Source organism: Vulpes lagopus, chromosome 5, assembly GCF_018345385.1.
Source record: "Vulpes lagopus strain Blue_001 chromosome 5, ASM1834538v1, whole genome shotgun sequence".
NCBI classification, from domain to species: domain Eukaryota; kingdom Metazoa; phylum Chordata; class Mammalia; order Carnivora; family Canidae; genus Vulpes; species Vulpes lagopus.
The window spans coordinates 62,204,507-62,321,341 of NC_054828.1; the positions used below are offsets into that span (position 1 = coordinate 62,204,507).

The 116,835-nt window shown below is 47.3% G+C and overlaps 1 protein-coding gene across 1 annotated transcript; it reads right to left on the bottom strand.

The window, feature by feature from the left end:
• Positions 1-10,049: 10,049 nt before the first annotated feature.
• Positions 10,050-78,871, bottom strand: RASSF3 (Ras association domain family member 3). The gene is made up of 5 exons (XM_041755513.1): positions 78,634-78,871; positions 20,832-20,939; positions 17,584-17,812; positions 15,811-15,920; positions 10,050-12,825 (listed from the first exon to the last, which is right to left on the bottom strand). Exons 1-5 carry the CDS (start codon positions 78,742-78,744, stop codon positions 12,676-12,678), a joined length of 708 nt encoding a protein of 235 aa, XP_041611447.1. The 5' UTR covers positions 78,745-78,871; the 3' UTR covers positions 10,050-12,675.
• Positions 78,872-116,835: the final 37,964 nt, after the last annotated feature.

Here is a 116,835-nt window from a genome sequence, read left to right on the forward strand (position 1 = left end):
TTTATTTATTTATGATAGTTACAGAGAGAGAGAGGCAGAGGGAGAAGCAAGCTCCATGCACCGGGAGCCCGACGTGGGACTCGATCCCGGGTCTCCAGGATCGCGCCCTGGGCCAAAGGCAGGCGCCAAACCGCTGCGCCACCCAGGGATCCCTTGGCAGACTTTTAAATCAGATAATAAGACTAAGCTGAACTTCCAAGATGCTTTCTTTTGATGTCCACTCATGTGATCCACTGCCCTACATGAAGATAGACTTATTCTTAAAGGAACGTCTCTGTCACAACCATTTACCTCTGCTCTTGGAACACAGAAAGTAGCTCTGCTCAATACGTAAAAGAATATGAGTGGTTATGTTTGGTAAATGTTATTTACCAAAACAGGTCAAGATTTTGCCAATCCCTGACCTAGGAGGTTGTCACATATCTTCCAAATTATGAAAACCAGGTAGAAAAAACATAGAGGACACTTTTAGAGGACACTTTTAAAGTTGCTAAATCACTATCAAAAAATAATTTGAGGGGCACATGGCTGACTCAGTTGGTATAGCATGCGACTTGATCTCGGGGTCATGAGTTTGAGCCCCACTTTGGGTAGAGAGATTACTTAAAATCTTTTTGAAAAAAAGAATGCTTAGCTAAATTCCAGAAAAGTAACCTGAGTACAAGGTGAAGCCAACAAAAAAACATTTATTTGTATAGACAAAGTAAGGCAAAGTACAGGCTCTGATGGATCAATGTTCTTTAAGATTTTTTTAAAGTAATCTCTCCACCCAACGTGGGGGGCCTTGAACTCGACCCCAAGAAGGAGAGTTGCATCCTCTAAAATCTTAAAAAAACATTCTCTGAACCTGCAGATCTGATGCTGATAGGATCGAGAGACTCAAAGGATGCTCGTAATCAGTACTTACTGTGCTAGAACACCTCTGCAGGATGGGTTTTTTCCTTTTGCTGCATTTACCCAAGCTCACAAAGCTAGAGAATAAGGATTCCAAAGAAGATCTGGCTTCAAAGCCATCTTTCTGTTTAACTCCACTGTCTCTGATCAAAAAAGGGTTTTTCCCTCTTCTGTTACACATCTGAGTGCCTACTGTGCCTGGCAGTGAGGTAGATTATGAAATGGAATTATTCTGTCCATGACATCTAGGAAAGCTTATAGACTGACAAGAGATAAACTACCCAGAGGACTCTATCCAGCAAAGTTATTCAGAACTGAAGGAAGAGAGTTTCCCAGAAGACAAGCAAAAAGCTAAAGGGGTTCATCACCACTAAACTGGCCTTACAAGAAATGTGAAAGGGACTTTTTTTTTAAGATTTTTTTTATTTATTCACAAGAGACAGGCGCGGAGAAGCAGGCTCCATGCAGGGAGCCCTACATGGGACTTGACTTGATCCCCTGGTCTCCAGGATCAGGCCCTGGGCTGAAGGCGGTGCTAAAGTGCTGAGCCACCCGGGCTGCCCTGAAAGGGACTTTTTTAAGCTGAAAAGGGTGCTAATTAGCAACAAGATATATGAAAGTATAAATCTCACTGGTAAAGGTAGTGGATCAATCTTAAAGCTAGTGTAAGGCTAAAAGGTAAAAGTAATAAAAGTAGGGAGGCCTGGGTGACTCAGCAGTTGACTGACTGCCTTCCAGCTCGGGGCGTGATCCTGGAGACCCAGGATCAAGTCCCACGTCGGGCTCCCTGCATGGAGCCTGCTTCTCCCTCTGCCTGTGTCTCTGCCTCTCTCTTTCATGAATAAGTAAAATCTTAAAAAAAAAAAAAACACACACACACGTGACCCACCTACATGCTACATGCAAGGAGCTCACTTCAGCTGTAAGGACACAGGAAAGTGAATGGATGAAAAAGCCATTCCATGCACAAGCAGCCAAAGGAAAGCGGCAGCTATACATCCATCAGACAAAATGGACTTGAAGCAAAGGCTAGTAGACCAAGCGGCATCACCTAACACTAAAGGGGTCAATCCAGCAAGAGAAGGTAATGTTTCTAAACATTTCCTTTTTTGTTTGTTTCTAAACATTTCTGTAACGTTTGCATACCCAACACAAGCGCATGTAAAGATACAAAGCAAATATTAACTGAATGCCAAAAAAAGGGGGAACCTGTCCCTGGATTTACAGGGAAACTAGTTCAGACTAAGGGGGAAGTAGCCACAACCGTACAAGTGGTTTCCTATCCCCACTCCACGGCATGGTGGTTGGAGAGGTCAAAACAGAGCTCCTTTTTCACACCTCCTGTATTTCCAGAACAGCTGGGGTAAGCCAGCAGCCAGGATGGCTCCTAATGATTCTGTATGGTTCCTTTCCACATGCCAGCCGGCTGGTCCACGCACCCAATAGAGCAGGCATGTGTGGCAGGTACTGGGTGACACCAGAAGCTAATCATGGAAGACCCCACCATTTGTCCTTGTCCTTGCTCGCTCTCTCGGATGGCTTGGGAGGAAACCTGCTGCCATATTCCGAAGACCCCAAAGCAGCCAGATGGTTGGGTCTCTGTGATAAGCATCCGAGGCCCGTCAGTGAGCAGCCCCGACTTGCCAGCCAGCCATGCGAGTGAGCCACCGCAGTCCTCCAGCCCCAGTCGAGACTTCAGATGCTGACCAGGGCTGCCATCGTCTGAACTACGGTGAACCAAAGAGACGCCCAAACCAAAGCACCCTCCAGCTAAGCTGCTTCCCAAACTCCTGACCCACAGAAACCATGTGACAGAACAAATGTTTCAGCTGGGGCGCTGGGGGTGGGGGTGGGGCTCAGCGGTTGGGCATCTGCCTTCAGCCCAGGGCGTGACCCAGAGTCCTGGGATCGAGTCCCACGTCGGGCTCCCTGCATGGAGCCTACTTCTCCCTCTGCCTGGGTCTCTGCCTCTCTGTGTGTGTCTCTCATGAATAAATAGTCTTTAAAAAAAAAAAGACTGTCCCGCAGCCGGGACAGCTGCCATGTGGCTGCTGATATTGAAGTAATTCGTCATGCAGCAACATAGGACTTCTATAATGACAAAATCTGGTTTACCAAGTGAGCAACCAAGGCAAGCCTTCCGTCAAAACCTACTCAACTGGGCAGTCCCGGTGGCCCAGCGGTATAGCGCCACCTTCCACCCAGGTCATGATCCTGGAGACCCAGGATCGAGTCCCACATCGGGCTCCCCGCAGGGAGCCTGCTTCTCCCTCTGCCTGTGTCTCTTCCTCTCTCCGTGTCTCTCATGTATAAATAAATAAAATCTTAAACAAACCAACAAACCTACTCAGCCGAGGGTGCCCGAGAGGGCCATGCTGTCCGGGGCCAAGGCTCACCTGGTGTCCGAGGTGGGCGAGAACCGTGTGTCACATACAGGAGGCTCCCGGCTATTGCCCCACAGCCGGGCCGAGGCTTCCTGCTGCCACAGTCGCCTGCCCGGGCTCGGCACACGTCAGGCCAGGGGGCTCCGGTGGGGGTGGGGGTGGGGTACAGTGCTGCGTGGCCCGTCGTCCAGGCCCATCCCAGATCAGGGGAGCGGCAAGCTCGCTGAGCCCGCGGTCAGCGGGACACCCGGGACTTGCCACCACCCATCAGGTGGCCTTGGGCCTCTGCGCCTTCGCGGATGCTCCCCCGGCAGAGGAGGCGGGGGTCCCGAGCGTGCCTGGCGAGCAAGGCTGGGGCCCGCGCGGAGCCCCGAGCCCGGCCAGGTGCAGAGGACACCTGTTCCCAGGCAGGAGCGTGCGAGCCGAGCCCCGCAGCCGGGAGAGCTGCCAAGTGGCTGCAGGCCTGGAGCCGTTCCGGGGGGTGGGGGGGCTCCCACCAGGGCACTGCTTGCACCCACACCCGCTAGAAAGCAGGCTGAAGGCCCTAGGGGCGCCCACGCGGCCGTGCTCTGCGTCTCGGCATCACTGGCCTCTGGCGAGGGGCTGGCCCGGGTCTCCCGGTCCCGCGGCTCTAACGCGTTGCCGGGCAGCGCCAGCGGCTGGGGACAGCCCGGGCTCGGGGACAGCCTGGGCTCCCGACCGCCCTGGAATCTCGGTGTTTTGCTCGGTGTTGCTTTAGCTGCGGCCTGTCCTAAGCGGGAGTTTAGAAAACAAAACATAAAGGGTTTCTGCCTGGGGAAACGCCCCGAGCGGTGAGGTCACTGCTTTGCTCTCCTCGGTGACGCTTCTGGACACATTCTAGTGTCCACACGACAGGTAAGCATCTGAGCCCGGTGGTGGAGCAGCCACGAACACCGCGCTGGAACCAGACCTTGGGCGATACTGGCCAACGCGAGATGGGCTTTCCGGTGGACAAAGTGCCTTCCCAGTCATCACTGTCCCCACATGAGCCCTGGGAGGGGAGCACACAGGGGACGCTCTCTCCGCTTTACAGGAAGGGAAAACATGGTTTGCTCCCGAGCAACCGCCGCGCTGTAAATTTCACCTCTGCCCTTGACAGAGAGGATGAACCCTAAACTTGACACAATTAGCCCTAAAGCTCTTTCTCCTGATGGAGGAAAAACAGCAAAAGTGATGCTCATCTCACGTGCTGCCCAAGGACGGACTTCAGAAACCGGTCCCCGCTGCGTCGAGCATGTTCACGTACGGCATGGGACCTGCTAGGCAACGCCTACTCCTCCTCAAGATCTCAGCTCTAAATCGCTTGCAGAAGACAGGCCTCTCCCACCCGTAAGTGCTCATAAGGCTCTGTACATCCCCATGACAGCACTCACCAGTTTGTATCTCACATGGTTTCTGTGAAGCAAGGGGCTGTCAGATTCTTTCCCACCATAATCCACCCAGTACCCAACATCTCCAGGGCGATCTATAGGTAGATGGCGAATGAAAGAAGTTAAAACACTCCGCGTGCTACTCTAATTTCTTTTTCTGCAAAGAACATAACAAAGTAGTAGAAAGTGAAAGTTTAAAAAAAAAAAAACACCAACAGGCGGTTAAAGGATATAGATGTGGCAGAACCCAAAGGTCAGATCGACTCCTTTTTCTCTTTGTGTTACCTAAGCTCTTATACCCAACAGGGGGCTTGAACTTCCAACCCCAAGGGCAAGACTCACGTGTCGTGCTGGGTGAGCGAGCCAGCCAGGTGCCCCAGACTGACTCACTTTTCAAATATAATTAATTCCAAGCTGTTGGCTGGGAAAGGAAAAAAGGGGGAAGCAGAGGGGAAGGAGGAGGGAGGAAGGGCGGGGGAGGAGAAGGAGAGAGAGGGATGGGGCAGGAGGGAGGGAAGGAGCCATAATCAGAATTGTCATTTTGATAAGCCTAAACCGCCCTGTAATTCCAATCATACGAAAGGCAAAGGATATTAGAATATCACTGATCGAAAAAGGGGGGGATCCCTGGGTGGCTCTGTTTAGCACCTGCCCTTGGCTCAGGCCGTGACCCCGGGGTCCCAGGATCGAGTCCTGCTTCGGGCTCCCTGCATGGAGCCTGCTTCTCCCTCTGCCTGTGTCTCTGCCTCTCTGTCTCTCATGAATAAATGAATAAAATCTTAAAAAAAAAATTTTTTTTCAAAAAATTCCAGTTGATCAACAGCCTATACCAGCCAAAGACCCAGGTAGCCACCGGGCCGTACTGCGCGTACAGCTCCCCTCCAGAGCCAAGGGCCTGGGCCCACTACGCTCAATTTAAAACTTGTTTAAACAGGTACCATGTGATTTCACGTGTATGTGGAATCTAAAAAAAAAAGGGGTGGGGATCCCTGGGTGGCGCAGCGGTTTGGCGCCTGCCTTTGGCCCAGGGCGCAATCCTGGAGACCCAGGATCGAATCCCACGTCGGGCTCCCGGTGCATGGAGCCTGCTTCTCCCTCTGCCTGTGTCTCTGCCTCTCTCTCTCTCTCTCTCTCTCTATCATAAATAAATAAATTTTTTTTTTTTTTTTAGAAAGGAAGCCCTTTTATCATTATTATTCTTTTTAAAGATTTTATTTATTCATGACAGGGAGAGAGAGAGAGAGAGAGAGAGAGAGAGAGGCAGAGGGAGAAGCAGGCTCCATATAGGGAGCCCGACGTGGGACTCGATCCCAGGTCTCCAGGGTCACGCCCTGGGCTGAAGGCAGATGCTCAACCACTGAGCCACCCAGGCGTCCCAATAAATAAAAATTAAAAAAAAAAAGTAAATCCTTTAAAAAAAAAATTTTTTTTAAATAAAAAAAAACAAAAAAAAACAAAGCAAAAAGAGACCCATAAACACAGAGAACTGGTGGCTGCAGGAGGCGGGGGAGGCGGCTTGTGCAAAACAGGCGAAGGGGAGACATGGGCTTCCAGGTAGAGGATGAACAGGTCTGGGGACAAAGAGCCCACAGGGGGTGCAGTGTGTGGTATTCTAACTGCCTGTGGCCCAGGCCATGACCCCGGGGTCCCAGGATTGAGTCCCACATCGGGCTCCCCGTAGGGAGCCTGCTTCTCCCTCTGCCTATGTCTCTGCCTCTCTCTGTCTCTCATGAATGATCTTAAAAAAAAATAAATAACCGTGTTCTTTGGGGACACATGGTAGCTGCACCGGGGGGACACAGCAGGTGTGACTTGTGGGCTCACTGTGCTGTGCACCTGAAACTAACCTAACCTTGTGTCAACTGCAGTAAGAAAGGGGGTTTTTATAAAAAGCATCCAGAGGGATGTCCGTGCCCACGGATGTGTCCCTCCAGCCTCTGGATCCCTCGGAGGGCCGGCGGTCAGTGTACGAACAGTTCGGGGTGCTGGTGAGGGTGGCAGATCCTCAGAACCCCGTGCTGGGGACACGGATCCAGCGCTGGGGGAGATGCAGAACAATCAACTAACAGCAGCGCCTCCGGGAGGTGTGGGGACGGTCCGTGAAGGGCACGGGAAGCTCATTTTGCCCTGAAAGCTCTTCCTACAGGTCCCAGGCTGCCCTTCCCAGGCGCCAGCTTCCTCCGAGTGCATGTCCTTCCCGAGACCGACTGTGCCTCCACTGCCTTAGGTACAAACGAACTAACCTGCACCAGTGAGCTGGGGGCGGTGGGCACAGGGCCCCCCGGGGAGCAGGAACCGTGTTCCTGGCCGCACCACACCCCTCCAGGTCACACCACACCCCTCCAGGTCATCGTCCTCGGCGCTCACACCCCTCCTGGCACAAACTCCATCTGCAGGAAGGCGACGGCAGGTGGACTCCTCTGAAGGCCCACACCTGGGCAGCCCGGTCACCAGGTGTTCTCCAGCGTCTTTCACTGAGGAGGCGTCAGATGCTACCCCAACTGCACCTGAAAATCACCGACTCTGACCATTTTCCTTGAGAGATGACACGTGCAAGACAAGACTTGAGGCCTCTGCCCTTCTGAAAAGGATCTGAAGACCCACTGGGCTCAGTGCAAACCACTCGAGTTTTAAGATGTTGCCTTGCGATCAGCAGCAGCAATAATTCAAGGATGCTAGCAGCTCCAGGGTTCCTGAAATTTAAGTAAATCTTCTTGCACCTGAAAACCAGAAAGCCCTCGGGGTGCCCGAGTGGCTCAGTCAGTTAAGCTTCCAAGTCTTGGTTTCAGCTCAGGTCATGGTCTGGGGGAGCGGGGCGGGGGGCGGGGGGGCGGGGGGGGGGCTGACCCCTGCATCAGGCTCTGCGCTCAGCGGGAAGTCCACTGCTTGACATTCCCTGTCTCTCTCTAAAGGCGCAGGGCATGAGAGAAGAAAATCAGAGAGCAGGAGAGCAAAGCCGCCTGGGGCTCCACTTCAGAGAAGGAACTACACAGGATTTCATTAATCCCTCCTGCTAATAAAGGCTGCCACAAACAAGGTGGGCCCCCAGACACCCCCACCGAAGACCCAGATGCATTAAAAAACTAAGACTCACGTAGAAAGATGTAAAGGAACTACTCTGGTTGCAGTAACGCCCTTCCAGAAGCAAAGCCAAAAACGCGAACTTCCTTTGAAGTGTACAAAGAGCCCCGGCGCTCTGCTGTTTGTGTATAAACATTTAAGGGGGGAAGGAGAAGAGGCGCTTCTGGGGTCCAGCTGCTGCCAAGTCCTACGTGAGCCGCACATGAGTCACAAGTGTCCTTGGAGACTGCTATTTGAGATCAAAAGGGTCTGTCCCCCACCCTGCCACCCTCACCTTGCAGAACTCCAGGGCAAGGGCTGCCCCAAATCCAAATGAAACCAAAAGGCACCAACCAAAAAACGCAAGCAAAACCAACACAACCAACACAACATGACGCTTCACCTGGAAGTGATTTAATGCAACCCGCTCCCATCCCCGTCCCTAATCTGTGCACAAGGCTGCTCTTCTGCACACCCAGTTAGGCATGTGGTCAGTCACACCAGACAAGTGTGCACTTTGAGGACCCTGAGTACTTGGTTTCCTGTGCTCCTCTGGAGAGGCTCGTCCTGCACCAGGGAGTGGAGCTCCCGCCTCCGCCATGGGAACCCTGCACCATGGGAACCCTGCACCCCGCCAGCCAGGCTTCTAGTGCTTCGGGGGTATGGAGTGCATGGGGGGGGGCACACTGGCCCAGCTCCCTGCCCCGTTGGCCCGTCCCACACAACAGAACCTGTGGAATGAAAACGCACGTGGATGGTTCAATACCGTGTGACCTGTAATCCCTTGGACGGGATGCTAAATGCACAACCACAGGGGAGGACGGTTGTCCTTTCATGTCCCCAAATCCCCACTGCACCGACGGAGAGGCTGGCTTCCAGACGAACTGCTTGTTCTGGGCTTTTAATTGGCAGGTGACCTGGAAAACTGGATCAGAGCCCCCAGGACGGGGGAGCAGCGGGGCAGGACCAGGCAGGTGGACACCAACCTCACGGGGGAGAAAATGAATGAATACGTGTTATTAAGGTTTTTAGACTATCGCCCGGCACACCGTCAACACTTGGTTTGAATTCGTGCCACAGTAAAGGGACCTTCCCCTTCCCTTCACACGCATGCACAGGATTGCCATTCACGAGGATTCTGCAAAACAAGCAAATTTAAACAAGTTACCAACTGGTGACAAATTCTGACAAAAAGCCTAGAGCAAGAAGCTAACCAACTCCCTTTAAAAGATAAAAATTCCTAAAAACCCACCCTGTCCTTGGATAGTAACCCAGGCCCAACTCCCAAATAGGTTCCCTTGGCTAATTCACCAGAGACCTATACCAAGCCGTCCTTGCTAGCCTGATATTTTCACTTCTAAAACAGCTTTGGGGGACGCCCCGGTGGCTCAGCGGTGTAGCCCCTGCCTTCGGCCCAAGGTGTGATCCTGAGGTCCTGGGATCGAGTCCCGCATCAGGCTCCCTGCGTGGAGCCTGCTTCTCCCTCTGCCTGTGTCTCTGCCTCGCTCTGGGTCTCTCAAGAATAAATAAAATCTTTTAAAAGATAAATTTAAAAATAAAATAAATAAAACAGCTTTGGGGGGGGCACCTGGGTGGCAGAGTCACTTAAGCATCTGCCTTCAGCTCTGGTGGTGATCCCAGGGTCCTGGGATCGAGCCCCGAATCGGGCTCCCCGCTGGGGGTCGGGGTCTGCTTCTCCCTCCCCCCTCTGCTCATGCTCTGGCTCGCTCTCAAATAAATAATAAATAAAAATCTTTATAAATACATCAATAAAGCAGCTACGTACCCGAAATGCTTTCCCCCTGCCCAGGGCCGCAGCCTCGCTCCTGCCCCCCACCTCCGGCCTCCGGGGGCCGTGCAGCCGGACACACGCCGGCCTGGAGCAGGTGCCCAGGTCACCACCCATGTCAGCACCCGGTGCCCCTTGCTGACCACCACATGCCCCCCATGCCACCACCAGAGACACTCACGCGGACACACACAGGGTGAACCCAGGTGGTTGTGCCTCAAGGACGGGAGGCCTGAAGGCGGGAACGGAGGGCGCAGGGCGAGGCCTTCTCAGGAACCTGCAGGTGCCCTCCCGCCACCAATTCTTAGTTCACCCCGACAGACGGAGACCTCACAATGCAACTGTTCAGGCCGTGTCTGGGGGCAGAGCCACCGCCGGGGATCCCCCCGAGGGGTAAGAAAACAGGAGAGGCAGCATCTGTAGGGTGCGCGGGCCCCCAAGCCCAGGACACCCACCCTCCTTGTCCCACTCCCGTGGCCTCTGTTTACCCGGCACGTTATTATCGTAAATAAAAACACACGAACAAACATCAACGAACAACTTCGACTTTTAATAAATGGAAACAATTTGCCATTCCAGGAACAACTGTAGGGAAGAAAAATCTTCCCTATAAAAATAAACTCATCAAAATTATAAATATACTTTTTTTTTTTTTTTAACTTCTGCGATTTAGATTGCTCCCCTGCAATACTACCCCCCCTTCACTTAGACAACATTCCGGTACCATCACTTATTGAAGAGAAAACAGTATTACAGCAAAGCTTAGTTTAATTTAATATAACAATTTGTACAATGATTTTTTTTAAATTTTTTTTTTTAATTTTTTATTTATTTATGATAGTCACAGAGAGAGAGAGAGAGAGAGGCAGAGACACAGGCAGAGGGAGAAGCAGGCTCCATGCACCGGGAGCCTGATGTGGGATTCGATCCTGGGTCTCCAGGATCGCGCCCTGGGCCAAAGGCAGGCGCCAAACCGCTGCGCCACCCAGGGATCCCTGATTTTTTTTTTAAATCTCTGGCCATCGTGGCCTTTCTTCTTTTATGCATGAAAAATGCTGTTGGAACCAGTGTTTGGCAGAGAACATCAGTATCGAACTATAATGCACTGACAGATTTTTCAATACGGCAAGTTCTCCAAACTGCAACTTGTAGTGCACACGGCAACGAGCGAGGTTCTGGATACTACGGAGGAGGATGCCTATTTTAGACAATCTATTTCAAGTAAAAAAAAAAAAAAAAAAATTTCACAGATAACCATCAGCTACTACTTTAGGTTCTAACAGTGTCTTAATCTGAGAAACAAATGCTTCACAAAATATAAGCTTACTGAGTGGGCAACCGAAAGACCAGCTGGCTGATAACAGTATACGCAAACCCAAGCCACAGTCTGAACAGTAAAACCAGTATAAAAATCATGAAGGCATTCCCTGAACAATAAAGGTAAAGTGTCGGATGACGATGTCACTAAAACCTCATTAATGCACTAAAAAGAAGTTCCATGCAAAATTAAACAAGATGTGCCATACATATTTTATAGCTAGTTCTACTTTATTTTTTTTTTCCAACTCTCCTTAAAATGCTTAGGAAGATATGATTGTCTCAGTAACTCATGTGGCGCCACAGAACCAGGGCTTACACCTGCCTCCACTAGGAGGGGCGGTGTCTGAAAAGTCAGAAGCGCCACCAAGAGGGGAACAGAAATGCAATAAAAGGCACAGTTCACTTAAGAGGCAAAGAAATGAAGCACCTTGGAATTTCAAAAAGAATCCATTAGGTGTCACCAGAGTGTTGACAATTCCTTGGGAATTTATAAAACAAAATATATCTAGACTGAAAAGTAGATTATAAGGCCCCTTTTGAACCACAGCACATCTTTCCCGTTGTTTTCAGATTGCTGCAAAGAAAATGAGGTTATTTACTGTGCTTTAAAGGAAGGCTTCCATTGCACACACCTTTCTTTGGTAGGTAGGAACATGCACTTTTGTTAAAGCATTTCCGCAAAGAACCCCTCTTGTGTGCTCGGCTTTTGGGGGCGGGGAGGGGGCGGGGGAGTCCTCCGTCCCTGGCCACCCTCCTCCTTACAGACCAGGACTCCTGGCAGGAGGATCTGAAGGCCCCGAGTCTGTAACTACATCCTCAGGTAAGCAGAGGGCAGTCTCTGAGGAGGGGGAGGGGGAAAGAGGTGGGGGTGGAGCAGGAAGAGGGGAAAGTGTGAGGAAGAAGGAAAAATAGGGAAAGGAAGGGAGTGACTGTCACACATGGATGCTATGAGCTCTCTACCTCCATCTCCCAGCTAGCAAGAAAACCACCACCACCCCTGCCCCCGGACCCAGAATCCTCTTCAACTCAGAAAACAGCTTGGGGGGGGGGGGGCATCACAGGACAGAAGTTAGCAGGTGATCACTGCCCCCGCCCAGGCCACCCCTCCTCAGGGGGCGGCCCGGCTGCAGGGCTCCCCCTCCATCTGGGCCAACGAGCTCCACCTGCCAGAAGGTTTGAGTCTCCGGTCAGCTGCAGACTTCCCGTTCCTCCTCTGGGTCCAGCTCCTACTTTCTTTGGCTCTGCTCCCACATTTCACTTACCAGCAAATCCAGCTATACTATAGCAAGCTTAACCTCAAAACTATAAGCCTTCGTGTCACCTACATGCACCTGCCCTGTGCACCTGCCCTGCTGAGGCCACCAACCTCCACACTTGCTCTGCACGTTCTCGGTCGAGCTCCTAGTCTCCCTTCACAACCTCCTCAGGGTCCCTGGTCCTGGCCTCTCCACTCCCACGGACCGCATCCCCTGACATCTAAAAACAAGAAGAAAAACATCACCCGGACAGGTAGCTTCAACACGGGACAAGTATTCGGATAGATTCCTTGTGAAGCCTGGAAAAAATCACCTACATATCCTGAAGCTGAACGTCCTCATCACAGAATTAACTAAAACAGAGTAAGGAAATAAAACCCAAAAACAAAAACCCCGGAGTCCCTGCTTCCAAGCAGCCTGGGCGGCTCCGGGCCACACGAGCAGATTCACAGCTTGCCGGGGGTCGGTGCCGCAGAACAACCGAGAAGCTGCCGGGCTGCGGGCCGCCAAGGGGCCCAGGAGACAGCTGCGACCCCCGACGACAGCCCCGCGGCGGCCGCTTCGGGCACAGGCCCCGCGTCCTAGTCGGGCTTCCACACCTCGCCCAGGGCTTCCTCCAGCTTGTGTCTGTAGGCCGCGTAGCGCCGCCGCACGCTCTGCAGCTGCTCGGCTTCCTCCTTGTCCAGGATGCGCAAGAAATTCTGCAGCTCCGGGAGGCTGAAGGCTTCCCACTGCAGGGACACAAGGCGGGGATGGAGGGGGCGGCCTGAGCGCGTACGGGGCGGCCACCCCTCCAGCTCCGGCTCTGCCCCGGGGAGGGCACCCAGGACGGCACCCAGGCCCAGGCCCGGCCCCCAGGAAGGGCACCCAGGATGGCCCCCTGAGAGAGCATGTAGGCCCCAGCCCCAGCCCCCCGGAGGGCACCCACACAGCCCCGGCCCCCGGGACAGCACCCAGGCCAACTCAGGCCTCCCACAGCTCTCCACACCAGCTCTCACTGGGGCCGAAGACAGGCCTCGGGGCCCCAGGTACACTAGACACTTTGGCCTCTGACCTGGCCCCCCTCCACCTGAGCCCAGAAGCAACAGGAGCCACTCCCACCACCCTCTCCCTGCAGCCCCCACAGTCACTGCTGCCTCCCCACCCCCCCATCTCACCAGCTCCTAAGTGGCTCTCCAACTGGCCTGCTTTTCTCTGCTACCTCTGCTGCCCCCTCGGTCACTGCCCTCTTCTCCAGGCCCCAGAAGAACCCGCCGGCCCCATGACCCCGACTCCACTCTTCCATTCCCCAATCTGTTCCTCCAACAGCCAGCCGGACTACTCTCTGGAACACGCAAATCTAGGCATGCCCGGCCCCTGCTACAGTTGTTCGATGGCTTCCCCTGGTTGTTCCTGCTAAGTCTGCAAGACTCTAACCTCTCCGCTCCCCTCTCTCTCACACTATCCTACTCACATTTCCCTCAGTAGCTCTGCCCATGCTCTCCACGCTGCCTGGCGAACTCCTACTCAACCTTCACGTCTCAGCTTAGATGCCACTTCCTCAAAGAAGTCTTCCACGATTTCCTTCCTCCCTCCCTTCCCACCCAGGACGTGGTCTACTAGAAGCCTGCACTGAGCAATGACAGTCCTGATCACAAGAGATTTAAAAATTATGACGATTATTTGCTTAGTATCTCCCTCACCTACACTTTACCCACGCTGCAGATGTGGTGCTTCTCACTATCCGGGCTGAGCCTCTTGCCCGAGTCTCTGACTTGTTTCCCCAATAGCACCGGGTACACAGAAGGCACAAAATAAACACTGTGGGGTTTAAAAATTTTCTTGATTGGGATCCCTGGGTGGCTCAGTGGTTTAGCACTTGCCTTTGGCCCAGGACGCGATCCTGGAGTCCCAGAACCAAGTCCCATGTCAAGCTCCCGGCATGGAGCCTGCTTCTCCCTCTGCCTGTGTCTCTGCCCCCCTCTCTCTCTCTCTATCATAAGTAAGTAAGTAAGTAAGTAAGTAAGTAAGTAAATAAATAAATAAATAAATAAATAAAAATTTTCTTGATTGATCAGTAAAGGTCAAGAAAGGTGCTTGCCATCACTAGGGAAGATTTTGGTTTTTTGTTTGTTTTCCAAACACCACATCCTCCCTGGGACCTCCGCTGAGAATCACTGCCTTAACCAGGAACAATTTTTCTCTCTCTCCTTTTTTAAGATTTATTTATTTATTTGAGAGAGAGAGTGAGTGAGTGAGTATACGCACATGAACAGGGGGAGGTGCAGGGGGCAAGAATCCCAAGCCTGACTACCGCTGAGCAGAGAGCACAGATCCCATCCCATGCCAGGCTTGATCTCACAACCCCAAAACCATGACCCGAGCTGAAACCAAGGCTTGGATGCTCAACTGACTGAGTCACCCAGGCGCCCCGGGAACAACTTCTGATGGGAACTCCCAGGGGCGTGGGGAGGGAAAAGACAGGAGACAGCCTAATACAAATGGGACAGATGCAACAGAAAGAATGAAACCACCAAGTAGGCACAATGGCAGAAGGCTTCCTGGAGAAGAATTCTGACCTGGTTATCAAATAAACATGGAGTAGGAGGAGAGAACTTTCTACTTTCTATTAATTAAAGTAGCAGTCTTCCCAAAACTCCCCAAATCAGGTGGCAACTTACAGATCTAGGACCATAATTTACAAGGCATGTTCACATATATTTTTAATTTGTGACTCAAAACCACCTTTTAAAGTCTTTAGTCCCACTTCACAGATTTCAAACCTGAGGACTGAAAAGAGGAGAAATTCTACCCGACGTCATGCTCCTCAACTAACAAGAGGAACAGTAGGAAGCAGAGGCCCGATTTCCTAGCTCTTACCCTGGAAACTATTCTCACTGCATCACACAATGTTGCACATGGACAATTCATACCATTTCCTGTTCAGACAGCAGACAAGACACCCAGGGCTTACAAGATTGACTCAAGTGTCGCCTTAAAGCTGGCATTTGATCTAGAGAGGGACTGTATGAAGTGTTTTTCTTCCTCCAACTGAACTGGCCTAAATTCAATCCTCCCTGGAGAGAAAATGGCAAATGATGCACATACAAATGTAATTTCTAAATCCCTTTGGCAAAAAAATAAAAATCATTTTGGCAAGAGAAAAAAAAAAGATTCTACAAAGTTTTATGTCCTTCATGGTGGAAAAAAAAAAAAAAAGGCTGCATTTCCTTTTTGTGCATAGGACATTGTACTTTTTGATTACATTTCCTTTCATTTCCCTTCAAACGAAGGAGCCTGGAGAGGTCTGTTAGTAGCAAACATATGGAGAGTATCAACTTTCGTGGTTTAGCTGGATTAGGCTAATTTGGAGGTAGAAGGAGTGAAAAGGGTTCTTCGGGTGGGAGGAAAGTTTCTTACTCGCTCTCTTCCCACTTCTGAGAATTACAAACCAAGACAATAGATATTGTAAAAAACGTACAGACCTAGATATCTGTATTTTGTAGATATATTGTAGGCTAACTTTGGATTCATTTCTGGCAATTCAAAAACACACAGAAAATGGTCCTCTGCAGACCAGCTCTCCCCATCCCAAGAGATACAGACAGACGGCCAGACGTGCGCGCACATTCTCCCTCCTCCTGTTCCCCCTCATCCCCACCCCCCACTGGGAATACAGCAGTAAAACAGAGCCAGCTGCTCTATGTGGTTTAAAGGAAGAACGAACAATCACTTACCTCTCCGATTTCATGTTCACGAAGAACGAAACTCAGTGTGTCTGTCCTGGGCCCAGCTACCAAACGCAGGTAGAGCGGATGTTCCCGGTCTGAGAGCTTGCAGGCATAGACTGCGTAAGGAAGCAAACAGCCCGTTACACAGCATCGCGCCCTTCCCTGGAGCCCACGCCCCGCTCTCCATCCCCTCCTCCCGACCCAGGCCACAGCCCACGACACCCAGCCCCCAGGTCGCCCTCCTCCTCATCTTATCCCCTTGAACGGCCGGCAGTGGAATGAAATCTATGCTATTTACGTTCCAGCTGCACAGTATATGCTGTGCCTTAATTAGAAAGGAAATGATTCTCAGGAGTGAATTCAAACAGGTATTAGTTAGTCCCAAGATGGGCTCAGAACGCATTCTGCTGCTCCATTTAGAAAGCAATACGCTTTACGCAAGCACCTGCAAGCCCTTTAAGAAACAGTAATAAATAGATAGAAAAAAATAGAATAAATAAATAATAAATACATACATACATAAAAACAGTAAAAATATACCGTCCAAAGAACACAAAATCAGAGCAACTCTCTCTGTAGATTAATTTAGAATTATTAGCAGCTGCAAACAAACCAAGCAGTCAGAACGCAAGCTCTGATGGCTTTAGGCACAGCTGTGCGTTGTCTCCTGTGAGAGACAGACACACGCACATGAGGGACCCAGCACCGCCTGCACTGCTGAAAGAAGCTGCCGCCCAGGAGGGCAGTATTTCCACAGGATGCTCCTGCTGTCCGTATGTGCAGCTCAAGTCCAGGTGGGCAGGCAGCGCAGCCGGCAGGACGCGATGCCACCCGAGCTCGTGCACGTTAGTCCGGCGCTCCTGGAGGGAAGGGCCTCAGAGCTGTGGGCTTCCCTGCAGGTGTAAATCCCCTTGCTTGGAGCCTGGGCCTGCGGCTCTTTGCGTGCTGCAGGGCCCAGGCCGCAGTTGGGGCGAAGTGCACGCTCGGCATCCAGCTGCGCTCGTCCCCGGGCAAACGGAGGACACCTCGAGCGTGTCACCCCAGCAGCTCTTCCTCCCACAACAGCCCAGGTAGCTGACTGCCGCACACACAGACACACTCAAAGGAGCCCCTGGTGACCAGCGGACCAGGCCTCCACCGCGGGGGACAGCCGCCGCTCAGCGCCTCTTCCAATGTCAGTTCGCTTAACCGTCTCGGCCTGCCCGCTGAGCGCGGTATGAAGTCAGAGGCCAACGGCAGCCGAGCCTCCTGCATCCCCCGGACGTGCCCCCCGGGGAGCCCGATGCCGCTGCCCAGCCCGGGAGAGAGAACGTGGTTGCCTCTGCACAGCAAGTCTGAGGCCTGCGGGGACGCGCGTGCACCTCCCCATCCTGGAGTCCCCCGGGGCAAGGCCCCAAGCCACTCCCGTGCAGATGCGCATCAAGTGTGGAGTGCGCGCGTGCAACCTCCAAGCACAGAGGCATTCTTTTTTTGTCCTGAAGGGCATTAAAGTTAAGGCTTAAAAAGACTCTAAGCTATGCACCCCCACCCTGTGCACATGTCACAAAACCCGCCGCAAGTACCCATCATGTGTGGACGCCTCGGAGCTCCCTGGAGCCACAACTGCCCGGCTCAAGACTATGGAAGGCCGGGAAACACTGCCAGGGTATGCCCCAGTCACCGTGGCTTCCCGAATCTGTCCCTGGGCTCTGGGATCCACACACCCAGCCGTGTTCCCTCTGCTGAGGAGGACAAAGACCTGAAAGCAGAGGCCACTTCATCCCAGGCCTGGCGGCGTACCTTGGTCTTCCCTATGACAACGCTTATAAAGTGCAAACTTGGCAGGGCTCTCGGTCACGAGAAACTTCTTGAGCAGGGCCTCGATCACTTCCCCGACGGTGTTCGTGCTGCTGATGTGAAGCGTGTTCATGCAGCCGTTGCTGCTGGGAGCGAGCTTTCCAGAAGTCTGGGAGGGGCTGCAGAGCTCCATCTGGACTTTAATGAAGCCAGTGTAAATCCCATTTGAATTCTGAAGCAGGAAGAAAAAGCGCACGTCGGTTGGGCCGCCCATGGCCTTCTAGGGAAGGAGCCTAGCAGGACGGAAGACTAGGAGACCTCTCGATCTGAGCTCCTACAGCCGCAGAGCTTCACTAAAGATCGCCCCTAAGGGCAGGATCTGGGAGGGAGGTCAGCGCCACCCGGCAGCAGGTAGTGCTTCCAGGGACAGACAGACGGACGGACGGGGTCTGCAGGACAGATGCGGCGACAGACGCTTCCTGGTGCTGCGGGGACCACAGAGACTGACGCCTCTGCGGCCACCGGTGGAAGGTGGGGGTGGCCGGAGGGGTTCCCGTCCCCCGGAGCAGGGGCCTGGAGAAGGGGCCAGAGACTCCCAAGGGGCACTCGTGCATGGGGGACACGTCGGGGCAAGCTGCTTAGAGCAAACATCTGCAGCTGGGGGCCAGCTATCACCCAGAAAAGGAAGGTCGCGGGGCGCCTGGCTGGCTCGGTCAGCTAAGCACCTGCCTTAGGCTCAGGTCCCGATCCCGGGGTCCTGGATGGAGCCCCTCATGGCTGGGGGTGGGGGTGTCCTTGCTCAGTGGGGAGCCTGCTTCTCTCTCCCCCTGCTCAGCTCTCTAGAAAAGAAAAGGAAAAAGAAAAGAAGGGGAAAGGGGAAAGAGAAAGAGAAGGTCGCTAGGGTACCTGGAAACAGCCAAGCAGAGCTGGAGGGGACAATATGCAAACAAGCTAGCTCATCCCCCCTTTTTTTTAAGATTTTAATTTTATTTATTTATTCATGAGAGACAGAGACAGACACAGGCAGAGGGCAGGCTCCCTTGGGGAGCCCGATGCGGGACTCGATCCCTGGCCCCCAGGATCACGCCCTGAGCTGAGGCAGGCGCTCAACCGCTGAGCCCACCAGGCACCGCACACAGTGTCATTCCTGGTGGCGATAATGGGTGTCCTAAATCAATTTCACTGAAATGTCCGGGCACAGCATTTGTCCCCTACAGCGTGGGGCACGGGACGATGCATCTCGGGTGCCTCCAGCAGCAAGTGTAAAACAAGTAGAAGCTAGTGTGACCTGGGGATATTCTAAGCCCTTGTCCTTTTTGTCTTGCCCTGGTATTTATACCTCCCTTCTGGATACTATTTTCTGTTTTATTGAGGGATGCTTTTTATACAGGAAAACTGCACATATTTAATATACACGACTTGCTGAGTTTATTAGTATTTGTCCTAAATGATGGTAGACTTACAGTCGCATAGTTGCCAAAAATAGTAACGATGGCCTGGTCTTCACTTTTTCTAAAACCATTTCTAAATACACGTCCAGTGTATTTAGGGGGGGGAAGTATTCTAATGTTTTTTTTTTTTTTTTTTTTTATTTTTTTTTTTTTTAATTTATTTATGATAGTCACAGAGAGAGAAAGAGAGAGAGGCAGAGGGAGAAGCAGGCTCCATGCACCGGGAGCCTGATGTGGGATTCGATCCTGGGTCTCCAGGATCGCGCCCTGGGCCAAAGGCAGGCGCCAAACCGCTGCGCCACCCAGGGATCCCCTTTTTTTTTTTTTTTTTTTATTAAAACAAATCATCAGGTGTCATATAGAAATGGGACAGTTAAACTAAAACCTTAAAATCCTCCTTTTAAGCCCATTTATTTTTCTTCCTTTCCACAAGATCAATTTACAACACTTAAAACTTCTAGGTTTGGGGATCCCTGGGTGGCTCAGTGGTTTAGCACCTGCCTTTGGCCCAGGGTGAGATCCTGGGGTCCTGGGATCCAGTCCCACTTCAGGCTCCCTGCAGGGAGCCTGCTTCTCCCTCTCCCGGTGTCTCTGCCTGTCTCTTTCATGAATACACAAATAAAATCTAAAAAAAAACCAGTCTTCTAGGTTTGTAATGATATGTGATCTTGCGTGTTTTAATCTCCACGGGAGGGGGGGAAGAAGAACCCGTGGCAAGCAGAATAGGTCTCCTTCGATGCAAAATGCATTTGAAACCAGAGGAGCATCACTGCTGGAGTAATGAAGACTAATCTTGGGATCGTGTGTCCGGCTCCCCGCTTTCGGGGGAGTCCCCCTGGGGAGGGATGCTTTCTCACGAGGCTTTATATGTCATGCTCCTCCCCAAAGGCCTGTCTAAGCGAGTCGCCCGGTCCTCTGCTGAACGGTCAGTTCACAGTCAACGGCCTGAGAGGCAGGAGCCCAAGGGCCCCGGGGACGCACCAAGGGCTGGCAGGTGCAGCCAGAGGCCGAGGCAGACGCCAGGCCAGGGGGAGGCCCGGGATACTCGGGCCTCGCTGCGGGCTCTCCGTCCACGGCACTAAGGCCGGGGCCTTCTTCCCCCGCACCCTCACTCCCCACGGGCCTCGGAACAACAGTGGGTAGCAGCTGAGGGTTACCTCTGCCATCTTCCAGGACAACCAGCCCCGAGGAGTCTTAGCTCAACTGTATTCTAATCCAGGGCCATGAAGTCCTCTTGCCGCCACTCGCAAATATATTTGCTCAAGATAAAACTTATCTAAGCCTTACCAGGAGGAGTTACCTCCTGTGTGGTCAACGGGCAACGGCTATACTCAACGCCAAAAATCCTCTGGAGGGGTCACACAACTTTTACAATAAATCTTGCCAGTGTTAACTGATGTAGAGAGAAAGCTACTTGAGAAACAGCTTTAATCTGAGCGCTGCAGAAATACTCCCACGTTACTGTCCCGCGTGCCTTGACCATTAAACTTCTGCAGATGCTGTTCATAGATTTTTTAAGATTTTATTTATTCATGAGAGACAGAGACAGAGAGACAGAGAGAGAGAAAGAGAGAAGCACAGAGATACAGGCAGAGGGAGAAGCAGGCTCCACCCAAGGAGCCCGATGTGGGACTCGATCCCAGGGCCCCAGGATCACGCCCTGGGCCAAAGGTGGCGCTAAACCACTTAGCCACCCGGGCTGCCCCGTTCAGAGATTTTTAAAACATACAGAAGGGAACACCAACGACTGAGGTTTGTCTTTTGACATGTGTCAGCGTAAAGAATACTATGGGCACTTACCAAGGTCATCTTCAACTTGTCTGTGACTGCTAGGTTGTATTTGTGAACTTTCTCTTGGATTTCCTCTTTGCTGAGGTAATTGTGCGTCTCCTTCTCTTTCTCCACATCCTAGAAGAAAAACAGGCCATGCTGCACATGAACAGGCACAGAAAGAGATGCAGATAAGCCAGGATTCTTTTCACATCCCACACAAGGGCTCAGAGCACTTGACCTTGAAATCCACAGACACTAACGCACACGCGCCCCCCCCTTCAACTCTCAGGGTCACGCACCAAATATGGCTTTCATTCCTCAGGCCAAGTCTCCCCGAGGGCTGTAGAGCCAATAAAATTAATCTGTCAGCAGCTAAAAGCAACACTTCCCTCAACGTGGTCCTTTGGTCAGACGTCTTTGCTGAATTTCCCTTCTGCACAAGCACCATTCGCTGCGAGCACCTGCAAGACTGGCTATTTTCATTTGAAACGACATTTAAGGACACCTACCAAAAGCTTCTCTAGCACATTCTACCAACTTTATGGTCTTTACAGGTTCATCCCATTTACAAAGCAAAAAAAGCACAAGTCCCATTACAAAGCAAAAGGGGACCTACCGTCCCCCAGTATGGGACTTAATGACGTGACCTGGCACGAAGCAAGGACCTGGTTAAGGACACCTACCAGAGGGTCATTTCCCTTCCAAACAAATCCTCGTGTCCGGATTTCCCCTAACCACCCATTCTCACCAGCCCCAACCTCTCTCTACACTGCGGGCAGGACGGTATTGGTTGAACCCTCTTACCACTGAAGGATTCGCCAGTGGTGTATGGTCTCAAGAGCTCAACAGGTGTGGGACGTTGTGCAACGGCTAATATGCAGTCACAGGGCCCAAGCTTGTGTGCTGTGACCCCCCGGAGCCAGCTGGACAAGACACCTGGCGTGTACTGCATTTATGTCTCCCACCAACCTAACCAAGACGACATTGTTCCAGTTTCCAAAGGAGATCAAGTCCTAAGTGAATTCACCTGCTAAGAGAAACTTAGCTGTTCCGTGGCACTGATGGAACTTACCTGAAGCCTGGTCCCGAAGCCCACCAACCCTCGGTCACTCCCGTTCCTGAGGTGACATGGCTTGCCGGGGGCCAACCCCACTAGTTAACACACCAAATGCAATTTTTTTAAAAGAGCACTGCTTTATTTATGATAGTCACAGAGAGGGGGGGGCGGGCAGAGACACAGGCAGAGGGAGAAGCAGGCTCCGTGCAGGGAGCCCAATGTGGGACTTGATCCGGGACCCTGGGGTCATGTCCTGGGCCGAGGGCAGGCACTCAATCACTGAGCCACTCAGGTGTCCCTTCAATGACTATTTCTAAAGAAATTCAAAAATATTGCACCTTTCTGCTTGTCTGGCTCTTTCCAATCCACAATTAGCAGGCCACGAGCCATAGCTGAAAAAAATAATGAGGCTTTGTTCCGACATTTATTTTTCAGTCCAGACAGTCCAAAGACTCTTCAAAGCCAATACTAAAAAGTAGACAGTGAGATGGGGCATGAGGGTGTTATGAAAAGTATGCCCAATACCAGCAAGGCCAGGGCTCCGATCCCAAGTCTGTCGCCAACTAATCCCATGCCCTCAGCTCAGTGACCTGAGTCCACTCCCTCATTTCCGTTCAAATAAAGGTACCAGAGTGAATCATCTCAAAAGTGCTTCCTGGCCTAACAGGAGAATTTTGCAGAGATCTGAGGCCGCTCTCACTCATGTGTGACCTGTAGAGCAGGATGGTGCCATTTAAGGAATCAAGGCAACCAAAGGCCCATTATTAAAGATGTATAAAAAAATTTTTTTTAACGTACAAAAACAGGGACGCCTGGGTGGCTTGGCAGTTTAGCATCTGCCCTCTGCCCAGGGCGTGATCCTGGGGTCCTGGATGGAGTCCCACATTGGGCTCCCTGAAAGGAGCCTGCTTCTCCCTCCTCCTGTGTCTCTGCTTCTCTCTGTGCCTCTCTCATAAAAAAAATAAATAAAATCTTAAAAAAAAAAAAAGTATGAAAATAAGGGCACCTGGGTGGCTCAGTCAGTTACACATCCGACTCCTGGTATCGGCTCAGGTCATGATCTCAGGGTCAGGGGATCGAGCATGGAGCCTGCTTGTGATTCTCTCTCACCCTTCTCCCTTTACTCCACCTCCCCGCCCAAAAAAATTTTTAAACAAATAAATAAAAATGAACAAAATAGCTAACTGCACAAATACTGGAGCATATGTCCAGTCTCAAGGCTTGCTGCCTAAATAAGAGATAATCCTAAAAATGAAAAGGAAGGGGGGATCTCTGGGTGGCTCAGGGGTTTAGCACCTGCCTTCCGCGCAGGGCGTGATCCTGGAGACCCGGATCAAGTCCCACATCAGGCTCCCTGCGTGGAGCCTGCTTCTCCCTCTGCCTGTGTCTCTGTCTGTGTGTCTCATGAATAAACAAACTCAAAAAAAAAAAAAAAAAAAGAATGAAGAGGAGGGAGAAGAGTGGTTAAGAGTGAAGAGGCAGGGTCAAGACAATTCAGTAAATTGTTTCTTTGTTTTGTTTTTAAGTTTTTTTTTCTAAAGCAATTTCTACACCCAGTGTGGGCTCAAACTCACAACCCCAAGATCAAGGGCAGTGTGCTCTACTGGCCAAGGAGCCAGCCAGGCATCCCTGGGGAGTTCTTAACTGCAGGTGCTGAGCTCAGCACCCAGGCCTCCCAGGAGCCTGAGGAAGACTGAAGGAGGAAGACTGAAGGAGCGAGCTGGCTGGGAAAGAGAAACTCCCCCTGGATCACCCACCCACGCAGGCGTGAATGAGACACGCTGGTGCCCCAACTCTCCTTCCCTCTCAAAGATCAAAAGGCCAGGAAAGAGGTGACCCAAAGACCTCCTAGAGCCTTTCAAGGCAGACCCCTCTCGTTAAAGGGTCAGCTGGAAAGCAGATCCCAGAGAAGCAGCTGACACCTAAAAGGCTGTGACCCTGATTTTTTTTTTAAATTATGGAGACAGAACTGACATAGGACACTGCACGTGTTTTAGGTGCCCTGCGAAAGGACCGGACGGGCGTATGTACTGCAGCGACTGCCACAAGTAACAGGCATCCTCGCCTCACGCGATTACAATCCTTTTTTTTTTTTTTTTTTAAGATTTGATTTATTTATTCTTGAGATAGAAGGAGAGACAGAGCCAGAGACACAGGCAGAGGGAGAAGCAGGCTCCATGCACCGGGAGCCCGATATGGGATTCGATCCCGGGTCTCCAGGATTGCGCCCTGGGCCAAAGACAGGCGCCAAACCACTGCGCCACCCAGGGATCCCCCGTGATTACAATTCTTTATCCCTGCCATGAGAATGTTCAAGATCCACCGTCTGCTGGGACCCTGCACTGTTCAAGTCCACTGATGTCGCCCAGCACGGCCACAGAGCAACGCCTGCTGCCCTGAGCAAATATTTGCTGAGCTTCTACTGGGCACCAGGCCCTTGCCCAAGCGTGGGGATGTCAGGTACAGCACGTCCACCTGCACGGTGCTTACCATCCAGCACAGTGGAGTACGGGGGGGGGGGGGGGGGGGGGAGGGGAGAAGCTTCTGGAAGCAGGGGAACAGGCACACAAGTCCCAAGCTCAGGCCCTGGAGTGGAGAACACTGGTTTCTTTCAGTGTCAGGACTGAAGGAAGTCTCCAGAGCTGGAGAACTTCCAAATCTTTACCCCTTTAAAAGAGACTGCACCCCCCCACACCAGGAAGAAGCCTCCTGCCCCTCCTCCTGAGTGCACAATGCCTTTGGGAAGCGGCATGCAGCAGCCCAGGAGGCCAGAGCTGGGCACAAGGGTGCAAAGGAGGAGGGGTCTTTAAAAACCTGCATGGGAGCGCAGAAGAGATAAAACAGTACAGACGCTGACCTTGACCTGGGAGGGCAGGAAAGGCCCGGGGCAGCGTCCCTATTGTTGTCCTGGCCACGCCCAGGTGCTCCAGCAGCCACGGGTCCTTTTTTCTTCATGAGAGACACAGAAAGAGAGAGAGAGGCAGAGACACAGGCAGAGGGAGAAGCAGGCTCCACGCAGGGAGCCCTATGTGGGACTTGATCCCAGGTCTCCAGGATCACGCCCTGGGCAGAAGGCGGCGCCAAACTGCTGACCCACTGGGGCTGCATGGGCTGCTCAGGTCCTCTCTTTTCCCAGCTGCTTTGCTTTCCCGGTCTCCCCACTATACCCTCCGGTACACCCATTCTCCCCCCACCCCCCGGCGGCCGGGGGCGGGGGGGGGGGGGCATAAACCCCAGCCTCGCTAGTGTTTGCCTCCAGCAAGCCCGGGGGCCACTCTGGGGTTTGCTGGCTCCCGGGGGTCACAGAGCTGGGCTCCCCCATGGACTTCCCCAGGGCCGCACCCGGCCTGCGTCCCTATCCCCGGGTTAGAGCCACACACGGCCCCAGAACCTACCCCTCCTACAGCCTGGGCCGAGGGTCTGAGGGCTGTTAATGCCCTTCCTGCTAACTCCTCTGTAACTCGAAATTTTAGCTCAACTTACAGGTTTGAGCTAAAGAGCTAACAACAACCAGAAGCTAAACCACTCGGAGGACCCACTGCGCTGCCGCTGCCGCTGCCGCTGCCTGGGATGAGCTAGGTCCTATGCCCTCTCGGCCCCGACCTTGCTGTGTGACCGAAGGCAGGCCTTTCAACCCCTCTGTTCCACCGCCCCTGTACGACGTGCAGGCCAGAGCTGCTACAGCACAGAGAACACCAGGACGCCCAGGGGCTCAGCGGTTTGGCACCTGCCTTTGGCCCAGGGTGCGATCCAGGAGCCCCGGGATCGAGTCCCGTATCGGGCCCCCTCTGCCTACGTCTCTGCCTCTCTCTGGATTTCTCATGAATAAATAAATAAAATCATTTTTTAAAAAAAGAAAAACTAAAGAAAGAAAAAAATATAACACAACTCATTATTCAACAATTCTACTGAGTGCCCCTGGCGCCCGGCTCTGGGCCAAGCGCCTAAAGCTACAGCACAGTCGTTGGGGCTGCGGCCTCTCCCTCCTTTCCGGACTGACAGCCTGATGCTGTTGGTCTTACTTCTGCCCCACCCCCTTGTTTTCTTTAAAATAAAAAAATAAAAAACCATTGACTCTTTAAAAACCACCACTAGCATAGTGTCTCTGACTGGGTGGGGGACAACAGAGGCACAGCACCTGACAACGGACGGACGGACAGACACCAGGTAAAGTGTCACCACCTCTCTGTTGCTGGTCCTACAGCTCTGTGTGGGGCCACTCGGGCTCCTGGCCGGGCTGTGGCTCAGCCCGTGCCAGTGGAAAAGTGTGTATTTACCTGGCCAACAGGTGCTCACTCCAAGTGAGGCGAGATTCCAAATTCACAAATCCCTACTTTGAATGTTACCCTCCAGATGTGGAAACAGGGCAGTCACCTACTGTGGTCCCAAACGGACTGGGATACCCAGGGGCACCAGCCACGGAACAGGTGCCAGTCTTGGGTACAGAATAGAAATCAGGCACCCGGCATCCGACCCGTGCCTGGTCTCGGAGCAATGGGCCCCTGCTGCAAACGGGATGCACAGACAGCTGGAGTGGAATGGAGTCTTGATTAATGACTTTTTTTTTTTTTTTAATTCATGAGAGACACAGAGACAGAGAGAGAGGCAGAGACACAGGCAGAGGGAGAAGCAGGCTCCAGGCAGGGAGCCCGATGTGGGACTCGATCCCGGGACTCCAGGATCAGGCTCTGGGCTGAAGGCGGCACTAAACTGCGGAGCACGGAACCCCATGCGGGGCTCGATCCATCCCCAGACCCCGCGACCATGACCTGAGCTGAAGGCAGATGCTTCCCCCAGAGTCCCCTGGACCCCTTCTCCCATTTTTATTATTTTTAAATAATCTAAATGCAAATACTGATGTGTGGCTTGGGGGACTCAACTGGACAATGTGAATCTTGACTATAACGTGCACGGCTGCCAACGAAGAGCAAGACAGGGAAACCCTAAAGACAGCAATGTAAAATAATAGGTCAACGTAAAAAAGACAACCATTCTGGAGCAAATGGAATTCTATTCCTGAAAAAAGAATAGGAACACTTGTTTCTGGGGTGCTCGGTGCTGCTGTTCTTGACCTTAAAAGTACAGGGTGTAGCTTGCTGCCATGGTCTCAGGGCACCAGTGCGGACAGTCGGCCGGGTGCCACGTCCAGAGGCTCACGCTTATCTTGGGGCACGGCCATGGCACGCAGATTCACTCTGGCCAGTCCAGTTGCTCCCCCTGCCAGTTGGGAATATCTTTTATAAATACTGGCTACAGGGCTGGGGCTGAGGGCTCAGGAACCCATCCTGCCCGACTTCAGCTTGTAGCCTCTGCGCAGCCAGGAAGGACACAGGCCGTTCACATCTCCAACAGCAAGAAAAAGGAAGGGAACGATTCTCCCCCCACTTGGCCTCCCGGTCGGGAGACCTGCATCACTGCTAGCTCAGGGCAGGGAAAGGCAGAGGGAAGAGGAGGGGGGTGGCTGAGGGGACACTGCTCCCCAGGCCAGAAGGCCGCCTTCCTCCTCCTCTGCCTCCGCCCTCAGAGGCCCCAAAGCACGTTAGGATGCTATAGGATCCGGGAAGACCAGCAGGTTAAAACCAACCGGTATCAGCACCCGGCAGGAAACTAAGAAAACAGTCCAGTGCCACTGTTGGAGGTGTGAGCTCATTAATTATGAGCAGATGGAACATTACATAACAACGGACATTTCTCTTATCAATTATTCACCTCGTGAGCAGATTCTGTATCCGTTCAGGGATATTAGTGCACCCGACCCGCACCTGTTGAACTTGACCGCTTTAAACCACCTTTGTCTTAAGGCTACTTGTGAAACAACAAAGAGAACAGCAGAAGGGAGTCTAGGTGGGTATTTTAGAGGACTTTTTTTTTTCTTTCAAAGGGACTTTGAAAACAGAAGCAGGCAGCAACCTTATAAGGATGGAACAGTGTAGTAGGCCTCTCTTGCACGCACGTGTGCCACCTACTGCCTTTCAAGTCTCCCAGCCGCACCCTCCCAGCCTCACCCCTTCCACTTGTCCAAGAGCACTGCGTGCTCGCACCACCCCGCGCCTCCCCTGGGACTCCCCCTTCTCGAGGTCCACCCCACTAGGAAGCTGTCCTACCCACAGGAGCCCCCATTGCTCTATCCCGGGAGCCCCCAGGCAACCCCATCCATGCATCCCGGGCCCTCGGCGGTGGGTGGGCTGCTTGCGGTGCTCCCTCCTGCCTCCAAGGAACCCGACAGCATCTTTGAATCTTGCACTCGGGGATCCTGTCCTGGGACGGGCTCGATGCCCCAAGGCGGCTGCCACACATTCCTTTTCAACCGGAGTCCATCGGGTCCGGAGCCCACATCTACAAGACTGCATTTGCAATCCAACCCCGCTTGTGTACATTCTTATCAATCTGCATGAGGTTTTTTGTTGGCTTCTCAAAACTAAACGGATCTGCAAGGGCACACAAAAGGCCTTTATGACACCAGACAGAAAGTCTTCTATGCTTCTGTTCCCTGTCTGCACCACCGAAGGGGGAGCCCCTGGCCGCCCCCACACGCTTGGGGCAGGAGAGCAAGCACGGGCCCAGGGTGTTAATAAGATTAACTGCAGTTGTGAGCCACCCGAAGCGTCCCATCTGGGCCTCCCATGACCTCACTTCTTAAACCCCCCTGGTTACCAGTCCGCAATACCCTATATGGTTGTACTTTCAAAACCGGGTCGTGTGCCAATCGTCAAACAGCCACTCGTTTGTCTGGAGCCAGAAAACAAACTTGGAGGTGGACCAGTCTCCTCGGAGTGCCCCAGCTGGAGAGCCCAACCTCCAGGCATGCCCGATCGCACTCGGACTCAGAAACCCCAGGCTCAGAGGGGATACACTTTCACAACTGGTTTTAGGGTTCTCAAATTCTGGGTGAGCTCGGTGACAGAGAGAGTATTAGCGGCCTCAGAGATAAGCACATCCAAATCCAGCCACTCAGCTGTGATCATTAGAAGAAGAATGCGGCCCCTGGGGAGTCAGCACCCCCCTGAGGTTTGGGGCAGAATGGGAGACGCAGTGGACTCTTGGGGGTTTCCAAAGAAAGGTGCATCCTCCTCGAAGGACGGCTTCCCTGATTATTAAAACACCATTGGACTATGGTCCCTGTCCTTTTCCGCACTGAGTTCTCTAATATTCTTTTTTTTTAAATTTATTTAAGAAATCTGCACACCTACTGTAGGGCTCAAACTCATGAGCCCAAGACCAAGACCCACACATGCTCTTCTGACTAAGCCAGCCTGGCACCCCAGTTTTCTAATGTTCTATATTATGTACACCACTGCCCTAATCAAGTACCTACAAAGTAAGCCCACTGGGGTATTAGGAAAATTAACTGGAAAAGTAATATAAGGAATCACTGAGAAGCCAGGAAGGAAGTGGGAAAGGCAAAGGCACCACATTGGTAAGTGGTGACACGGTGTCGACCCTAAGTTCTAGATTAAAACAGCTCACTGGGGCAGCCCGGGTGGCGCAGCGATTTGGCGCCGCCTGCCGCCCGGGGCGTGATCCTGGAAACCCGGGATCGAGTCCCACATCAGGCTCCCTGCATGAAGCCTGCTTCTCCCTCTGCCTGTGTCTCTGTCTCTCTGTGTTGCTCGTGAATAAATAAATAAATAAATTTTTAAAAAAATAAAATAAAATAAAACAGTTCACTGCTCAAGGCTCCGATGGTCATCTGGGCACTGCCTTTAGCTAAGAGCAATTAAAACTGTAGCTCCTTGGGATCCCTGGGTGGCGCAGCGGGTTTGGCGCCTGCCTTTGGCCCAGGGCGCGATCCTGGAGACCCAGGATCGAATCCCACATCGGGCTCCCGGTGCATGGAGCCTGCTTCTCCCTCTGCCTATGTCTTTGCCTCTCTTTCTCTCTGTGACTATCATAAATAAATAAAAAATTAAAAAAAAAAAAAAAAAAAAAAAAAACTGTAGCTCCAGAGATGCCTGGGTGGCTCAGTGGTTGAGTGCCTGCCTTCGGCTCAGGGCCTGATCCCGAGGTCCGGGGATTGAGTCCCGTGTCGGCCTCCTGCATGGAGCCTGCTTCTCCCTCTCCCTGTGTCTCTGCCTCTCTCTGTGTGTCTCTCATGAATAAATAAATAAAATCTTTAAAAAAAAAAAAAAAAAAAAACTAGCTCCAGAGCCACAGTCCTAGTTCAGCTTAGCCCAGGGACGCTAAGAGGCTCTTACAAAGGTCAGAGTTTGCCAGTCAGGTCTGTGACCCTCACATCCTTTGATTGGTTATGGAACCTTTGAACCTTGGCTACAAGGGGAGGGAGGTTCCAGAGAAAGGAAATGAGCAGGCTCATTTGGAGGGAAGCCAGACAGGAAGCATGAGGGACCGAAGGCTGCAACAACCAGGGGGAGGCAGGTGGAGCCCATCTGGGAAGCTGCGCAGGCTCCGGGTTGCTCCAGCTCCACCAACAGCAGGAATCTGAAAATCCAGGGCAGAGGCTTCCCAGCAAATAGGAGCCATCACCTAATTTGGATGGAGAATGGAGTGTCTCAAGTAAACCAGAAATGTGGGCGCCTGGGTGGCTCAGCCGGTTAAATGTGTGCCTTTGGCTCAGGTCATGATCCCAGGGTCCTGGGATCCAGCCTCAGGGTCCTGGGATCCAGCCCCAGGTCACGCTCCCTGGCCAACTGGGGAGCTTGCTTCCCAGTCTCCCTCTGCCTGCCCCTCCCACTGCTTGTTCTCTCAAATACATAGTCTTTTTTTTTTTAATTATGTAATTTAAAAAAATTAGAAATGTCTATAGGTCAGCACTCCAAGAAAAATTATCAGCAGCAAGCTTCTCCAAAAGATACCTGGCGATCTTCCTTGCCAATTATAGTCTGGAGTCTAGGTTAACACCCCATAAAAAGATGTGAAAGCAACTGGCACCACGAGAGGAAGGGAGAGAATCGTCAGTCCTTTCAGGCCAGATGTCCGGATGAAGAAAAATTTTAATTAGACAAACTTGAAAGTCTGAAGGGGGCCGCAAGGGTTAAAGCTGCTTTCTATCCCTCCAGTTCCGGTCCACTCCCTCTCCCAGCAGCCTCCCCACCACTCCAGGCTGCTCTTTTGAGTAAGTCTGTTCAGAGCTCTTAAAAGGCTCCACTGAAGTGTTTGAGGACTGGTTCTTCTACACCACAGGCAACTCGGGATGAAGGACAAAGAGAGATCCCCCCATTTTTACAAAAGCTGCCCCAGGTGAGGAGTCACCTTTTGTCTTCCGACCAAGGAGTTAAAAGTACTCTGGAGTCACTAAAAGGTTAGATCAATTCAAATAATGAATCAGGCGAATTATCACCTAAAAAAGCGTTTGACCTAAGCAATCGGTGGAGACACTTTTTTCTACAGAAATCCTCCCCTGCCCTCCTGCTTAGTCGCAGAGGGGGTGAGAAATACAGAAGTCACCAGAAGAGGGGCTGTGATCCTGGGATCCAGTCCCTGCAAGGAGCCTGCTTCTCCCTCTGCCTAGGTCTTTCTTTGCCTCTCTCCATGGGTCTCTCGTGAATAAATAAAATCTTAAAAAAAAAATTTTTTTTTAAGTCACCAGCAGTGTGTCAGGGATACAAGGCTGGCCATAGTCGGAGGCTTGGGTGAATTAGGTGACACCCAGAGATGATCAGAAGGAGAGAAGCTGGGAGAGAGAAGCCCCTGCCAGAAGGATGCCCAAGGGCCTGGTAAACGGCACCCACGCCCGCCCACCCCTAAGCCCAGACCTACTGACTCCCCTCTGAGAGCTGCCCTTAGTGAATCTGATCGCCAAACTCCAGACTCTGTGCCACCCCCTTCACAACCAGACTCTGAAGTCTTCTAATAACCCTATAATTGGGTACGCCACTATTAGCCCTATTTTGCAGATAAGCAAATGGAGGCTTACGAGGACGTGCAGTTAGTGCAGAAACTAGCAAGTAAGGTTCATAGCGGGTCCGTCCGATTCAAAGCCCATGAAGCCAAGAAAGCAGGAGGAGGAAAGAACCAACCATGAACTTTAGATGATGAAAATAAGAGGAGAGACCCTCGGGTCTATGCACTGCTGGCTTCCAAAGGCTGTTCTGATAATACTGTGTCCAACCTAAAATTTGGAAGAGTGAAAACCTAATACAACTAGCAGTTTATTAGAGAGTCATATGGGAGCACCTGGGTAGCTTGGTCAGGTCACCATCAGACTCTTGACCTCAGCTCAACTCTTTTTTTTTTTTTTTTCTAGCTCAACTCTTGATCTCAGGGTCATTAGTTCAAGCCCCTGTGTTGAAAAGAGGAAGAGAGAGAGAGAAACTTAGTAACCTGGCCAGGACCACAGAGAATTAAAACTCAGAAACTGAAAAAAGAAAAAAATCAGAAATTGTTTCCCCGCATTAAGGAAATAGCTAAATAATACTTCCAAATCTCAAGAGGGGCCGTACAGGAGCTGTTAAGGGGAACCCTACAGAAGACTTTTTAATGGGAGGAGAAAAAAAAATTGGAAGAGAACCCATAAGACAAACTACGTGCCTAGCTGGACACCAAGCCCAAAGTGGAGTCACTCATGCTAAGCCCAAGTCCCCAAACTAAGATCAAATACCGAACTTACAGTTGCAGCCTCCCCCCAGGAGTAGAACCTTACACCAGTCGATTTGGAATTACCGGGTCAGCACTAGTGAGGTCATCAGCCTGAGAGATCCCTGCTGTCCCCTGAAGTAAGGTGACCTTGCCACAATCTGCCCCTTTTGCTTTTTCTCTCTCGTCACAGTTCCATGTGCCTCTCCCTGCAAGTGCCACCGCCACTGCTGCCCCCCACCCCAAAATCTTTTCCTCTTGTTACAGCTCTTCAGAGTTCCGATGGGCCAGATGGGATGCAGCTCAATTCCTGAATCACGGATCAGAGCCAGTGAGATCATGGAAGATCGACTCGGCTGAATTTTGTATTTTAAGGTGTCAACGTGCCCACGGACAAGAGAGAAACAAGCCAAGATGTTAGAACCGTGCTTACGCCAGACTGCTGAGATTGGAGGTGGGTTTTCTTTCTACACAAAATTTTCAAGAGCTTCTCTGGAAGTCTGTAGGACTGTTGATCGGGAAAATAAAAAGACTTCCACGCATTAAAAAATTAGATCCTTAAAAACGAGTAAAAACACCAAGCAACTCAGCACGTTTGTCAGCATAAATGGACACTCTGCTCCTCGGCGGAGGGGCCACCTCGAGATATTCGGGGGCCCCTGGGGGGCTCAGGGTGTGATCCCGGGGTCCAGGATCGAGGCCCCCATCGGCTCCTGCAGGGAGCCTGCTTCTCCCTCTACCTGTGTCCTGGCCTCACTGTGTGTCTCTCATGAACAAGTGAATAAATTACTTTAAAAAAAAAGAGAGAGAGAAACAAGTTCAAGAGGAGGTGCAGAGGCTGCAGCACAGCACTGCGAGGCTCCTCGTGGTCCGTGCACAGCCCGCTGCACCCACACCCCCGCCTGGGAGGCTGCCGGGGCTGGCACCCAGAGGTGCCAGGTAAGAACAGGCCCTCGGGGCAGGGGAGTGAGGGAGCCTCTCTGCATAAAAAACAAAAGCCAAACTGTAGCCAAAGGCTGTCAAAGGGAAAAGCCAGGTCTTTAACATCACCCCATCAAGGCAACCAATTTCAATTTATAAAATCAAAAAGCTACCCTCCCCTCTCCCCCCTAAAAAAAACAAGCTACCCTCCCAAAAACTGGCCCGGAAACCCAGCTGCCAGCATGGAGGGTGGGGGGGCGGCAGGAGGGGGGCAGGGCACCGCTGGTGCAACCCTGAGGATTTGCACACCCTCTCGGGCCTGCACAGGAAGTCCCAGGCTGCGAGGAAGTGCCTTCCTGCCCCACCTTTCCTCAAGGCTGGAGATCGCCTACCCCCCACACAAGCCCAGGGCGGTGCAGGGGGGGGCTGCCTGCAAGGGGGAGATGCACACAGGCGCAGAGAGCCCCAGGCAGCCTTGAAGTGGAAAGAACAGAGGCCAACGGAGGCTTATTAGCATTAGGGTTTGGGGCAAACCTCCAGCCGCACGTCTCTAACCTGAAGACCTACAGGGGGAGGTCAGCACACGCAGGATGCACGCCGCGGGGTCCCTGGGGGCCGGGATGGGGACCTCCCGAGAAACGCAGATGTGGGGCTTCATCTTGCAGGTGGACCCCAGGTCCCCAGCACACAGATGTCAAGGTTCCCTCTCTTGTCCTTTCTCCCAGCCACCACCACTCCCCCCTTTCCCTCCCAGGGAAGGTTTTCACAATCCTCTAAAATGTCTAACACACCTTTTAAAACCACCACTTCCAGAATGCTCTAGAAAAGAACACTTGGTGTTGAACAGCATCTGATCCCCAAGGGCCACGCTGTCCAGGCCCGACTACACGACCAATTCCAGGCCAGTCCTATGGTGCATATGACACGTGAGAGTCTTCCAATTTAGCACTTTCCTTCCTTAGGAACGGTTTCCCTTCCCAAAAATATCAAAATTGAAATACTCTATTTCCAAGTCCCAATCTGCCGGGAACCCCCTCTCGATCACCGGATCTCCTAAGGCCCTGAGGCAGGATTAAGAAGAAAGGACACAGGGACTGGTACATGCTGGGTGAGCTCTGCACTGCTCCTTAGGACACGGAGTTCTGGGCCAGGTCCAAACATGGGTTACATGTGTCGCCCTCCCCAGGGGGCCCTGACCTGGGAAGGCTGTTGACCCCTGATGAGGATGCACAGGCCAATGCAAAGGTCACCGGGGCAGCATGCTCCTCCAGGGCCTGGGAGGAAAATCGGTTGCCAACCAGCTTTGTGTGCGACTTAAGAAAGGAGGCCTCGTCCGTCCACCCGTGGGTCACCCGAGGGCCCCCTGTGGGTGGGGCTGGAGGGGAAATCGGGTGCGCGGGCCCCTGCCCCTCCCTCCGCCCTCACTCAGAGCCACCACTCTGCTCTGAACCCGGAGGGGGGCCACTTCAGCCCAGCCCGGGAGGCCACCCCGGGAAGGGACCTGCCCACAGGCACAGGCCACCAGCTCCCTGTCAGCCTCCTCCGCTGTTGGCAAAGAAAGTTAAAGCAAACTTTGGTCCCCATCTTCCTTCCCCACCACCGGATCCAGAACTCAGGGGGGGCACCGGGATGACAGGGGATCCTCCTGGACTATCCCAGCAGGTACGAAATGGAACTATTTCTAAAATAGAAGAAATTTTATTTGGAAAATAAAAAGATTTAGAAAAAAAAATAATAAAATAAAATAGAAGAAATTCTGTTAGTCTCAGAGAATGAAGGACCCCCTTCTTTTTTTTCTTTTTTCTTTTTTAATATTTTATTTATTTATTCATCAGAGACACAGGCAGAGGGAGAAGCAGGCTCCATGCAGGGAGCACGACGTGGGACTTGATCCCAGGTCTCCAGGATCTTGCCCTGGACCAAAGGTGGTGCTAAGCCACTGAGCCACCTGGGCTGCCCTTTTCTTTCTTTCTTTCTTTTTTTTTTCTTTCTTTCTTATCTTATCTTATTTATTCATCAGAGACCCAAAGAGAGGAGGGACACAGGCAGAGGGAGAAGCACTTAATCCCAGGACCCTAACGCAGAACTCGATCCCAGGACCCTAAGGCAGGACTCGATCCCAGGACCCTAAGGCAGGACTCGATCCCAGGACCCTGGGGTCACGCCCTGGGCCAAAGGCAGATGCTCAACCCCTGAGCCCCCCGGGTGCCCCTAGGAACCCCCTTCTGTCACGGGATTTGAAGAGAAAGCACACACACTCCAAGCAACTGAAAAAACGGTTTCAGAAACTGACAAATACAAACCGTAACCTGGGTGCGCCTTTCACAAAATCACTGTGGTTTCCCACCTGAGGCAGATAAGCCACATTTTTCAAAACCTCGTGGTATTTTCAAAACATAAATACACCTTAGAAGTGTCCAGTGCTGGGCAACCCGGGTGGCTCAGTGGTTTAGCGCCACCTTCGGCCCAGGGCGTGATCCTGGGGTCCCGGGATCGAGTCCCACGTGGGGCTCCCTGCTTGGAGCCTGCTTCTCCCTCTGCCTGTGTCTCTGCCTCTCTCTGTCTCTCATGAATAAATAAATAAAATCTTAGGAAAAAAAAAAGTGTCCAGTGCCATCTAGGGCTAGCAGAGGAAAGTGAGCTTGAGGCGTGTGCTCAGCCCCCAGGCACAGGCCTCTGCCTTGAGCCCGCACCCTGACCTCCCACCACCTGGGAGCCGCTCCCAACTCAACTAGTTTCTTTCTCTCTGTCTCTGTCTCTCTCTCTCTCTCTCTCTCTCGCTTTCTCTTCAGTTCCCACTTCCTGAATTTGCAGGTCTCTGTCAACACCACCACCAAATCATGTTTTTCCCTTTCTGCTCGGTAAATGCATCAATTCTGACAGTTGACAAATATTTGCTAAGCGCTAATATTTAGCAAATAGCCGCGCGAGGCCGGGGTGGAGCAGGGAACAGAGCACAGGTTCTATGTGCTTCGGGGTCAGGGTGGGACATGGAAAGAGGTGTCATCGGAGAAGACGGGGGACAGAAAGGAGAGCGCAGGAGAGAAACAGCTTGGGAAGACTTCCTGGGAGAGGTGAGATCTTAACTGGATCCAGCCTCAGATGTTTATAAATTCTTCTGTCAAAGATAAAAGTCATTCCTGGTTTGCTTCCCCATCAAACAAGTTACCCAGAGCCCATAAAACTAGAGAGAGAAGCGGCCAGAGCTCCTAATGGAAGGATTTAGAAAACCAGACGACAGACCTCAAATCAGCTAATTTTAGACAAAGAGAAAATACTTTCTGTGCTGCTACAGGGTATTTTTAGAAGGCTGTTTCAGTTAACCACTCTGAACATCTCATCAGGAAAAAAAAAAAAAGAACAAAATTTCAAATTTACAAAGCAAGTTAACGGCTTCCTTTGTGCCTCATGGCTTTCATCCTAAACAGAAAATAAACAATCGGCATTCTGCAACTAATTCCATTCTATGCCTAAACACTCTAAGTACCTGCTAAGCACTTAAGGAACAAAGTTGACTACAGCTGTTATTTCTTACTGCATTTCTTAAGAAAACTCAGCGGTGTGGCGTCTGCCTTTGGCCCAGGGCCTGATCCTGGGGTCCTGGGATCAAGTCCTTCACCAGGGGTCCCTGCATGGAGCCCTCTTCTCCTTCTGCCTCTCTCTCATAAATAAATAAATAAAAATCTAAAAAAAAAAAAAAGGAAACACTGAACGATGAAAAGCACATATGAGCAACAGGCAATAAATTCGCACAAAATGCTAAGTTTTCCCTCCCTTCCCAAACCACCCAAACACAGTTTAAACAACACTTCATAAGCAGAGAGCAACGCCAAGCCTACCCACTAGGCTCTTAAAACCTGACTACTGGCTCAGCCCGAGAGCAAATCAAACTCCGAAGTTTTGGATAAGAAGTTCCAGAAAGTTCAGCTTTCACTGCGCACAGTGGCACCTGCTTATTTTCTGCAAAAAATACATCAGTCTTGGAGATTTGGACTGGACCACCCAAGGCCCTGCCACTCCTTTTTCAGATGTTACAATCTCAGCCTAATTTCCTGAAAATACCCATGAGGCACCAAGCAGACAGACTACCCCCTGGGTCTTGGATTCCTGACAGCCAGGAAGCCTGCAAGGAAAACACAACAAGCTCACTCTGAAATGCTCGCTGCTAAGACCCTCAAATGGTTGTGCTATTCATATTAGTCCCATTCATTCAACAGGTTAACGAGTGCCCAGCCCTGTGCCGGGGCACTTCCCAGATATAGACCCTGCCCTTGAGGAGCTCAGGCAAGGGAGAGAAGCAGGTGGTTTCTTGGGAACGGCTTCCCGCTCAGCGAGTACTGTGCACGCTGCCACGTGTCAGGTACTAGTGCAGACACGGTCCTGGCCCCAGTGCACTGAAGTGCACCCCCTGCACGGGGGGGGGGGGGGGGGGGAGCTCATCCATTTATTTTTGCAGAACCTTTTCCAAACTGCCGACATAATGACACTCCACATCCTTAAGCATGAATCTCTGAATAAGGCTGTTCTTCTACATCATCAAAACCCCTTTATCGGGATCCCTGGGTGGCGCAGCGGTTTGGCGCCTGCCTTTGGCCCAGGGCGCGATCCTAGAGACCCGGGATCGAATCCCACGTCGGGCTCCCTGCATGGAGCCTGCTTCTCCCTCTGCCTGTGTCTCTGCCTTGTCTCTGCCTCTCTCTGTATGACTATCATAAATAAATAATAATAAAAAAAAAAACCCTTTATCATACCTGAGAAAACTGGGAAGAGCTTAATCTCCATTCCGTATTAAAAGTTCCCCATCTGTTCCAGAAATACCTTTTATAGCTGTGTTTGATCCAATCAAGGTGCTCCTATTGATCTTTTAGGTCTCTTTGGTCTTATTTTAAACCACGGTTCAATCCACTTCTGTTTTCACTAAAATGTCAGCGTTCAAAGATGAAATAGGCACAAACATAAAGAGAAAAAAATACTGCTACATTCTAGAACTCAGAATTTTCATTCCCAGGTAACCAGGGTATCAGGTGTATCAAATGTTCTAGATTGCCTCTAGACAATCTTGTCTAGAATCTAGACAAGTGTAAGGACAGCCAATTGCCGATGCACCCCAAGCCCCCAGTAGCCCAGAGAACCCGAGCGAACGTCAGGCATCCCGAAGGACCATCCATCCGCACCATGAGCGTCTCCGGCCTGCCCAGAGCATCTGGCGACCCAACTGTCTGCTGCGCTGTTCCGGCCTACTCCCTTCCCTGCGCAGAGATTACAGGCTGGCCTCTCAACCCTGTGGGAACTAATAATAACCAGTGGTAAAGCCAGCGATTTCCCAGGTGGACAGATCAACTGTGAAGAAAGCAAAATTAGACACTTTCTGGGAACCTTCAGCGAGACTCTGCAACCACACCAGACCTTTGGGATGCCATTAAATCGGCCTTCGAAGACCCCAATACCATGGGTGTCCACATGGCGGGCAGAGCAAGGCCCGGCTTCTGTCCTGCAAAACACTGAACTGCTTCCAGAAGAAAGTTCCCACTGCCAACTATTATCAGCAACCTCCCATGACTTTTTAACTCACATACTCTTGACCAACAAAAAGTGATCGCTTAACATTCCTCTTTCATTACCTTCTAAGTCTCTTCACCTGCTTGTCAGCAAAAAGGATCATCATAAGAATACCTGCCCTCAGAGGGTCCTTGTTGAGAGTAAGGGAGGTAACACACATGAAGCACTTTCCAGTGTCAGGGCCTACCGTCATCCTTACCACTGCTACTGGCACCTTTTTTTAAAAAAATTATATTACTTCTTTAAGCAATCTCTGCACCTAACGCGGGGCTTGAATTTACAACCCCAGCATCAAGAGCTGTGTGCTCCACTCATGTCTCTCATGAATAAATAAAATCTTTAAAAAATAGATAAATCAATCAATCAATCAATCTAACTTAGTGAGAGTGCACCTGGGGGCACAGTTGGTATAAGCACCAGGACTGTTGGTCTCAGCTCCCATCCTGATCTCAGGGGCCTGGCATGCAGCCCCGCCCGGGTCTCTGAGCTCAGCAGGGAATCTGCTTGAGCTCTTCCTCTCCCTCTCCCTCTGCCCGTCCAGCTCATGCATGTTCTACAATAAATTCTTTAAAAAGCAAAAAACAAAAACTGACTTAGTGACAACTATTAAACTGGGGCAGACAATGTATAGAGAACTGAAAAAATTAGCAGTGGCCTTCAATAAAGTTTAATTTTTTAAAAAAGATTTTATTTATTTATTTATTTATGAGAGAGAGAGGGGTGGGGGCAGAGACACAGGCAGAGGGAGAAGCAGGCTCCATGCAGGGAGCCCGACGTGGGACTCGATCCCGGGACCCCAGGATCATGCCCTGGGCTGAAGGTAGCCCTAAAAGCGCTGAGCCACCCAGGCTGCCCAGTTTTTTTTTTTTAATACCAGTAATAGAACCCATATTCCTTGAACTAAGAAAAACACCACTGAGGAATAATGAGAAACTGAAGGTGTAAATCGCACAGAGCAAGCTCACATCCCCGAATGGATTTCTGTTAATTCCCAAAACTCGCATGTAGCTGTGTTGTAAGGTAGGGCTCAAGTCGAGGGAAAGCACTGCTTTTGCTGTTCCACCATTCAGCAGGCACCACACCTTCCCTAGGGCTTTTATCCTCTTCTCTTTATCCAAGCACATTTTGTTAGAAACCTGACGGCGCTCTGAAAACGTGTTTCTTCCTTCTGCCTGCGGATTCAACAGAGCAACACAAGATGGTCTTCGTTACGTACATTAACCATGGTCCCCGTCTCAAAATCTATTCCTCCAGATGCCCACAGGGTCAGTTCAAAAGGGAAGAAAGGGGAGAGGAGAGATTTAGGGAAAGAAGTGACCAGTGCGGGGAACTGGCGGGAGGAGGGTCCACAGTTATGTCTGGGCTCCAAATCTGACATTTAGGTCATTCCTGCTTCCAGCACTGGGCAACTCCTCCAAGAAAGCAGCCCCTGTGGTTTCTATTTAAAACTTTTGAGTTTTCCCCCAGAAGACACAGAATTAGCTAGGCAGCTTTAACCTAGAATAGCTAAAACTTACTAAATGCTTGAACTTTCCAGGGTATACCCAAAGACCCCACAAACACGCACCTCTCAAACCCTTTGTTCCTGGAGCCTGCATTCCCAGCCAGCCAGCACCAGGCCCACGCCCTCCCAGAAACAACCAGGGACAGCAGAGTTCCGCTTCAACAAAGAGGCAAGTTTTGGCCTCCAACCGAAGCATAAAGACCCATTACACAGGGCAACACCAGGCAGCTACATTACGGGTTAAATAACTCAGTATTTCCTCCTTCCCCCACCCCAACACACACATACACACGCTCCATGCTGTTTTACTCTCTTCTCCTTACCACTACCACTATTTAATATATAATTTAGGCATTTATCTTATTACAGGCTTCCCCACAAGCATCTGAGTTTCTGGGGGACACAGGTATTTTTTGTCCCGGTTTTGGTGTCCAAGACCTAGAGCAAAGCCTGGCATACAGGTGGTGCTCAATACACATTTTAAAAAAAAAAAAAAAAAAGATTGATTGATTCATGAGAGACACACAGAGAGAGGCAGAGACAGAAGCAGAGGGAGAAGCAGGCTGCCCAGGGGGAGCTCAAGGCAGGAGTCGATGGGAGACCCAATCTCGGCACCCCAGGATCACGCCCTGAGCTGAAGGCAGATGCTCAACCACTGAGCCGCCCAAGCGCCCCTCCATACACATTTCTGAACGAAAGAAATGAACAGGTTTTGCTGGGCGTAACCTCAAAGGAGAGAACACTTTCTGAAAGCCTGCTATGCATCGAGCAAACACTATAATTTTACCTAAGAAACATTAGTGCCCTTACACACGAGAAGCCAAGGCCAACCTGTGGGTCACAGACACAGCTCCACTTGGCAGGAGCAGAATCTGAACCCAAAGCCTCCCACCGGAGGGCTCTTCCCCCTGTACAGAAAGCCCCAGAGACAAACCCTGAGAACAGACCTTCCCAAGTACAGGGCTGGGGCAGTAGGTTCTGCTGACTTCTTTAGTTGACATTTTAAGTAACCTCTACCCCCAGAGTGGGGCTCAAACTCACAACCAACTCTCCCCGCCACCAAGAGTCCCATGTTCTACCCACTGAGCCACCCAGGTGCCCGCTGACTTTAATGTTTAACAAATGCAAAGTAAAGCTTCTTGTGCATCCATGGAGACAGGGGGTAGATGGGGTGAGGCTCCAGGACTGCCTCCCAAATCCTCCGCATTTTAGAGGCCAGAGAGCAGGCAGGGAAAGGACAGTGGTGTCCCTGACGGGCCCTCCGCAAATGCATCATCCGAAGCAGAAAGGACGGCTAGTCTGGATTAAAGCAGACCAGCAGGGACGACGCTTCCTCAAAACACAACCAACAGTTATCCTGAAACAGACTGCCTGAAAGGAAGAGAGTTTCCAGAAACTTCTCCAGTTTTTTTTTTCTAACTTCCAAGTATTGTACATTGAGTATGTGTTATCTTAGTCACTGCATCAATTTTAAAAAAAGAAATTTCCCTGCGTTTCAAAGATAAAACAAATGACGGCACCATCACCTACTTAAAATTAAGATCTGATGTTGGCCTCCTCCTTAAAGGTCAAGAAATCAGATTAATGACCTACTGGTAACTTTACTCGGGAAATACGAAGCTGCACTTGTCCCTAATAGCACCTCTCCAGGTTTGGGCAGCAGTTGTCTTACAAGACAAGCCAACATAAACCTCTCAGGATTCATACCCTTAAACACAATGAGCTAGTTCTTTAAAATAATTTCCTTTTAAATGCCTATTACAACAGCTCGTACGGTCACTGGTGAAGGATAATGGAATTAGCAAAGAGAGGTATTGCTTTTAGTGGAATTATTTTTTTTTAATAATTTATTTATTCATGAGAGATAGGGCGGGGGGCAGAGACACAGGCAGAGGGAGAAGCAGGCTCCATGCAGGGAACCTGACATGGGACTCGATCCCCGGTCTCCAGGATCAGGCCCTGGGCTGAAGGCGGCGCTAAACCGCTGAGCCACCTGGGCTGCCCGTGGAATTATTTTCTAGTGTCCCTTGGGGCGGGGGACAGGATTTGTTTCCAGAAACACTGCTAATAAAAATTTTAAAAACTAAAAAATTTAAAAAAGAAACATTACTAATAATTCTTAACCCTTAGCATTTGATTTATCTATACTTTCTTTCAAATTTTGCTATATTAAAAACACAAGGGGCGCTGGGTGGCTCAGTCTGTTAGGCATCTGCCTTCGGCTCCGGTCACGATCTTGGGGTCCTGGGATCAAGCCCCATATTGGGCTCCTTGCTCAGCAGGGGGCCTGCTTCTTCCTCTCCCCTGGCCTGCAGCTCCACCAGCTGGTGCCCTGTCTCTGTCAAGTAAATAACTGAATAAATCTTTAAAAAACAAGCAAGATTTGCTGTATGTTGAAAAGGTACACCCCCTATACCCCCACCCCTTGGAAAAGTGACAGGGAAACAGACTGATTCACTTTTATTACAAAATTCGCAAACAGATCAAATCAGGATAAAGTACTCCACAAAAACCGATCCCTCCCGGATCCTAAAGTGAACTGCACGGTGGCTTAGGACAGCCTTGGCGTTCAGCCCAAGAGCTAGGGACCCGGTCTCTCAAGGCTTGGCCACTGTGCTTTGACTTCTTCATTACTCAGAGAGCAACCACCAGTTGGGGTTTAATTTAGGAGGAACTAATCTTATCAGGAAATTGCTTTGTATTTCAAACTGTTCCAAAAATATCACACCCCTGCCTCGCTTCACCTCTCGGCCACCTCCCTCACCTCCTCCTCCCCGGGGAGAAGAATTTATTTAACAGATGGACTGCCTCTGAGAATGAGCTCTGTTTTGAAACTAGACTGTCCAAGCTCATGGTCGCTGACCCATCGGCCCCTCATGCCTCCCTCCCATAATTTGTTCTTATCAATTTTCAAATAATTCTATTTTGCTCTCTGCTACAGACAGAATGTTTGCATCCTCCCCAAAATGTGTACGTTGAAGTGCTAATCCCCAGGGAGATGGCATTAGGGGGTGAGGCCTTTGGGAGGTGATCAGGGCCTAAAGGGATAGAACCCTCAGAGAAGAGACTCCAGAGAGTTCCCTCACCCCCGACCACCCGGTGAGGACACAGCAAGCACTGCTGTGAGCCAGAAGCAGCACCCCCTCCCCAGACACCCCATCTGCCAGGCCCCTGGTCTCCGACTTCCAAGACTCTAGAACTGTGAGAAATAAGCTCCTGTGGTTACATGCCACCTTGCCCATGGTGACAGGACCCTCTGTAAACATGTGCTGCCTCAGGTGGGCATTTCGCTGCCCTCCACTGACCTGCCCATCAGTTTCTCAAGTAGCTGCCTGGGTTTGCCTCCTGCTGCCTAGGGAACAGGAGCCACCAGATAGCTCACCTCGTCCTCATCCTGGGGCTCCCACAAAAAAATTCATTGCTCCTCTGGCACCAGAGGATTTTTACCCCCGCTAAGAATTTTCAGGCTGCAAACTCTTATTCTTTTATAGACACTGTCTTTTTAAAGAGTGCATCTGTGGGTATCAAATTTCAGCCATGTATTGATTTTACTACTTTAAATTAGATTTCCAGACATTTCGCGGTCAGCCCCCAAATACTACCTAAATAAATAGTGCCACCCACACTTGCACCACAGATGAGCACTATGCAACATGACACTTTTTAAAAAGCAAATGCATCTCTCCCAAGCTCCCTCAGGATTATCAATGCCTTGGAGCACACTTTGATCTTTCTCCAGTGCAGAGCTCAATTTCGGGGACACGGGAGACGCTTCACAAATGACAGGTGGAAGGATCAGAAGCAAGATTACAGCAGGTGGAGGCCTCACTGAGCATCTGGCTTGTCCCTCACACAAACTCAGGGCAGGAGCGGAGGCTGAGCCACTGGAACCGGTGCCCAGTCCGGTAGGGAACCTGGACACCATGTCCCACCCTCTTTGCTTCTAAAGTGAATTTACTTTAAAAAAAAAAAAAAAAAAAAAAAGTAAGCTCTTGGGACACCCGAGTGGCTCAGTGGTTAAGCATCTGCCTTAAGCCCAGCTCCTGATCCTGGAGTCCCGGGATCGAGTCCCACGTCAGGCTCCTTGCAGGAAGCCTGCTTCGCCCTCTGCCTGGGTCTCTGCCTTTCTCTGTGTCTCTCATGAATAAATAAGACCTTAAAAAAAAAAAAAAAAAGTAAGCTATACACCCAGCGTGGAGCCCAACACTGGGCTTGAACTCAGGACCCTGAGATCAAAACCGGAGTAGAAATCAAGAGATGGGGGCACAACCAACTGAGCCACCCAGGCCCCCCTCAAGTGATCGTACTCTTGAGTTCCTTTTATGTGTGGTCAAATACACATGACATAGAATTTAACATTTTACCCATTTTTAAATTCTTTCAAGATGTATGTATTTGAGAGAGAGAGAGAGGGGGATCCCCGGGTACCTCAGCGGTTTAGCGCCTGCCTTTGGCCCAGGGCGTGATCCTGGAGTCCCGGGATCAAGTCCCACGTCAGGCTCCCTGCATGGAGCCTGCTTCTCCCTCCTCCTGTGTCTCTGCCTCTCTCTCTGCATGTGTGTGTCTCTCATAAATAAATAAAAAATAAAAAAAATAAAAATTAAATTTAAAAAAAAAGAGAGAGAGAGAGCATGAGTGGGAGGGGCAGAGGAAAAGAAGAGAATCTCAAGCAGACACCACGCTGAGTATGGAGCCCGCCCGACGTGGGGCTCAATCTCATGACCCCGAGATCAAGGGTCGCATGCTCTGAACCTGCCAGGGGTCCCACACGCTACCCATTTTTAAGTTCAGTGGCCTTGAGCATGGTTCACGCAGTTGTAAACCCTACTTAATGTGATCACCAACACCCACCTCCAGAATGTTTTCATATCTCCCCCTTTTCCTCTCCCTCAGCCTGACAACCACCATCCTACTTTACCACGTGGAATCTGACTACTCGAGGCAGTGCCAAGTCAGTGGAATCTCAGTCTTCTTCTGACTAAGCTTAATGTCTAAGGTTCCTCCACATTGAGGAAAGTGTCAGAATTTTACTTTAGACAATTACTTTGTTGACAGCCTGCAATGGTCCATAAATTAAAAGGACCAGTATCAGGAAATCCCAGATTTTCCATGGGGCAGACAGGCCCGATTCTCTGATCACTTCTTGCCTGAATGAGCCTTCAGCCTGATTTTTCTTATCACCGGGCTTACAGACGCAGGCTTGTGTAAACAGCTTTCACTGCACAAATTCACCCCCATTCAGCATTTCCCCACCACCAGTAGATAAGAGTGTTTAATGTTCTTTATCTTTCATTTCAACTACTTTGGAAGGTCTGGGGAATACAAAAAGGAAAGCAGGAAAGCACAAGCAATTCTGCACTCTTCTTTGCACTAAAAATTCATTAATAAGATCTCTTTCTTAAACAGAGTTACTTAGATGAAAGTCCCATACCATAAAATTCATCCACGTGAAGCACACAAGTCAGTAGTTTTAGTATTCTCACAATATGTACAAACACCCCCAAGATCTAAGTTCACAATATTCTCAGACCCAGAAACCCTGTCCCCAGGGGCAGCCTAGGTGGCTCAGCGGTTTAGCACCGCCTTCAGGCCAGGGCCTGATCCTGGAGACCCGGGATCGAGTTCCATGTCAGGCTCCCTGCACAGAGCCTGCTTCTCCCTCTGCCTGTCTCTGCCTTTCTCTCTGTGTGTCTCTCATGAATAAACAAATAATTTTTTTTTTAAAAAGAAACCCTGTCCCCATTAGTACGTGGACCCCACTCCTTCCCATTATGCCACCCCAGAGTTTCTATCTAATACTCTTACATTCCAGGAGCACCGGGCTGGCTATGCTGAGTAGAGCATGTGACTCTTGATCTTGGGGTTGTGGGTTCGAGCCCCACACCGGGTGCTGAGATTACTTTAAAATCTTGGGGCATCCAGGTGGCTGAGATGGTTGGGCATCCGACTCATGGCTTCAACTCAGATCATAATCTCAGGGCCGTAGGATTGAGCCCTGCATCAGGCTCCATGCTCAGCAGAGTCTGCCTGGAGATTCACGCTCTCTCTCCCTCTCCCCCCACATGTGCATGCATTCTCTCTCTCTCCCTCCCTCCCGCCGTATCCCCCCCACATGTGCATGCATTTTCTCTCTCTCTCTCTCTCTCTCTCTCTCTCTCTCTCTCTCCCTAGCTCTAAATAAAACTAAAAATATATATTAGTCAGACTAGTGGCCAGATTATTGTGCCAAGCTAGAAATTACTCCTCCCACTGCTACTAAATTGCTTTTATTGGGTTTTAGAATGGAGAAAACAGAGGGAGAACTGGCAATCTGACACTGAACAATAACAACACCCCTTTCTGAAATAAATTTGCTCTTGACCTAGAGAAACTCCACTAACAACTGCCCGCTACCAACCTGGTGATCCCTGAGGGTAAACCTGAGCTGGGAATCCATGGTCATCACCCTTAGACATCCTTCCATAGACATGCTGCTAATTGGTTCCTGACGATCCCGAGACTTTAAAGAGAAATATGCTGAGAATTATATACTGAAACAATCAGCTTTCTAAGTAACGAAACCATGAAGTGATAAGTATGTGATTTCTGTGGTAAACCTGACATAAGGTGACCACATATTCATAAACTCTCCTAGAGTTAAGAGGAAGCAAAAGACAATCCTCCGTAAGTCAAAAGAAATCCCCAAGTCTGGGGGCTGTGCAAGTGCTGGCTGGGAAAATCATCTCTTTCTTCTACAAAAGACTTAGTGCCCATAAAGCCCTGGTCCTAAAGTGTGTTAAAAACAAAAACATGGGCCCCTGGGTGGCTCAGCGGATGGGCATCTACCTTCGGCCCAGGGAGGGATCCTGAGGTCCCAGGATTGAGTCCCACGTCGGGCTCCCTGCAGGGACCCTGCTTCTCCCTCTGCCTGGGTCTCTGCCTCTTTCTGCGTCTCTCATGAATCAATAAATAAAATCTTTATAAAAAAAAAAAAAAAAAGCCTGAGGCCTAGTGTGAAGTGAGCACCGTACCACAGTGTACACTGAACAATACGGAAGGTTTAAAAACAATGCCTTGGAAGGAGTCACAGATCTGGGTCTACAAAACAAAACATATGGGCATATTTCTGTAGGTAGTCTCTTCAAAAAGCTACACTACTCAAGAAACCTTCAGATGACCACGTTTATTTGTGATTAGCACCTCAGCTCTTTACCTTGTAGCTTTGATTCCACCCTCCTCCATCCTTCTGCACAAAGGAAATTGCTGATACACCAAAAAGCACGGTTATCACCAACTGGTCTACTACTGTACATTTCAAGCCGCCGCCTTAGCACTTCCAGTAATTCAAAAAGACTGGGGGCGCCTGGCTGGCACAGGGGGTGACACATGTGACTCAGGGTCTCAGGGTTGTGAGTTTGAGCCCCACATTGGGTGTGTAGAGGTTACTTAAAACTAAAACCTTTAGGGGGAATCCCTGGGTGGCTCAGCGGTTTAGCGCCTGCCTTTGGCCCTGGGCGTGATCCTGGGGTCCCGGGATCAAGTTCCAGGTTGGACTCCCAGCATGGAGCCTGCTTCTCCCTCTGCCTGTGTCTCTGCCCCTCTCTCTATGTCTATCATGAATAAATAAATAAAATCTTAAAAAAAATAAATAAAACCTTTAAAATATTTTAAGAAACACGTTGGGGCACATGGGTTTGTTCAGTGGTTGAGCGTCTGCCTTTTAGCTCAGGGTCATGGGTCCAGGGTTCTGGGATCGAGTCCTGCACTGGGTTCCCCGCAGGGAGCCTACTTCTCCCTCTGCCTGTGTCTCTGCCTCTCTGTCTCTCATGAATGAGTAAAAACAAATCTTTAAAAAAAAAAAATGTCCTGTCTTCTCACTCTCCTGCCCGTAGGATGTGAGTGTGTCCAAGAGGTCACAAGACCCACTTTCCTCACTGACTCCAACCCGCAGCAGGGGGAGAGCAAGTATGTTAGAATCAACGGAGGCATTTTTAAAAATCCAAGAGGCTCCTGGGCCCCAGAGCCACCAATCAAAGCTCCTGGGCAGACCCACCCAGTACTCTTCCAAGAGCTTTTAGGAGCAATTCAGACGCCCACCCTTGGTGAACTCTACTTCTTCTCCAGAGCTCTAGCCAGGAGCCCTGGTCCACTCTCACAGCCACAGCCAGTGGCTGGCCACAACCCTTCTGACCTTCAGCTCTACTGCAATGTCCTTACCACTGCCCCATGCATCTTTCCAAAAAGGGAAATATCTCAAAGGCTTCGTGGCCACACACTCAATAAAGTACCTCCAGGACCTAGTCCAGGACTGGGGGCCAGGTTTACGCCTGCCACACATCTCACATGTGTATCAAACACAAGAATCCGTTGGGAGCACAGACCCCACCCCCTAGCCCAACCTCTAGTGCCCCCATGTCTGAGGTCCAGCTGCCTTTCAAAGTACAGGCCTCATTCCTCCTTCTACACAAAGCCTGATACCAGGACAACACAGCACACCATCAGGCCCTTTCCTCCGCACTTCCTTGGCTGTATCATGGTCAGCCAAGTGCATTTCTTTTTTTGGGTACCTCATACAGCACTTGAAAACCAGACCTATTTCCCACTTACTCTGTTTTATACTCCTAGAAGGACCCTCCCCCCCCAAAAAAGAACCCTGTGAATAAAACAAATATAGGCCTCATTTACTTTAGATGAATAATAGATCACATGACATAGCACTGGGCAAAAGACGGCAGTTGCAGAAAGAATAAATACCGAATATTTCATTTATATAAAAAGTTTGGGATAAAGCAAAGTTAACTCATAATAACAGAAGTCAGAATAGTGGTTCTAGCCAAGGGGTGAAAAGATTACTGATTAGGAATAGACATGAAAGTGTTTGCTTCAGCAGCACATATACTTTAAAAAAAATAAATAAAAAGGAATGGACACCAAAGAACTTTCTGGAGTGTCAGAAATGTGCTGCATTTTGAGCTGGGGGTAGTTGGTAGGGGAAGGTGGAGAGAAAGAGACCCTCATGAAGGTGATGAGACCCTCAGCACCTGTGATGGAGATTTGCACATTTTACTTTATATTAGTTATACCTCAAATTTCAAAATTCAAATACATAAATGAAGATTCTGTGTCTGAAGATAAAAGAAGCTCCATTCTTAACCTCAGGAACGGGTTTTTTGGGTTTTTTTTTTGGTAAGAGAAAGCAGGCTAGCAGGCTAGTAATAGAGTTTACTTCATAAAACCTACACCTAAAAGCACTGAAAAACTTAAAAAATAAAAAATTTTTTAAATTTTTAAAAAATAAATTTAAAAAAATGAAAAAAATGTCAAGTTTTTTTGTTTTTTTGTTTTTTTTATTCATGAGAGACACAGGGAGAGAGGCAGAGACACAGGCAGAGGGAGAAGCAGGCCCCATGCAGGGAGTCCGATGCAGGACTCGATCTCAGGACCCCGGGATCACACCCTGAGCCAAAGGCAGATGCTCAACCGCTGAGCCATGGGGTGTCGTTCAAAATGACAATATTTGTACAGAAAGGATAACCTCATCTGTAATGTCCTGTCCTGTAAAGGACATTGGGTAACAATGCCAATTCTCACAGGGTTATTGTGATGCTAAATCAGCAGAGATAACATAATAAAGCACTGAATACAGTGCCTACTGGTCAGTACAGTATCTACTCATCACTTTATCAGCTTGCAGGAATCATCTGTCCATGTCCTTCAATCTCTTTCAGCCCAGCCCTCAAAAGTTCTCAGCCTAGCAGGCATTTGATATGGGGAGAATAAACTCAGAAGCTCTCTGAAAGCATGCAAGCCATAAACAATCCCAACCTGATTCCAGGATACCCAAGCTGTCTAGGCCACACTTATCGTATCTGGGTCTATAAAATCCTCTGGGCACGCCCAGGTGTACCAGAGGTCGTTGGGATAAAGCTGGCATATAAGCCTGAGGCAGGCTTACTTACAACTTAGAAGAAATCCCATTTATATTTAAGCTGACATTAAGACTACGTTTGCTAAGATAACACACAGCACTGGTGAGAAGTCGTAAGCTCCCAGCTGCGGGCACTGCAAGTGTGGTTCACTGGCCCTCACTCCTCCAGACCCACTCTTGTACTCTTGCTCTCCCCACCTTCATTTCTAGAACAGTTTTAATAGCATGAGCACCAGGAATTTAAAATATTCCTGGCTCTCTACCTTAGAAAGCTCTTATCAAGGTACTCATGGCTTTGTAGGCAATTTTAACTGATGATGGTTTAGGCTATTTCCTTGAATTATCAACACCACTCTCTATGGCTTACTAACCCTGCAAAGCAAAATATTTATATTCAGTAATGTCGACATGCAAAAAATCCAAAGAACAGGAAACTACAGTTAAGAAAAACAAAATACAAAAAAAAAAAAAAAACCACAATAAGATTAACAAACTATATGCAATTTTAAGGACACCCTTAGGAAGTTGCCTTTGTATGAAAGCATATTTTGGACACAACTGTTTCCATGCCACAATGAATCTTAATTTCATTTAAATGGTGAACAAATAAAAGGGGAACAAATGAAACTCTGATAAAGTGAAAAAATTAAATAGTCCTTGTTTAGGACTAAACTGCCAGGAACCTCTGGGTAATTTTTACCCACAGGCACCAAAATAAAATCATATGCAAATTTTTTCTATTACAAAAGAAAAACAAGACAATTACAGGAGGAAAAAAAAGAAGAAACAGAAGCCAAATGAGATTATCCTATCATCCGGAGAGGTAAAACTTTTGGTTTTTTTTTTTTTCCCTAGTCTTGTATTTAAATTATACATGCTGTTTTAAAAATCTTTTCTGGTTAAAAAGTTTTGTAGTATCTGTGTACTGAATACTTTAACAATCCCTAATGTCTGTTGGTGAAAGGGTACAGAGTTTCTATTCTGTAGAATGAGGGAGTCTAGAGAATGTCCAGGCAGGATAACTACAGTTAATATTCTACTGCACACAGGAAACATGCCACCACGGTTGCTCTCATCCCACAAAAAAAAGGTCAATGTGAGGAGATAACTCGTTAATTAGCCTGACTGTAATAATCCGTACACTGTGGATACCTAGTCATTTGTAGATCTTAAATATATAAAATTTTTATTTATTGATTTTTAAGGATTTGAGAGAGAGAAAGAGTGAATACAAGCAGGGGGAAGCAGGCTCCCCCCTGAGTAGGGAGGCTGATGTGGGGCTCCATCCCAGGACCTGGGATCATGGCCTGAGCTGAAGGCAGATGCTTAGCTGACCGAGCCACCTAAGTGCCCCATAAAATTTTTATTAAAATAAAAAAACATTTAATAGATAATGTGTGAATGTTACTTTGGACCAGGCCCTGTCTGTGTTTTTTACATTCATTAACTTTGGTCACATTCAAAATGACCTAAAGAAAGCTGTGATTACAATTATCAGAGCCATTAAGAAACTTGCCCACATGGGGATCCCGGGTGGCTCAGCAGTTTAGCACCTGCCTTCAGCCCAGGGCCTGATCCTGGAGACCCGGGATCAAGTCCCACCTCAGGCTCCCTGCAGGGAGCCTGCTTCTCCCTCTGCCTGCCTCTCTCTCTCTCTCTCTCTCTCTCTCTCACACACACACACACACACACACACACACACACACGAATAAATAAATAAAAATTTTATTTAAAAAAAAATCCCTTGCATCACTTCTCAAGCTCAGTCTTGACAACTGTGCACTCGTAGGACCCCACATCCACAGGATTTCCCATCTGTTCTCTATTTTGACCATCACCTGCTTTAAAATTTGTAGTATAAACTAGCAGGAGAGTGGAGAATCTGTAAGAGGCCCACGAAGCCTCAGATGATCAGTCAGTGACTGACATTAAATCCACATGAACACAAAGCTCACCCCTCATCTCCTCATACAATGGCAAGGAGACCCTTCATTCTGTATTCCTGCACAAAGCCTCTGTCAACAATGACAAGATTCACTGCAGGACTTGTAGCCAAGGTCTTGTCTTGTCATGACAGGATTCATGAGAAGTAGCTCTCTGATTCCTGCCAGAAGGAAATAAAGGTTTGGAGAAACCACTAAACCATAATAGCAAATGGTTTTTGGATGTGACGGAAAAGAGAGCTGCATAGAAGTTCTTTAAAAAGTTGTGGGGGACGGGGAGGAAACGCCTGGGTGGCTCAGGGATTTAGCGCCTGTCTTTGGCTCAGGGAGTGATCCTGGGGTCCTGGGATCGAGTCCCATAGCAGGATCCCTGCATGGAGCCTGCATCTCCCCTGCCTATGTCTCTGCCTCTCTCTCTCTCTCTGTGTCTCTCATGAATAAATAGATAAAATTTAATAAATAAATAGTAGTGGGGGAAGAGGTGCCTGGGAAGCTTAGGTGGTTAAGTGTCCAACTGCTGATTTCAGCTCAGGTCATGACCTCAGGGTTATGAGACTGAGCCCGTGTCGGGCTCCACATTGGGTATGGAGCCCATTTGGGATTCTCTCTCCCTCTGCCTCTACCCTCTACCCTTCCCTGCACCTCTATTTAAAAAAAAACAAAAAAAAAAAGGTCGTGGGGGAAATATCAAAGAAGTGATTAGAATCAGCCTAAAGCCAGTCCAACAGGTCTCTTGCAAACCACAAACTAAACCTAGGCAGCCTGAGGAAGACTATGATAAGAAAAGAGAACCCTCTTTCACCCAAAGGGAGCATGCTAGGTTACTTCAAAAAGATCCCATCAGGATTCATTCCATTCTGCTTGATCAGAGATAGGAGGAGGACAGAAGAAGAGATTTGCAGTACAGCTTGGACACTGAAGTCACTAACACTGTGGCACATGTTTGAAAGTGGCTCAGAGAGTACCAGCCAAGGTACTTAAGCCCTTAATTCTCAAGTCAAGAAAAATCATTCTGTAACAAGGTAAAGTGATTTGATGATCATTTTGTAACATACAGACACTGCATCATTAGGTCTATACCTGAAACAAATACATGTCAATTATACCTCAATAAAAATGTTTTAGTATTTATTTATTACAGAGAGAGAGAGAGAGATGCAGAGTATGTGTGAACACACAGAGGGAGAGGGAGAAGCAGGCTCTCCACTGAGCAGGGAACGGGACGCAGAGCTCGATCCCAGGATCCCGGGATCATGAACTGAGCTGAAGGTAGATGCTTACCGGACTGAGCCACCAGGCGCTCCAATAAAAACTGTTTAATTTAAAAGACCATCTCAGGGACGCCTGGGTGGCTCAGGGGTTGAGCGTCTGCCTTTGGCTTGGGACATGATTCCGGGGTCCTAGGATCGAGCCCCCTGTTGGGCCCCCTGCTCGGTGGAGAGCCTGCTTCTCCCTCTCCCTCTGCCTCCCTCCACACTTGTTCCCTATGTCAAATAAATAAAGCCTTTAAAGAAGAAAAGAAAGAGGGGCAGCCCGGGTGGGTCAGCGGGTTTGCGCCGCCTGCAGCCCAGGGTGTGATCCTGGAGACCCAGGATCGAGTCTCACATCGGGCTCCCTGCAGGGGGCCTGCTTCTCCCTCTGCCTGTGTCTCTATCTCTCTCTGTGTGTCTCTCATGAATGGATATATAAAAATCTTTAAAAAAAAAGAAAAAAAAAGGGCAGGGGATCCCTGGGTGGCTCAGGGGTTTAGCACCTGCCTTTGGCCCAGGGCGCCATCCTGGAGTCCGGGGATCAAGTCTCGTGTCGGGCTCCTGGCATGGAGCCTGCTTCTCCCTCTGCCTGTGTCTCTGCCTCTCTCTCTCTCTATGTCTATCATGAATAAATAAAAATAAATCTTTAAAAAAAAAAAAAGGACAACTTCAAATAAATTATAGAAAATTTAAACACCACAGAAAATATTATCTAATCCAAAGTCTCTCTTGCCCCACCAAGCCACACACCATGTCACTTCAGGTGAGCACAGATAACCAAAGAAATACAGCTCAGGAATTTCTTTATAGTCTTTCATTGTAATCCTAGGTGAATATATGCAATCACACAGTATCCATTTTTTTAAGATTTTATTTATTTATTCATGAGAAACACACAGAGGCAGAAGGAGAAAGCAGGCTCCACGCAGGGAGCCCGACACGGGACTCGATCCCGGGTGTCCAGGATCACGCCCTGGGCTGCAGGCAGGCTCTAAACTGCTGGGCCACCAGAGCTGCTCACACAGTATCCAATTAAATGGAACTTTATGAAAATCACCAACATTAAATATCATTAGCACATAATAAATATTACCTATTCTGTATTCCAAAATTTCCCCAAACCACATATTTCCATAGGTCCACGACAGTTTCAAGAAAATATTAACATACAAATTAGAAATAAATAATTAAGTCCTCGAGCTTCCCGATGCACAGATGGAACCGAAGAACCTACCCAACAAACTCATGAAGACACACACTCCCTTCCCCGTGACTAAAGCAAGTCCACTCCTGGAATTATAACCTACAGAAAGTCTTACGCCCATGTGAAAGGAGACATGTAACGTATTGCAAGGTCATTTGTAATAGAGAAAAATGGGAGGAAATAATAATTAAATGTCCATCAACAGAAAAATGGACACACTATCGTGTTCAGCAAGTCAAAAGAATGAACTGGGGTGGCAAGAATCTCAAAAACAAAGTTGAACAATGGAAGTGAGCCGCAGAAGAAAAAATGCAATATGACACCACAGCCACAAGTTTAAAAAAAAAAAAAAAAACATGCAAAGGAACACTAACGCTGATGATTAATATTTACATAGACACCAGTAATCAAAGTATTAAAGACACAGCAATGGTAAGAAAAGAACTGGAGAGAGAAAGGGGAGAGAACATGGGGCTCGGAAGACCCATCTGCAAGGTGTTCTCTAACGCTGGGTGCTCGGGGCACCTGGGTGGCTCTGTTGGGTTGTGTCCCACTCTTGGTTTCCCCTCAAGTCACGAGCTCAATGTGAGGAGACTGAGCCTCCAGACGAGCTGGGCACTCAGTGCAGAGTCTGCTTGGGCTTTTCTCTCTCCTCTCCCCACCCCCCGCCCCACCCCCTATACATGTGCAGGTGCACACTCACCCACTCATTCTCGAATAAAATCTAAAAAATAAATAAAGCTGGATGACAGCTATAAAGGTATTCATACTGCTTTTACGTCATTACTGTGTCACCAATTCACTGCATATGCCTCAGGCTGAGTACTCAGCCTGGATGCCACCTGGGTTTCTCTCCCTGGCCCTCTGCCCCTTCCTCCGGCGCCTGGGTGGCTCAGTTAAACATCTGCCTTGGGCTCAGGTCATGATCCCCGGGGCCTGGATCCCATCCCGGGGTCCTGGGATCAAACCCAGCATCTGGCTCCCTGTTCAGCAGGGAACATGCTTCTCTCCCACTCCTCCTCCCACTCCTACTCTATCTCTGTCACTATCTGGGTCTCTCTCAAATGAATAAATCCAATCTTAAAAAAAATAAAATCTATGAAAAAATAAATGCCTGTTGATACCATAAAAGCAGGATTCTCTCTTCTACATCATTAAATCAAAAAGTAGTACAGACAGTTCAGAGGAGTCTAGAGGCTGGGGGTAAGAATAATCTCAACCACCCACATGTCTATACAAATTCTAGAGCACCCACCACAGCTGGAACTTCCAAAGGATGCTAAGACTTACTTCCCCAAAAACGGGGAGGGAGCGAGGGAGTAGGGTGGTGCTGGCTGGCTCAGTTGGAAGAGATAGTGACTCTTGACTTCCAGGTCATGACTTTGCACCTCAAGATGGGTATAGAGATTAAATAAAAATATAACTTAAAAAATTAATAAAACTTAAAATAATAAAGACTTAACTTCTGTTTATTTTTTTAAGATTTTTTGTATTTATTTGAGAAACAGAGGCAGAGACACAGGCAAAGGGAGAAGCAGGCTCCATGCCGGAAGCCCGACGTGGGACTCGATCCCAGTACTCCAGGATCATGCCCAGGGCTGAAGGCGGCGCTAAACCGCTGCGCCACCCGGGCTGCCCTTAACTTCTGTTTAGTTGTTAACATTTCCACAGATCAGCAATATTACTTGCTTCTACATTTTGGGAAGACAAACAGAAAAATGTCGATTTTATTATGGCAGATCCAAAGTAAGGGTCTGCAAACCAGTATTTAGCTAAATACAAACTATAATCAGTCTATTTCCTGAAAACCACTTTAGTCTGTTATTGTTTTGTTATTTTTTTAATCTGTCTCTGGGAGTACACCTGCGTGGCTCAGTCAGCTAAGCATCTGCCTTCAGCTCAGGTCACGATCCCAGGACCTGGGATTGAGTCCCACCTTGGGGTCTCTCTCCCCAGCGGGGAGCCTGCTTCTCCCTCTCCGTCTGTCTACCACTCCACCTGCTTGTGCTCTGTCAGCAAAACCTTAAAATATATATATATAATATATATATTGTTTATACATATAAATAAAATATATATTTATAAATATATATATAAATAAAATCCATCTCTTGACATTGCATTAGAATATCTAATTATTAGGTATCCACTGCTGCCAAACCTGGGCAATAAAACATGGTGATACCACAATGCAAGACAGTGTATTTCATCAGATTTTTTTAAAGATTTCATTTATTTATTCATGAGAGACACAGAGAGGCAGACACAGGCAGAGGGAGAAGCAGGCTCCCTGCGGGAAACCTCATGCAGAACTCAATCCCAGGACCCTGGGATCATGACCATGACTGGAAGACAGATGCTCAACCGCTGAGCCACTCAGGTGTCCCTTCAAAGATATTTTTAAAATACAACCAGCTAGTCCCCAGTTTTCTCAAATCTCTCATTAAAAAAAAAAAAAAAAAAGATTAACAAAGGGATTTCAACCTAATAGAAAAAAATATATATATATATAGATTGAAACATTTCTATAGGGATCCCTGGGTGGCCCAGCAGTTTAGCGCCGCCTTCAGCCCAGGGCCTGATCCTGAGGTCCTGGGATCAAGTCCCAGGTCAGGCTCCCCACATGGAGCCTGCTCCATCTGCCTGTGTCTCTGCCTCTCTTTCTCTCTGGGTCTCTCATGAATGAATGAAATCTTTAAAAAAAAAATTTTTTTCCTATCAAAACCTTCTTGAATTTATTTCCTGACATCTTTTGGTTCATTAATTTTGAGCTATTTGGAGAACACATCCACATTGTGGTCGTCAAAGATTTTATTCTAAGAAAGTGAATAATACACTGAAATGGCCTGAGAAGTTGACGTTTTACGGTCCATATCCACATCAAGATTTATCTTCCTCTTGTTCCTTCAAATAAATCTCAACCACTTCCAATCCAAGGACAATGATCTCATGCTTCCAAATCCGTCTCTTAGGGGATCCCTGCGTGGCTTAGCGGTTTGGTGCCTGCCTTCAGCCCAGGGCCTAATCCTGGAGACCTGGGATGGAGTCCCACATCGGGCTCCCTGCCTGGAGCCTGCTTCTCCCTCTGCCTTGTCTCTGCAGCTCTGTGTGTCTCAAATAAATAAAATCTTTAAAAAACAAAAACAAATCCATCTCTTGCAGAGACCTCCACCCTGAGCTTCAGGCCGGGACTCTAGCTGCCAGCAGGACGCTACACCAGTGCTCTGAGAACGTGCCTGGATTGGAGCTGCCCGCCACCTGCCCGGCCTGCCCTCTGGCCCCTGTCCCATGAGGGCAGTCCCAGCCTCGCCGCCCCACACAGGCCTTCCCCCTCCCCTCCCTCCCCACCTGCCGCTGTCGGGACCCTCAGAGCCCTCCCACTGCAACTGGCCCATCAAGCCCTACTGACCTTCCCCAGGTTACCGCGACAGCCCCCCAGACTGTCGCCCCCCAGACGGTGGCCCTGCCAGTAGCTATCAGCGGTTGTGGATCGCACCTCACTACTTCTCCCTAAATGCTTCCTCCCTATCCAGAAAAGAAAGTCCAGAGTCCTCAGCCAGGCAAGCAAGGCCTCTAGAGCCGCCTCCCTCCCGCCTTGCACCACACCCTCAGGAGCCCTTCCCCCCTGCTCCACCCAGGGAGCCACCCAGCCCTGGGGAGCTGTGCGCCCCGCCTCTGCCTCTGCGCTCCCGCCTTCTATGCACACACCTGCGTGCACACACCTGCCTCGACTCAAGCTCCTAGTCACCACTACCTGTATCGGGTACAGGTTTTCCAGCCTGAACTCCCCCACCCCCCAGAGGAGCCACCTCCTTTCCAAGCAGTCCCCTGTCCTCCTGGGACCACGCATCACAGCATCATCCCTTCCGGAGCTGCCGAGGCTGCTGTCTGCTTCAAGGACCCCCACCTCCCATGTCCTCCAGTCCCCAGCCACTTTCCTTCTACTCAAGGATCTCATCTAAAAAGGATGCCAGCGAGCCACCGCCTCCCTCATCGGAGGCTCCGCAGCGGGGCGGCCCCTGCACCCCACCTGAGAGGCGCCCCCAGGGCCCCCTGGCTCCCCTTCAGTGCCTGGCTTCTGTGCACGCTGCACTCGTCTTACTGACCAAGGCCCAGCTCTGGACGGGGCCCTCCCTGGGCTCCCCAATGGCACTGCCCCGCCTTCCCACCCCTCCAGCCCCCCACGGAGTTATCTCTGGGGCACACCCTGCGCGGGGCACTGCGGGGGTGGCCCCTCGCCTGGTCCTCCTCCCCCTCCCCTGGCTCCAGCACAGGCCGCAGCCGTCTCCCCAGATCCGGCCCTCCTCCTCTCCTCCTCTCATCACAACTCCGATGCCCCATGGGCAGCTCAGAGCACTATACCCGGTCCCCTCGCTCATTCATTATTAGCCCCTGGAGTCAGCACACTGAACGCATTTCCCTCCCAGATCGGAGTTTTCTTCTGTTCCCTTTCTTCTCTATTCCCTTTCTTCCCTTCACTATCACCTCCTGAGTCACCCAAGCCAAGAAATCCAAGACTCGGGGGATCCCTGGGTGGCTCAGGGGTTTAGCACCTGCCTTCGGCCCAGGGTGTGATCCTCAGGTCCTGGAATCGAGTCCCACGTTGGGCTCCCTGCATGGAGCCTGCTTCTCCCTCTGCCTGTGTCTCTGCCTCTCTCTGTGTGTGTCTCTCACAAATGAATAAATAAAATCTTAAAAAAAAGAAACCCACGACTCACCCATGTCCTTTCTCACCACCCCGACACCCACACATCCAGAGCTACCAAAGCCGCCCCCAGTTCACCAGTATCTGCAGCCTGGGCCTCTTCACTTTATCCCACCTCAGTAACTAGGCAGCTGCTGAGCCTGGCCAGAACTCGCTCCCGCGAGCCCTGATGGCCACAAAGCACAGGTCAGTATTTTGAAGCAGCTTTTAAACTCCACGTGTCTACCTTTTTCAGTGGCATACATTATACAGCTGGGGGGAATCTATTATAGTTCAGCCCACATGTTCCCTTTTGATCACTAAAATGGTTAAGAAAAAGAAATCAGTGCCTAAATGAATGTAAGGCCTATATATAAATTCAGAGATACTTCAAATAATGTTTAAAAACGTAGCATTAACGAGTCTTGGTATCCTACTATGCCACAAAATGCTAATGTAACATTTTAGTTCACATAAGCCATTCTAATACAATACTCCTTTTCATACAGCCAGCATTTCAAATTAAAATGGACACAAAATGTGAGCAGCTACTAAACCTGCCATGTGGGCAGCCTGGGTGGCTCAGCGGGGGCAGCCTGGGTGGCTCAGCAGGGGCAGCCTGGGTGGCTCAGCAGGGGCAGCCTGGGTGGCTCAGTGGTTTAAGCGCCTGCCTTCCGCCCAGGGGGTGATCCTGGAGTTCCAGGATCCTGCATGGAGCCTGCTCCTCCCTCTGCCTGTGTCTCTGCCTCTCTCTCTCTCAATGTGTGTCTATCATGAATAAATAAATAAAATCTTTAAAAATAAATAAATATATCTGCCATGTGTATTATCACATCACACATTTTCCAAATCTAAAACGCACCACAGAATTTCAGGGACATGAGGACGTGCTTAATGAAAAGAACAGGAGTCACTAGAAAAATACTTTTTTAAAAAACAAAACTTCCTAAAATTGCACATTGAAGCCTGTTCCTTCTAACTAATAGCAGAAAACCTCACTCTTCACATTAAAAGGAACCATTCCACCCAGTCCATACCTTTAGAGTTACAGTGAGTCTTCCTAAATTATCCAAAATCCCTCAAGTATTTAAAAGTCCAATTTTAGGGGTCCCTGGTTGGCTCATTGGTTTAGTGCCTGCCTTTGGCCCAGCGCATGATCCTGGAGACCTGGGATCGAGTCCCACATCGAGCTCCCTGCATGGAGCCTGCTTCTCCCTCTGCCTGTATCTCTGCCTCTCTCTCCCTCCCTCTCTCTCATGAATGAATGAATAAAATCATTTTAAAAAATAAAATAGAAGTCCAATGTTAAAAGAATATCTTTCCCTTGGGTCTTGCTGAAGTATCTCCTAAAGTCTGTATGAAATTAGAAACAGGGATTCCTGGGTGGCGCAGCAGTTTGGCGCCTGCCTTTGGCCCAGGGCGCGATCGTGGAGACCCAGGATCGAATCCGTCAGGCTCCCGGTGCGTGGAGCCTGCTTCTCCCTCTGCCTGTGTCTCTGCCTCTCTCTCTCTCTCTCTCTATGACTATCATAAATTAAAAAAAAAAAATGAAATTAGAAACAGATGAAAGTTCTAAACGAATTGCTCAGATTAAAAATAACTCTTCTCAGTAAAGACAATAATGAATCCAGTTAACCATCCCACTCACAAATCATTCCATACGGCCTCTCTAAAGCAAAGACCCCTAACCCTCAGGAGTTTTCATTCTTGTCAGGAAGGCGATACTTCAAGATTACCTGTAGCAATCAGAGGACAAGACACTGTAGGAAAGAAATGAGCCTTGAACTGGCCATCCATGGATCGGTGAATGGAGAGGCTGAGTGAGGCACTCTATACAGGGTGCGGGCAAGGGGACAGAAGCCTCTGGAAGCCTCACATTTGGATGTATTGTATTAGACAATAGACTCTGATGGTTTTTTTGTTTTGTTTTTTAAAGATTTTATTTATTTATGAGACACACAGAGAGAGAGAGAGAGATGAGAGAGAGAGAGAGAGATGCAGAGACACAGGCAGAGGGAGAAGCAGGCTCCATGCAGGAGACCTGATGTGGGACTCGATCCAGGGTCTCCAGGACCAGGCCCTGGGCTGAAGGCGTTGCTAAACCGCTGAGCCACCCCCGGGCTGCCCAACTCTGATGTTTTATAATAGAATTTAACTTGCTAAAAGAAATCTGGAACATTTACCTAGCAACAGTTAATGCAGACCAACTGGAATAAAAGAGACACTGGAAACAAAAGACAAAATTTAATCTTCCAAAGGAAATGAATATACTTCCTCACCCCCAAGTAGGAATGCACACCTGCCCACAAGCACTCATTCTTCAGGAAACTGCCCCCACTGCCCTAGCATTCTCCCTCAGAACAGGACTCTCATACATTCATCCTGCCCTATTTTGAGGAATGTGGCATTGCTGGTGGGCTTTCTTAAATAGTTCTTGACACTGTTTAAAGCTCCTGCAATCTAGAAGTTCAGAACATTTAAGTGTTCCCTTTGGCTTACATGAAACCCATTCTTGGCTGTCACTATACATGGACGGATTTCATAAACCAGCCAGGACTCCCTTGATTTCTTTCCCAAAACATTTTCCCTCTTTAGGAAAAGAAATAATTCTGGGGATCCCTGGGTGGCTCAGCGGTTTAGCACCTGCCTTGGTTCCGCCAGGGGTGTGATCCTGGAGTCCCGGGATCGAGTCCCACATCGGGCTCCCTGCATGGAGCCTGCTTCTCCCTCTGCCTGTGTCTCTGCCTCTCTCTCTCTGTGCCTCTCATGAATAAATAAATAAAATCTTAAAAAAGATTTTATCTTTGGGCGCCTAGGTGGCTCAGTCGGTTAAGCATCTGTTTTGGGCTCAGGTCATGATCCCAGGGTCCTGGGATTGAGCCCCAAGTAGGGCAGACCCCCTACAAGGTGGGGAGTCAGCTGCTCCCTCTCCCTCTAACCGTCCAGGCTGCTCATACTCTTGTTCACTCCCTCTCAAATGAATAAAAATACTCCTTAAAAAAAAAATCTACATATTCCACTCATTTCTCAAACACCCATGACTAACCAATTCACTTAAGTTCAACCCCACCCAACCAGATATGACCTAATGCAGCCGTTTCCAAACTCATTCATTTGGCATCTCAATACATTTCATGGAATCCCTTTCAAGACTTTTATCCCTTTTAAAACTTTCCCTCCAATCAGGTATTCAGCTCTAGAATCTATTAACCATTAACTTCCAGAGTTACTTCCTTCGGAACAAGGTACAGGCCTAGGACCCAGGTCTCCTCATCCCCAGCCCAGTGTATTTTCCATTTCACCTAAATAGCTCACTTTCACATGACACAGAATTTATTACCATTGGTTTATGATTATATCCCCTGAAATAAACATGTTCCATTGCCTTCATCCAACTTCTTTTTCTTGATTAGGATTCTGATACACATCTGATCAAATGAAAACTAGGTGATCAATTAACAACGAGGACAGGGTACCTGGCTGGCTCAGGGGAGCATGTGACTCTTGGATCTCTGGGCCGTGAGTCAGAGCCCCACATCAGACATGGAACCTGCTTTAAAACAAACAAACAGGGATCCCTGGGTGGCGCAGCGGCTTGGCGCCTGCCTTTGGCCCAGGGCGCGATCCTGGAGACCCGGGATCGAATCCCACATCGGGCTCCCGGTGCATGGAGCCTGCTTCTCCCTCTGCCTATGTCTCTGCCTCTTTCTCTCTCTCTGTGACTATCATAAATAAATAAAGATTTAAAAAAATGTTTAAAAAAAAAAAAAAAGGTTGAAGCCTTTAAAAATAAATAAATAAATAAAATAAAACAAACAACCACGAGTGCCTGGCTGGCTCAGTTGGCCGAGCATGTGACTCTGGAGCATGAGGAGTTGTGAATTCGAGTCCCACAGTGGGTGCAGAAATTACTTAAAAATAAAAACTTAAAAAAAAAATCAAATGGGGCCCCTCCCTGGGTGGCTCAGGTCATGATCCTGCAGCCCCAAGATCAAAGAGACTGAGCCCACACCAGACTCTCTGGTTAGTCTGCTTCTCCCTCTCCCTCTGCCCTGCTCATTCTAATGAAATCTTTTAAAAAAACTAAATTTTTTTACAGAACAACAGACCCCACTCTGTGCCCTGTGACAAGTACCACTCTACAATGAACGTATAGTGGTGAACAAGAGAGACCGTCTGCGCTTGTGAAGCTCACAGGATAACAGGAAGGCTTAAGGACCACATTTACTTGAAGCCCCCAACGCATTTGTTCCATACTGAGCTAGAACATCATCCTTCTCCAAAGCATCAGAGTGCTTCATGAACACCATTCATAAGGTAACTTAAACTTGCTGCTTAGATATAATATGTTCAGGTCCCCAAACACAAATCACTACCTTGCAGCTAAAAATAGACCTATGGTGAATGAGCCAGGGGAATACATTCATTTTTCAGTAACTATCAAGTGTCATCTCCAATACGACCATAGGTTGAGAATTTATGACACAATATATATTAAGAAAACAATTTTATAGTACTCTCTAAACACGCTGGTGATGTAGTCATATTTGCAATTATAATCTAAGAGTATTTCCACACACATTACTTTACTTAACTCCTCTAGAATAACTGTTTTAAAGATTAACAAGCTGATACTCAAGAAGGAACCTGTCCAAAGCTAGAAAGGAAGTTCAAAGAAAAAGAAAGGAAGTTCAAAGAAAAAGAAAAAAAAAAACAAAAAAAAAAAAAAGAGGGGAAAAAAAAAAGAGGGGAAAAAAAAAAGAGGGGAAAAAAAAAAGAGGGGAGAAGTTCAAAGAAAAGGAAGTTCAAAGAAAAAGAAAGGAAGTTCAAAGAAAAAGAAAGGAAGTTCAAAGAAAAGGAAGTTCAAAGAAAAAGAAAAAAAAAAACAAAAAAACAACAATTTGGATACCTGGGTGGCTCAGTGGTTGAGCATCTGCCTTCTGCTCAGGTCATGATCCGGGGGTTCCTGGGATCCAGCCCACATTAGGCTCCAAGCAAAGCGGGGAGCCTACTTCTCCCTCTGACTCTCCTCTCGCTCTCTCAAATAAATCTTTTTTTTAAAAAATTAAAAAAAAAAAAAAAGAGGGGAGAAGTTCAAAGAAAAAGAAAGGAAGTTCAAAGAAAAAGAAAGGAAGTTCAAAGAAAAAGAAAAAGAAAAAAAAAACAAAAAAACAACAATTTGGATACCTGGGTGGCTCAGTGGTTGAGCATCTGCCTTCTGCTCAGGTCATGATCCGGGGGTTCCTGGGATCCAGCCCACATTAGGCTCCAAGCAAAGCGGGGAGCCTACTTCTCCCTCTGACTCTCCCTCTCGCTCTCTCAAATAAATCTTTTTTTAAAAAAATTAAAAAATAAGAGACGCCTGGGTGGCTCAGTTGGTTGAGCGTCTGCCTTTGGCTCAGGGCATGGTCCTGGAGTCCCAGGATCGAGTACCCCATCAGGCTCCCCTTCAGGAGCCTGCTTCTCCCTCTGCCTGTGTCTCTCCCTCTCTCTGTGTGTGTCTCTAATGAATAAATAAATAAAATATTTTTTTTAAATAAAATATTTTTTAAAAAATAAAGATTTAAGGGCAGCCCCGGTGGCACAGCGGCTTAGTGCCGCCTGCAGCCCGGGGTCTGATCCTGAAGTCCCAGGATCGAGTCCCACGTCGGGCTCCCTGCATGGAGCCTGCTTCTTTTTCTGCCTCTATGAATAAATAAATAAAATCTTTAAAAATATAAATAAAAATAAAAATTTAAAAACAACAAACACTTCACTAGTTTCTTAACCTGTACATAAACTCTTAAGTAAAAGGGCAGCACTTGGCACAGGCCGGATCATCCTCCGGGCTGCAGAGCTGGGCTGGCCTGCTTTAAGGGGAAAAAGAAGTTGGTTAAGATGTTGATAGGTGGCCTCAGGCTTGGTCAGGAGACAACCACCCCTTTACTAGAAAACAAAGGAACTACAGAGAGAATCAAAGCGGCTTTTAAAAAAGGGGGGGGGGGCGGGGGATGCAGCCTCCAGGAATGAAGCTTCTTCCTGAAGAGGACACTGTGGTCAATAAAACCAGAGACAAAAAAAAAAAAAAAGAGAGACAAAAAAAAAAAAATTAAAAAAAAAAAAAAAAAACCAGAGACACACCTAACTTCGCACTACCGGTCATTCTTTGGCTCCACATCTCCCATCCATGGTCATTCAGTTCTCCACTCAGCTCAAAACTCAAATGAAGTCTGTGACCACATAGGGAAAAACCTTTTAAAAATAAATAGCTAATTTTTTCAAAAATTTTTGCTAATATTTATCACAGATTATGTGCCAGGCATTGCTGGACTTGCCCAAGACACCAGCCTGCCCAGATTTAAACCCAGGCTGCCTTACACAGCTGCTGGTCATCAATCAAGAACACACCCCCTTGTAGCCCGTAACAAAATCCAGTTCCCCTTTTTGTTTTCAATAGGCCTCACCTCAAAAGACCAAGATCCACTGTTAATTAAAATGCTACAGAACCACCTCCAGGGAAAATGAATTTTAAGTTGGTTTGCTGATACTGGTGCTATGTTTGCCTTTTTGAAAGGTACTACTTTGCCCTACATGACCTACCTCCACTCCTCTGCACCAAATAGCAGGAATAATTATGCTTTCAGTACAGTTCCTAGAACACATTTCCCCTGCCAGACAGAGACCAACAGGACAGCCAAGGATCAAACCCCATCGGAGCGCAGCACAGCAGCAGCCCCACCACCGCACTCCCTCCAAAGGCCTGCACAAAGGCCAATGCTGGTCATTAGAGAAAGCAATTTTCAAACTTCAGAAAGATCTGAAAGGGCAGTAACTTCCCTCCAAAGGAAAACTGGCAAGAAAAAGCTATCCACAAGCCTGTTTAAACAAACAGAAACAGACCTTAAATGGACAAAAATAATATCATTGTTGCTTTAAACCACCTACATAATATGTACATTTTCCCATAGCTGGGAAGTCACTGACTAGTCAAGGATCCCTGACTTCACCTCTGCGATGCCATTAAAACCTGAAATCTGCTGAAGGTCTAAACCAATAAAACTGTAATTGGTTTAATGTCTCCTCTCCAAGTTCTGAGATTAGAATCGAAATAGGGGATCCCCGGGTGGCTCAGTGGTTGAGCATCTGCCTGTGGCCCAGGGCATGACCCCGGGGTCCGGGGATCAAGTTCCACATCGGCCCCCAGCGTGGAGCCTGCTTCTCCCTCTGCCTGTGTCTCTTCCTCTCTGTGTGTCTCTCATGAATAAATAAATAAAATCTTAAAAAAGAAAAATTAGAATTCAAGTAAACCAACTGCATTTTAATTCCCTTCCTTGGAAAGCTCCATCAACTGTAAAATACCGTGGAATGCTAAACTTCATTTTTAGTACTGGTATTTGTTTCCTCCTATGAAATGCATACAGCTATTCTGTTTTCTATTTTCATACAACTTTTTTGGGTTTTGGTTTGCTGCTTGAGAACTGTGATCAGATACACATAAATTTCTAGGACTTCACTGGCAAAATATCAAAAAATATTCCTTGAAACAAAAATGTATAAGAAATTTGAGTGTATTTGTTTGAGTTGCCTACAATTATGAGGACTGGGGCCCCTGGGTGGCTCTCAGTGGGTTAAGCATCTACCTGTGGCTCAGGTCATGATCTCAGTGTCCTGGGATGGAGCCCCCTCCCTATGGGCTCCCTGCTCAGTGAGGAGACTGCTTTTCCCTCTGCTCCCCACCCCCCTACTTGTGGTGTCTTAAATAAATAAATAAATCTTTAAGAAAAAAAAAAGAATATGAGGATTAAGGATGGCTCATAATCCAAAGTCAGAAATAATGCTTTACATCTCTTTAAAAGATTCATTTAATTAAAATATTCTGAACAAGGGGCACCTGGGTGGCTCAGTCCATTAAGTGGTTACTGGCTGCCTTAGGCTCAGGTCGTGATCCAGGGTCCTGGAGTGGAGCCCCAGTCCTCAGCAGGGAGTCTGCTCCTCTCCCCTTCCCTCCCTCTCAAAAAAAATAAATAAAAATGTTAAAAATAAAATATTAACAAGAAAAAAAATTAAATGAGGGCAAACCAGGAGTTAATCAGATTATAAAAGATTAAACAAAAAATTTTCGACACAGGCAAGGCTTAAAGTAGACGGCAATGCCAGATTCCATCTAATTGCAAGGTTTCAACAAAAGACAGTAAGCTTGTAAGTAAACAGTATAAAAATCCTCTTTGTAGGTAGAGTTTTTAGTTTGTCCTACAACCCTTTTTTCAATACCTAGTCTGTTTATAAAACAGGTTCCTCTGAATTCTATCGGGTGGCTGGAAAACTGGCACTAAATTTACTGAAATTCAAAGATAAGCAGGCATGTTCCGGCATTTTTTTTTTTTCTTAACATGGTTAGTAACAAAACACATCATCCAGCTCCCACCCTCTGTATTCCACGGTGTATTCTTAGGACACTGATGCTTTCTTAGTAATGCCTTTCCTGTGTCATAATTACAGGAGTAAGGCAAGTTTTCTTTGCTCCAAGTTTCAGTGATGTCAGCCTGAGACACACTCTAAAGTATTTCAAAATGCCAGAATATGTAATGTCCCTTTGGAACAAACAGGGCAAGTCAAAAATAACCTGAAGTTTAGCTGACCGCAAAAAAAAAAGGAGAACCAGCTACCCAGCTAAATATGCACAGGGCTCAAGAACTGTGCTCTCGGGAGACTTCCTGCCCACCTCGAGTGGTCAAAGGCCATGAACAATGCTCAGAGCAAGAGGAAGAGCCACTCAGAAGTACAGAAAGACATTAAATTTACTGTTAAAGGAATACAAATTAAATAAAAATAAGGTGCCTTTACAAAGTTTTTCCTCTATGTTTTTTTTTTAAGTATACTGTAGGCCCACTGTGAGGCTTGAACTCGTGAACCAAGAGTGGCATGCTCTCTGGACTGAGCCGGCCAGGCGCCCCAGTGTTCCCTCTATTTTAATGACTATACCCAGTGGAGCTAAGGGCACAACAAACTAGTTATGCCACCTTCAGCCCAGGGCGTGATCCTGGAGACCCAGGATTGTGTCCCACGTCGGTCTCCTTGCCTGGAGGTCTCCTTGCCTGGAGCCTGCTTCTCCCTCTGCCTCTGTCATGAATAAATAAATAAAGTCTTAAAAAAAAAAAAAATCTTAAAAAAAAATTGCCATGCCATCCCTGCCAAGCAAAATTCCATTTTGTACATCTATCCTGAAAAGCTAAAATTTCAGGAAAGGATGGAAAAGGTTTCTCGTTCATAATGTTCACCAAATTGTTATGTATAGGAGCAAAAAAAAAAAAAAAAAAATCAAACAAAAAACCAGCAACATTTCAGTTTTCCAATATTTGGAAAATAATGCCCGTTCAATAAAATACAAGGCAGGCTTGAAAAGGATAGCTGTGCTAGCTGAAATCATTCAGCAAGAGCTCATAATTTTTTTAAAAGATTTTACCTATTTATTCATGAGAGAGACAGAGAGAGAGGCAGAGACACAGGCAGAGGGAGAAGCAGGCTCCACACAGGGACCCCGACGTGGGACTCGATCCCAGGACCCCAGGATCATGCCCTTAGCTGAAGGGTGACACTCAACCGCTGAGCCACCCAGGTGTCCCAAGAGCTCATAATTCTAAGTTTAAATAGCAAGATTCAAATTTGTTGGGGCCGAATTTCTTAAAAAACTAAAAATATAATTACCATATGATTCAGCAATGCCACCTGTGGGTTTATACCTGGAAGAGCTGAAAGCAGGGTCTCTAAGAGTTACCTGCATAGAGGTAACTCTGCAACTCTGCAAGAGTTACCTGAACCCATGTTCATCACAGCTTTATTCACAACAGCCAGGAGGTGGACGCACCCAAATATCTGCTGACTGATGAATGGATGAGCAAAATGTGGCATATACACACATACAGTGGAATATTCCACTCAAGGAAGTATCTATCACATGCCACAGCATGAACCTTAATGATCTTGCACTAAGTGAAGTAGCTGGTCACAAAAAGATCAAAATACTGTATGATTTCCCTTATATGAGAAATCTAGAATAGTCATAAGCATAGAAACAGAAAACAAAATGCTGATTTCCCAGAGTATTTGCAGGGGAAGGGATCCCATTTTACCGGAGACAAGAGTTTCAGTTTCCAAGATGAAAAAGTTCTGGCAATTGGAGACATAACAATGTAAAGGTACTTAACACTACTGAATGCTTAAAATTGTCAACAAAAACTGTTTAATGGCAAATTTTAGGTTAGGTGTATTTTAACACAATTTTTCAAATGGGATTTAAAAACTCAGTATGATTATATGTACAAAAAAGACAAGAGAGGGGCACCTGGTTGGCTCCATCCATACAGCATGCGACTCCTTATCTCGGGGTCGTGAGTGTAAGCCCCACATTGGGTGCAGAAATTACTCTAAAAAATAGACAAATAGGGCAGCCCTGGTGGCTCAGTGGTTTAGCACCCGCCTTCAGCCCAGGATGTGATCCTGGGGACCCGGGATTGAGTCCCACGTCGGGCTCCCTGCATGGAGCCTGCTTCTCCCTCCACCTGTGTCTCTGCCTCTCTCTGTCTCTCTCATGAGTAAATAAATAGAATCTTAAAAATATATATATATAGACAAATGAAAAAACTATGAAACAATTCTACAAAATAGTATTTGGAATAGGACAGTAAGATATTGGACCATTTTCCCCAAAATTATATGATGCAATTTTTATAGTACTCTTATTATCAAAAAAGCATACTGCTATAGGGACCCATAAAATCTTAACACATTTCCAGTAAAAATGACATGCTTGGGATCCCTGGGTGGTGCAGCGGTTTGGCGCCTGCCTTTGGCCCAGGGTGCAATCCTGGAGACCCAGGATCGAATCCCATGTCGGGCTCCTGGTGCATGGAGCCTGCTTCTCCCTCTGCCTATGTCTCTGCATCTCTCTCTCTCTGTGACTATCATAAATAAAAATTAATTAATTAATTAAATTTAAAAATGACATGCTTATGAAAAATTATTTTTAGGGCAGCCCTGATGGCGCAGCGGTTTAGTACCACCTGCAGCCTCGGGTGTGATCCTGGAGACCCAAGATCGAGTCCCGCCTTGGGCTCCCTGCATGGAGCCTGCTTCTCCCTCTGCCTGTATCTCTGTCTCTCTCTCGCTCTCTCTGAATGAATAAATAAATATATCTTAAAAAAAAAGAAAAATTATTTTTAAAAAAGAATTTTATTTATTCATGAGAGACAAAGAGAGAGAGGCAGAGACACAGGCAAAGGGAGAAGCAGGCTCCATGCAGGGAGCCTGACGTGGGACTCGATACCCAGACCCCGGGATCACGTCCTGGGCCAAAGGCAGACACTCAACCGCTGAGCCACCGAGTGTCCCAGACATTTTTTCTTTTTTTGGCTATACAAAACAAAGATGGGAGCCAAATTTTGGACTAAGATCTTGTTCTTTACATGGATGAGAAATGACCTATACAGACTACTAGAGAGAGAGAGAGAGAGAGAGAGAGAGAGAGAGAGAGAGAGAATGAGCAATAGGAGGGGCAGAGGCAGAAGCAAACTCCCCGCCGAGCAGGGACTCAATCCCAGCACCCTAGAATCATGACCTGAGCTGAAGGCAGACACTTACCTGACTGAGCCATCCAGGTGCCCCTAAATCTTTTTTAAATATTTAATTTTTAGTAACCTCTACACTTAACATGGGGCTCAAACTTACAACCCCAAGGATCAAGAGTCACATGCTCCACTGACATAGCCCACCAGGTGACCCGAGACTTACAAAGTAAACAGCAGGTTTCTGTTTTGTTCACCAAAACCCCAGCATCAGCCTAGTATATTGAGAACATACCATATACATGGAAATGAATTTAGAAAAACCACCTTCGCGATTTTAACACACACTTTGCCTAACCCACATTAATTTCATGAAAAACACCTTGCTGACTGCTTTCTCAACCTCTCAAACCCAGATCTTCTCAATCTATCCTTCTGGTCTCCAATTCCCAAATTCATCTTTCCTCCTCTAATTATCTCACTGTTCAGCATCTGGGAAAAGAACTGAGTGCTGCAATATATAATTAGTAAATTATTCTTAGCTGACTGAATCATGTAGCAGCAGTTAGCAATTACAGTCCATAAAATGTGGATCAACTCTTGTTTTAATATTCTATGAAGTAATAACCCCCATCCTCTGTAAACTCAAGGCAGAGTTGCAGTCTGAAATACCATTAGGGCAGTTTTATCCTATCAGCTCATGTATCAGAAAAAAGAGAACTTCCCCACACACAGGTTTCACAACCTCAAAATGCTGGTATGCATGACCCAAGATAGGGTGAAAAACTATTCCCAACAGTAAAGGGCAAGTTCCCCTTCACGCAGAGAAATCTTCCCAGAGTGCAAACCCATCTGCAGCCACTGCAGGAGGATGGAGATCGAAACCCCTGGCAAAAAAAAAAAAAAAAAAAGAAAGAAACCCCTGTCAAGAATTAGCTGCTCCACTTTAGCAAACAGCACTGTCCAGCAGAAAACAGAATGTGGGCCACAGAGATAAAGTTTAAATTTTCCAGTAGCCATGTTAAAAAACAAACCGGTAAAAATTAATTTTATTTAACTCGGAATATCCCAAATATTATTTCAACACGTAAGCAATATTAAACAATCACTATGATTTTTCTTTTAAGATTTTATCTATTTGCAGAGAGAGAGAACACAAGCAGGGGTAGTAGCAGACAGGTGGAGAGAGAGAAGCAGGATCCACCCCGTTTTCCACCCCCAACCCCTCAGCAGAGGGGGGAGCCTGATGCGGGACTCGATCCCAGGACCCTGGGATCATGACCTGAGCTGAAGGCAGAAGCTTGACCAACTGAGCCACCCAGGGCCCTCACTGTGATATATTAATATTCTCTTTTTCTTTCTCTTGGAAATCCAGTGTAGTTCATACTTCCAGCACCTCTCAATTCAGGGCAGCCACATTTCAAGTGCTCAACAGCTGCAGGAGGCCAGTAACTACTGGACAGTCCAGTTTTGGAATGATGGTCACTTCTAGTGCTGCGTGAGCGGCACAGTCGGTTAAGCATCCTACTCTTGGTTTCAGCTCAGGTCATCATTTCATGGGTCCTGAGATCCAGCCGCATTCTCAGCAGGGAGTCTGCTTGAAGATCCTCTCCCCCTACCCCTCACCCACTTGCACGTGGGCTCTCACACACCGCTCTCTAAAATAAATAAATAAATCTAGAATGGTGGGCTCTTTTATTCGTAATATTTTTACACGCATATCACATGTCAATCATCTTTTATGAGCTCAGGCATCTTTCCTACTGCATATCTGGCCCTCTCCATTAAAAAAAAAAAAAATTACCAAGTAACCAAAAACCATTTGACTAGCCACTGATAGCCAAACCAGAAGTATTAAGAAAAACCTGGAAAACAAACCTCATTTGAAAAAGTTTGGTAAACCCTGGTTAGTGGTATTCATATTAACTCTGTTTAATGCATTTCATATCCTCATGGATGACGAGGTTTCTGTTGGAACACAATCATCTATAGTTTCTGGACAGTTGTCAACAGGAAAATGTGACTTGTTTTACAGGGATACACTTCTCAGTAAACCTTTCCATCTAAACAGATGTACAGCTTTTACCACATTTTACACAATACAGGTGTTCCCTGAAAAACTGTCAACAGCTACAAGTTTCCTTTGCACTAAAGGAGCAGCTCTGTGAAAAAAAAAAAGAGAGATATTCTATTTGCTAGCTTTTTAAAAAATATTACTAAATTGGGGGCACCTGGCTGGCTCAGTCGGTGGAGCATGTGACTCTTGATCTCTCTGCTACCTCCTTCCCCCACCCCCGACTTATGTGCTTGCTCTCTCAAATAAAAATCTTTTAAAAATAAATAAAATCTTAAAAAATAAATTGCACTTTCCCTCCATAGCAAAAATGTTTGTAAAATAAATTCAATAAATTATTGAATAAATGAATGATGGGCTTTCTTAAAATAAGGGGGAAAATATATGAAGTGAATTTTGCCTAAATTAATAACATTTATTAACAATAGCATCTGTTTTTTAAAGGACTACTAATGTGTAAGATACTGTGAAAGCTATGGTCTAGTTGGGAGAGAGGGAAAAATTGTGTACATTTGTGTATAAAGGAAAACTCATGGTAGCAAGTACTGTGACTTCCAACCAAAATCAGCAGGCTTTCATTCCTTCGGGCACCTACGAAGCATTGAGCATTTCTTTTATGTCCTTGGTGAATATGGCAGTCTCGGTCCCCATTGAACCAAACATATTATAATTTTTACTATGAAAAGAGAGAGCAGGAGCTCCTGGGTGGCTCAGTGGTTGAGCATCTGCCTTGGGCCCAGAACATGATCCCGGGGTTTTGAGATCAAGTCCCACCCCACAGGGAGCCTGCTTCTCCCTCTGCCTGTGTCTCTGCCAATCTCTCAATGTCCCTCATAAATAAAGAAATAAAATCTTTAAAAACAAAAGCCAGGGACTATATCACCAAAAGACAGCTACCTATGTGGGCAGCTGGGGGTAGGCAAGAGCTGGTGCGCAGGGCTGAATCGGGGACCACGCCACAGTACAAATCACTTAGTCTGCCTTGGTTTTTTTTCTCCCAGAAAATGAATGTTTAAAAAAAAAAAAAAAAGAAAATGAATGTTTACAAGTATGACATGCACTGTCTGCCAAAGGAAGTCTAAAAAGAATAAGCACATTATTGGATATTTTTAGCTTTTCTTTTCATAAATGTTTTGTGTCACTGCTTTCTAAATAATTCCAAATCTTGCAAGTTGGCCAGAAGAAGAAATGGGGTAGAGCATGTATTGTTCATAGAAGAAGGGACTAATTTTCTCTTGAAATTGAGTTAAAGGAATGTCTTTGTGAGTCCTGCGCAAACAAACACAAAATTCCAGTGGATTAATATGTACCATGTAAGAACAGAATTTATCAGACATGGAGATGAAATGGGCAGATCACCGGGCACCAGGCAAAAGGACTGGTGGGAATGTTTGTATTTGACAATATAGGGATTAAAAATTAGTGCAAGAGTTAGTACAGCCAAAAATCTTTGAGGTTGTAAACCATTATTCTTTTACACACACACACACCTGTGACTTATCACCAAAGCCTCTAATGGACACACGGAATAAAACAGTGCAACTCATTACTGTTGATTCTAGCAGAACCAAACAGCAAGTTAGAAAAATATTTAAATTATAAGGAGAGTAATCACAGGGCGAACTGGAGACCTGCTATGTGAAGTCTCACAGGCCTGCCTTATTAAACAATTCTTCAGTATAACTTTTTTAGAAGTGTGAGTGGCTCGGAGACAATTTTAAGACTTCTTGACTATTCTGCTAAAGCAAAAAATGTCTCATTTCCTTATTCCTATTAACTCATGGTACCATTACTTAACTACCCAAGACTCAGGAAAAAAAGTGTTTACCATAGCTTTGGGGTAAGATTATGCCCCAATAGACGACATTAAATAATTTTGGCCCATTTCTACTCTTGGAAGTCTGAATGTGTAGAAAAGGAGAATTATGAGTTACAGAACCACCCACATTCTTGGTCCTGCATAAAACAGCAGCAGTGAATTCACAAGCGTGAATTATGGACACTTTAATGAATATATATGCAGATTGGGGGGGGTCAGCATTTTAAGGAACTCCTGAATTAGAAATGTCCATATTTGCAAAGAGAAAATCAAATTTTAAAATTTGGGGGTGGGGGGCTGCCTGGGTGGCTCAGTTGGTTAGGCGTCTGACTCCTTGATTTGGGCTCAGGGCTGGGAGATAGAGCCCCTGGGGACTTCCGCTCTGGGCAAGGAGCCTGCTTAAGATTCTATCCCTCAGCCCCCCTCTGTTTGCACACACACATCTGCACACATGGGCGCGGGCACACACACACGTGTTTTCTCTCAAAAAAAAAAAAGAAAAAAAACACGTGGCTGAGAATTAAAAAGGAAAAGTGTGTGGGCCCTTTGGTGAATCACTTAACAAGGCCTCACCTTTCAGTAAGTTAATTTTCCAGGGGGTTCTTGGAAGAATCACAAGACAGGGTACATCTGAAAACCTGTAATACGCCGATTATTATCAAGCCAGGAAAGCATGCATTCATACAACTAATAATCACTGAGCAGTCACTGTGTGTCTGGCACCAATGGAGGCCCAAGGTACAGCAATAAACAGGACTTCCAAACTGCCACAAAAAGACCACCTCTCATTCCGGTTTATATCCTCCAGGCAGGTTTTTAGGCCTTTTCCCCCTTTTTTTTTTTTAAGAGGGTACCAACATAAGGGAGATAACAATAACATTTTCTTTATATTCATATGATTTTTGTTTTTGTTGGACAAAAATTGGGCTAAGTTCCTTTGCTTGGCAAGAGAAGAAAAGAGATTCCTCATCCCCCACCCCTTTTTTCTCCATCCTAGATTTACCACAAACATCTTGCTTTCTATCTTGCTTTCTAGGACTACTTTCAGAAGTCCTAGAAACTGAATTTTCCTGGCTTTTTCACCAGGTGGTAAGCACCTCCCAAAAAATTACTATGATCAATAATAGACCTTATGACATCTCCACCTCTCTAGAGAAAGGAGAGGGGATCCCTTGGGTGGCTCAGCAGTTTAGCGCCTGCCTTTGGCCGGGGGCGTGATCCTGGAGTCCCAGGATCGAGTCCTGTGTCAGGCTCCCCACATGGAGACTGCTTCTGCCTCCCCCCCCCTCTCTCTATCATGAATGCATAAATAAAATCTTTAAAAAAAGAAAAAGAGAAAGGATAAATTTCACCTTATGCTGTCAGAAATGCTTATCTTATTATAATCACCAGCATAATAAAATGAATAAGGCAGGGCACCTGGCTGGCTCATGATCTCAGAGTCACAAGTTCAAGCCCCACTGGGGTAGAGATTACTTAAAATAATGATAAAAAGAAAATAAATAAAACAGGCATATCTATTAGCTTAGGTAAGAGAAGTGTTCTATACTTAGAATGTCTGCTTTTAAATTTGCAAGTTTTATACTTCTTTAACTCACAAATCTTATCAAGAATTTAATGCGCTCATTCAGTCACTTTAACCAAAGTGCCCACAAAAATTCAGTTTCAAATACTTCTGCCACCTGGCAATTAAGTCCTGTAACTCAGTACTTCGCGTTATTATGTTAGGAGGGGTAATACACAGGCCATAAAGCTTTGGAATATACGAACAAGCCCTTTAAGCTAAGAACTAGGTCTTGCTGTCCTGATTTTCACCACAATCCTTGAGAAAATATTACTGTTAGACCTATTCTAAAAGCTAAACAGGTAACATTATTTAATAAAGATGCTAGATTAGTGAGCAGAAACACTGTATATGTAAATGCAAAAAAAGAGATGTTTTTTACTTTTCAAAGCCCTACAACATTCTCACACAATTTTTTTTTTTTTTTTTTTTTTTTTTTATGGAACACCCCATACCTGGAGAATCTGAGAACTAGCAAGTTTTCTGGAGGAGAGCCACCTCTGGAACCCACTTCAAACTAGCACAGCCACCTCGGTCAAGTTCTAGTCAAAAGGTGACAGCAGTGTAACCGGCAGGAGAAAATACAAAGGAGAGGAGAGCAAGACAGGGGAGGAAGCCAAGAAAGAAAAAGCCAAGCGAAAGACACACAAGGAAAAGCAATTCTTCCCTAACCAACAGACACGAAACAGTATTTCTGCCTTCTAAGCCTCAGAGCAAACTCACGCTGTTAAAAGACGCCCTACTGAAAGATCAAGAATCAGCTATGAACCGAATGTTTGCAGATCCTCCTTGTAAAATTCAAACGATGAAACCCTAAAAGCAAAAGGGCTTGGAAGCGAAACCTTTGGGCAGAATAAAAGGCCACGAGGGTGGCCTCCCACGATGGGATCAGTGTCTTTTTTTTTTTTTTTTTAATTTTCAGGCATTATTTTTAAGATTTTGTTTCTTATTTATTCAAGAGAGACCCAGAGAAAGAGAGAGAGAGGCAGAGACCCAGGCAGAGGGAGAAGCAGGCTCCCTGCAGGGAGCCCGACGTGGGACTCGATCTCTGGACTCCAGGATCAGGCCCTGGGCCAAAGGCAGGGGCTCGACCTCTGAGCCACCCAGGCGTCCCTATCGGTGTCCTTCTAAGAGGAAGAGGCTGGCCCTCTCCCCACGGGCCAGCCCTTGCTTCACCGCCAGCAGCAGCCGCCTCCAAGCAGGAAGCCCAGGCAGGAAGGGGCCCTCGCCCAGACCCCAGCAGCCGGCCGGGCCCCCGGATCCATCTGCAGCCCCCGGCTCTGCGGCGGGTCACAGCGCCCGGCTACCGCCCCGCAGCCCTAACTTAGCGACCGCAGAGGGCGGCCCAGCGCCCCAGCCCCCCGGACTAGGGCCGCAGCACCCGCGCCCTGGACGGCGCCCCCGCCTCCGGCTTTGGGACTGAAGACGGTGAAAACACTAGCATTTCCGAATCCTAAAAAAAGAAACTTGACCTCAGAAAGCGGTTGGGGGGTGGGGGGTGAGGGGTGGGGGGCGGGGAATCCCTGGGTGGCTCAGCGGCTCGGCCCAGGGCAGGATCCTGGGGTCCCGGCACCGAGTCCCACACCGGGCTCCCGGCATGGAGCCTGCTTCTCCTGTGTCTCCCTTTCTGTGTCTCTTATGAATAAATAAATAAAAAGAAATCTTAAAAAAAAAAAAAACTTTCTGAAGTCTCCCAATTTGGGGACGCCCGGGGGGCTCAGCGGTTGAGCATCTGCCCCCGGCCCAGGGCGTGACCCTGGAGACCCGGGATGGAGTCCCACACCGGCTCCCCGCAGGGGGCCTGCTTCTCTCTTTCTGTGTCTCTCATGAATAAGTAAATTAAATATTTTTTTAAAAAGCAAGAAAGCGGCTAAGGTTCAAAGGAGTGGCGAGGAAGCCCCGGCGCTACTGCGCCCCGCGGCCCCAGGCCCCGCTCCGGTCCCGGGAGCACGTCCGCCGGCAGGGCTGGGGCGCGCGTGGGGGCGCCCGGGGGAGGCTCCGGGCCGGCGGGGCCGCAGCCGCCAGCCCCCCGCCCCGGCCCCTCCGAGCCGCGCTGCCTCCAAAAAAGGAAGACGCCGGCCTCGCGCCGCGCTCCCGCCGCCGGTGGCCCCCGGCCCCGACCCCCGCCCCGGCCCCGGCCCCGGGCCCCCACGTGCGCGGCCTCCGGGCGCGACCCCGGGCCCCGGCGGCCGCCCCCGCCCCGCCCTGCCCTGCCCGCGGCAGCCCCGGCGGCCCTCGGGAGCGGGGTCCCCGCCGCGCGGGCCACTCACTTGCTGGCCGGCGCGGGGCTTGCCCTGGGGCGCCCTGCGGAAGAAGGAGGTCCTGGCGGTGAAGAAGAAGTCCTCGGCGTCCTCCTCCAGGCTGCTGTAGCCGCTGCTCATGCTGCTGCCGCCGCCGCGCGCCGGCCGCCGCCCCGGGGCGCAGGCGGCCAAGGCAGGGGGTGCCGCGCCCGCCCGCCCGCCGCCACCCCCGGGCCGCCGTCCCGCTGCAGCTGCGGCCGCCGCTCACTCCGCCGCCCGCCCCGGGCCGCCGCCTCCGCCCCGGCCCGGGTCCCCGCCCTGGCCACCCGCCCCGGCCCCGCCCCGGGGGCCCCGCCCGGGAGCCCCGCCCCCGCCGGTGCGCCCCCCCGCTCCGCGGGGGCCCCTCCCCCCGGGTGCCCTCTTCTCCCCCCGGGGTGCCCCTCCCCTCCCCGGTGACCCTTCTCCCCCCGGGGTGCCCCTCCCCCCGGGTGCCCTCTTCTCCCCCCGGGGTGCCCCTCCCCTCCCCGGTGACCCTTCTCCCCCCGGGGTGCCCCTCCCCCCGGGTGCCCTCTTCTCCCCCCGGGGTGCCCCTCCCCTCCCCGGTGACCCTTCTCCCCCCGGGGTGCCCCTCCCCCCGGGTGCCCTCTTCTCCCCCGGGTGCCCCTCCCCCCGGGGTGCCCCTCCCCGGGTGCCCCCTTCTCCTCCCGGGGTGCTCCACCCCCCGGGTGCCCCCATCTCCCCCCGGGGTGCCCCTCCCCTCCCCGGGTGCCGCTTCTCCCCCCGGGGTGCCCCTCCCGGGTGCCCCCTTCTCCCCCCGGGTGCCCCCCACCCCCCGGGGTGCCCGTCCCCTCCCACCACGCGGCCGCAGGTGTGGGGGCGCAGCCGGCGGCTCCCCGCCGCGTGGGTGCGAACCCGGAACGCCCACTCGGGACGCCCGCGTGTGGCCGGGCCGTGCCCCGGGTCGCCCCCAACCTCCCGCGCAGTCCGCGGTGACCCCGGGGTCTGGGGAGCTGGGGAGCCTTGGGGAGCCTTGGGGAGCCTTGGGGAGCCCCGCCCCGCCCGGGCCGCAGCCTCGGCGAGGTGACACCCAGTAGACTTTATTCAAAAGAAAACTTCCTTTCTGGGCGCTGGGCGGAGGGGCGGCTCCTCCGGCCTCCCCCGCCGCGGCTCCCGGTCAGATAAGGGACGCCCCAGGTCGCCGGGACGTCGGCGGCCCCCGGTGGAGGCGGCGGGGGGGGGAGGGGATTCGTCCTACGGTTCCGGTATCTAGTAAGTAAATGTGCGTTTTCAGTGTCCCTCCCACAATCCTACAAGGCAGGGTTTCTGCGATGGGGTGATGGGTTCAAGGCACTCTATTCCCCAAAAAAAGGCATATTTTCTGAAATCCTACCAGTAGGTTAATCCTTTTATTTTTTTTAATCCTCTTTTAGAATGCAAAATTTTCTTCCTAGCCACCTGTGGGGACCATCTACACCTTGGGGTTATTGAACTGATTTAAATCCTACTAGTTTCCTACCGGAGATCCTGCCCGAAAGGACGCGGTCTTGAAGTTTCACCACCGCTGCTGCGGTGAGCTGCCTAAATTTAGAAGCTTCTTTCTTTTTTATTTTTTACTTTTTTAGAAGTTTCATTAAAAGAGGAAGAGAAGGGCTACCAAAGAGAATATTCGGCCATTATCCTGAAACTTTCTATGCATATTTCCTTTCGTCCTCAAAACAACTCTAAAGTAGTTAGGACTAGGGATCCCTGGGTGGCTCTGCGGTTTCGCGCCTGCTTTAGGCCCAGGGCGTGACCCTGGGATCCTGGGATCGAGTCCTGCGTCGGGCTCCCTGCTTCTCCCTCTGTCTGTATCTCTGCCTCTCTCTCATGAATAAATAAATAAAATCTTTAAAAAAATAAAGTAGAACTAAAAAAAAAAAAAGTAGGACTAATTTCTGCTCATTTTACACCCAGAGCAGCTGAGGTTTTTAAGAGGAAAGTAGGGACACCGAGGTGGCTCAGTGGCTGGGGCATTTGCCTTTGGCTCAGGGCGTGATCCCGGGGTCCCCAGATCGAGTCCGGCGTGGGGCTCCCTGCATGGAACCTGCTTCTCCTCTCTCTGTGTCTCTCATGAATAAATAAATAAAATCTTTAAAAAAAATAAAGAGGAAAGCAGCTGCAGGTGGTAGGACTGAGGGCCACCCTGATTTGCTGTTTTCTGAAGTCTGCAGCGCCCCTTCCAGGTCCTCAGCGTGGCCTCCAGTGGGCTGTGCCTGTTGGTGCACCAGTGACGGGAGAGCAGGCTCCTGACTCAACCTACCCGCAGGCGGAACTAAGCCTTGCAAACCTGCTCACCTTCAGGCGTACACACCCAGCTAGCAAAGCTGTGCACTACCCTCCCAGTGATGCACGGCTGCTGCGAGAGGCAGGCCTCGGAGTTACGGCCCATTTTGAAGATGCTGCAACCTTAATGCCTTCTTCCCAGCCCAGCCACACAGCTACTGAATAATTAGAGACCAGGAATTCTAACTCCATATCTTCTTACCCAGTCTAAACTGATTCCTGGTGTCATGCACATAACCCAATGTTTTAATTACTTTATGATAGATTTTTGGTTTTTGTTACTACATTCACATAATCTATATTAAATACCTCCAATTAAAAAAAATAATAAAATAAATAAATAAATACCTCCAATTCAAGACTAATGTGTAGGTTAAAGATTTTAAGTCCCTTATTTTATGGTGGACAGGGAAATAACCCAACATGGACTAATTAAAGTTTCTGAATATTCGGCAGAAAAATATGAAAAGGAAAACTACATTAAAGTGTTTTAAGATTGGGGCACGTGGGTGGCTCAGTGGGTTAAGCGGCTGCCTTCAGCTCAGGTCATGAGCCCAAGGTCCTGGGATAGCCCAGCATCAGACTCCCTGCTCAGAGAGGAGCATGTTTCTTCCTCTCCCTCTGCAACTCCCCCTGCTTGTGCTCTCTCTCTCAAATAAATAAATAAAATATTTTACAAAATGAAGTGTTTTCTGATCCACAATACCATAAAAAGGATTTTTTTCATGGTGTCATTTTTAAGTCCCAAAGGACTAGATTTTTATATCTGTCAGCACACCATCAGTATCAGTTATAACAAAGAGGCATAACTAAATAATGAAGTAGAAGCCCTACTTTTTCAGGCAACAAAAAGTAAAAAACGAAGGAAGGAAGAAAGAATTGGCATTCTGATTCCCAAAAGCATAATAATCATATTTCTAAATATTTCTGATGGTATTCTTGATTAAAGAATTTATTAAAATTTGGTTCATAAAATTAGAATTTGTAAGAATTCAAAATGTCACATTAAACAACTAGACATTTTTACCATTTAGAATTCAAGGAAGGGGGTGGAATAAATAAAATGTATACAACCAAGTTCAGTTTTGAAAGGACTTACTGTCAAACACAACAGGACTTCTAAGGAGACTCCATTATCATAAATGTTCCAGTAATATTATGAGAGCCTGATGATTTAAATTTATAGACTAGTAACCTTTTATTTCCATGTTAAATGGGGGAATATATTTTAAACAGAATAAGTATATGCAAAAAATACACAAATGCTTTGCAATTTTAATCATCCTGTACATCAAATCATTTTCCTTCAATCAACGTAAAAGGAGAGGCTTTAGTAAGGAACGGTTTAACCCTTCTTGTTCACGCAATAAATCCCTCCAGGAGAGGAAGAGCATGTGACTCTTGATCTCAGGGATTGTGAGTTTAAGCCCCACACTTAGGTTAGAACTTAACAACAACAACAACAAAAAAAAAAAAAAAAAAAAAAAAAAAAACAAGAAACAGGTGAAAAATAATCCTATAAATGTGATTAAATAAGTTCAAATCATTATTCAGATTCTTTAAGCACTATATATCCACAAATAGTGGAAACTCAAATACATATAATCAATGTAGAAAAAAAAGTTTTTGGCACTGATCACCCTTTAACTAAAATATATTTAAAAGTAAAACTCTTCTTTTGTTAACTTGTCCTAATAAAACACAAGATCATAAAGGAAAAGATTTCTAGATTTGTGTAAACTGCTTGGCAGGGAGTCTGCTTCTCCCTCTCCCCCTACTCCCCCCACCACAATCATGCTCGCTCATTCTCTCTCCCCCTGCGTGGGCCTCGATTTTGTTTATTTGAGAGAGAAAAAGAGAGAAAGAGAGCACGAGTGACCCTGGGATCAAGATCTGACCCCAAAGCAGATGCCCAACAGACTGAGCCATCCAGGTACTCCCTAAATAAATAAAATCTTTAAATAATAATCATAATAAAATTTTCACTCAGTCAACAAATATTTAAAGAGCACATACTATCTACTAAACACTGACCTCAACACAAAAGCTACATCACTGGATAAAACAGACAAAAATTTTTGTCCTAGTAGGGCATATGCTTTAGCGTGGGCTAGAAGGAGACAGGCAAAACAAAAGAAGACAATTACATAGTATGTTCGAAGTAATAAGTAGTCTTGCATAAATCATGGACAAAAGATAAAGAATGTTTTATAGAAACTTGTTGTCTAAGCTCTCCCTGAGAAAGTCACCATTCAGCAAAGCTATATGGGAGTTAAGGGAGCTGGCCATGCAGATATCCTTGGGGAAAGTATTTCATGCAGAGAGAACAGCAAGTGCAAAGGCACTGAGAAGGAGTGTGCTGGCATATTTGAATAAGAGCAAAGAAGCCAGTGTGTCTGGGTGGGTGATTGGAGGATAAAGTCATAGGAATTTCCGTACAAAAGGCAACAGGGGGCAGCCCCGGTGGCTCAGTGGTTTAGCACCGCCTTCAGCCCAGGGCCTGATCCTGGAGACCTGTTTCAAGTCCCACATCAGGCTCCCTGCATGGAGCCTGCTTCTCCCTCTGCCTGTGTCTCTGCCTCTCTCTCTCTCTGTCTCTAATAAATAAATTAATTAATTAATTAATTTAATTTAAAAAAAGGCAACAGGAACAGAAAGCTTACTGTTTCTATAATGCCATGAGAACACTTACAGGGGTTTTGCTTTTGTTTCTACTTTGAGGTGAATAACCACTGGAGATTCTGAGCAAACAAACAGCATGATTTGACTTACTTTTTAATTATTTTATATTATTTTATTTTTTAAAAAAAATTTTTAAAATATTTTATTTATTCATGAGTGGTGCTAAACCACTGAGCCACCTGGGCTGCCCCAGAAAACCATTTATTTATTTATTTGACAGAGAGAGAATAAGGGCAGGGGTAGTAAAGGGAGAGGGAGAGGGAGACTCTCCATTGATCAGGGAACCCCATGCGAGGCTCCACCCCAGGACCCTGGGATCACAACCCAAGCCTGAGGTAGATGCTTAACCTACTGAGCCACCCTTAACCGACTGAGCCACCCAGATGCCCCTTGACTTACTTTTCTAAAGGACTCCTTTGGTTGCTGGGTTGAAAATAGACTACTAAGACTTATGAAAACTCGGGACACCCGATGGTTCAGTCCATTAAGTTACTGCCTTCAGCTCAGGTCATGATCCCAAGGTCCTGGGATCAAGCCCCATGTCTGGCTTCCTGTTCAGTGAGGAAGGAGTCTGCTTCTCCCTCTGCCCCTCCCCCTGCTCATGCTCTCTCTCTCTCTCTCTCTCTCTCTGTCTCTCTCTCTCATGAATAAATAAAATCTTAAAAAAAAAAAAAAACGAGAACTCAAGCAAATGAAAACAACAAAGTACATTTTCCACCCATGAAATTGGTATGGTTTGGGGTTTTTTTGGTATTTTTCTTTTTCTATTTTAAGTAAGATCTATGCCCCATGTGGTGCTTGAATTCATGACTCAGGACCCTGAGATCAAGAGTCACTTGTTCTGCCCACTGAGCCAGCCAGGTGCCCCTGAAATTGGCAGGTTTTTTTTAAAGGATTTTATTTATCCTTAAAAGGAGAAGAGAGAATGAGCGAGCACGAGGGACAAAGGGAGAGGAAGAAGCAGACTCCCCATTGAGCAGGAGCCCAATGCAGAGCTCAGTCCCAGGACCCCAAATTCATGACCCAACCTGAAGTCAGAGACACTTAACCAAACTGAGCCACCCAGGTGCCCCAGCAAGTGATTTTTTTTTATTTTTTTATTTATTATTTATGATAGCCACACAGAGAGAGAGAGAGAGAGGCAGAGACAGAGGCAGAGGGAGAAGCAGGCTCCATGCACCAGGAGCCTGATGTGGGATTCGATCCCGGGTCTTCAGGATCACACCCTGGGCCAAAGGCAGGCGCCAAACCCCTGCGCCAAACCCCTGCGCCACCCAGGGATCCCCCAGCAAGTGATTTTTAAAGCAGATCATGAAAAAATAAAAAATAAAAAATAAAAAAAATAAAGCAGATCATGAAACAACATGTGTAATGATTACATTTGTATAACTGTAATTGTAGATAATATTCTTAAGATGTGCTGGGAAGAAGAACTAATTTTTCAGTGAGATTTATCACAAAGTTCTCAGTGACAGATAACTGTCACTTTGATACTTATATCATCTGGAAAAGTGTGACCATGGAGGCCTTGGAGGCCAATCTGAATGTGAATGATAACACTGTAACGTAGGTTTTGTTTGACCTTTAACAATTTAATTAGCTTATCTGTGCCTCGGGTTCATCATGAGTTAATGAGAATAACAATTTCCATTTCATGCTGTTAGTTTAAGGATTTAAAAAAAATTCTTTTTTTTTTTTAATTCATGAGAGACATAACACAGAGAGGCAGAGACACAGGCAGAGGGAGAAGCAGGCTCCCTGCAGGGAGCCCTGTGTGGGACTGGATCCGGGGACCCCAGGGTCACGCCCAGGGCCGAAGGCAGGCGCTCAACCCATGAGCCACCCAGGTGTCCTGAGCACTTAGTTTAAGGATTAAGCAAGAGAATCCCTGTAAAGCCCCTCAACATAGAATAGGCCCAAGCAAATAATAGTCTTCCTTGCCCCAAATATTAGACCTTGTTGCATATTCAACATGGATCACCTGCTTCCTTGTTAACCAAGCAAGGCCTCTGGTTCAGGAATCCTCTCCTCTCAGGGAAGGAGGTCCAATCCTAGCTCAGGAGTAAGGCCGGAGTTCACTCAGTCCCAATGGTCCCATGACACCTGCTGGGGATTGCTTTAGGTGTGAGCAGGTCTCACAGCTGTTGGGACATTGAGCCCTGATGCAAAGGTGGCTGGGTGGCTTTTGGAAAAAGTTTCCTCACCTTGAAAAGAGACAAAAAAAAAAAAAAGACCAGGGACACCTGTGCCTCTTCTCTGTGTGTCTCTCATGAATGAATAAATAAAATCTAAAAAAAAAAAAAAAAAAAAAAGACCAAAAAAAAAAAAAAAATAACAACCACCAAAAAAAAAAACCCAAACACTTTCTCTTCTTGCAAGAGACGATGTTATGCCTAAATGTGGTACCTGGGAATTCTATAGCGGTTTTATGGACAAAACTGACAGGTTCAATGCAGGATGATGGAGTCACCTGACATGGGTCCTCGAATTACTCAGCCCTGAAGCTGCCCTAATTAGGACTCCTTGGGGTTTTTTGTTTTTGTTTTCTAAGATTTTTTAAGATTTGTTTTTAACAGGAGCCACCCAGGCATCCCAGGACTCCTTGTTGTAATGAATTTTCTTTATTGTCAGCCTATGTCATTCTTTTATGTTCCTATCATTTCTTTATTTTTACTGCTGGAAATGTCCCTATCATCATACGCCAGCCAAGTTCTATTCTTGTCTATCAACACTGGGTAGAATCAATGGAGGCACAAAGAATCAGAAATAAGATTTTTCAAAATGGAAAAAAAAAGATTTTGAAATTATAGCTAAATTATTCTCCTGAAAATAATTTAGAAAGTTCATTCCTCACATTTCAACCAACAAACGCATCGCAAAAGGTCTTTAATTTTTTTAAAATATTTTAATTATTTATTCATGACAGACATAGAGAGAGGGTAGGGAGCAGAGACACAGGCAGAGGGAGAAGCAGGCCCCATGCCAGGAGCGCAATGTGGGACTCGATCCCGGGACCCCAGGATCACGCCCTGGACCAAAGGCAGGCACCAAACCGCTGAGCCACCCAGGGATTCCCAAAAGGTTGGTCTTTAAAAGTGGTTTACTTTTTTAATTTTTATTATTATTTTTTAAAAGATTTTATTCATTTATTCATGACAGACACACAGGGTGAGGCAGAGACACAGGCAAAGAGACAAGCAGGCTCCCTGCAGGGAGCCCGATGTGGGACTCGATCCCAGGACCCCAGGTAGGGCTCCCTGCTTAGTGGGGAGTCCACATCTCTTTCTGCCTCTGCCCCTCCCCTTGCTCATGCTGGCTATAAATAAATAAATAAATAAATAAATAAATAAATAAATAAATAAATATCAGACCCCAATAAATAAATAAATAAATATCAGACCCCTATGTTGAAATGCAGGCTAACACAGTGTGACCCACAGCAAATTGTCTAACCTGCTTGAGCCTCAGTTCCACGTTTAGAGAGTGAGGGGTAACCACACGTTTGATGTTTGTGTCCAAGAAGATTTCATCTCAGGCTTCTGCATCCCCTCATTACTCTGATAAGAACTGGCCAAGAGAAAGCACCTACCTGGTGAAAAAGTCCTTCATCCTTCTGATACTTATGTTTCCTTCTATCTCAGACCCTCAAAGCCCTTGATCTTATCATTAAATGATAATTGCCTGTTTCCATTCAAAGATAAAAGACAAAGATGGGAAGACCACACCTCAAATTTAGGAGAGAACAGGGAAGAAGAATGGGGAGCAACTGCTAACTGGAGCTGTGGCATTTTATTTTGTTAAAAAGAAAAAGGAAAAAAAGAAAAGGAAAAGGATGGGGGAGCCCTGGTGGCTCAGTCAGTTAAGTGTCTGCCATTAGGTCTGGTCATGATCTCAGGGTCCTGGGATGGAGCCCTGCTCAGTGAAGAGCCTGCTTCTCCCTCTGCTCCTCCCTCTACTTGTGTGCTCTTTAAATAAAATCTTAAAAAAAAAAAAAAAAAAAAAACAAAGGATGAGGGACACCTGGGTGGCTCAGCGGCTGAGTGCCTGCCTTGGGCCCAGGGCATGATCCTGGATCCTGGGATCCAACATCAGGCTCCCTGCATGGGGCCTGCTTCTCCCTCTGCCTGTGTCTCTGCCTCTCTCTCTGTGTCTCTCATGAATAAATAAATAAAGTCTAAAAAAGAAAATTGCAATTTTTATGTGTCCTTTGGTTTCCTTTTATTGTTACAAAATGAAGGAACATCTGAAGCATATAGAAAATACCAACAACACTGCAAAAAAAATAATTGTTTCCAGTGCCCATATAAAATACACATTAACATTTTGCTGTATTTCTTTTCATCCTTTATTTTTTTTAAGATTTCATTTACTCATTCATGAGAGACTCAGAGAGTGAGGCAGAGACACAGGCAGAGGGAGAAGCAGGCTCCATGCAGGGAGCCCGACATGGGACTTGATCCCAGGGCTCCAGGATCATGCGCTGGGCCAAAGGCAGATGCTCAATCACTGAACCACCCAGATACCCAAAATACCAGTTTTCTAAACAATTACATTTTTGAGAATAATTATATTTTGGGGTGCTGGGGTGGCTCAGTCAGTTAAGCAACTAATTCCTAAAAAAAAAAAAAGGCAACTAATTCCTGATTTTGGCTCAGGTCATGATCTCAGCCCAGGTCATGATCCCAGGGTCCAGGACCAGGCTCTGCGCTCAGCAGAGAGTCGGCTTGGGATTCTCTCTTTCCTTCTCCCTCTACCCCTCCCCTCAATCATGCGCTCTCTCTCTCTCTCTAAAATAAAGGAACAAAATCTTTAAAAATAATAATAATCACATTTTACCACTTCATGGAACTTCACACATAGATCAGAGAGAAAGTAGGGGCCTCAGTCCTAAAACTTCTGAAAACAAGATTCTCTTATTTTTTGTGAAAAGAAACAATTTTTTTTTAAGTGATCTCTCTGCCCAACATGTGGCTTGAACTCACCACCACTAGATCAACAGTAGCATGTTCAACTAAGCCAAATAGGCACCATGAAAATTATCTTATTTCAAAATCACAATAACTACTAGAATAGTTTTAATAAGGCCTAGATGGGTAAAAATCTAATATGGTCCTCATTATAGGCACCGTGAGGGTTTGCAGTGGTGTTAAAAGAAGGGGTGCCGGGATCCCTGGGTGGTGCAGCGGTTTGGCACCTGCCTTTGGCCCAGGGCGCGATCCTGGAGACCCAGGATCAAATCCCACGTCGGGCTCCCGGTGCATGGAGCCGGCTTCTCCCTCTGCCTCTCTCTCTCTCTCTCTCTCTCTCTCTCTCTCTCTCTGTGACTATCATGAATAAAAATTTTTAAAAAATGAAAAAAAAAAAAAGAAGGGGTGCCTGGTGGCCCAGTCAGTGGAGCATGCGACCTGATCTTGGGGTTGTATGTTCAGGCTCCAGGCTGGATGTAGAGGTTACTAAGAAATAAAATCTTAGCGGTGCCGGGTGGCTCAGTTGGTTAAGCATCTGACTTTAGCTCCGGTCATGATCTCAGGGTCCTGAGATTGAGCCCTACATCCGGTTCCTGCTTGGCGGGGAGTCTGCTTCTCCCTCTCCCTCTGACTTTCTCCTACTCATGCTCTCTCACAAGTGCACTTGCTCTCTCTCAAATAAATAAATAAAAATCTTTAAAAAAAGGTTTTTAAAAATTGAGAAACCAAATATACTAGCAATAAAACTTCTCTAAGTTATGGCTTCATAATTTTAAGAAAATCCAGAAAGAACCACACAAAAGCACTCGGGCCTCAGATGTTCATTGGCAATTTGCACTTAGTATCAACTCCATGTAGGTCGGTTAGGGTTACGTCACAGCCAAGCTAACAGGATGGATGCACACACGTTGAATGTACACTGTGGAGAACTCTAGCTTTCCTCAAATGAGCAAAAACAATAGAATAACAACCCCCCCCACCCAAAGAAAACACTAACATTGAATCATTTTGGCAAACATACAGGACTTTCAAAGAGCATTTGAAACTGAAACTTAATTTAGTGGGCTGTTCCTCAAATAATTGGGAATTTTACTGAGTAAACACACTTTATTGGCGTCCCTTAAAGTTCTAGTTTGTTCGTGTCCAATGAAAGAAATCCTATAGGCCAAAAACTGAAGCGAATGGTGTTGTGGTTTTTCATTTCGAAGACATTTCTGAAAGAGGATCTCTCCATAAAGAAAAAATTAATACATCTATTGAACATTTACTGAGCCCTTGCTGTGTGCTAGATTCTGAGTGCTTGGTCTGTATTAATTGACTTCATGACAGCTTTCATTTTCCCCTGATGAAAGAGAGTACCCCTTACAGCGACCACATGAAGCTGCCTTAGCTCCTAAATTCGCCCACCCAACCCTTGGCCCACACTGCCTGTGAAGCTCAACCACTCTAGAAGGCGAGTAGCGTCAGACCATCCCAGAGAAAAACCAGCTTTCTGTCAAAAATACTTAGCAGTGAATTAATTTTAATAGTGTCTTTGTGTGAGAGATATTTGCTACTTGAAGTTTTGAAATGAAACATGATTGGTTTTATTCAATTGACCAGAACATGGAATTTCCAATATTTATTTTGATCAATCCTTCGTACTACTTTAAGTCCCCACTCTAGGGATGGCTCAGAGGTTGAGCATCTGCCTTCAGCTCAGGGCCTGACCCCGGGGTCCCAGGATGGAGTCCCACATCAGGCTCCCTGCATGGGGCCTGCTTCTCCCTCTGCCTGTGTCTCTGCCTCCCTCTCTGTGTCTCTCATGAATAAATAAATAAAATCTTTAAAAAAAATGACACACTGGAATCAGACAATCAATACATTGATGAAAAATACATCAAAATGCAAACCAGAGATGAGAAAGTGTGAAGAGATTTGGGGAGTCGTGAAAAAGATGGGCTGACAGGAAGAGACTATGAAGTTCAGAGATGAGATACCGGCAAAAACTTAGAAGGCACAGCCTGTTCTCGGGCTGAAGCAAACACTGGTCAGAGAAAATCTGACCAGAGAGGTGAGGGCCAACGTGTTGAAAGAGAAGCTGAGGAGTTAAGACTTTATCTGCAAGGAATTGGGGAACTACCAGTGAGGTGACCTGGAGAAGAGAGAGCTGGGGCAGGGGGGCCAGGGTGGGGGGAGCTGTGTTGTAACCCACCCCCGGAGCAGCAGACAAACAAGCTTGCCCATCTCTTGTGAAACTTCCTGTGGTTTTCTGAGGGACTCGCACAGCACAGAGGTTGAGGGCTGGTGGGGTTGGGAAACGACTCCAAATCCTTGAACTTTGCTGTCACTGCTGTTGTTGAAAACAATGAAGCGAAATTCAATTTCCGCTAAACTCCTAACATTCAAGGAATATGGGCCTTGACGAAAAAGCAAGACCTTTTTTCCTCCACCCTCTTAAGGTCCAGGATCTGGAGCCCTACACACTGAACTGACAAAAAGGTTAACAGGAGGAGAGGGTCTAATGTTGCACAGGCCTATGGAAGCTTCACAGAAAAGGAGGAGAGCCCCAAAAAGGCAGATTGACCAGGAGCTAGTATAGCCTCAGATCAGGGTGGAGATGGGAGATCTGGACCTTGGGGGAGTAGGTTTTAGGGAAGTTCCTAGGAAATGTATGGTAAATGAGGGCTCATCAGTGAGGTTTGTTAAGCAGATTCAAGTTGTCCCAGGTGATAAAAGCTATCTCGGCAGTGATTCTCTTTCTAGAAAGGGAGAGGAAGACACCTTTACAAATGAAAATCGCCTTTATAAATGTAAATAACCTTTACAAAAGGGGAATTTATACTCTGGTTTTAGAGTTGCCCACCCCACCCCACCGCACCCCCAGTTGGCTGGTGCTCAGGTGCCTTCAACCCCAAAAATCCTTAGGTCAAAGTGATATATTTTGGAGTGGCATATAACGATCCCCTTCACTACCCTGCTGGAAGTACCAAAACTACCAAAATTCTTTTAGAGGCTGCCATAATCCTTTTTGCTTCCTCAAACTATTACTTGCCCCATAATCCCTCAAATAGAAAAAAGCAATCCTATTCACCTTTGCTAAGAAACTTATAACTTTTGGGGGGCACCTGGGTGGCTCAGTGGGTTAAGCATCTGCCTTTCAGTCCAGGTCCTAGGATGGAGCCCCGGGCTCCCTGCTCAGCGGGGAGTCTGCTTCTCCCTCTCTCTGTCTTTCTCTCTCAAACAAAACCTTTCTAAAAAGAGAGAGAGAAAGAAACTTAATTTTTAAGTAGAAGTTCCCTTACAGAAAAAAAATGCATTTTATTAGTTATATGTGTCCTCACCTCCCCAGGTGGAATATACATTTAGGCTCTATAATGTTTGTTTAAACCCCAGAAGGGAATTTTGAAATATTTGTTGAAAGAAACTGTTTACATTAAATCATGGTTATAACAGCTAAGAAAGAGTACAAAATCATGGCAAAACAGAATATAATAGGCAGAGTCAAAAAGCAAATAACAGGAAGTGTTCTAAATCTTGATTGTGGTCACAGTGGGTTCTACAATCACATACATTTGTCAAAACTCCTTGAACTATGCTCTAAAAAGGGTGAGTTCTACTGTGTATAAATTATGCCCTAATTTTTTAAATGAGGGGAAAGGTAATTAACAAACCAAGAAAATGTCTTTGCAAATGTTGTCACAAACAGCAAATATCCATAATCCATGAAGTCACTAACTCTAAAACATCAAGAAGAGCAATAACTAAAATGAAAAATCAGCAAAACTGGCACCTGGGTGGCTCAGTGGTTGAGCATCTGCCTTTAGTTCAGGTTGTGATCCCGGGGTCCTGGGATTTAGTCCTGTATTGGGCTCCCCGCAGGGAGCCTGCTTCTCCCTCTGCCTGTGTCTCTGCCTCTCTTTCTCTGGTCTCTCACGAATAAATAAATAAAATCTTAAAAAAAAAAAAAAAAACTACTGGAAGATACCACTTCTTTCTTTTTTATTATTATTTTTTAAAGATTTATTTATTTGATAGAGTGCCACACACTCGGGAGAGTTGGGGGAGGGAAGGAGGAGGAGGGAGAGGGACCAGCAGACTCCACACTGAACACAGAGCTCTACTTTTGTTTGGTCTTGATCTCAGGACCCTAAGATCCTGACCTGAGCAGAAACCAAGAGTTGACAACTTAACTGACTGAGCCACCCAGGAGCCCCAAAATACCACTTCTTTCAATCCAATTGGCAAATAAAGTTAAACAACTTTGTTTGTGAGGTTGCAGGGAAATAAGCATTTCCACAAATGGTTGAATGCAAAATGGTACACTACCACAGGGAGGATAATCTAGCAAATCTTACCAAAATTGTATATGCACTTCCTCTTGTGGGAAACAATTTCAAACACACAGACAAAAATATAAAATGCCTCATGGCCTGGGATGCCTGGGTGGCTCATGGGTTGAGTGCCTCTCTTTGGCCAAGGGCATGACCCTGGGGTCCAAGGATCAAGTCCCACATAGGGCTTCCTGCAGGGAGCCTGCTTCTCTCTCTGCCTGTGTCTCTGCCTCTCTCTCTGTGTCTCTCATGAATAAATAAATAAAGTCTAAAAAAGAAAATTGCAATTTTTATGTGTCCTTTGGTTTCCTTTTATTGTTACAAAATGAAGGAACATCTGAAGCATATAGAAAATACCAACAACACTGCAAAAAAATAATTGTTTCCAGTGCCCATATAAAATACACATTAACATTTTGCTGTATTTCTTTTCATCCTTTATTTTTTTTAAGATTTCATTTACTCATTCATGAGAGACTCAGAGAGTGAGGCAGAGACACAGGCAGAGGGAGAAGAAGCAGGCTCCATGCAGGGAGCCCGACATGGGACTTGATCCCAGGGCTCCAGGATCATGCGCTGGGCCAAAGGCAGATGCTCAATCACTGAACCACCCAGATACCCAAAATACCAGTTTTCTAAACAATTACATTTTTGAGAATAATTATATTTTGGGGTGCTTGGGTGGCTCAGTCAGTTAAGCAACTAATTCCTAAAAAAAAAAAAAAGGCAACTAATTCCTGATTTTGGCTCAGGTCATGATCTCAGCCCAGGTCATGATCCCAGGGTCCTGGGATTGGTCCAGGACCAGGCTCTGCGCTCAGCAGAGAGTCGGCTTGGGATTCTCTCTTTCCTTCTCCCTCTACCCCTCCCCTCAATCATGCGCTCTCTCTCTCTCTCTCTCTCTCTCTCTCTCTCTCTAAAATAAAGGAACAAAATCTTTAAAAATAATAATAATCACATTTTACCACTTCATGGAACTTCACACATAGATCAGAGAGAAAGTAGGGGCCTCAGTCCTAAAACTTCTGAAAACAAGATTCTCTTATTTTTTGTGAAAAGAAACAATTTTTTTTTAAGTGATCTCTCTGCCCAACATGTGGCTTGAACTCACCACCACTAGATCAACAGTAGCATGTTCAACTAAGCCAAATAGGCACCATGAAAATTATCTTATTTCAAAATCACAATAACTACTAGAATAGTTTTAATAAGGCCTAGATGGGTAAATATCTAATATGGTCCTCATTATAGGCACCATGAGGGTTTGCAGTGGTGTTAAAAGAAGGGGTGCCGGGATCCCTGGGTGGCGCAGCGGTTTGGCACCTGCCTTTGGCCCGGGGCGCGATCCTGGAGACCCAGGATCAAATCCCACGTCGGGCTCCCGGTGCATGGAGCCGGCTTCTCCCTCTGCCTCTCTCTCTCTCTCTCTCTCTCTCTCTCTCTGTGACTATCATGAATAAAAATTTTTAAAAAATGAAAAAAAAAAAAGAAGGGGTGCCTGGTGGCCCAGTCAGTGGAGCATGCGACCTGATCTTGGGGTTGTATGTTCAGGCTCCAGGCTGGATGTAGAGGTTACTAAGAAATAAAATCTTAGCGGTGCCGGGTGGCTCAGTTGGTTAAGCATCTGACTTTAGCTCCGGTCATGATCTCAGGGTCCTGAGATTGAGCCCTACATCCGGTTCCTGCTTGGCGGGGAGTCTGCTTCTCCCTCTCCCTCTGACTTTCTCCTACTCATGCTCTCTCACAAGTGCACTTGCTCTCTCTCAAATAAATAAATAAAAATCTTTAAAAAAGGTTTTTAAAAATTGAGAAACCAAATATACTAGCAATAAAACTTCTCTAAGTTATGGCTTCATAATTTTAAGAAAATCCAGAAAGAACCACACAAAAGCACTCGGGCCTCAGATGTTCATTGGCAATTTGCACTTAGTATCAACTCCATGTAGGTCGGTTAGGGTTACGTCACAGCCAAGCTAACAGGATGGATGCACACACGTTGAATGTACACTGTGGAGAACTCTAGCTTTCCTCAAATGAGCAAAAACAATAGAATAACAACCCCCCCCCCCAAAGAAAACACTAACATTGAATCATTTTGGCAAACATACAGGACTTTCAAAGAGCATTTGAAACTGAAACTTAATTTAGTGGGCTGTTCCTCAAATAATTGGGAATTTTACTGAGTAAACACACTTTATTGGCGTCCCTTAAAGTTCTAGTTTGTTCGTGTCCAATGAAAGAAATCCTATAGGCCAAAAACTGAAGCGAATGGTGTTGTGGTTTTTCATTTCGAAGACATTATTCTGAAAGAGGATCTCTCCATAAAGAAAAAATTAATACATCTATTGAACATTTACTGAGCCCTTGCTGTGTGCTAGATTCTGAGTGCTTGGTCTGTATTAATTGACTTCATGACAGCTTTCATTTTCCCCTGATGAAAGAGAGTACCCCTTACAGCGACCACATGAAGCTGCCTTAGCTCCTAAATTCGCCCACCCAACCCTTGGCCCACACTGCCTGTGAAGCTCAACCACTCTAGAAGGCGAGTAGCGTCAGACCATCCCAGAGAAAAACCAGCTTTCTGTCAAAAATACTTAGCAGTGAATTAATTTTAATAGTGTCTTTGTGTGAGAGATATTTGCTACTTGAAGTTTTGAAATGAAACATGATTGGTTTTATTCAATTGACCAGAACATGGAATTTCCAATATTTATTTTGATCAATCCTTCGTACTACTTTAAGTCCCCACTCTAGGGATGGCTCAGAGGTTGAGCATCTGCCTTCAGCTCAGGGCCTGACCCCGGGGTCCCAGGATGGAGTCCCACATCAGGCTCCCTGCATGGGGCCTGCTTCTCCCTCTGCCTGTGTCTCTGCCTCCCTCTCTGTGTCTCTCATGAATAAATAAATAAAATCTTTAAAAAAAATGACACACTGGAATCAGACAATCAATACATTGATGAAAAATACATCAAAATGCAAACCAGAGATGAGAAAGTGTGAAGAGATTTGGGGAGTCGTGAAAAAGATGGGCTGACAGGAAGAGACTATGAAGTTCAGAGATGAGATACCGGCAAAAACTTAGAAGGCACAGCCTGTTCTCGGGCTGAAGCAAACACTGGTCAGAGAAAATCTGACCAGAGAGGTGAGGGCCAACGTGTTGAAAGAGAAGCTGAGGAGTTAAGACTTTATCTGCAAGGAATTGGGGAACTACCAGTGAGGTGACCTGGAGAAGAGAGAGCTGGGGCAGGGGGGCCAGGGTGGGGGGAGCTGTGTTGTAACCCACCCCCGGAGCAGCAGACAAACAAGCTTGCCCATCTCTTGTGAAACTTCCTGTGGTTTTCTGAGGGACTCGCACAGCACAGAGGTTGAGGGCTGGTGGGGTTGGGAAACGACTCCAAATCCTTGAACTTTGCTGTCACTGCTGTTGTTGAAAACAATGAAGCGAAATTCAATTTCCGCTAAACTCCTAACATTCAAGGAATATGGGCCTTGACGAAAAAGCAAGACCTTTTTTCCTCCACCCTCTTAAGGTCCAGGATCTGGAGCCCTACACACTGAACTGACAAAAAGGTTAACAGGAGGAGAGGGTCTAATGTTGCACAGGCCTATGGAAGCTTCACAGAAAAGGAGGAGAGCCCCAAAAAGGCAGATTGACCAGGAGCTAGTATAGCCTCAGATCAGGGTGGAGATGGGAGATCTGGACCTTGGGGGAGTAGGTTTTAGGGAAGTTCCTAGGAAATGTATGGTAAATGAGGGCTCATCAGTGAGGTTTGTTAAGCAGATTCAAGTTGTCCCAGGTGATAAAAGCTATCTCGGCAGTGATTCTCTTTCTAGAAAGGGAGAGGAAGACACCTTTACAAATGAAAATCGCCTTTATAAATGTAAATAACCTTTACAAAAGGGGAATTTATACTCTGGTTTTAGAGTTGCCCACCCCACCCCACCGCACCCCCAGTTGGCTGGTGCTCAGGTGCCTTCAACCCCAAAAATCCTTAGGTCAAAGTGATATATTTTGGAGTGGCATATAACGATCCCCTTCACTACCCTGCTGGAAGTACCAAAACTACCAAAATTCTTTTAGAGGCTGCCATAATCCTTTTTGCTTCCTCAAACTATTACTTGCCCCATAATCCCTCAAATAGAAAAAAGCAATCCTATTCACCTTTGCTAAGAAACTTATAACTTTTGGGGGGCACCTGGGTGGCTCAGTGGGTTAAGCATCTGCCTTTCAGTCCAGGTCCTAGGATGGAGCCCCGGGCTCCCTGCTCAGCGGGGAGTCTGCTTCTCCCTCTCTCTGTCTTTCTCTCTCAAACAAAACCTTTCTAAAAAGAGAGAGAGAAAGAAACTTAATTTTTAAGTAGAAGTTCCCTTACAGAAAAAAAATGCATTTTATTAGTTATATGTGTCCTCACCTCCCCAGGTGGAATATACATTTAGGCTCTATAATGTTTGTTTAAACCCCAGAAGGGAATTTTGAAATATTTGTTGAAAGAAACTGTTTACATTAAATCATGGTTATAACAGCTAAGAAAGAGTACAAAATCATGGCAAAACAGAATATAATAGGCAGAGTCAAAAAGCAAATAACAGGAAGTGTTCTAAATCTTGATTGTGGTCACAGTGGGTTCTACAATCACATACATTTGTCAAAACTCCTTGAACTATGCTCTAAAAAGGGTGAGTTCTACTGTGTATAAATTATGCCCTAATTTTTTAAATGAGGGGAAAGGTAATTAACAAACCAAGAAAATGTCTTTGCAAATGTTGTCACAAACAGCAAATATCCATAATCCATGAAGTCACTAACTCTAAAACATCAAGAAGAGCAATAACTAAAATGAAAAATCAGCAAAACTGGCACCTGGGTGGCTCAGTGGTTGAGCATCTGCCTTTAGTTCAGGTTGTGATCCCGGGGTCCTGGGATCTAGTCCTGTATTGGGCTCCCCGCAGGGAGCCTGCTTCTCCCTCTGCCTGTGTCTCTGCCTCTCTTTCTCTGGTCTCTCACGAATAAATAAATAAAATCTTAAAAAAAAAAAAAAAACTACTGGAAGATACCACTTCTTTCTTTTTTATTATTATTTTTTAAAGATTTATTTATTTGATAGAGTGCCACACACTCGGGAGAGTTGGGGGAGGGAAGGAGGAGGAGGGAGAGGGACCAGCAGACTCCACACTGAACACAGAGCTCTACTTTTGTTTGGTCTTGATCTCAGGACCCTAAGATCCTGACCTGAGCAGAAACCAAGAGTTGACAACTTAACTGACTGAGCCACCCAGGAGCCCCAAAATACCACTTCTTTCAATCCAATTGGCAAATAAAGTTAAACAACTTTGTTTGTGAGGTTGCAGGGAAATAAGCATTTCCACAAATGGTTGAATGCAAAATGGTACACTACCACAGGGAGGATAATCTAGCAAATCTTACCAAAATTGTATATGCACTTCCTCTTGTGGGAAACAATTTCAAACACACAGACAAAAATATAAAATGCCTCATGGCCTGGGATGCCTGGGTGGCTCATGGGTTGAGTGCCTCTCTTTGGCCAAGGGCATGACCCTGGGGTCCAAGGATCAAGTCCCACATAGGGCTTCCTGCAGGGAGCCTGCTTCTCTCTCTGCCTGTGTCTCTGCCTCTCTCTCTGTGTCTCTCATGAATAAATAATTAAAATGTTAAAAAAAAAAAAAAGAGTCTCATGGCCAAGGTTATAACTGAATCATTATTTATAATAATATTTTTTTTAAATTTTTTTTTTATTTATTTATGATAGTCACAGAGAGATAGAGAGAGGCAGAGAGAGAAGCAGGCTTTATGCACCGGGAGCCCGACGTGGGATTCGATCCCGGGTCTCCAGGATCGCGCCCTGGGCCAAAGGCAGGCGCCAAACCACTGAGCCACCCAGGGATCCCCCATTATTTATAATAATATTTTTTAATGGAAACTCACATATCCATCAGTTGGGCAATTGGTTAAATGGAATGTTGTGTGGCCATAAAAAGAAATGAAAACAATATCAGCACACTGACACGGAATGATCTCCATGATTAATCTTTCAAATATAATAGTGCAGAACAGTGTTTGTATTAGGATACCTGTTTGGAGAATACTTTCTGAAAGAAGTAACACAAGGATAAACCAAGGAATAATAAAAATTAGTTACTTCTGGGAGGTTGGAAGGAACCAGCTAAGGGCACAGGAATTAGAAGCACAACTTACGTGAATCTGTCTTGGTCTATAGTTTGGAATTGTGTGAATATTTACATAATCAAAATCTAAGTTTGGGATGTGTGAGTGGCTCAGCAGTTGAGTGTCTGCCTTTGGCTCAGGGTGTGATCCTGGAGTCCCCCTGTCGAGCCCCACATCGGGCTCCCTGCAGGGAGAGAGAAGCAGGCTCCATGTAGAGAGGCCAATGTGGGGTTTGATCCCAGGTGTCCAGGATCACGCTTGGGGCCAAAGGCATTGCTAAACCGCTTAGCTGCCCTAAATAAATAAAATCTTAAAAAAAAAAAAAAAAGAGGGAACCCTGGGTGGCGCAGCGGTTTAGCGCCTGCCTTTGGCCCAGGGCGCAATCCTGGAGACCCGGGATCGAATCCCACGTCGGGCTCCCGGTGCATGGAGCCTGCTTCTCCCTCTGCCTGTGTCTCTGCCTCTCTCTCTCTCTCTCTCTGTGTGACTATCATAAATAAATAACAATTTAAAAATAAAAATAAAAAAAATTTTTAAAAGAAAAAGAAAAACTAAGTTCAATCAAAAGGGGGAAAAAGCAACTCACAAATTGAAAACACATTAAAATAAATGAAACTAACAATATACATTTTAAAGCTTTTATTTATTTATTTATTTATTTATTTGAGAGAGAGGAAAAGTGAGCATGAGCAGAGAAGGGGGGGGAAGAGGGAGAAGCAGACTCCCCTTGAGCAGGGAACTCTCACCTGCTAGATCCCAGGAGCCTGGGATCATGACCTGAGCCGAAGGCAGACGCTTAACTGACTGAGCCACTCAAGTGCCCCAATAGCATTATTTTTTTTTAAAGATTTTATTTATTTATTCATGAGAGACACACACACACAGAGAGAGAGAGAGAGAGAGAGAGAGAGGCAGGCACACAGGCAGAGGGAGAAGCAGGCTCCTCACAAGGAGCCTGATGCAGGACTCGATCCCAGGACCCCGGGATCATATCCTGAGCGGAAGGCAGATGCTCTACTGCTGAGCCATCCAGGCGTCCCAAAATAAAAGTTTTTAAAAGAAGGGTAAGATCTCTATTTTTAGTAATTCCACTGGAATAGAATCATCAACCCCTTACGCTATTTAAAAACGAATTCAGTTGGGATCTGAGCTCCTATGAAGAAGCCTCCCAGCATCCTTTCATCTTCAAAGCTATTTAAAAATCTCAAAGATAAAGCTTCCCTCTGTTATTGAGGGTTTTCAGTTAATAGCTGCATTTCTAAATAACAGGAGTATAATAATAATAGCTTGATGCATCTCGGGCCATGCTTTTTTAAATGCTTAGGGCACTTTCTCACTGTAGTTATCTCGGTATCACCTGGAGGCTCTGTAATTACTGACACTTCACAGATGGGAAACTGAGTCTGGGACAAGTTAAGCAATGTGTCTATGATCGCAGTTGAACTGATACGGGGGCTCAGGTTTCCTATCAGCCAGTTCAAATATTTTCTACAGATTACAGAGGAAATCAATATCAAGAGACGAGAGTGGAATTCATAGCATTTTAGCTCTAACTATAGCACTGTGGTTAAATAGTACACATATGAGTTCAACGTTTTTTGTTTTTTGTTTTTTTTCCTTTTAAGATTTTATTTCTAAGAGACACCTGGATGGCTCCGTGGTTGAGCATCTGCCTTTGGCTCAGGTCATGATCCCGGGGTCCTAGGATCCTTCTCTCTCTGTCTGTGTCTCTGCCTCTCTCTGTGTGTCTCTCATGAATAAATAAATAACATCTTTTAAAAAAAGATTTTATTTTTAAGTAATGTCTACACCCAACATGGGACTCAAGCTTTACAACCCCAAAATCAAGAGTTACATGCTCTACTGCCGGAGCCAGCCAGGTGCTCCCATATTTGATCAACCTAAAACTTTCAATTTTTCATGTAATGGATCACCTAGAACTACTTAAAAACCTATGCAGGGGATCCCTGGGTGGCTCAGCGGTTTAGCGCCTGCCTTCGGCCCAGGGCGTGATCCTGGAGACCCTGGATCAAGTCCCGCATCGGGCTTCCTGCATGGAGCCTGCTTCTCCCTCTGCCTATGTCTCTGCCTCTCTCTCTGTGTCTCTCATGAATTAATAAATGGAATCTTTAAAAAAAAAAAAAAAGAACTTGCATAACCATTAAAAAAAAAACTTACTATGCATTTAGGCACGTGTGTGTGTGTGTGTGTGTCCACTTTCATTACTAGGAAATCAAGGATGTCCCTTCTACTTTATTTGAAAATCAAGTTTATGGGCAGCCCAGGTGGCTCAGTGGTTTAGTGCCGCCTTCAGCCCAGGGCTGGATCCTGGAGACCCCAGATCAAGTCCCACGTAGGGCTCCCTGCCTGTGTCTCTGCCTGTGTGTGTGTGTGTGTGTGTGTGTGTGTGTGTGTCTGTCATGAATAAATAAATAAAATCTTAAAAAAAAAAAAGAAAATCAAGTTTATGGGCTATGTCTACAAAATAATCATAACAGCACATAGTGGTTATTGAGAATGTTTTGCTATCTTGGCCTCATTCCTTCCTATAGAGAAGAATTAAGCTAGTAAGCTCATGTTCATCAAGTTGTCACGGAATGCACTGTTACAAGGTGAGCCTTGAACATTTTTTCTTTATGAGGGGAAAAAAAAAGTTAATTTGAAACAGTATCCTTAAATGTTTTAAAAGTATGCTCATGTTTGTTGAAGCAATACTGGCATGTGGGAAGGGCCTAACTATGGGACTGCTATCTTTAGTCTTTAATTATGGAGTGTCATCTTTAACTATTTGATTACTCTGACACTTCTATACAAAAAAAGAGAATTAACTTTCAACCAAAATTCCCACATTGCCCTCATTGTTTGATTCATGTAACACATTTGGTATTATTTGAATACTTTATTACATTTCAGAAGGCATTATAATGGTTTCTTATTTTTCCTTCAGCTTCTCTTATAATTTGGGTCAAAGCAGCTTTTTGCAAATTGAAAACTAAAAAGAAGACATGTAAAAAATATAGGAAATAAAAGATGTGCACTTTGATCCCATTAAATATATGCAACCAGGCAGCCCGGGTGGCTCAGCGGCTTAGCGTCCCCTTCAGCCTAGGGTGTGATTCTGGAGACCTGGGATGGAGTCCCACATTGAAAGTTACATTAAAATAGATTTTGGAGGGCACCTGGGTGGCTCAGTCCGTTGAGCATTCAACTCTTGGTTCCAGCTCAGGTCATGATCTCAGGGTCCTGGTATCAAGCCCTGTGGTGGGCTGCATGCTCAGTGAGGAGTCTGCTTTGTCCCCGCCCCCCCCTCTCTCTGCCTCGTAGACATATGCATGTGCAGGCTCCTTCTCTGTCTCTAACATAAATAAATAAATCTTTAAAAAAAATAAAATAGGGGGACGCCTGGGGGGCTCAGCAGTTGAGCATCTGTCTTCAGCCCAGCGTGTGATCCCAGGGTCCCGGAATCGAGTCCCATGTCAGGAGCCTGCGTGGAGCCTGCCTGTGTAAGAACTCTGCCTGTGTGTCTGTGTCTCTCTCTGCATGTCTTTCATGGATAAATAAATAAAATCTTTAAAATAAAATAAAATAAATATTTATTTTTTTCAGAGAGAGTGAATAATAAGTGGGGAGGAGTTGAGGGGGCATAGGAAGAGGGAGAGAGAGAATCCTAAGGACACTCCATGTCCAACACAGAACCCAAGGCAGGGCTCAATCTCACAGTCCTGAGGTCATGACCTGAGCCAAAATCAAGCTCTTTTTTTTTTTTTTTAAGATTTTATTTATTTATTCATGAGACAGAGAGAGAGAGAAAGAGAGAAAGAGAGACAGTCAGAGACACAGGCAGATGGAGAAGCAGGCTCCATGCAGGGAACCCGATGTGGAACTCGATCCCAGGACTCCACGATCAGGCCCTGGGCTGAAGGTGGCGCTAAACTGCTGAGCCACCCGGGCTGCCCAAGATTTGGACTCTTAACAAACTAAGCGCCCCCCCAGGTGCCCCTTAATATTTATTTAAGTCATCTCCATGCCCAACATATGGCTTAAAGTCATGACCCCAAGATCAAGAGTCACATGCTCCACTGACTGAGCCATCCAGGTGCCCTTATGCCAGATTTTAATCTACAATAATCAGAAATTTATTTTTATTTTTTTTAAGATTTTATTTATTTATTCCTAGAGACACACAGAGAGAGGGGGCGGTGCAGAGGCACAGGCAGAGGGAGAAGCAGGCTCCATGCAGGGAGCCCGATGTGGGACTTGATCCAGGGTCCTCAGGATCAAACCGCAGGCTGCAGGCGGCGCTAAACTGCTGTGCCACTGGGGCTGTCCAATAATCAGAAATTTAAAAGAGTTATTTATTTGAGAGAGAGAGAGAGAGAGCACAGCGGGGAGAAGGGCAGAGGGAGAGGGAGAGAGAGAATCTCAAGCAGAGTCCCCACTGAATTCAGTCTTCCTCAGGGCTCAATCCCAGGACTCATGAGACCATGACCTGAGCCGAAGTCAGGAGTCAGATGTTCAACCCACGGAGCCACCCAGGCGAGGGAGAGGGAGAAGCAGGCTCCCCACTGAGCAGGGAGCCTGCCCTACTGGGGGCTCCATCCCAGGACCCCGGGATCATGACCTGAGCCAAAGGCAGGCACTAACCAACTGAGCCGCCCAGACGCCCCAACAATTCACTTTTCCATCCTTCCATCCATCACAGAAAACAAAAGCCCGAACGCAAAGAAATACTCCCCTGTGACATTTTCCTTTTATTCCCTCTGTATTTTCTCAGTAACCATGTGAGTGAAACTTGGAATAACTTGCTCTTTCCTGATATACTCCTTTAACAAATGGATTTTGATAAATACAGAAGTCTAAAGATGCAGCCAGCGGATGGTGTTCATTTAGTTAACACCGTGGAACAACCAAGTACTATAACTCTACTGGGTTGAGATACCATTGTCTATGTTGAAGTTTTTTTAACTGGAACAAAAATAGAACTGTTACAGTTTCCATATTCTTCCAACAGTTACATGTTGTAAGTGGTTGGAATGATAAAAACCAACCAGGACCTCACATCTTAGTATAGAAGCCACAACTGTGGAAACTGAGCTGCCCGCCTGGCAAATACCAACAGAATACCACTCTCTGCACTAGAACCATCTGTCTCTAACCCTGTAAGTGAAAGGGGGGGGGGGGACTGTGACACCACCAGGCCTCAGACACCTTAATCCACTAACAAAACCCAGGCCTTTTATTTTATTTTTAAGATTTTATTTATTTATTCAATAGAGACACATAGAGAGAGGCAGAGACACAGGCAGAGGGAGAAGCAGGTTCCCTGCAGAGAGTCCAATGTGGGACTCAATCCCTGGACCCAGGATCACGCCCTGGACCGAAGGTGGACGCTCAACCACTAAGCCACCCTGGCGTCTCCTAAAACCCAGGGCTTTTAATTTTTTTTTTTTTTTTAAATTTTATTTATTTATGATAGGCACACAGTGAGAGAGAGAGAAGCAGAGACACAGGCAGAGGGAGAAGCAGGCTCCATGCACCGGGAGCCCGACGTGGGATTCAATCCCGGGTCTCCAGGATCGCGCCCTGGGCCAAAGGCAGGCGCCAAACCGCTGCGCCACCCAGGGATCCCAACCCAGGGCTTTTAAATTAAATTATGTATTTTAGGGGTGCCTGGTGGCTCAGTCCATAGAGCATGAGACTCTTAATATCAGGTTCTCCATTCAAGTCCCACATTAGGCACAGAGACTACCTAAAAAAAATCATGCATTTACATTGCACTTGTCTTCTACCCAGCAAGGCAGCATGTCTTACAGATAAAACGGCCGTATTAGATTGTTCTCAAACTATTAGCTATTTCCCTTGGGGAAAAATTAAAAATAAAAGTCATACACACCCACACACCCACACCCACACCCACAACTGCTACCACTCCATAAAAAGGAAGGGGAGGGGACATAGAAGACAGACTTAAAAGAGTATGTGGCTTTAGAGATAAAGCATTTGGCTTTGGGTGAATTATTTACTTTACTTTTTTTTTTAAAAAGATTTTTATTTATTTATTTATTCATGAGAGAGACACAGAGAGAGGCAGAGACACAGGCAGAGGGAAAAGTAGGCTCTGTGAAAGGAGCCCAATGAGGGCTTGATCCCAGGACTCCAGGATCACACCCTGAGCTGAAAGCAGATGCTCAACCACTGAGCCACCCAGGCGTCCCTACTTTACTTTTTAAAAAAGATTTTATTTATTTGCGAGAGAGAGAGACAGTAAGTGAGAGGCAGGGGGTAAGGGCAGAGGGAGAGGGAGACTTAAGACTCCCCATAAGCATTGGAGCCTCACGTGGGGCTCGATCCCAGGATTTCGGGATCATGACCTGAGCAGAAGGACGTTTAACTGACTGAGCAACTCAGGTGCCCCTATTTTACTTTTATTGAATCTTGGTTTTCTCATCTGAAAAATGAAGATGATAATAATAATACTATGTATTATATATGTATCACTGATTATCTCTGGAGAATGAGTTCATGGAGTATTTTCACTAATTTTTTTAAAGGTTTTATCTATTCATGAGAGACACAGAGAGAGAGAGAGAGAGGCAGAGACACAGGCAGAGGAAGAAGCAGGCTCCACGTAGGGAGGCCGACATGGGACTCGATCCTGGGACCCCAGGATCACGCCCCCAGCCAAAGGCATACGCCCAACCACTGAGCCACCCAGGGATCCCCACTTTCTAATTTTTTAAAAGGTTTTATTTATTTATTAAAAGATTCATGTAGGGACACCTGGGTGGCTCAATGGTTAAACATCTTTCTTTGGCTCAGGTTGTGATCCCGGGGTCCCAGGATTGAGTCCCACATCGGACTCCCTGCATGGAGCCTGCTTCTCCCTCTGCTTCTCTCTCCCTCTGTGTCTCTCATGAATAAATAAATAAAAATCTATTTATGTATTTAGATTTATGTATTTATTTTTGGAGGGATAGAGGGAGAGAGAGGGCACATACACGAGTGAGAGTGGGGAGAGGGGTAGAGGGAGACTCCCAAGCAGACTCCCTGCTGAGCGTGGAGCCCTGGCACCTGAGCAGAAATCAAGGGATAGATGCTTACCCACCTGAGCCACCCAGATGCCCCTTAAAGATTTCATTTTTAAGTAATCTCTAACCCAATGTGGGGCTCAAACTCACAGCTCTGAGATTAAGAGTCACATGCTCCACCGACTGAGCCACTCAGGCACTCCTCTAATTTTTTGTTGTTGTTGTTTAGATTTTATTTATTTATTCATGAGAACACACACACACACACACACAGAGAGAGAGAGAGAGAGAGAGGCAGAGACACGGGTAGAGGGAGAAGCAGGCCCCACGCAGGGAGCCCGATGCAGGACTTGATCCCAGGACCCCAGGATCACACCCTGCGCGGAGGCCTACTGAGCTACCCAGGCTCCCCTATTTGGATGCTTCTGGTGGCTGGCAACAAGCCTCTGAGGGGTGAAGAGCAGGTGACAGAGTAGCCAAAAGGGGGATGTGGGAACAGGGAGAGGTAGGAGCTCTGCAGGACAAACTACCTCATAATTTTGCCTGACACAGGCTCCATGAATAAAGGCCCTCCCTTTTCCCCTCTGGTCGGAAAGGGCAGGCAAGCACCCCGAGTAACTGTGCGACATTGGGTAGGTGCAAAGTACCTGCATTTTTAAAATATTTTTTATTATTTTATTTTATCTTATATTTTATTTATTTATTATTTATTTATTTATTTATTTAATGATAGTCACACACACAGAGAGAGAGAGAGGCAGAGACACAGGCAGAGGGAGAAGCAGGCTCCATGCAGGGAGCCCAACGTGGGACTCGGTCCCGGGTCTCCAGGATCGCGCCCTGGGCCAAAGGCAGGCGCCAAACCACTGTGCCACCCAGGGATCCCTTATTTTATTTTATATTTATTTTAATTTTTTTAGCACCTGCATTTTAGCTGAGAAAAGAGGAGACAGAAAGTGGAGATTTCTGTGTTTGGACCGGCCCTGCAGGAGCGAAGCTGGCTGCTGCCTCTCAGTCATAATCAGAGGAAGGAAAGGCCTGGGCCATTTGAAGGCTGCGACTGCGGCGGAGCCAGTGGCTGGGGTCGTGGCCCGGGACACAGCGACAGCTCAAGGTCAGCGGGTGTCCCCTTGGGCTCGGGCTGCCCGGGCCGCACTGGGCCAAGGTCGGGCCTAGGCAGAGGCGGCCACGGAAACTCATCTAGAACCGAGTGCCCTGGGGACGCCCGGGTGGCTCAGCGGTTGGGCACCTGCCTTAGGCCCAGGGAGTGACCCCGGGGTCCCGGGATCGAGTCCCGAGTCGGGCTCCCTGCATGGAGCCTGCTGCTCCCTCTGCCTGGGTCTCGGCCTCTCTCTCTGGGTCTCTCATGAATGAATCAATAATATCTTGAAAAAGAGAAAAGAAACTGGAGCGCCCGCAAGCCCACTGGATTTTCCATGCAAAACAACCCTTTGCTGGGAGCTGGGGCTGGAAGCAGGAAGAGGACAGGATGGAGGAAGGGAGTCAGGGCAAGTCCCCAGCAGGAGCCTGGGCCTCTGGGCGAGGTCAGTGGGTGAGGGGATGGCCAGCCCAGGGGGAGGCGCATGGAGAGGCGCCCTGCGTGCCTGCAGAAACCGTGTGCACCCCCGAAACACAGCTCTGACTCCCCCTACCTGCCACGGGACACCTGAGCTTTGCACCCCATTCACAGGGAGTCCAAAAAAAAAAAAAGAAAAGGAATCATCCTTTCTAATTTCAGAAAATGCTCAAACACATCAGCTACATTGACTGTGCCAGAGGGCAGAGACCGCTGTGATCCAACCTGGGGACAAAGCCTCACTACCCACCGGGTGCCCCGTGTCCTTCCCCAAGCAGCTCCGTTGCCTGGCAGGGAGAGGAGGGTGCAGCTGGGGTGAAGGAGAGATCTCCGCGGGGGGGAGGGGGGCGGTCTGCGCTGTGGTGGCTCAAGCCAGCAAAAGGTAGAAGAAGGCTCATTTCGAAAATGGGTCCTCAGAGGCCCAGGGCTTCTGCAAAGCTTCCTGTAAAGCTCCTTCTACACTTTCAGCACCCCCCCCATGTGAGAGTTGAAAAAAATAAATGGAGGGGCACCTGGATGGCTCAGGGGTTGAGGGGCTGCCTGTGGCTCAGGTTGTGACGCTGGGGTGCCGAGATCGAGTCCCACATCAGGCTCCCTGCAGGGAGCCTGCTTCTCCCTCTGCCTGGGTCTCTGCCTCTCTCTCTCTCTGTCTCTCATGAATAAATACATAAAATCTTAAAAAGAAAAAAAAAGAGAGAGAGAGAGACAAATACATTGGGGTATAGATCAGAAGAACCAGAACACAAAAAAGACCTAGTTTTATATCCTATTCCCCTTTTAGCGGATCTTTCACCTAGAATCCCTTCTAGATTCTGGAAAGAGACAAATATTTTAATAATTGACAACACAGGGGTGCCTGGGCAGCTCACTGGGCTAAGCAGCCAGCTCTTGGTTCTGGCTCAGGTGGTGAGACGGAACCAGGAGTGGGGGCCTTCCAATCGGGGGGTGGGGGGGTGGGGGGGGGAGTCTGCTCGAGGATTCTCTCTCCCTCTGCCCCTCTGCCTCTTGGTGCACTCTCTCCCTCTTGCTCTCTAAAAGAGTGTAATCTTAAAAAAAACTGACCACACGAAGTTATAACAGTAAGAAAAGGCTGTTGATTAATGACATTTGGTGCCTCCTAATTTGCTTATTTCTTAGAATGATGCTAATAGGGGTACCTGGCCAGCTCAGTTGGTAGAGCATGTGTGGGTTGTGAGTTCAGGCCCCACACCCCACACTGGGTTTAGAGTTTACTTAAAATAAAATGATGCGAATAGTCTTCACCTCCCTAGGATGTTGTTGGGATTTTTTTTTTAATTTATTTTTTTTAAATTTTTTATTTATTTATGATAGGCACACAGTGTGAGAGAGAGAGAGAGGCAGAGACACAGGCAGAGGGAGAAGCAGGCTCCATGCACCAGGAGCCCGACGTGGGATTCGATCCTGGGTCTCCAGGATCGCGCCCTGGGCCAAAGGCAGGCGCCAAACCGCTGCGCCACCCAGGGATCCCGATGTTGTTGGGATTAAATAAATTTATTACATATTAATAATACATATTAATGATAAATAATACATAATTTGTACAGAATGAATGTACATAAAGCATAGTGCCTTTCACATTGTAAACCACTGGTAAATATTAGATTTTTTTTAAGATTTTATTTATTTATTCATGAGAGACACAGAGAGAGAGAGGTAGAGACACAGGCAGAGGGAGGAGCAGGCCCCAGGCAGGGAACCTGACGTGGGACTCGATCCGCGGTCTCCAGGATCAGGCCCTGGGCCGAAGGCAGCGCTAAACCGCTGAGCCACCCAGGGATCCCCTAGATGTTTTTATCATTATAAGATGATAAGCTCCCTGAAGGCAGAAACCATAATTTAGGCATCTTTATATACCTTGAAGTCCAAAACCCGTGCCCTGTATCTGGAGGCTGCACGGTCAAGTCGGCTGTAGGAATTCCCTTCTAACAACATGCCAGCAGCCCTCCCGCTTCTTTCTCCTTCATAAACACCAATTTCTCAAAATCTGAAATGCCACAGTGAGCTTCATGGGCATGAAATGGACCCCGCTGACTTAAATGGCAGCAGCAGGTGGGACCGTTCTCAGCTTCAGACGTGAGAAAAGCTTCAAGGACGTGCGTGAGGTCTAGCATCAGTCAGGGCAGGGCTGGGCCCAGAAGCCAGACTTCCCAGCAGCACGGCCTCCGTGAGGTGAGCTGGTGCCTTTTATAGGACCTCCTCAGAGTAGAGCTTAAACTAGGGAACTTTCTGGGGGAAATGGGATTCTTGCAAGAGAAGAAAGGCTTTCCTTTCTCTTTCTTTAGGTTGTCATTCCTAGAAGGCCATGTGACAATTTTAGGGATCATTTTGAGAAAAGAATATAATGATCACTACCCACTCTTTGTTCTTACAAAATATCTTTCCATCCTTGGCCAGAGGCACCCATGTTTGACATATCTGCCATCATAGGGTACGTGCCTCTCCGCATCCTGCGTCCTTTTACTTTGCACAACAGCATCGATCTTTTTCCATATTCCCACATTTCAGCAAAAAGATCATTTTTTAAAAGATTTTATGTATGTATGTATGTATTTGAGAGAGAGATAGTGAGAGAGGGCTTGGGTGGGGAGGGGAGGGAGAAGCAGGCTCCTTGTGAGGAGGGAGCCCAGTGCAGGGCTCGATCCCAGGACCCCAGGATCATGACCTGAGCCGAAGGCAGATGCTTAAGGACTGAGCCACCCAGATGCTCCAAAAAGATAATTTTTAAAAAGATTTATGTGCGGGATCCCTGGGTGGCGCAGCGGTTTGGCGCCTGCCTTTGGCCCAGGGCGCGATCCTGGAGACCCGGGATCGAATCCCACATCGGGCTCCCGGTGCATGGAGCCTGCTTCTCCCTCTGCCTGTGTCTCTCTGCCTCTCTCTCTCTCTCTGTGACTATCATAAATAAATAAAAATTAAAAAAAAAAAAGATTTATGTGCTTATTTTAGAGAGAAAGAGTGCGAGAGGGAGAGGAGCAGAGGGAAAGGGAGAGAGAGACTCTCAAAGCCATCTCCCCACTGAGCACCAGACCTGATGTGGGGCTCCATCCCAGCACCCTGAGATCACAACCTCAACGGAAATCAAGAGTCAGGTGCCCAACCGAGACACCCAGGCACCCCAAAAAGATCATTTTATTTAAATAAAAAAATTTTTTTTCAGGGCACCTGGGTGGCTCAGTCAGTTAAGTGGCTACACAAGGCTCAGGTCATGATCTCAGGGTCCGGGGATCCAGCCCCACATACAGTTTCCTGCTCAGCAGGGTTCTGCTTCTCCCTCTGCCTCTCCTCCCCTGCTGGTGCTTTCTCCCTCTCAAATAAATAAAATATTCAAAAATTTTTTTCTTTCATATAGGCTCCATGCTCAATGGAGGGTTCGAATTCACGACCCCCAAGATCAAGAGCTACATGCCTTACTGGTTTAGTCAGCCAAATGCCACTATTTTTTTGTCACTTAAATTCGTTCTCAGAGGCTAAGTGTCCCTGCACGGCAGCATGTGTCAAATCAACTCCTCTCTGAGCAGAAGCAAGTTTACGGACATTTAAGATACTAGACTAACTTGCAAATAAAGAAAAGCCATTTAGCTCATCACCTATTTTTATTTCCCTGTTTCTCACAATCAAAGCAATTAAAATAAAAAAATAAAATAAAAAATAAACAAAAAACAAAAACCAAAGCAATTAAAATAAATATTTTCACTAACTGAACACACTGCTTCCCAGGAAAGACTGAATTTCCCCCTTAAAGAAATGAAAGACAATGGAGCAGATAGAAAGGGGGTGATGAATGTATCTTTAGTACCATTTTTCATCAGTATCTGGTGGCCTTTGTGGTTTTTCTCCCTAAAGCCATGGCATGCTCCTTTATTATGTATCAGCCTTGTGGCTTTGGTGGGATTTTCCTTTAGTTCCAAAAGTCAGTCCTGATTTAGTGTAAAAGGATCCTTTTCAAACAAAGCAGAATGTGCCCCCTCAACCTCCCCAAATTGGGAAATGGTGTGTGTGGGGTGAGGTGTCTAGTGGCATTTGGTGTTTGGGGAGCCAGGCATGCTTGGAACAGTCTTGCACCATAAAGAACTATCTTCTCAAGATGCCAACCACACACCTCTGTTGAAAAATACTTGTGTACAATCAGTCAAGATGTCTCATCACCCTTGCCACAGTGGTTGGTTGACATGTCCAGTCTTTTTTTTCTTTTTTTAATTTATTTGTTTAGGAGAGACACGCAGAGAGAGGCATAGACACAAGCAGAGGGAGAAGCAGGCTCCATGCAGGGAGCCCGATGTGGGACTCGATCCCAGGACCTGAGCCGAAGGCAGACGCTCAACTACTAAGCCCCCCAGGTGCCCCTGACATGTCCAGTCTTTAGTCAATCAGACCTTGGCCTTCCCCGGGCACTCAGCCCAGCAACTCACAACTGTTGAAGATGTATGATTAAAGTATAATTTACATGCGTAAAAGTGCGTAACTCTTAGGAGTACAGCTCAATGAATCATCACAAAATAAATACGCCCACGTAAACACCATTTGGATTAAAAACTACAACACGGGCAGCATCAAGCTTCTCAGGCTCTTCCTAATCATGATCCCCTTCCCCTTCCTCAAAGGGAACTACTTTATGGACTTTTGACAAAACAGATTCATTTGACCTGATTTTCAATTTAATATAAATGGAATTATATAATAGATATGTTTTTGTGTAATATTCTATTGTATGACTACCACAATTTATTTGACTACTGATAGACATTTGGATTGGTGCAAATTTTGGCTATTAAAAATAGTTATCATGACTTTTTGTGAACATATGCGTGACTCATTCCGGAGGATATACGTAGGAATGGATATAATGGGTTATAGTTCATACATACGTCCACCTTTAGCAGATAATACCAAATAGTTTTTCAAAATAGTTGTGGTAATTTATACTCCCACCAGAAGCTTATGGAGTTTCGGTTGTTCCATAGTCTTGTCTTCACTTGATATTTTCAGCCTTTGTAATTTCAAATATTCTTGGGAATGTGTACTACATCTCTCTATTGATTTTATGTATTTTAAGTAAAATCTTTGCTCGACATGGGGCTTGAACTCATGACCCCCAAGTCAAGAGTCAGATTTTTTTTTTAATACTTTATTTATTTATTCATGAGAGACACAGAGAGAGAGGCGGAGATACAGGCAAGGGAGAAGCAGGCTCCATGCAGGGAGCCCGACGTGGGACCTGATCCCGGGTCTCCAGGATTACACCCTGAGTCAGGGGCAGACGCTCAGCCACTGGGCCACCCAGGTGTCCCCCACTCTTGGTTTTGATTCAGGTCATGATCTCTGGGTCGTGACCTCCTGATGGTGAGATCAGTGCTTACATTAGGTGTCATGCTCAGCGTGGAGTCTGCTTCAGATTCTCTCTCCTGCTTATTCTCTCTCTCAAATAAATAAATAAAATATTTTTTAAAAAAGTCAGATACTTAACCAACTAAGGCACCCAGTCACCCCTTTTAAAATTTCAATTTTAGCTAGTTTTGGGCAGCCCGGGTGGCTCAGCGGTTTAGTGCCTCCTTCAGCCCAGGGAGTGATCCTGGAGACCCAGGATCGAGTCCCACGTGGGGCTCCCTGCATGGAGCTTGCTTCTCCCTCTGCCTTGTGTCTCTCTCTGTCTCTCATGAATAAATAAATAAAATTAAGAACAAAAAAAATCTCTATACCCAACATGAGGCTCGAACTTATAACCCCAAGATCAAGAGTCACATGATTCATTGGCTAAGCCACCCAGGCGCCCTAGTTTATGATTATTTATATTGATTTGACATTATTAAATAATAATTATATTGGTTTAACTTTTTTGAGAAAATTTAATCTTTCCATATTGTTTTTTCAATATTGGCTTAGCTATTCTTGGCCCTTTGTACTTCCAAACATATATCAGAATCAATTATGCAAATTTTCGGAAAAGGCCTTTTGGGACTTTAATTGGGATTGCACTAGGGAGATCAATTTGGGGATAACTGATATATTTACAATATAGAGTCTTCCAATCCCCAAACATGCTACAACCCTCCTTTTTTGTTTGTTTGAACATATAGCTTCTCTAGTTTCTCTCAATAGTTTTCTGTACAGAGATGTTAAAAATCTTTTGTTTGTTTTTTCCTAGGTATTTGATTCCTTTTTATAACATTACAAATGTTACCTTTGTTTCCTTTTTTTTTTTTTTTTATGAGCTCTGGAGCCAATGGCTAGCTTGGGTTGATCCTTCTCATAGTAAGGGGTAGAAGAACAAAAGAGGAAACTGCAGCAGGCAATCCTACTTTGCTGGCAGCACATCTGCTAATATCCCAAATATTATGGCCAAATATGACTCAGCCCAGAGTCAACAGTAACTTTGCCCAGGATGAGAGGACCCTGTGAGTTACGTGGCAAAGGGTGTGGTACAGGAGGTGTGAGACAGCGAGGCTATTAATGCAACCTATCACGTGTCTTTATCAGAGTAAGAGGAATCCCAGGGGAACCAGGGCGGTGCTCAGTCAGGCGAGCATCCTACTCTTGGTCTCAGCTTGGGTCTTAATCTCAGAGTCCTGAGTTCCGTCTGCATTGGGCTCCATGCTGGGCATGGAGCCTACTTAAAAAAAAAAAAAAAAAAAAAGGAACAACCCCTTCCATTTCTAGGTTGTTAAGGTTTATTTATTTATTTTAATATTTTATTTATTTATGAGACACAGAGAGAGAGAGGCAGAGACACAGGCAGAGGGAGCAGCAGGCTCCATGCAGGGAGCCCGACATGGGACTCAATTCCGGGACCCCAGGATCATACCCTGGGCCAAAGGCAGGCACTAAACCACTGAGCCACCCAGGGATCCCCAGTTCTTTAATTTATTTTATTTATATATATATTTTAAGATTATTTATTTATTTATTTATTTATTTATTTATTTATTTATAGAGACAGAGACAGAGAGAGGCAGAGACACAAGCAGAGGGAGAAGCAGGCTCCATGCAGAGAGCCTGACGTGGGACTTGATCCAGGGTCTTCAGGATCACGCCCTAGGCTGCAGGTGGCACTAAACCGCGGCTGCCGCCCAGTTTTTATTTTTTTTAAATCATCAATGAATATCACATTTTATCAAATACTTTATGCATCTGTTGAAGTGATCCAATTTTTCTTCTTTGTGCTATTTATAAGGAAAATTACATTCGTTGACTGAAGATGGACCATTTGAACAAAAACCTTACATTTTAAAGTCTGCATGGGGGGGAAATCCCTGGGTGGCTCAGCGGTTTGGTGCCTGCCTTTGGCCCAGGTTGCCATCCTGGAGTCCTGGGCTCGAGTCCCGCATCGGGCTCCCTGCATGGAGCCTGCTTCTCCCACTGCCTGTGTCTCTGCCTCTCTCTCTATGTCTGTCATAAATAAATAAATCTTTTAAAAAATCCTATAAAAAAATAATAAAGTCTGCATGGGGGCAGCCTGGATGGCTCAGCGGTTTAGCGCTGCCTTCAGCCCAGGACGTGATCCTGGAGACCCGGGATCGAGTCCCACGTCGGGCTCCCTGCATGGAGCTTGCTTCTCCCTCTGTCTCCGTGTCTCTCATGAATAAATAAATAAAATCTTAAAAAAAAAAAAAAAAAAAAGTCTGCATGGGAACCACACAAAGAAAGGGTCATAAATCTCTGGAAGTGACTGGTGTGAGGCTGTTCACGCCAGACCAGAGCAGGCTGCCAAGACCTTGGCTTCTTTCCCCCCTCGTGGCAGCCAAAAAGCACAGGTGCCTTAAGAAAGCGCTGAATCGTCAGGAAGCTTATTAATGCGGAAGCCTCCAGAAAGGGCTCATCGCCTGGGCTTCAAGCTCCCCCACCAGCTAACAGGGAGGCTTCCCAGTTGCTTCTGGGGGTGTGGGGGTGTGCTCCTCTCCTGTTGCCCAGTGGCCCCGCCGTCCTCTGAAGCCCTTGTGCTGCAAACCTGACAACCTGACAACCTCTCTTCTCCGTCTGGAAGTCCCCGCATCTGCAGCCTGTCACCATAGAGCACAGAGCACGACAAACTCAGACACAACCGCCACTCCTAGGCCATTTCCCGGGTGCCTCCTTCACCGGCCAGATAACATCTGGAAGCCTGTTTCCCACCGGCCTGCTTCTCTAGGCCTACAGAACTTTGCTCTGATGGATCATTCCTGTCACTAGAATTCAAAATTCTCTTGACAGGTAGGTAAGACTTTGTCTCCCGAGAGAGTCCTAGGGCTTCTGCTTTTCCTCCACAGCACACCCGCTGGTGTAGGCCTTTCTGGAGTCAGAGCATCCCCTGAGGTGTAAACATTTACATGTTTCAGGAAAATGCCTTCAGATGAAGTCACTGCCAATTCCTTGAAACCATCCCGACTGGCTTCCAAGGAGCCAGGAAGCAGACAGAGTTAGAAGGACCTAACCTGAGCAAGGTTTCTAGACACTTCTTTTTTTTTTCTTTTTTTCTTTTTTTAAAGATTTTATTTATTTATTTATGAGAGACATAGAGAGAGGCAGAGACACAGGCAGAGGGAGAAGCAGGCTCCATGCAGGGAGCCTGATGCGGGACTTGATCCTGGGTCTTCAGGATCCCACCCTGGGCTGAAGACAGGCAGTGCTAAACTGCTGAGCCACCGGGGCTGCCCTCTAGACACTTCTTAACGTGGAATGTGGCCAGATTGGGGTGAGACCCCCCTCAAGCTCCTCCTTTGGGAAAACAGGCCACATCCCTGGGTGGCCGTGCAGCACCCTGAGAGGGCAGGCTCCCAACTGTTCCAGTGCTCACAGGGCCTGGGAGATATGTCACGACTCACATTAATACAAAAACAGCTTAGATTCTTGGGAGGGTTGTTGATATAGATGAGGCGGTGTGGGCTGTGGGGGCTGCAACGCAGGCAGCTAAATGGCTCTTTGGACAATTTTTCCCTTTGTTCCTGGCTGCTGGCTAGAAGTATGTTTCAGTTTTCTGGTCAGCAAGTTAAGGCAGATGCACACATGGTGGTTGACTAAAAAAAAAAAAAAAAAAGGCCAATATGAAGAGATGTTAAAATTCAAAGCACACTTCAGAGCCGACCTTCTCTCCAACTGCATGGTCACAGGAGAATTCATAAATCAGAAATGAGGTCAAGTGATGGCGTTGCATTCAGCTTTGTTTGTC

Bases quoted from the DNA above. Each gene is read 5' to 3' on its own strand.
- RASSF3 (XM_041755513.1), bottom strand. From the start codon at position 78,744: ATGAGCAGCGGCTACAGCAGCCTGGAGGAGGACGCCGAGGACTTCTTC. The intron at 20,940-78,633 runs GTGAGTGGCCCG...TTTTTCTTCTAG, and splicing joins AGCCCCGCGCCGGCCAGCAA to GATGTGGAGAAAGAGAAGGA. The intron at 12,826-15,810 runs GTAAGTGATTGT...GTGTCCCTGCAG, and splicing joins GTGAACATGAAATCGGAGAG to TGGGAAGCCTTCAGCCTCCC.